Raw genomic sequence first — 144,179 nt, 5'->3', positions numbered from 1 at the left:
GTGGTCAAATATTCTGCAACAGGCCCTCTGGCCCTTTCAAGACATCCCGATATTCATACCGTGGTCCCCAACACTTACGTAAGTCACAAAAAGCCACACAATCATCTTAGGTTTGCCTGGGATTTTCCCAACAGAACCCATGTCCAGACTGAGTCTGCCATCTTACTTTCTACCTACTGTTATACCAACCCAAGGTCTCAAAAGCCTCAGGGTAATCTTTACTCAGGGGATATTTTATTACTTATATCTTCAGGGGACACCAGCTAGGAGCTGCCTACAAGCAGCAGTATCTATAACACTACACAGAACAAAGAGTCCTAATGCTCAAATGGCATTATCTAGTTCTAATGAGTACATTCTACATGTCTATCAGACCTCTCCTCTTTCCTGGCTCCACAATCTTCCAAGGGGGAAAATGACCAATAACCATGTTCCACATCAGAACCTGCTCTTACAGCCACAAAACACCTGCAAAGAACAAGGTTGTTATGATGGCCTCAAACATTAACCCTGAAGTGTTTCCCACACAAAGCTTAAAGCCAAAACTCTAAAGATGATGGTGATTCACTGTAGTTCAGATGCCTGTCACAACAAATCCTCAAGCCAGGTGGTACAGAGTATAATCCCAGCTTCTTGAGAGGATGAGGCAGGAGGATTACAAGTTCAATGCAAGTGAGATCCTATCTTGAAATAAAAATAAATAAATAAAAAGAGGGCTGGCACTGGAAGGGGATGATGATAAGATGGCTCATAGGGTACAGATACTTGTACAGACACATGTATGCAATACACACACACACACCACATATAGCACATACAATCACACATACACATACACCACATGTACCACAATCACACACACAAACACACATACACACCACACACAGAACACATACACACATACATACATATACCCACTGTCTTAGTTAGGGTTTTACTGCTGTGAACAGACACCATGACCAAAGCAACTCTTATAAAAGACAACATTTAAGTGGGGCTAGCTTACAGGTTCAGAGGTTCAATCCATTATCATCAAGGCAGGAGCATGGCAGCATCCAGGCAGGCATGGTACAGGCAGAGCTGAGAGTTCTACATCTTCATCATCTGAAGGCTGCCAGGAGAAGACTGGCTTCCAGGCAGCTAGGATGAGGGTATCAAAGCCTACACTCACAGTGACACATCTACTTCAACAAGCCATATCTACTCTAAAATCTCCTAATAGTGCCACTCTCTGGGACAAGCATATATAAACCATCTCACACACATATACAACACATAATACATACATATATACAACACACACATACATATAAGCATAACACACACATATACAACACACATATATACAACACATACAACACACACAATACATACAACACACATACACAACACATATAGCACAACATATAATATACACACATATACAACACACAACATATATAACACACATATACAACACACCATTCACAACAAACATACACAACATACACATAGGCACCACACAACACACATACAACAAACATACACAACACACATACACAACAAACACACATATACAACACACACATATAGCAAACATATACAACATATACACATATACATATATAAAACACACCCCACAAACATACAAAACGCACATATACAACACACCATACACAACACAGACACAACACACACATATACAACACACATACACATATATAACACACTCATAACACATATGACACACATACAGCACACACATACACAAAACACATACCACAAACATATACAACACACATACCATATACACACAACACATACATACACATCTCACACACACACGCGCACACACACACACACACACACGTGCACACGCACACGCATGCACACACGCACACGCATGCATGCACTCTTATCAACTGAACTATCTTCCCAGTTCCTGGGTTCTTCTCTTTGTTATATAGCTGATGCTGGCCTTGAACTCCTGATCCTCCTATCTCTACATCCCAATTTTTTCATTAAATTTTTTTACATTTGTTTGTGTGTGGGTATGTGTGCTACACATGCTCATGTGCTACAGCACATATGTGGAGATCAGAGGACTACTTGCAGGAGTTGTGGTGCTTGGCTTAAGAAAGATCCCCAGAGTCCACATGATGGAAGGCCCCATCATGTGGACTCTGGGGATCTTTCTTAAGTCAAGCACCTTTACCCACTGAGCCATCTCAATGGCCCATCTTTGAGCTAGATTATCAGTAAATTATCCAGGCTGGCCTTGAATTTGTGGTCCTCCTTCTTTAACTTCCCAACAGCTGGGATTTCAGGTCCATACAACCAGCCTGGGACATCTGTAAGTTATTTTTTATTTTTAATGTATATTGATGTTTTGGCCGCATGTATGTCTGTGCACCACATGCATGCCTGATTTCGTGGAGACCAAAAGACTGAGTTAGATCCCCTGGAGCTGAATCATGGGTGATTGTAGCCACCTGTTGTGAGGGCTAGGCACCAGGCTGGCTCTGGTCCTCTAGTCGTTGTCTAGCTCTTGATCTAGGATTTGACTCCTAATTGATACAGGAACAATACAACCCCCATACCTAAGGCTAAGGAACACTGCAGAAGAGAGTGGCAGAAAGATTGTAAGGCTAAGAAGTCTTCTATAATATTGTGTCTTCTAGATATGAAAGGGAAGCTATCACCATAAAAATCTCAATAATGAAGCTTCTTAAACAAGACAGGAACAATGGCAGTACCAGTTGATATGCCTGGATTTTTATGAGGGGGCTGGGCATCCGAAGTCAGATCTTTATGTTTGCACTGCAAGCATCTTACCAATGTAGCCCCCCCCCTCGAAGCCCATTTGTTTTTTCTAAGGCAGTGTATTGCTCTGTAGATCAAGCTCACCTTGAACTCATTATGTAATCTTGGCTAGCCTGGAATTTGTGATCCTCTTTCCAAGTGCTAAGATTATGAGTGTCTGTGTCTGTATTCAGTTTAAATCTCTCTTTGAAAAAGTGATAGGTTATACAATAGGAAAAGAAGCCAGAGTCTTTATTCTCTTTTGGAGAGCAAGGAAACTTTCCTCAAAGTCTCTTTCATGTTTTGATTGTCTGTGTCTCTTCTAAAATACATGCTGAAACTTAATTCCCCAAGCAACAGTACAAGTGGGCCTGGAGGAGATCATGGGGCTCCACCCACATGGATGAGACCAGACCCCTCAAGGGGCTAGACAGAGGGGACCAGCTGCCCTCCTGCCTTTCTGCACCTTCTACCCTGAGAACTATAACTATGCTCTTCCCCTTTGCAGGAGGTAGTGACTAGGTGTCATCTTGGAAGAATAGATTAAGTCTTGATCAGATGCAAAGCTATGAATGCCTTGATCTTGGACTGCATAATTTTGAATCATAAATAAATTCATTCATAAATGACCCATTCTGATATGTTTTGTTATAGCATCAAGAATACCTAGGCGGTCTTCCTTCCTAAACTTTCTTTTTTTTTTTCTTCCTAAACTTTCAAATTTCATTAACTCACACATGCCAAGTCTGTCGTCTGCCTCTCCCTCCTCTCTCTCTCTCTCTCTCTCTCTCTCTCTCTCTCTCTCTCTCTCTGTCTCTCTCTCTCTCTCTGAGTAGCCTAGTCTGGCCTTTAATTTGTCACTTTCTTCCCTCCTCAGTCACCAGAGTACTGGGACTACAGTGTGTGAGCCATCACTATCATGCCCAGCACACGCTAACTCTTTTTATTTACTTATCTTTTCAGACTGAGTCTCACTACATGGAACTCACTACGTAGCCTAGGCTGGCCTCAAACTCCGAAATCTGCCTACCTCTGCATCCTGAGTGCTGTGAGCACCACAACAGAAGATTGCACACCAACTCTGAAGACAACCTTTGCAAAGTATAGTAAAATTACCCAGGATGTATCCTTTGAGCCGTGTAGGATGGAATAACTTTCCTAAGCCCTTAGGATGACAAAGACAATCCCACAAGACCTTGTTGGTAAAGAAGAGGGAAGGTACAGACTGGTATTTAACCCAGCAACAGATGAGGACTGCCCCCAAGCCAAAGTCGCCAGAACACTACTCATGGCTGGCACTCAGCCCTTATTCAGGAAGAGAAGAGGTATGTAAGACTCATGATACATGGTGTCACCAGGTACTAAAGACACTTTAGTGTTGGACTCCTAATTGATACAGGAACAATATCAGGGAAAGCAAAGGACTGAGATCTAAGAAGACCAGGCTGGACATGTTAGAGGCCTATGGGTTTAAAGCATGGTCCTTGGGCTGCTGTAATGTAAGCTACTGGATAAACGGCGATTTATAGAGGTACTCTGAGCTCAGAAACCCTTTCCACATTTTTAAAAAATATCTTTTTATTGATTATAAAATGTCATACATGCATACAGTGTGCTTTCATCAGTCACCCCCATTCTCCTCTCCACCACTCCTCTTAGACCCACACTCCATCCCCTCACTCATCCCAACTTCATGACCTTTAGTTTTGTTTTTTTTTTAATAACCCACCAAATCCAACTTTTGCTGTTCATATATTCAGGGGTGTGGGGTCACCTAATGGAGTTTAGTTGATAAAAGAGGGCACAACCTTGAAGAAAACTGACTCCCCCTCCTCCCATTAACTGTCAATGGCTCCTCAGCTGGAGGTGGGATCCTGCTTAAGAGCCCCTCCCTACTCCATGTTGTAGTGTTGACTGGCTTGACTGTGCTGATCTGGTGCAGGCAACCACAAAAGTTGCTGTGAGTTCATTGTGCAGTGGTCCTGTTATGTCCAGGAGACACTGTTTCACTCTCGTCCTTCCCAATCTTTGGTTCTTACATCCTCTCTGACCCCCTTCTATAATGGTCCCTCAACCTTGGATGAGAGTATATGATACAGATACAAATGGGAGTGCCCAGCCCATTTGTCACTGGGCACTCCTCTTATTCTCTGTCCTTCAACCAGATAGGAGATTCTTCACTAACCATCATTCACTGTACAAGGAAACTTCTTAGATAAAATCTGAGAGCTGCTCTAATCTATGGGTATAAGATACACAAATTCAGGTGGCAGTTTGAAACTATGTCCTTTTAGAAAAATAATAGTAGTAACTTCATTCCTGGGTTCTATGAGGTCCCCAGCCATGGGATCTTGGCCATATGTGATGGTTTGTATATGCTCATCCCAGGGAGTGGCACTATTAGAAGGTGTGGCCTTGTTGGAGGAAGTGTGTCACTGTGGGGATGGGCTTGGAGATCTTCCTCCTAGATGCCTGAGGATGCCCAGTCTGTTGCTGGCTTTCTTTGGATAAAGATGTAGAACCCTCAGCTCCCCCTGCGCCACACCTGCCTGGATGCTACCATGCTTCCACATTGATGACAATGGACTGATCCTCTGAACCTGTAAGCCAGCCCCAATTAAATGTTGTCATTTATAAGACTTGCCTTGATCATAGTGTCTGTTCACAGCAATAAAACCCTAACTAAGACACAATATTACAGGTATGTGTTTCCCTCTGTGAAATGGGCCTTAAATCCTATCAGAAAGCAGCTGGTTATTCCTATAACATTTATACCATATCAGGCACATAGGCATATCTTGCCATACAAGTAATTATTGTAAGTTCATGTGATTGACAGATGGGTAAACATTGGTGACTTTTCTCCTATGACAACCTGCATAGCACCTTCCAGTACTATGTAAGGTGGGCAGTAGAGAGCAAGAATCCTGGTCAGTATCAACTTGGTTTCTCCATGTCCTGTGACTAAAGCCTCTATAAGGTCTTGGAGTTCTGGTCACAACCAAGGACAGTGGCAATGAATTATACTGTTTGGGGTTTCTCTGAGATACCTAGGTTCCTATAGTTTTTAAAGTTCTTGTTATAGAAGTTTCTCCCTGCTGCTGAGGATTGAAGATGTGGCCTTACGCATGTCAGGCAAACACTCCACTACTGAGCTCCAACCCCAGTTTCTCAGTTTTTAAACATCTTTTTACATTTTCACAGAATAAATTTTAGAAACTTGGGCTAGGGAGATGGCTCAGCAGTTAAGAGCACTGACTGCTCTTCTGGAGGTCCTGAGTTCAAATACCAGCAACCACATGGTGGCTCACAACCATCTGTAATGGGATCTGATGCCCTCTTCTGGTGTGTCTGAAGATAGCTACAGTGTACTTACATACAATAAATGAATAAATGTTTTTTTTTTTTAAAGTACCACTCCTGTGACTGAGGAGTGTGTATGTGGGTGTGGGTGTGTGTATCATAATAAACATTTTTAAACAACATCTAGAAATTTTCATTTATGGTTGCTTTATTAATACTATGAGGGGACTCTTATAGGAGGAAGGGTTGCAGCCCATAAGGAAATAGGAACTCTACAGGAAGACCAACAGAGTCAACTAATCTGGACTCTTGGGACTCTCAGATTCTGAATCATCAACCAAAGAACATACATGGGGATGTAGTAGATGTGCAGCTTGGTCTTCATGTGGGTCCCAAACAACTGGAGCAGGTTCTATCCCAAAAGCTGTTGCCTGTACATGGGATGTTTTTCTACCTGGTCTGCCTCGTTCCTAGCTTCATAGAGACTTGAAGTGTCATGGGGCAGGGGGGATATACAAGGGGGCCCCACCCACTCAAAGGAGAAGGAGAGGGAGGATGGGGAAAGGATTGTGGGAGGGGGCCACGGGAGGTCGGGCAGTGAGTGGAATGTAAAATGAATAGTAAAAAATAAATTAATTAATTTTAAAACATTAATTCCAGTACCTGCAGAGGTAAGCAGATCTCTGTGAGCTCAAGGCCAGCCTGGTCTACAGAGCGAGTTCCTGGACAGCCAGAGCTACACAGAGAAAACCTGTCTCAAAAACAAACAAAATAATCTAAGCCAGGTAAGGCAGCTCACGCTTAGTACTCCCAGCACTCAAGAGGCTGAGACAGGAGGATTGCTGTGGATTCAAGGTCAGCATGATCTACAGAATAAAACCTTGTTTCAAACAAACAAACAAATAAGTTAATTAGTGTTCTAATCAAAGGTACACCCCCTTTAAAAAGTAGCTCTATTGAAGATAATTGTCATACAATAGGCTGAGCCAGGGACTGGAAGATGGCTCGGTGGGTAAAGGTGCTTGCTACTAAGCTTGCTACTAAACATGACCTGAGTTTGATCCCCTGGACCACATGGTAGAAGAAAATAACCCACTGTGGCAAGTTGTCCTCCAGTTCCTACTTGAATGAACATGCACACACACACACACACACACACACACACACGCACACGCACACGCACACACACACACTAAATGAATTGATAAATAAAATAAATAAACGTTAGAAGTTTACAATCAACTAAAGACTTTTCTGTACACAATTTGGCAATCTGACACGTGTCCACACCATCACAGTGAAGACTACGAACATACCATGACTTCTTATCCTCCCTGCTGACTTACTGACTTTTTCTGTTCCCCACAAAACACTTGTCTACTTTCCAACAGCACAGTTTAGTCTACCTTTGCTGGAACTTTTTATAATTTTAGTAACATATTTTATGGTATTTTGTTTGGCTTCTGGCCTCCTTCCTTTCAACACACTCTCCCTACCAAATGCCATCTGGCCTCAAGCACATGCTCCCCTTACCTCTAGCTCCTAAGAGCTGGGATTCCAGGTATATATCTATAAATGTAATTTTTTCTATGTGCCTACCCTTGTTCTTAAATAACTCCTGGGTGTTTCTATACCCTTTCTAGCCTGTCTTAGTCCCAAATAAAAATACAGAGACCTGCTATTTTTATTAACAAGCTGCAAACTTTAGCTGGGCAGGTTCTGAGCTATTCTAACCCAACCAGACTATTAATATCGAGACAAATGCCCCATTACTTGCCATCTGGTTTTGCACTGGCTCCCTCTGGTCCATGTGTGTCATCATGGCTGATGTCTCATGGAGAATCCTCCTGGTCTCTCCACGTGTTTCTTCATACCTTATTCTCCCTGTGGTCCTCTTGTGGTTCTTCTCATCTCCCTGGTCTCTCTGGGATCACCTCAGTAGGATAGGAAGTCCCTTCCTACTCTCTTGGATATCTGGCCTGTCAGTTCTTTTATTAACCAATCAGAGGTGAGGGAAAACAATTTTTACATAACATAGAGACCAGAGATGGTTGACCATGCCATCCTGCAGACTGCAACCAGCTGTCTGGACATAGAAATCAACATGTAAACACACAGTGCACAAAATCACTCCCCAATATTTCTCCTTTTTAGTCCAATAAAAGTTTCTTTCACTTACATCAACAAACTATATTTAATAATAACAATTATGAAAACTTATCAAGTAAAGATTACATTCACAATATCCAGTCCATTTGTAATTGGCAACCTTGGAAAAAGTACTCTGTTATCTATCCTATTTTGGTAAATTTAGAGTTCTACACTTAAATCATTTTTGTTTGTTTGTTTGTTTTAATCAAATCTGGTATTTATAAACCTAAGAATGACTTCTGAGGCATTAAAACAGCTTCCCAAATCCTGAACAATTTAAGCTTAATTATGAGACTATAATGATCTAGTTTTCAACCCCATCAGAGACCTAAGAAGGAATAAATACTCCTGAGTATGCAGGAAGTGTACAGCAAGCAGCTTCCAAAACTATAGAAATGGCAGAAGTTGCTGGCTACCTGGACAGCTACCCAAAATTTCTCTAAATCATAGAAGCATCCATCTTTAGTCTTTTGCCCCAGAATATCTGATAAATTTTTCTACAAGGCAGGAATTATGAAGGACTGCTTACCTTGTCTTGGTAAAGCTCAACTTCCCTGTCCATATCTTGGACAGCTTTCTCTGCAGTTAAAGGGCAGGTTTTTGTTTTTGTTTTTGTTTTTGTTTGCCTAGGGGCAACTTGCTACATTAGAAGCAAACTTCATAAGAAGGTTCTTCAATGCTTATAATCTTCTTTGAAGTAGAATGGGGGTGCTGCCAGGAACAGACATGTTACTGTCAAAAAGGCATTTTATTAATAAAATAACTTTAAATGCCATATTCTGTAGATCTCTGAGGTTTTTTTTAAAATCATCTATCTATCTATCTATCTATCTATCTACCTACCTACCTATCTATTCATTCATCCATCTATCTATAGTATATCTGAATTGTCTTTAGCTATCTACTATCTGCTTAACTTTAAAAGCATCTTAATGAAGCTTATTTCTGTAATTAACTAAACTAGTATCTAATATGGTCATTAGTTTAATTGACTATTAACTTGCATTTCTTATTTATCCTAAACAGATTGTAAAGGAGTTTTCAAAAGGAGTAGAACTTAAGACTTCGGTTTTTAAGAATTACATAGGTACAATACCTTAAATAAGAATTGAAAGATAAATATAGTATGTAGTAACAAAATAAACTCTTAAATCTGTATCAATATATAAAGTCTATACCGAAAGTAAATTATTTGGTTTAGTAATGCTCTTTTGTCTAAAAGTAGATTCAATAATCTACCTCTTATCATTTCTACATCCCCATTTTTTCTTTTCATCTCCTTTCCCCCTAATATTAGATAGGAGATACCAGGAAAGAAAGAGAAAGAAAGGAATCCCTGAATCTTACCTCCCTTACTTTGATTCTTCCTTGACCAAGCCCATCAACAACTTGTAACCAATTCCCCTAAAATGGTAACAAATATCCATTACCCACTGAACAATCAGAAAACATCCACCCCACTTTTTAGGAATGGAGTGTTGTTCTCTTGACATTACTTCCAGCTTTCTGGGGGCGGTGCATTTCTTTTGGAGGAACAAAGAAAACTGGGATATTGGCCAGTCTTAAGAATGCAAGCTGTAACATTTATTGTCCAGTCTCTGTGTGCTGAGAAGGTGCAGAGTCTAAATGAAGCTCAGATTGTAACACTCTGAGAGGCTGGACCACCTGGGGACAGCATAAATATGTCTCAGCATGTCAGCATCCTTCTTAGCATCCTCAAGGTGAATCTCATCAGAGTTGCTTGACTTCATTGGTATTTGTAATCATAAACTTTCAAAGGCAATATATATTTCTGTATTAGCATATATATGGAATGTGGGATGTACACAATCAGCTAAAGATGACTCTCTGATCTCTGTCTGAGAAGGTAAGGCATCTTTCTTTCTTTTATAAGTTACTTTGGACTGTATAACCAAACTGTAATATAAAATTTTATCCATGCCATTTGAAAAGCCTGCATGATAAGCCCAGAGGATTTCATAGACAACAAGACATATTGGCTATGTTGAGCTGAAGGCCTGGCTGGAGACATCATCATGTTTCAGCCAGTCTCAAGACTGTTCTCATGGAGAGGTATCAACATATACTTTACCTATTTTGTTGTTCTTAATTTCTTTCATGTCTGTAGTCAGGATCTTCAGTGGGTCAAATCTGATTTTTTATTAATTGAAGAAATCCATTGTTTTTCTTCTCCTGTGGAAACAAAATATAAACCCCCCTACATAATATACTTCCTAAATAAATAGTTCTCCCCCTACATAACACACTTCTTTCCCTCTACTCTGAAGTTAGGACTTCTTAATATAAACAGGCTGATTTTTTAGTTCGGTAGTTTTTTCCATAATCCAGAGTCTCTCAACAGCTGTTGTTTTTCATTACCACTTAAAATTTTAAGTAAATAAATCACTATGTAATCTATCTCTGGAGGCCTCTTTCTGTTTGCTAAGCATCCTTTTAAAAATATGGTTAGATCACTCTACAAATGCTTGTCTCATAATGCAGTATACCCATAATTTGCTTTATATTATAATCTGTAAAACGCTTCATATTACTAGAGATATATGCTGGAGCACTGTCACTCTCAATTTGTATAGACATCTCCACAACAGCCATAACTTCTAATAAATGTGGGATTACAAAATCAGCATTTCAGAACTTAAAGCCATTGCCAGTTGAAATCTTGAATATGTGTCTATAGTATGGTGTACATATGCTCATTTTCCAAACTCTACACAATGCATCACCTCCATTTGCCAAATTTTGTTTCTTTGGTACCTTTTGGGTTACTCCTGAAGATAATGGAATTTGGTTATACAAAGAACAAGTACAATATTTTCTTATAACTTCCTTGACTTGTTGCTGAGTGATAGGAAAAACTCTTTAAACTTTTGCTGTTAACATGGTGCTTCTTATGAAATCCTGAAGATTCTAGTACATTTCCTATCAATAGTCGATCAATTTCATCATTACCTTGTACTAGATGACCTGGTAGACCTGTATGAGATCTGATATACGATACATACAATGAATGATTACTATTAGTTGAATAAATAATGAAGTTAATTTGGAATCATCCTGAATAAATTAAGCAGTTCTTTTATGCAAAACAACTCTTATAACAACTTATAACCTGCCTTACCTGATTAATTTGTATCAGTATAGAATGTAGAGGTTCCAGAAATTGGTGTCTCTTTTACTATATGAATGAGAATCCAATTAGTTCATTTTACAAATTAAAGTTGCTTGCTTTGGGGATATTCACTGTTAATTTCTCCCAAAAAATTTACTGTAAGTTCTTTGTAAAAATTCATTTTCTGCCTATCATGAAAGAATTTCAGCATTAGTATAGGGCACCAAAATTTCTGATGTATCTACTCCACTGATTGATGAAGTCTCATTTTTCCTTTCAGAATGAATTCAGACAAACTTTTTTAATATCTAAGTCTTTAATGTTTTATTGTTTGTGTGCTAAAAATATCCATCCTTAGATGGATGTTCTCTGCATAAGAATTCTTGCAGGAGAATGAGTAGAAGGCAAAATAACTAAAACTACAACCCATGTTTGGATCCAAATGGTTTACATTTGCATCTTGTAATTTCTTTTCGACTAGAGCCAATTCTCTCTCAGCCTCAGCTAATAATTTTCTGGGACTGTTAATTCTTTATCACCTTGGAAGGTTTGAAATAAATTACTTAGCTCTTGAGTAGTTAATCCAATTATGGATCTTAGCCAATTAATGTCTTTCAACAATTTTTGAAAATCATTTAGTTCTTATTTGTTCTCTCATAATTTGTACTTTCTGTGGTCAAATATTCTGTAGATTTATCTTATATCCTAGATAATGAATAGAATCTCCTCTATGCATTTTTTTCAGGAGCAATTTGTAATCCTCCAACAAGGCAAACATTTTCTTTATTTCACCAAACATGTTTCTAAAGGTATCTCCATTTGAATCAGCCAGCAACATATCGTCCATATAATGGTCAATTATTGATTGAGGTAATTTTTATTAATTATTTCTAATGTCTGTCGTACAAAACATTGGCATAAGGTAGGACTGTTTAACATTCCTTGTGGAAGACCTTTCCAATGATATCTTTTTGTTGGCATGGAGTGGTTAAATGTGGGCACAAGAAAAGCAAATCTTTCTCTATCACTCTCTTGCAAAGGAACTGTGAAAAAATCAGTCTTTCAAATCAATTTCTATAATGGGTGACATCTTAGGTAACAATGAAGACAATTGGATTTGGTAACAATTGGAAGACAAATGTATCCAATTTCCCATTGGCTGAAAGATTTTATTATTGCTTTCCAATCTGTCAATATCCTCCATTTTCCAGATTTCTTTTTAATGACAAATACAGAATTCAAAGGGCTGATGGACTCTTATATGTGTTGAGCCTTCAGCTGATCTTGGAGTGGCTGTTCTAGTGCTTGCAATTTTTCTTTTGTTGTAGGCCATTTTTCTATCCAAATAAGTTGGTCAATCAACCACCTTTAGTGGAAGGGTCATTAATGTTTTGCTAGCAGTATCTCCCCCATATAATGTTGGAGATCCAGCCACTATTGTGTCCTGTTTATGGACAACTTGGACAGTAACGGACTGTTCTTGATAAGATTTTTTTAATACCTTCATCAGGAACATCTTTTTTTTTTTATGGTTTGTCCCTGACATTGGAGGAATGGTGGTCCATGCTTCCCCTTGTTTCAACAGATCTCTTTCTCATAAAATAATGGTTATATCAGCCACATATGGCCTTAATTTTCCTATTTGGCATTCTGGCCCTATACATTTAAGCCATTTTATACTTTGTTTTATCTGGGATACACTTTGAACCCCTAAAAATTGTATATCTACCTTCTGAAGAGGCAGATACGGAGGCTGAGATTTTAGTGTTATTGTTGTTACATCTGTTCCACTGTCTTCTAAATGTTCAATTTCAATATCGTTTATAAATACCTTTAGTTTTGGCCTCTGATCATCTATAGAAGATTGTTAAAAATACATGTTTCTTGATAACTTCAACATTTTTTATCTGTGGAAACAGTTTTGACTTTTATGTCTCATTTTAATATCTATTTTCAGAGCAGTTTGTTCCTTAATTTTTCTTCAGATGAGTTTCTCTACTGTTGACCTAAGATAGCTGATCTGAATTTTAAACTGGGGCCTGGAAGAGGCCCCCTGGGCATTTCCCAACAAAGGGTTACCCTGTCTCTTTCTTGTTGATCTACATTCCTTAGTCCAGTGTCAGCCTTTGCCACACCTTCCACACACTCCAGAAGGCATAGGTCCTTTTTCAGAATTAGCTTTCTTCTTTCTAAAATTCTTTTTGAAATGACTGTGTTTACCACAGTTCAGATATTTGCAAGTTTTCATTTTCTCAAAGCCTGTAGAGATCACTTTTCCTATTAAAGTCATATCATATGAATGAGATTTAATATTAACTGTATTTCTAGTCCATTTATCTTGGGACTGATTTTGCCTTTAGGGCCTAATCTCCATTTTTTTTACACTCAGAATTTTCAAAAGCTAAGATTCAATTAGTCTCCTAGCTTGTGGATCTGATACCCTTCAATCTACAGCTAAAGTCAATCTTTATAAAAAGTCAGTGAATGTTTCTTTTGGACCTTGCATAATCTACGTAAATGGTTCAAGTCTTTTTCCTGACTCTTCAACCTTGTCCCAAGCATTTAAAACCACTGTGCCATGTCAAGGTTGCTTCATTATATGTGGCTTGCATCTGTTCTTCAGCATATGGTTCTTCACCTAGTAGCTGATCTTGAGAAATATTGACACCTCTGGTCCTATTTCTCTGTTCTATCTCCCTAGCCTCTTCTCTCCACCATGAATGACACTGTAATTAAGGACCAGATTCTAATATTTCTCTTGTCATGTCTCCCAGTCTTGGGGGATTATTCTATATTGAATTGCCCAAGAATTTAATATCTGCTCCACAAGCAGTAAATGCATACCATAATTGGTGACACTCTCCTTAAAATTTTCAAATCCAGCATATCTATGGGTGTCATCTAAATTCTTCTTGAGGGTGACCACCATGTGTTGTCTCTTGTCATACACTAGCTAGACAAGCTAAGGTTGAGTTTCTAACAACCTTTGACTGACTTTTCTGTTTTTCATTATATGGTGGTGCTATAGGCACTGTCCTTATTTCCTTTGTCTCTATCTTAGTAATTTCCTCAATTTTATTTATAATTTTTTCTCATTTTTCTTCTAAAGTCTGTCTTTCTTTTTTATTTTTCATATTTCTCTTTTTGTATTTCCACTCTTAGTATTTTCTTCATTTTTATTATCTTTTCTAAATTTTCTCCTCTGTTTTTCATATTTTGCTTTTTCTTGTATCTCTAAAGTCCTTTTCTTTAAGAAGATATAAAAACCATTATGATTATTAAGATTAGGACAAGAAATACTAGCATAATAACCATAATTAGTAATATGTCAGTTTGGATTAGGTTAATTATCTCTTTCTCATTTTGTTTCTGACTTTAAGCCAATTAAATGGCATTATATAGAGTCCAAAAGGTCTGTTATTGATTTTTTTCATCTTATTTGTCTTATTCCTTTTAATTTTTATTAACTTTAAATTCTGTATACCTGTCTATGAATTTTCACACCCAGTCTCCCTCTTTATAATCAAAACAGAATTTCAAACATGTTTTTAACCTCATCTGAAGTTTGGCTATGCTCAGATTTCTTCTGTGTCTTCTGTCTCCCTCTATGTTTTGGCTCAGACCTTGTACTGTGATTAGTTCAGCTCCTGTCTTTTCTTTTCACAGAGAGATGTGTTTCTGCCTTCCATGTGTTTGTAGCCAGTGTCTGTCCAGCCTTACATTTGTGAGATCTAACTGGTAGTTGTACCTCACCTGATTCTGGGTACCTCCCTCGCAGCCTACTGCCACTTTCTAGGGCTGAATTCAGCTGTTCTGAATGTCCAAGGTATGGACTCTTTATGTTGCAGTTATAGGTGGGAGTGGAACCTCCTCCACAGCTGTGCAGGAGAGTCTAAGGCCATGCTCACTAGATACTTGAGTCCTAGTGAGCCATAGACATCAGGCTCCAGCTGTGCCCCTGGTCCCCACTTTGTTCTACTGCTTGTCCAGGGTCCACGTGTGCTGGGCCCAGGATTCCTCATCTGACTTTTGATTGTGCTAAATTGGATTTCTCTCTAAATGTGGATTCTGCGTAAATGTTTGCCCCACGTTCAGTGCACCAAATGTATACGTACTTTGGGGTGTTTTCTATATCCCGCCTCATTTTCAAATAACTACTGGGTGTTTCTAGTCCTGTTCTAGCCTGCTGTAGCTCCTGAATAAAGACACAGAGACCTGGTATTTTTATTAGCCAGCTGAAAGCCTAAGCAGGGCAGGTTCAGAGCTATTCTAACATGACTAGGCTGCTAATACACAGACAAATGCCCTGTTGATTTACCATCTGGTTTTGCTCTGGCTCTCTCTGGTCCATGTGTGTCCTCATGGATGCTCTCTCATGGTGATTTCATGGCGAATCCTCCTGGTCTGCTCACATGGTTTCTCCACACCTTATTCTCATGGTCCTCACATGGTCCTTTTGTCCTCTCTGGTCTCTCTGGGACTGCCTTGGTAGACCTGGCAAACCTCCCCTCTTCTCTTCTGCCCAGCTTATTGACCGACCAGCTCTTTTATTAACCAGTCAGAGGTGATGGGAACCAGACTACAACCTGGTGTCTTGACCCAGATATTATTGAGACCTGCCTTCTAACATAGCTGTGGCCATTTTGTCCTATGTCTGCCAGCTATTTTATATTGTTGCTATAACATGCCTGCCAGTCATTGACACAGAAAAATAACTTGACTCAGAGCAGGGTCAGGCTGATCACATACCCTGTTATGTTCTGTAGGTCATGAGGGTTGTTAATTTTAAGAAATTCCACAACTATAGCTTCACTTAAGACCCATCAAATTAAAGGTCAATATGAACCGTTGTGTCTAAAATAGCTTGAGTCAGGGCTGAGCACCAGGCAGCACTTCCACCACCTTTGTATGAGCTCACTGGTTTTTGCAGCTTTAGCCTTTATAAGTTGACCCTGAGAAATGTCCAACACACAGCTTTCAGCTGTTGCCCTGGTTGATCAGTCTTTAGGTGTGTGTTGAATAAGCCATCCTTGTATGACTGAGATTGCTGTTCGTGTGGTTTGTGGGGCAACTCCTGAACCCCAACAGAAATTAGCTTCTGAATACACAGTTCAGAAAACTATCCCCCAACATATACCATCATGTCCCACTTTTATATCTTTTTTAGTGGAGATTTAAACAAGGTCTAAGGCCTTGACTGATTCCAATAAGTCAGGTCTGGCTACTTGGCCCCAATAAAGCAAATAAAAGTAATGCTGGCAGAAAAGACTTTTAATCAGCATGATCAAACATTTCAGTCACCTTTGGGACACTGGCATGAGCTTTAGGTTTACATGGATAATTATAGCATGGAGACAGAGGTTTGTATAATGAAGCAGTCTCAGTCAAATTGTGTTCTGGCTGTTGGGGATCTCAATCCTGGCTTTGGAGGGCCTAAGGGGACCATGAGAAGATTGCACTGAAGCCAAGGTGAAATGCTCTAAGTGCTCTTATCTTTGTACCTTTGAACAGTTAGGTGAATGCAGGGCTTATCAACGTGGTCACCAGTGTTCAAGCAGACCGCCCTTGAGTGATGAACACCTACAGAGTTGAGCAGGAATCTGTCCCAAAGGGAGGATGACAAGACAGAAATGCTTGCTGTATCCCACTGTGGTTCCCCTGCAGGGCCAAGTAAGGAGTCTCTGCTTCTTAGCAGAAGCAGCTTCTAAATTTGTGTTACAAGATGTCCACTTAAATCACTTTGGGGGCAGTTTGAATTCTTATTGTCAAGACATTACGTGTCTTTATAGGGTCAGCAGAGACGGATCTGCAGGCACAGACTAAAGGCTGAAGACCTGAGTTGAAATTGGACCTCCTGGTCCCATAAAGTGGAAAAAGAAAACCTATTTGTGCAAGGTGTCGCCTATCCTCTGTATGTGAGCCATAACATGTGTGTATACACATATATACAGGAAATGTGTAGATAAATGTAAAAAAATAGTAAAGTTATTTATATAGATAATGTTTTAGATGATGGCTCATATATTCCAGGTTGGCCCTGAACTTGATCTGTTCTCAAAGATGAGCTTGAAATTAGGGATTCCTGTCTCCACCTGGGGTGCCAGGGATACAGGCATACACCATCATACTCAGCTACATTTGGGAATATTTTAAGATTTATTCATGTGTGTGTGTGTGTGTGTGTGTGTGTGTGTGTGTGTGGTTGCCTGTGTCTGTATTTCTGTCTGTGTATCTGTGTGAGTGCATGGCATATATGTGCAAGTCCAGAGAAGTCCCGACAATGGCATCCAATACCCTTGAGTTGGAGTTTTAAGTTTTAATTACTATGTTTAAGAGATTTATAAAACAAAAAATAAATCCCTCTAGCCTATAAGTCCCACTTGCCTAAGGATGGATAAATGGATAACTTCCAGGAATGCTGGGGGGGGGGACATTGCTCATATAAAATAAAAAGCCATGTGTTTTCATTAAATAAACCAAGTTGGTTGCCCCAACAGAATGCGCTTTATCACAGGTAGGCAGGAGATATGTCGGCAGCAAGTAGGTCAGGATGTATACTTGCCCCTGATTGGATAAAGGCTGGAAGTTTGTAACAGTAGGGGGTTGGCCTTTATAAGCACCTGAGTAACATAATTAATGACCATTCTCTGGGAATCCCAGAGATGGACCTGACCAGTGTCCATTAATCTGGGCAGTATTTAATAAAACTTGCTTCGAATGTGGCTCAGATATTGTGGTAATGGGTTTATTTTTGCTGGGTGGGATGAACACCATCTGACAGGGGTACTGGGAGCTGAACTCTGGCCCTACAGAAGAGCGGTGTGTGCTATTATTCACTGAGCCATCATCTCACCAGCCCAAAACTTGGACTTTTTTTTTTTTTTTTGCAATTATTTCTTCTCATGTCACTGTCACTCTATCCTATGATTTCAATGACATAAATATTAATGGCTGGTATTTTCCCGCAGCTCGCTGATGCTCTGCCCTCTCCTTTTCTCCTCTGTATTTCTGTTTGAAGTTTCTCTCTGCGCCTTTGGACTCACTCACCTTTGTATCTTCAGTGTCCCATCCTCTTCAGCTCCCTCACAGTAGAATTTTAGTCTCACCTCCTGTGAGCTGCTCATCTGATGGATACATTTAGATTTTTTTTGAAAACAAATTTCATTTATGTTACTATGCTCGGGCTTTACAAAGCTTTATGTTAGCCAGGCGTGAGGGTGCATACCTTTAACCTCAGCACCCAGCACCCAAGAGGCAGAAGCGGGCGGATCTCTGAGTTGAAGGCCAGCCTGGTCTACAGCGTGAATTCCAGGACAGCCAGGGCTACACAGAGAAACCCTGTCTCAAAACAAAAATCAACAACCAAAAACTAAAATGTAAATTGAGAAGCTTTATGTTACTATCTCTCTCTCTCTCTGTGTGTGTGTGTGAGAGAGAGAGAGAGAGAGAAAGAGAGAGAGAGAGAGAGAGAGAGAGAGAGAGAGAGAGAGAGATACAGGTTCAAATGCTTACAGAAGCTAGAGGATAGCATGGGGTCCCCTGGAGTTGGAGTAACAGACAGCTGTGAGCTGTCCGTAGATGCTGACAACGTAACTGCGGCCTCTGAAGAAAACCAAGTGGCCCTAACTGCTGAGCCACTCTCTGGGGGCCTCTGCTGGGCTTTTGCCTACCTTCCTAAATATATGGATTATACTTATATTTTTAGTGTTCTATTTTGTTTTTTTGAAACAGGGTCTCATGTAGGCCACCATACCCAGCAAGTAACTGTTTTCTTAATGTCTGTGTCTACTACTCTATTACTTCTGGTCCTTCCCTGTCTGTCTCTGCTGATTTGTTTCATCATTAGCATGTCATATTTTCCCACTATCTCTTGCGTATGTCATAACTTTCAACTTAGACAACAGACACTGTAATTTTGTACTTCTTTGGAGGCTTGAGTTTTGGCTAAGATTTTTAAGTTTTTATTTTATGTTTGTGTTTGCCTACATAAGTACACACATACATGTATGTGTTTGTATATCACGAGAGTTCTGGGGCCCTTGAAAGTCAGAAGAGGGCATCAGAGTCCCAGGAACTGGAGTTACAACTGGTTGTGAGCTGCCATGTGGGTACTAAGAATTGATCCCAGGTCTCTTGCTAGAGCAATAAATACTTTAACAGCTGAGCCATCTCTCCAGAGGCTGTAGGGACTTTTGTTTGTTTGTCTGTTTTATTTTTAAACTCATTTTATTTTGTGATTTGGTCTCATGTGGAGTTACGTTACTCTAGTCTAAAGTGCATTTGGCAACTCTCTTGGGCAATGTATTGCTTATTTTTCTTGTCTTGGTGACTAAACACCAGACAGAAGCAATCTTCCTTCTCAAGTTCAGAAGGGTATCCCATTATGACAGGGCAGGCACTATAACCCAACTCAATGACTTTCTATCTTGGCGAGTGTGAAAGTCAATAAGTTCAGTCAAGGAATTTAAAGGAGTAAGACTCCTCACCTGTCCCAGGTATTGTGTGACAAGACTATCCCTGGGCAGACATGGCACATGCCCATTCTCCCCAGATAGGGGCTAACAGCAGATGAAAGTAAGGACATCACCAAAGTCTGACCTGGTGAAGCAATGAGGTTTACCAGGGTTACATGCAGGAGCATGAATGACTACAAGACATCTGCATCACCAAAGCCCACCTCAGCATGATTGACAGCTCACAAAAGCGGGGAATCTAGAACTCACTGCACAGCATGCAGACAGCTGTTGGAGATTGTCCTCCAGGCAACTCAGCTGGTTTCACCTGGAGGCTGAGCAGGGTTCACCTGTGGCACTGGGCTCACGATGCTGCATTCTCTTGGTGGCTCAGGAAGCAGAGAGCTCTATTAGAACCACAAGTAGATATCATTTTCACACCTGGAGTTACAATGTGAGCTACCATGTGGGTGCTGAAGATCAAAGCTAGGTGTTGTGGAAGAGCAGTCAGTGCCCTTAACCACTAAGCCACCTCTCCAGCCCCTGTACTTGATGTTGTACAAAACCTCCAAACTGCCTTTCAAGTGGTCACACCATCGTGCAGTTTGGATCCATTCAGCACACGGGCTGCCATCTCAACAATCTCAATCATGTTCAAGGGCTCCAGATCACACACTTGCCTTTTCTTCGCCCACCCCCACCTGTCTTCCTTTCCTTCGGAGGCATAGTGTCATGTAGCCTATGTTGGCCTCAACCTTGTTCTATGGTTGAGGCTGATCTAGAACTCCTGATTCTCCTGCCTTAACCTCCCAAGTGTTTGGCTGACAGCTGTTTGCCATCACACGTAGTTTAAGGAGTGCTGGGCATCAAAGCCAGGGCTTTATGCATGCTAGGCAAGCACTCTATCTACCGAGTTACATCCCCAACTCCCACTCCCAGTTTCCTTTTCTTTTCCTTTTGAGACACGCTTTGTTATATAGACTGGTATCTTAGTCGTTGTTCTATTGGTGTGAAGGGGCACCATCACCTAATTGGACACTTACTTACAGTCTCAGAGGCTTGGTCCATTAGTCATGACAAGGAGCACAGTGGCAAGCAAGCAGGTGCTAGAGCAGTAGCTGAGAGTTACATCTTGATCTTTAGACAGAGAGGCAGAAAGAGAGAGACTGGGTCTGGCAATGGACTCTTGAAATCTCAAAGCCCACACACAATGACACGCTTCTTCCAACTAGGCCACACCCCCAATCCTTCTAATCCTATCAAAGAATATCATTCCCTGGTGACTGTGCATTCAAATAGATAAACCACTTATTTAAACTACCACAGGTGGACTATTCTGAAACTCTCTACATAGACCAGGCTTGCCTCAAACTTGCATCCTAGAACTTGAGGGACAGAAGCAAGGCTACTGTTGTGAGCTCAAGGCAACCTGAACTATATAATGAATTAAAACCCAGCCTGGGCTACAGAATAACATCACCACCATGACCAAAAACAAAAAATATTAACTGTCATTCATATAATTTATGCTTTCACTAAGATTAAAATAATTCTGACTCTTTAAAACTAGAGAGTTCTCTGTTATTGCCATTTTTGCTATATTTTTTGCAATGTACTAAATAAACTTGCTTTCTCTCTTTAATTAAAAAAGGGGGGCAAGGTCCAGAAAGATGATTTAGTGGTTAACAACACTGACTGCTCTTGCAGAGGACCAGGGTTTTATTCCCTGCACCCACACAATGGCTTACAACCATCCCCAACTCCAAATCTATTAATCCAGAGATTCCAATGCCCTCTTCTGACTTCTATGGGCACTGGGCACAGACATACACATAAAATAAGATAAATCTAAAGAGAAGGTGAAGCACTTAGGTGGCAAGTACCTGCCACCAAGCCTGACAGTTTGAGTTTAATTTCTGGGACCCATACAGTAGAAGGAGAAAATTGACTCCTACATGTTGTCCTCTGACCTCCACATGTGTGACACAGCATGAAGTGCCCACACACACACACACACACACACACACACTGAAAATATAATTTTAAACCCTGTGTGTTTGAGACAGGTCACATGTAGCTGACCTCAGACCAACTATAGAACAGGGCCAGCCTTGATGGCTTCCAAGCCCCAAGTGCTTAGGTTACAAGTATGTGCCATCATGTCTGGCTTTTTTCCTGTTGATAAACTTTTGGGTTGTTACCAATTTTAAGTCATTATGAATAATGTTTCTTGATTGTGGGAATCAAGTATTTGTAGAAACACATGTTTCCACTCCTCTGGGGCTGATAACTAGGCATGAGATTGTTTGGTTACTAGGTAAGCATATATTTAATTTTCCCTGGTTAAATAGCTACTACCCTTTTACCTACTTGTAAATTGGGTCATTTAGACAAGGAGAACAAGAGCTCAAAATCACTGGGTCCTGAACTCATGGCCTGGAGCATGCTAAACCTGCACTTCACCTCTGAGCTTTGCCTCATCCTCCTTGCTTTCCTGTTGAGTTGTAAAAGTTCATTTTTGCTTTCTCTCTTTCTTTTTAAGACAGGGTTTTACTATGTAAACCAGGCTGGCCATGAACCTGCAGAAATCCTCCTGGTTTGGCCTTTCCAATGCTGGGATTATAGGGATGAGCTGCTATGCCCAACTCTAAGAACTCAATCTAATTCCAGGTGGTGGTGGAGCCTCAGCACTCAGGAGGCAGAGGCCAGCGGAACACTGTGAGTTCAAAGTCAGCCTGCTCTACAGATGGAGTTCCAGGACAGCCAGGACTACACAGAGGAACCCTATCTCTAAATAAATAAATAATCTACATAACAGTCCACTAACAAATACAGCAATTGCCAACATTTTCTTTCAGCTTGAGGTTTATATTTTATTTTCTTCTTGGTCCTTTCTGAAGAGCCAAAGTTTTGTGGAGTTTTGTTTTTTGTTTTTTGTTTTTTAAGTTTTTGAGAGAGTCTTGATCTGTAGCCCAGGCAGGCCTGAAACTTATGATAATCCTTCTACTCCAGCCACTTCAGTGCTGGGATTATAGGTGTGACTCATTACATCTGACTGGGTCATTTTTTTGTGTTTCATATCTAAGAAATATTTGATCAAAACTAATTTTCCTATTTTTGTGCGTACTTTGTTATATTGGTTACTTACTTTAGATCTGTGATCGTTTTAGCTCATTTCTGTACACAATGAGAAGGTAACTGTCTACATTATTAGACTGGTATGAAGCTATTTCTTAGTATATTTATTTATTATTTTGGTATATAGATAAGTTTCCCTGATACTATTTGTTTAAAAGGACTTTCAGGGATGGAGAGATGGCTGAGCAAGCAAAAGTGTTTGTTGTGGAGCCAGGCAGTGGTGGTACATGCCTTGGTGGTACTCCCAGAGTGGTGGGTACAATCCCAGCACTCTGGGAGGCAGAGGCAGGCAGATCTCTGAGTTCAAGGCCAGCCTGGTCTACAGAGTGAGTTCCAGAACAGCCAGGGCTACACAGAGAAACCTGTCTTGAAAAACAACAACAAAAAAGTATTTGTTGTGTGAGTCTGCTGACCAGTGCATGAGCCTTAGAATTCATGTAAAAAGCTAGATGAGGTAGCTCTCCTCTATAATCACCCCATTCTTATTGTGAGATGGGACAGAAAGACAGGAGAATCAGCCCAGGGACAACTAAGCCCCTGTAGGCAGAACACTGACAAATGAGAGAGAGAGAGAGAGAGAGAGAGAGAGAGAGAGAGAGAGGTGGAAGGAAGGCTGGACTTGTCTTCTGACCTCCACAGTGTCCTGACATATAGCCCTCCTCCAAACCCTTTCGCCTTCCCACCTCTCTAAATAAATAAACAAATAAATGAATAAATAAATAAAGTAAGTTAAAGGACTCTCTTCTCACTCATTAAGTTGTATTTCCAGCTGTGGCTCACAGAGAATAAAAGCTCAAGTGCAGGCCTTGTGACTTGTCTTATTGTTATTCTGTCTTCTGTTTCCCCTTTTCACACATTTGTGCTTTAATATACAAGGATGGGGGGAGGTCTTGGTAGCACTGTTATGCCCAGATCGTGGGAACCCCAGGAGACCTCAGAGATTGCAACACCGATGCAAATACACAAGAGTCTTTATTCGAGTCCAGAGCTCCGCAGGTTAGGAATGCCACACTTGCATCTAGGGGTTCTGGGTATATACTGGAGATGCAAAACCTTGGGCTTTCAAGCCTTGGCATTATATGATTGGGTAGAGGGTAAGGGAATGCTATCCTTCAGAACCCATAATGTTTGTTCAGACAGCAAGGTGGGACCATACAGCAGGAAAAGGACCTTTTTGACCTGCGAAGGAATAACTTATTTCATTATCAGGGGCTAGTGTATTTTTACAAGCTGGCCACAGCTGTCTGGGAACACTTAGTTGCCATTTCATAGGTCAAGAGTGGAGGCCTTATCACTTCAAGGCTACTAATTTTCTGCCTCCTTCAAAGGCAGGAGACATCTGCACTGAGGGGGTGGGGGATGCTGGCTGTTTGACTTAGCTTGAAAGGGAGCGTGAGACTCAGCGCCAGGGGTTAACACAGAGATGAGGGCAGGCTGCCTTGTGTCTCTCCAGCACTATCCTTCAACACCAGCACAGATGAGGCTGGGACTGGATGGCCAGAAGTTCAAAGCCAGTCTAGTCTACCTAATAAGAGACTCTTATTACCTAATAAGATACTGTGTAGGTATCACACAGTAACACACATTGCGGGTGATCAAATCTATAGCCTCAGACATGATAGGTAAGTTCTATACTACTGAACCCAAATTTCTGCTGTTTTTTGTTTGTTTGTTTTTTCCTTTCTCGAGATAGGGTTTCACTCTGTAGCCCTGGCTGTCCTAGAACTCACTTTGTAGATCAGGTGAAGAGACTCCAGGAAGACTGCCTCTGTGCTTTCCCTAGTTGCTCACACAGAGCTCCCCTCCTCTCCCCCTTTTCCCCAGCAGAAATGCCTCCAGCCTTTCATAGGGGGCAGAGAGAGCCCAACTAGTGGGGGACTACTGCCATCCCCCTTTTCATGGTGGCACTCCCTAACGACCTCCCCCCAGGGGAGAGTGGCAGATGCTTGCTTTGGAATGCATATCCCAGCCTCCAGCCTCCCTGATAGATAACTAGCACTTCCCCCAGTGCAAGTTACTCCTATCCTTGAGAAAAAACAAAAACCAAACATCCTTGAAAGATAAGTGTGCCCCTTTCAGACCTTGAGAGAAGGGCAAGTAAGTGTTCCCAGACAGCTGTGACCAGTTTGCAAAAACATGCTAGTTCCTGATAGCACCCAGGTCAGAGGAGTCCACCTCCCAGTGCGCAGTTCTCCCCACTCTCTGAGAGGGACGGCTTCCCTTGTCACCTCCCCATCTTATAACCCCAAAGCGTGAGGATCCCTGCCTATGCACATATAAAAACTCCCAGCCCCTAGACACAAGCATCACATTCCTAACCTGTGCAGTGGTGAAGGTTTGTGATCTAGGTCTGACTTGAATAAAGGCTCTTTTGTTATATTACATCGGGTTGGAAATTCTTGGAGTTCTCCTGGGGCTCCCAAGGCCTGGGCATAACACAGGCTGGCCTCAAACTCACAGAGATCCACCTGCCTCTGCCTCCTAAGTGCTGGAATTAAAGGTATGCGCCACCATCACCTGGCCAAATTTCTCTCTTCAATGAATCTGCCTATTGCTAGGTGAAATATAAATGTCTCATTACTTTCAAAATGCTCAGTGAATTTTAATATGATTTTGCAAAATTTGCTTAGTGTCTTGCTTTTTCATTACCATATCAAAATACCATGACCAAGGAAACTTATAGAGGAAAACAACTTAGGGGCTAACAGTTTCAGAAGGTAACCATGATCATTGTGGTGGGGAGCCTGGCAACAGGCAGACAGGCATCGCACTGGAGCAGCAGCTGAGAGCTTACATCTGATCTATAAGCCCAGAGAGACAGACAGACAGACAGAGACACTAACTGAAAAGTGATGTGGGCTTTTGAAATCTCTTTCATCGAGGCCATACTTCTTAATCCTTCTCAAATAGTTCCATCAACTAAACACTAAAAACTTCAAATATATGAACTTATGCAGGTCATTGAAACCATCATATGGAGAACTTAGAGGTCTAAAGTCAACTCTTATGTCCAAGATTTTTGTTTTGTTCATCTCTGTGATCTCTCTCTCTCTCTCTCCTTCCCTCCCTCCCTCTGTATGTGTGTGTGTGTGTGTGTGTGTGTATGTGTGTGTATGTCTAGGACTCACTCTGTAGCCCTGGGAACTGGAACTCACTACGTACCCAAGACTGGCATTTACTGTGTGACCAAACTCTTCCTGGGAGACACAAGACACATCCACTCATTCCAGACAGAACAAAATATGGATACAGTCCAACCCAGTGAATTAATGAATTTTACTGGGATTACTTACAGGGATATGGGTGAGAGGTTGCTTACAGGAGCAGGAATAACTCAAAGTCAATTGCATCACCAAGACCATCCCAACATGGCTGATCGCTCACAAAGTTGGGAACATGGAGCACACTGCACAGCCTTTGGGCAGCTGAACAGGTTGGAAAGTGTCCTTTCCAAGGAACTGATCTAACAACGCTCTTCCAGGCAGCTCAGCTGGCTTCTGCTTCTCCCACATAGTTGATCTTGTCTGAGTCTTCTTTGTAGCTCAGTTTCTTTCCTCTGAGAGGGACTCTTAATAGCTTTTATTGTTTACTGTGGTAGGGAGGGGCCTAGCGAATCTGGTTACTTTCATGGACTTCCTGCAGCTATTTTGAGGAGTTTTCTGCAGGATAGAATGTTTCAATCTCAGAGGAAATTGTTACATAACAGCACAGGGTGATCCTGCTGAGAAATTGCATTGGTTTCTGTTCTTTCTTTGTGCCTGGACACTTACCAAACTCACTTTAATTATTTACTTTTATCTTTCCCAAATATGTTTATTACATTTTATTTGTTTGATTTTGAGGCAGGCCTTTGATATGTAGGTCAAAATGGCCTCATGACTTTTGATCCTTTTGTTTCAATCTCCTGAGTACTAAGATTACTTACTGGTCAGTGCCTATAAATAGTACAGCTCTGAAGGGAAAGGTATCCAGGTAGTTGGGAACCAAGGAATAGCACAAAGTCACACCTCACAACAAACCTCACACTAGAGATTTATTGGGAAAGACACAAAAGGGCAGCTGCTTCTGCCCAGAATAGGGGAAGCAGGGAGCAGCGGAGAACTGGACAAAAAGCAGGCTTTATAGAGAGTTTGTTGGGGAGGGTTGGGGTGGAGTTTTCCAGGATAGAGATTGATGGGATTTCAAGTCCTGAGTTTGAAGAGAGCCCTGAACCCAGGAATTGTTGAGTTTTCAAGTTCAGGGATTGATGAGTTTTCAAAACCAAGGAGTGAGCTGGAACTTTTTATCTGACAGGGCTACCACACACAACTGGCCTATTTATTGTATTGTAAAAGTAACTTTTGCTGGAAGCAGAGGTAAATGTTTATGATCTGAGCTACTTGGGAGGCTGAGGAAGAAAGACTGAAAATTCAAGACCAGTCTGGACTACAAAGCATGGAGGCACACGCCTTTAATCTGGGTCACACCTTCTGCTGGAGACCCACATGCCTTTAATCTGGGCCACACCCTCTGCTGGAGATCTATATAAGGACATTGGAAGAAGGAAGATTTACTCACTCTTCCTTGCCTGCTTACCTCGTGAGACTGAGCAACTGCTAGATCCTTGGACTTCCATCCACAGCTGCTGCTGACCATTGTTGGGGAGTTGGACTATAGACTGTAAGTCATCGACAAATTCCCTAACTATATAAAGACAACAAATTCCCTAACTACATAAAGACAACAAATTCCCTAACTACATAAAGACAACAAATTCCCTAACTACATAAATACGTTCTGTGACTCTAGAGAACCCAAACTAATACACTCCTAGTAGCTGCAAAAAAAAAAAAAAAATATATATATATATATATATATATTTTACTGCATTTTTTTTTTTTTTTGGTTTTTGGATTTGGTTTTTTGGAGACAGGGTTTCTCTGTATAGCCCTGGCTGTCCTGGAACTTACTCTGTAGACCAGGCTGGCCTTGAACTCAGAAATTTGCCTGCCTCTGCCTCCCAGAGTGCTGGGATTACAGGCATGCGCCACCACCGCCCAGCTTACTGCATTTTTATTTAGTGTGTGTGCAAGCCCATGTGCACACACATATTCAAGTGTACTTATGCATATGTGGAGGACAATTTATGGAATTCTCAATTAAGACAATTAAGGAAATTCTCTCCTTTCACCGTGAATCAAAATTATCAGGCTTAGAACCTCTACCAAATGAACCATGTCACTGGTCCATAACATTTTATTTTTTAAGATTTATTTATTGTTATATGTAAGCATACTGTAGCTGCCTTCATACACACCAGAAGAGAGCATCAGATTACATTACAGATAGTTGTGAGCCACCATGTGGTTGCTGGGATTTGAACTCATGACCTCCGGAAGAAGAGTCAGTGCACTTAACTGCTGAGCCATCTCTCCAGCCCCATAACATTTTTTAAAAATAAAAATAACAAAATGGAGAGATGGATTAGTTGGATCCCCTGTACCCCTGGAAAAGCTGGCACAGTGACAAACATCTAAACCTAGAAGGGTCTGAAAATCGCTGAAGGAAGACTCCGGACTCAGTATGCAGAAACAAAGAGCATTCATTTTGCGGAAGCAGCTAGCATGCTAGAGTCCACCAAGAACTGGCAACCCACATAGAGACATTTGAGTTCCCTTTATAACAAGACTGCTTTACTGCTTCTGAGATAACAGCAGACTTCTAAAACTTAGGCACTTTCCAAGGAGTTCCAGAAACCTTTAACCAAAGGTCATAAAGAAGATATACACCACAGGACCCCAGGTGCAAAAAAGGAAGATAAGATATTGACTGGGTTTGTCTAAACAAAACTTCAAGATGTCTTGTTACTGTCTTGAACTTTCTGTGACCCTGTAAACTAGAAAAATATGGTGAACGTTAAGCCAGATAGTTGCTCCTATCATATACGCACGTAGACATTCTCTGTTATAACCTCTTATTCAATTTGTGACTGAATTTATGTTCAGACTTGCAGTGAGCTCTTTTGCCATGTGAACACACATTCTGAGAGTCTACAAGTACTGAAAAGAAAAGGCAGAATAAGTCCCAGCCCCCAGCCCCAGAGCAATTCAGACTGATCCACAGACAGCTGTGGAGGCAGAGTACCTTATAGCCAGGAAAGATAGCAAATGGTCTATGCCCTAGTTTCTGAGTGGAGATAAAATGGGATATGAAAAATGAACTCCTCCAACCTCGACGCCGATAAAGGAAAAGGATCCCTCAAGCTCATTGGTCGATTCCCAGCACCCACATGTCAGCACACAACCATCTGTAGCTCCAGTTCAGGACCTGATGCTCTTTTCCAGCCTCAGCAGGCACCAGGCACATAGAGGGCACACATCCATACATGCAGGCAAAGTGCTCGTGCACATAAAATAAGAATAATTTTGTAAAACACCTATTCTGTCATGTGGTTTGGCTACCCTTTTAATAGCATCAAGAAACTTCAGACCAAGGTTTTCTATCCCCAGAGTTGTCTCCCTTTGTGATTTCTTTATTGTTTCTACTTCTTTTGGGGGGGGGAGATAAAATGACTTTTTTTTATTTGATTTTTTTTTATTTACATTTCAAATGATTTCCCCTTTACTAATCCCCCACTCCCCGAAAGTCCCGCAAGCCCCCTTCTCTCCCCCTGTCCTCCCACCCACCCCTTCCAACTTCCCTGTTCTGGTTTTGCTGAATACTGCTTCACTGAGTCTTTCCAGAACAGGGGGCCACTCCTCCTTTCTTCTTGTACCTCATTTGATGTGTGGATTATGTTTTGGGTATTCCAGTTTTCTAGGTTAATATCCACTTATTAGTGAGTGCATACCATGATTCACCTTTTTTTTTTTAAGATTTTTATTTAAGTACACTGTAGCTGTCTTCAGACACTCCAGAAGGAGGCATCAGATTTCATTACAGATGGCCGTGAGCCACCATGTGGTTGCTGGGATTTGAACTCAGTACCTCCGGAAGAGCAGTCAGTGTTCCTAACCACTGAGCCATCTCTCCAGCCCCATGATTCACCTTTTGAGTCAGGGTTACCTCACTTAGTATGATGTTCTCTAGCTCCATCCATTTGCCTAAGAATTTCATGAATTCATTGTTTCTAATGGCTGAATAGTACTCCATTGTGTAGATACACCACATTTTTTGCATCCACTCTTCTGTTGAGGGATACCTGGGTTCTTTCCAGCATCTGGCAATTATAAATAGGGCTGCTATGAACATAGTAGAGCAAGTATCCTTATTACATGGTGGGGAATCCTCTGGGTATATGCCCAGGAGTGGTATAGCAGGATCTTCTGGAAGTGAGGTGCCCAGTTTTCGGAGGAACCGCCAGACTGATTTCCAGAGAGGTTGTACCAATATGCAACCCCACCAGCAGTGGAGGAGTGTTCCTCTTTCTCCACACCCTCTCCAACACCTGCTGTCTCCTGACTTTTTAATCTTAGCCATTCTGACTGGTGTAAGGTGAAATCTCAGGGTTGTTTTGATTTGCATTTCCCTAATGACTAATGAAGTTGAGCATTTTTTAAGATGCTTCTCCGCCATCGGAAGTTCTTCAGGTGAGAATTCTTTGTTTAACTCTGTACCCCATTTTTTAATAGGGTTGTTTGGTTTTCTGGAGTCTAACTTCTTGAGTTCTTTATATATATTGGATATTAGCCCTCTATCTGATGTAGGATTGGTGAAGATCTTTTCCCAATTTGTTGGTTGCCGATCTGTCCTTTTGATGGTGTCCTTTGCCTTACAGAAACTTTGTAATTTTATGAGGTCCCATTTGTCAATTCTTGATCTTAGAGCATACGCTATTGGTGTTCTGTTCAGAAACTTTCTCCCTGTACTGATGTCCTCAAGGGTCTTCCCCAGTTTCTTTTCTATTAGCTTCAGAGTGTCTGGCTTTATGTGGAGGTCTTTGATCCATTTGGATTTGAGCTTAGTACAAGGAGACAAGGATGGATCAATTCGCATTCTTCTGCATGCTGACCTCCAGTTGAACCAGCACCATGTGTTGAAAAGGCTATCTTTTTTCCATTGGATGTTTTCATCCTTGATGGTTTTATTCAGTTCCTTTACTTGTTTGTTTGTGTTTTCCTAAAATTCTTTAAGGGATTTTTGTGTCTCCTCTTTAAGGGCTTCTGCCTGTTGACCCATGTCCTCCTGTATTTCTTTAAGGGATTTTTGGCAGATGCTAGTGATGATGTGGAGAAGGAAGAACACTTCTCCATTGCTGGTGGGATTGCAAGTTGGTAAAACCACTCTAGAAATCAGTTTGGCAGTTCCTCAGAAAATTAGATATAGCACTACCTGAGGATCTAGCTATACCTACCACTCCTGGGCATATACTCAGAAGATGCTCTAACATGTAATAAGGACACATGCTCCACTATGTTCATAGCAGCCTTATTTATAATAGCCAGAAGCAGGAAAGAACCCAGATGTCCTTCAACAGACGAATGGATACAGAAAATGTGGTATATCTACACAATAGAGTACTATACAGCTATTAAAAACAATGAATTCATGAAATTCTTAGGCGATCAGATGGAACTAGAAAGTGTCATCCTGAGTGAAGTAACCCAATCACAAAAGAACACACATGGTATGCACTCACTGATAAGTGGATATTAGCCCAAAAGCTCAAAATAAACAAGTTACAATTCACAGACCACAGGAAGCTCAAGAAGAAGGAAGACCAAAGTGTGGGTGCTTTGGTTTTTCTGAGAAAGGGAACAAAATACTCATGGGAGCAATTATGAAGACAAAGTGTAGAGCAGAGACTGAAGGAAAGGTGGGTTTGCAGCCTCATGGGAAGAACAATGATGTCGGTCAACCAGATGCCCCAGGGCTCCCAGGGACTAAGCCATCAACCAAGGGTACATATGGTTCCAGCCAAAAGTGTGGCAGAGGAATGCCTTGTTGGGCATCAGTGGGAGGAGAGGTCCTTGGTTCTATGAAGGCTCAATAGATGCCCCAGTGTAGGGAAATTGAGGGGGGGGTAGGTGGGAGTGGGTTTGGTGGAGGGACATCTTCTTGGAGGCAGGGGTGAGAGGATGGGTTGGGGGTTTTCTGGGAGGGGAAAACCAGGAAAGGGTATAATGTTTGAAAGTAAATGAAGAATATATTCAATAAAAAAATTAAAAAAAGAAAAAGAAAAAAGAAACTTCAGACACTACTGATTACGCCAAAATCCCCTCTGAGACAATGTATGTTCTTCTGAAAGAAGGCACAATCAAAGATGTCAAAGACAATAAATCAAATATGCTCACATAGGGCTAAAGTAATCTACAACTTTGGGGTTTTGACTCTTGCTTCTTGTCGCAAATATAAACAGTACCCTTCATAAATCTACCTTATAATATTGTTTACAAAAGGAAAATCTTTAAACCTTTCTGTAAATTACAATTTCTGATGGGTAATCTAGAAAGGCTCAGGATCCTACAGAGCCAGTGTACACACACCTAAGCTGAGCTCTCCTTTGGGAAGCCCACAACCACATGCAGGTGTGTCTTGTCTTCTCCTAGGGGCCTCTTTTTTTAACCATCGAGCTTAAAATCTTTATTGTAATCTCTTAATAAACTTCAAATATGCCTCTTCATATGATTCATCCTGAATTTTTGTTTGTTTGTTTGTTTGTTTGTTTGTTGTGGTAAAGACAAGAGTACTGGGTTTGTTCGAGTGGAGGTCCCTAAGGCAAAATGGAACTTCTCAGGTTGCTGTGGACAACAGCACGCAGCTGTGCCTCCCTCCTTCCACTGCTGATAGACAGGAAAGAACTGAAAGAGCAAAAGGAGACCCAGCAGTGCCCCAGGCCCATCTTTGGCATTCATTTTAGGCTTCAGGATAGGAAGAGGGCCAGTTAAGTGCATAGCTAGGCTGAGGAGACGGCTCAGTGGGTGACGGGCCTATCCAGGTATAAAAGCCTGAGTGCAAAACTCCGGAGCCTGTGCGTATCTGTAGCCTAGTGCTCTAACCACCACGAGAGGAGGGGTCTGAGAATCCTGGAAGCTTGCATCCAGCAGCAAATAACAGGAGACCCCATCTCAACAAGGTGAGGATCAACACCAGAAGGTCCTCTGACCTTCACAGAAATGTTATGGCACATATATGCCCAAACACACACATACACATCACACATACACACACATACACAAACACACACATACTTCTACAACATCACACACATAACATATACACCTACATGCACACACATATACCCACCAATATGTCATACACATCACATACACACACACTTATCACACATACCCACACACATAACACACAGATAAATACCCACACACATGTCACACAGAGCACATATACACATACACAAGTCACAATATATCATACACATATCACATACACACATATCATATAACATACAAATTACACACACATATACATACCACACACATATACCTATCACACACATACATATACACACATCATACACATGTATACACACACATACACACATATCTATGAACATATCACACACACATCACACACATACATACATACCCCCACACATATATACAACCTCACACACATAAGCATATACACACCACACACATATTACACACACACAAGCAGAAAGAGGAGAAGGAGATGGATGAGGAAGAGGAGACATAGCTAGCAGTCCCAGTCTGGTGTGGTCCCATCTGTCACCATAGTCTTAGCTCCAGTCTCTCCCATAAGGTAGTGGGACACATTGTCAGACTACAGGAAATCTCTTTGAAGAAGACAAGTTCCCTCCTTTGACTGACATTAGTCTCCAGCCCTTTCCTTCTCCCAGCTTGGGACTCCTAAAATAATTCCAACTTCTTGGAGTCCATTGTTTCAATACCTGAATAGCATAAAGGTGAGGACCACGCGTCCCTTTAAAATATTCTTGCCAGTGTGCCACAGGGTCTCAAGGGAAGGAAAGTTCCTGATTTTAGAAGTGACCAGATTGCCTAGGGCACCTCACACAAGTACAATAACCTGAGGTTTCCACAAACCAGAGCTTCATAATCAAAGGTTGATCATGTTTAATGAATGAAGATTCATTAAAACTTTCCGAAGTCATAAATCATTTTGGAACAGTATTTTTGGATGCAAGTATATGATACAAAGTCCAGGCAGTTCCCATAGCCCTCCTTTATAACCGCTGCACATTCATTAACAGTTCAAACTTTGTGTTCTAAACTTGGCTCTGGACCAAGGCCCAGCACTGCTTCAAACATTTTCAGCTCTGTGAAGCAGAGCAGCCAGCCCAGGGATGTGCAATGTAGAGGATATTCTTGGATGGAGGTGAGTGATCCAGGCTGACAAGGCCTGCAGGGCACCTCCCGAGGTTCTGTCCTAGTTTGTTTTCTGTTGCTGTGATAAACACAGAGACCAAAGGCAACTTGGGGAGGAAATGGTTTACATCATCTCACTTACACTTTCAGATCACCGTTTATCACTGAGGGAAGTCAGGGCAGGAACGCAAGGCGGCACTCGGAGCAGAGATCTTGGAAGAACGTGGTTTATTTATCTGGCTCTTGCGCATCAAGCTTTCTTATACCACCCAGCACAGCCAGACCAGGAGTGGCAGCACCCACAATGAGTGGGGTCCTTCTACACCAATCTACAGTCAAGGCAGCATCCTTCATACATGGCTACTGGCTAATCTGAGCTGGGCAATCCCTCAATTAAGACCCCCTCTTCCAGGATGATTCTTAGTTGTCTCTAGTTGACAATAAAAACTAATTAGGACAATTCGAAAAGAGCTATAGAGTAAGCTAACAAAGGAATAAGAATTCTGTGTGTATGTGTGTGTCTGTGTGTGTGTGTGTGTCTGTGTCTATGTGTATCTGTCTGTGTGAGTGTCTGTATCTGTCTATGTGTCTATGTGAGTGTCTGTGTCTGTCTATGTGTCTATGAGTGTGTCTGTATGTATCTGTGGCTATGTCTGTATGAGTGTGTGTGTGTGTGTGTGTGTGTGTGTGTGTGTGTATGTGTATCTGTCTGAGTGTCTGTGTCTATATATCTATGTATGTGCCTGTATCTGTGTCTGTATGATTGTCTGTGTGTGTGTGTGTGTGTCTGTGTGTATGTGTGTGTGTGTGTTTGTGTGTTGAGGACTAGTCAAACAGCATGTCACACCCAAGAGCTCTGTCTGGTTTAACACTGGACCTTTACTGAGTGACCTCACCTCTCCCAGCTTCAGTTTATTCACTGGGAAAGTAACTGGTAACAGGACCCACCTCACAGGGTGACAGATGAACTCCAGTCCCATGTGTGAAGAGGACGATGGATCACATTTCCAGTCAATGCTGTGCTATGTGCAAAGGCAGGGACAGGGCTACCTGGAGGAGCTGGAAGAGAAGTTGTGGGTGGGGCAGAGTATGGTGGGTAAGGAAGATACGGTGAGCAGAAGCCCAGTGAGGCAAGGACTGGGAGCCATGAAGAGACCTGAGACACCAATGAGAGCATCTTTTCCTCTCATGAACACAGACACAAGCGTTCCTAATGCTCTGGGTGCATTAGCAGAACCGTAGCATCCATGGCATGGGAGGTCATTTTTCCCCTTCTTCCTCAAACTTAACTGGAAGGTTGTGATTCCTTGCTAAAGAATGCATAACAACTAAACTATATGAGCAGCCTTGGGGATAAGACTCTGGTCTTGCCGGGCAGTGGTGGCGCATGCCTGTAATCCTAGCACTTGGGAGGCAGAGGCAGGCAGATTTCTGAGCTCAAGGCCAGCCTGGTCTACAGAGTGAGTTCCAGGACAGCCAGGGCTACACAGAGAAACCCTGTCTTAAAAAAAAAAACAAAAAGACTCTGGTCTCACCTCTGAAGAATATCCTGGAGGCAAAGTTTAATCCACAGAAGGAAAAGTGTCCTAGAGAAGAGTTTATGATGTGGAGTGTGCTGGCAGGGCAGCGCAGAGCTGGAGGGTTAGAGATGTGGACAGGGTCTCCCAAACTTAAATGGTGGCCTAATCAGCCTGAGAACTAGCACAGGGTGAACCCAGGGCCATGCATATGGAGTCATAACTACTAACCTTTGGCATGTGCCAGTGACCAGCCCAGCATCCAGGCAGACTGTGGTAGGCAGCAATGGGTGACATTGGCAGTTTCAGGGCCAAAAGTTGCAATTACTATTAGTAAATTTTCTCGTTTTTTAACTCTTTGCTATTCTATAGCCAAAAGCTGATGCCTTCTGGCAATAAACTCTTTCTATTAGCAGCAGGGGATTTAAAAAGTCTTAATTACTTATCTCTTTTCTCCCTCAAGTGCTCCTTGCTGGCCAGGTGAAAGGCTTGGAGTTTGTTAACTCTTCATGAACCAGAGAGAAGACCAGAAACACACATGCTGGATGAAGCTGAAGAAAGCTGCACCATCATTTTACTGTAGTTCTTGTTTTTATACTTTCTCTAAAAAATTACCTCATACAACTATCAGGTAGAACCGTTACAGCAGGATAACTGATGACATGGTTTTCTAAACACTTTTACATTTTAATAAGTTCAGAATAAGCTTAAGGCAATAATTCGTGTCATGATTGATAAGATTTTAGGAATTACAACATAATTTTTTACATGTCTTTCCATTAAGACTAGTATCTGACTAAATATTCATTATCTGTCACTAGCCCCCCCCCATAAGTTCAGTATAAGTTCAAAGCAATAAATTTTATGTCACAAGTTAGCACAGTTTTGTCAGGAGACAAATCATTTGCCTAGCGTCTCACTATTTTGAAGTCTTGTATAAACTAGTCAATGTTTTATTTTCTCTCTGTACCTACAATAAATTGTCTATTCCCAATTTATAACCTTTAGTTAGAAGTCACACCTAACCTAGAAGGAATGTTTCCCTTGATCATAAATTTGTCTAAAGCCCACTTTCGTTTCCTAGTGCAATTAGCCCATGACACATGAAAGCTTACAGACCTCTATTTGCAGCTTTCATTCTATAGGGGCCTTGAGTTTAGAAATTCTATAAAGTCATGATCAGGAATTATGAAATCATTAATTTGTCTATACTGCATTACTACATGAAAGCACATCTTCATGTTAATCGCAGAACATCTACCCAATAGGGTAGGCTAGTGCCCAGGAATTATTAGGCTATGGAAAAGTGGCATGAAAGGTCTATCAGAGCAGCAAGAAGCATTCCTGGTATGGAGTCCCTAAGGACTCTGCTCTCTTAGGGTTCACCCATCACAGCTACTCAAAAACAGTGGGCCATCTCCAGACAATTCAAATGCTTGCCTTAGTCTTTCCTAGATGTCTTCTGACAGGCAAGTCCTACTGTCGCTATTCAGAAGGATATGGGTCAGCCTGGGATTTGGGGTAGTGGCAACCATATATACACATGCACATAAAACATAAAATAAATATTTTACAAAGAAAGAAAGAGAGAGAGTAAAAAATAAAGTAGAGGGCCAGCAAAGTGGCTTAGTGGGGATAGGTCCTTACTGCTAAGTCAATAACTCAGTAACTGGGACCCACACTGTAGAATGAGAGGACCAACCCCTGCAAGTTGTATTGTGACCTCCACATGGATACTGTGGCACTTGTACAAAGCACAAATAAAAGAAACCTTTTCCTAAAAATAAATTTTAATTTTGTTTTGCTTACATGCATGTATATGCACCACAAGTGTGCAATATCCACAAAGGCCAGGAGAGGACAGCAGAGCCTCTGGAACTGTAATTTTTAGTTGTTTGTGGGCTGCCATGCAGGTGCTGAACTCAAACCCAGGAGCTCAGCAAGAGTAGAAAGTGGTTTTAACCACTGAGGCATCTTTCTAAGTTTTTTTTTTAAAGATGTATTTATTTATTATATGTAAGTACACTATAGCTGTCTTCAGACACTCCAGAAGAGGGTGTCAGATCTCATTACGGGTGGTTGCGAGCCACCATGTGGTTGCTGGGATTTGAACTCAGGACCTTCAGAAGATCAGTCAGTGCTCTTAACCACTGAGCCATCTCTCCAGCTCCCTAGGTTTGTTTAAGTGAAAAAGAATTTTTTTTTTAAACAAATGAGTTGTAGAGCGATCGTGGAATATAGCCAAAGTCTGCACTGTTCTGTTGCTGTGAAGAGACACCATAACCAAGGTACCTCTTATAAAAAAAAAAAAAAAAAGAAACAAAAATTTAATTGGCAGTTTTGCTTACAATTTCAGAGGTTTAGTCCAGTATCACCATGGTGGGGAGCACAGCAGTACACAGGCAGGTGCTAGAGTTGCAGCTGAGAACTATGCCCTGATCCTTAGGCAGAGGGGTAGAGACAAGGAGACTAGGCCTGGCATGAGCTTTTCAAACCTCAGTTCATCCCCAGTGACACACTTCCTCCAACCAGCCCACACCTACTCCAGAAAGGCCACACCCCCTAATCCCCCTAATCCTTTCAAATAGTGCCACTCTCTGGTGACTAAGCATTCAAATATATGACCCTAGGGGGGGGTCATTCTTATTCAAACCACTAAACCCAACATTGAGCCCTGACTTGCTTTCTAGAACTAAAGTAATTCCTCTAGATTCTTGCCTTCCCTGTAACACTGACCCCAAATTCCTGCAGGCCAGGCAAGAAGTTATCAATCCTTGGACATTCTTTAACTGAGCACTTACTGGTTACATCTACCAACAGCAACAGCCAACAGAAAGACAAAAAAAGAAAGCTCTCAATCTTCTTCCTTCTGCTTCTATGCCTGTCTGTGTGCAGCTATGTTCTCTGCCGTGATGATAATGGACTAAGCCTCTGAAACTGTAAGCAAGCCTTCAATTAAATGCTTTGTTTTATAAGACCTACCTTGGTTATATGTCTCTTCACAGCAATAGAACAGCGACTGAGACAAATAGTTTAAGATCTTAATTTGCTTTGTTTTGTTTTTCTAGAAACAGCTGACATTATCATTCTGTATCCACTTTGGTGGGAGAAGGTGTTATAAAGAGAGACATTTGCCCCCCTTTCCTTTGGTTATTAGACTACTGAAATAGTGGACATCAAGAAATTGGAATTGACTGGAAGAGAAATGCTGAAGCCTGGTGCCTCCCAGAGGAAAACTTGTCTCATCCAGAAAGAGGCTCCATAGTCTGCCTGCACAGTCAGACCACCTTGCAGAAAACACTGAAACTTAGACAAGGATGGGCCAACATGGATGGGACTGGGCCCTGACTGCTGACTCATGCACACCTGTTGTTAGGGTTCAAAAATTGCTGAAGGAAGACCCAGACTCAAATAGTATCCAAGAACAAAGAGTGTCTATTCTGTAGAAACAACCAGCATGCTAGGGTCACTACTACTTCAGAATGATGACTCAGACAAAGATATCTGAGCCCCTTTTATAACAGAACTGTTTAGTTGCTTCTGAAATAACAAACAGACCTCTAAAATCTAGAGCACATTGTAAGGTTATAATACTCAAAAAGGAGTTAAGGATACATACCACTGGTGCAAGGACAGGAAATAACTGGGTTTATCTATACAAAACTTCAAGGACAACTTAGCTATGGTTTTTGACTCTCCATGAACCTGTAAGCTAGAAACAAATAATGAATGTTTAGCCAGATATTTTTTCCTAGTAGATATGCATGTAGGCATTCCCTGTTATAAACCCCTTATTCAATTTATGACCTGAATTTATGTGCAAACTTGTAGTGAACTTTCCACCATGTGATCACACACTCTGAAAGTCATAAAAATGCTGAGAAGAAATAGCAGAGACAGGTCTTCCTCCCCTTTTCTTCCTGAGACTTCAACTTAGAGCCTTGCAATTCCTACTAAGATAGAAAAAAGGCTACTTTACCTAGCCTCCCACTGTTTTACTATGAGGTGCTGTAGCTTCTTCTCAGAGCAAAAGACAGAGATGGTAGATGTCACTGACCTCTGTTTTTCTCAATGTGGTCACATTTCTCTGTTGTTACTTGTCCCTTGCCTGTTGAAGATGGGTGTCCTCTACCATCATGCTCTTCTCCATCCCTGACAGACAATAAAGTCTGTGGTAACCTATTCAACTCAGGCCCAGCCTGTGTGAGCACTAACTACCATCATTCCCCCTTCCCCTGTGACTGGCCAGGCCTGCTTTCTGCTTCCGTTACTATGCTCAGATCTACAATCCACTGCCTACTTTCCCTGTATCCCAAATAAATTTTAAAAAGACATAGAAATTGCTAATAGAAAGTAATTTAGTTATCATTTGACCAAACTAGGATATATATATATAGACCCTGATTTCTTTCCACCATGCCCCATGGCAGACTTATAATTCATGGCAAATCAGGAGACACAAGCCAGATAATACAGAGATTTTTCTCTGAGTCAACTGAATAGGTTCTTTCCTGGTAAAAGATGACTCTGGCCATCTCCATCCTCAGCATGGAGAGACTGCTGGGGTGTACACTTCTCTCTGAGAACCTCATATTCTTACCTGTAAAAATGGGGTTAACTATACTTACTTTGAAGGATGGATAGGAGGCAGGTGCAAAGGTTTGCCAGAGGTCAGGTTCCAGGGAAGCCTGAGCCCCGTTCCAGCACTTTCTCCTCCTTGCCCCCAACCTGCCAGTTTCCTCAGCTCTGCTTCTGTCACCAGGGAGAATGATTTCTCAATAGACCCAAGTGATGTGTGAGATCCCTAGCCCAGACTTAACCATGATCTCTCCTAAGAGCAAGAGCAAGAAATGATCTCGGACCCATTCTTAACTCACATTACATGCCCTGGGTGTCCTTGCTTCACCTTCCTTGAGTGTGTCTGTGATTTTCTGCCCACCACAACAACTGGAAATCCCTTGGCCCTCACTTTTGAGACCACCCGGGGGAAGGCACCTTTGAAACTCTCCCTCTTCTTCTAGGAATCAAAGGACAGAAGGGAATCTGCTGGGACTCCGGTACCCAGGGGCCTACTATCTGGGCTAGCAGGTAAAAGGTCACCACCTAATCTCAGCAGATAACAAGCCACCATAAGAACAGCCCATTGCAGCATGGGGTGGCACGCTTCCAGATCACACCTGCATCAGCTGTGAGTCTCCCAAAGGCTCAGATTTCCCACTGGAGGGCTGCCCCCACACCTACCTGCTACCAACATTCTTTTGCTATGAGACAGCGGGTAGTTCTCTTGGCCCAACCTTGAAGTGCCTTTTTTGCTTTACTCCGGGTGGTACCAAGCCTGTCTAGATTATCAGAGACTATTCATTCTATCAGGAAGCTTTCAGAATACACAGCCTGCCTGTCACTGGGGTCTGACTCCAAGATGCTTTGCTTCAAAGTGTGCATTTGGGGGTTTGGGAGGCTGACCTCAGAACTACAATATATTTGCAAAGGAAGCTGTGGGACGAAATGCAATGAAGGAGCTGTTAAATCAACACTGGAAAAGCAGGTGTCTAGAGGTGTCCATGTGCAGTGGAAGGAATGCCCGCCCCAGCTGACACCAGGGGAATGCTAAGGGGCAGGTCTCCTTTGTAAGAGTCTGCTGAGAGGAAGCTGCAAGGCTGGAAGAGAAGCCCACACAACAGAAGGACATGTGCTCAGTTTCTCACCCTAAGAATGCGTTCTATATACCCCTTGACTATCCAGATCTGCACTGTGAAGGCAGTTAAGTGAGACCAGGGAAACCCTAAGTCATGCAGACCACATACAACACCTGTCTAATCTGGGGCGCCATATGGCTCAGTCCTGGGCATCTAAATCCACACACTGGCCAAGGGAGACTCTAAAGTGAGTCCAACCCACAATTCTCAGAAATGCTTCTCAAAAATCCCTTCATTCCCTACCCATCTGCAGACTCCTATTTTAAGTCAAGCCCCTGGCCATCCTGCCTGAGACTATGCATTGTACATGGGCCCTCTCAGCTCTAACATAGTTAATGTAAGAGCCTAGTTTCTGTATTCCTTGGTTTAATTTCTTACCCCTTTACCCACTACCAGAGTTTGCCACAACAAAAGAGACCTGGACAAACCTAAACAACAAGACTTGATTCCTTTCTCTTCTCTCCTTTCCAGGTCTGTGTCCTGATCTGTTTTTCTAACACCTAAATTCCTGTGAACACAAGGACAGACACAGTCCTGTCAAGAGAAAGAAAAAATACAGATAGCATTATTAACAGGTGTAGCCTGGCCTGTGAATAAATATGGTTCCAACACAAAATTGCCATTTAGGTCCCTCTCTCCCACCCCAACTTGCCACAAAAATGCCGTGTTTTAGTTTCTTTTCTGTTGTTGCTTGTCTTTTTTTTTTCTTTCTTCCTGTTTGTTCGGGTTTTTTTGCTTGGTTTTTGTTTGTTTGTTTTTAGGCAGGCTCTCTTGTAGTCTAAGCTGATCTTTAATCTTCTTCCTCCACAAATTCCTTGAGGCCACAGACATCAAAGGCTTATTAGGAACATACTCAGGGAAGTCTTGTGACAAGTATAATAGACCCATTTCTATTCCAAAGATCTTGGCGAAAATCTCCTCTCGACTCCACCAAGTCTTCTCCCTGCTTTCCCTTGCATTAACTCACTACCAAGTCATTCTTAAGAATGTCTGGACAAAGAGCAGATAAACCATTTATTTAACATTTATTATTATCATCATCGTCGTCGTCGTCGTTGTTGTGTGTATGTGCTACAACACACACACATATGTTGTATTACAAGGTATGCCCACCAGATACCACCGCATAGACACAGAAAGTCTTTATTGATGGCTGGTAGCTACATGGGGAACTTGCCCAAATCATGCAGTCCCAAGCCTTACAGCCTTTGTCTTTTATGCACAAAACCCACATCCCAGGTATCACACTTCAGTTAGCAAGAAGCAAAACTACAGAAGTCAAAAAGCAAGATTAGCGCATTTAAGGACTTGCCTGAAACTATGGACTAGGTCTTTGATGGATTGGGTTTTGTTTCATTTTGGCAGGTGTTGGGGCCCAAACGTGGGATTTTAGGGTCAGAACGATCTCTAACATGGTGTCATTTGTGCTAAGGTATGCAAGCCTGTTACAGTAGAGGTCAGAGGTTCTATTGTAATAGGAGACTAAAATAGGAAAAGTATACCTTACAGCATATGCTCTGTTTGCAGTTAAAACAGGAAAGAATAAGTTTCTGTTTGTCCTGTGCAGGTTAAGGTGTCTGTTTGTAGTTAACAAGTCTCTTTTACATCTGATATAAACTGCTTGCAATCCCATTCACAGGATGTATATATATCCTTACCCATGTTCCTTCCCTTTCATTGTATCTTTCTAACAATGTATAACAGCCAACTCTCTTGACCCTGTGATCACATTCTCTCTCCTATAAAAAGGACCTCAGGAGGCCAGCATAGGCTGCTCTCTCAATTCCTAACTTAAGGGGAGAAAGCCAGCTGTATTTTGGGTGAACCCCAAAATACAGCTTCCTTTAATTGGGCAACCATGGATTTGATCTTTTCTCCTTGCCAGTCTCAGGTTTAATAGTCAGTTCTTTCTTTCCACTTTTACATAGGTTCTAGGCATCAAACTCAAGTTGCAGGTCTTGTGTGACAAATGCATTTACTTACTGAGCTATCTGATTGACTCTATTTGTTTTGGAGCCTTGTAATCCAGGTTGGCCTTGAACTTTGATTCTCCTGCTTCTATGTGCTAAAATTAAAAGGTATGTGTCACCATACTTGGCTAAGAATACTTAAGTTTTTTTTTTTTATTAATTACCTTTTAAAGAAAAGCAAACTTTCTGAGCATGGTGGTACATGGCCAGAATCTCAGAACTTTCAGAAGCAGCAAAAGGATCCTTGAAGTTTGAAACCAATCTGGTCAACACAGCAGGTTCTAGGCCATCAGGTTACATAGTTAGACTTCATATCAATAAACATAAAATGAGGAGAAAGGAAAGAAGGGAAGAGGAGGAAGAGGAGGAGGAAGAGGAGGAGGAGGAAGAGGAAGCAGCAACAGCAGCAGCATACTGTCAGTCACATACAGAACCTCATTTGAACACGTGTGAAGTTCTGGGAGCTTAACTCTTGCAATCCCCTAATGGATCCTGAGAGCTTATTTGGAGGTTCTAGGAAGGATGCACAGCTGCTCAGCTCCCTTTGACCTAAGAACAATCCTCCTCTATTGGGGAAGCTTATTTTCTTCCACAGAATGTACAGTTCCAGGAGGAATTCACATGAACAGTGAAGGAAGGGAACACTTGCCTAGCTAGCCTGTGATGGCTAAATTTGGTTGTCAACCTGACTACTATCTGGACTAGGCTAAAACTCAAGCAGCTGGGCACACCTTGGAGCATTTTCTTGATTGGATGATTTGATATGGGAAGACCACCCTAAATCTGGACCACATCTGGTGTCAGCTCACATAAAAGGACATGGAAGAAGGAAGCTTTTGATTTTCTTCTGTGTGCCCTCACATTTGCTGGCAAGTTCATCTGTTGTGTTACTGAAGCATTCCTTTGTTGGTATTAGAATCTCCTTCTCCAGAATTCTGATGTAAACTGAATCTTGCCCTCTAGGAATCCTCAGGGACTCCACCAGAGATTCTTAGGCTTTCCAACAGGAGACAGCCATTGTTGGACTAGGTAGACTGCAAACAAAAAGTCACACAAATAAATAAATTATATGTGTGTGTGTGTATATACACACTATATACACATATATACATGCATACATACATACATAATGTGTGTGTGTGTTTCATCAGTTCTGCTTTAGCAAACCATGACTAAGCACAGATTAGTTAACTCAACAATCCTACTAGAGGCGACAAACAGGGCAGAAACATTTTAAAACAATTTACTAGTTTTGTGTCAGATAATATGTTCATCTGGCTTAAGATTTTAAAACAAAGTCTGCCTCCCACCACTGCTTCTCAAAGTCAGGTCTCTGCCAAAGGGTTTCTTATTCATTTCCAGTATATATTTGTTCCATATACAAACCAATATGAATCAATCCATTCCACCTCCCTTTTTTTGTTTGTCTTGCTTTGCTTTCTAAGACAGGATTTTGACCATGCTATCTGGAACTCACTCTGTATACCAGGCTGGCCTCGAACTCAGAGACCCACCTGCCTCTGTCTCCAGGGTGCTGGCATTAAAGGCATGTGCTGCCACTACCCAGCTCCCCTCCCTTCGGGTTTTTTATACACACACTGTCATGCCATACGTGATTTTTCCTGTACTTTGTCTCAGAAATCTTCCTAAATCAGGAGTGTTCCTAAAACTGTGTTTTGTGTCTGTGTGGTGATCCATCAGGTGAACTCCAATTTATTTAATCAATCTCTCGTTGTTTCACAATGAAGTATTCCCAGTCTTCCATCGCTCTCCCAGGTATAGGGAAGGGGAGGGAAAGAGAAAAGAGGGGAGGGGAGAGGAAGGGAGGGGAGGGGAGGAAAGGAGAGGAAAGAGTTTATTTCAGCTTATATTGTAGTCTGTTGAAAAGAGGAGTCAGAGCAGGAACTCAAGGCCAGAACCTGGAGGCAAGAACTAAAGCAGAGACATACAGAGTTGTGGTATATATTTCTAGATGTTTCCTAGAAAGATTGCATCAATCTACCGTTCCTAGCAATGTATGAGGTTTCTGGTTCCCCCACACAATGCTAGTCTAAGAGAAAAATCTTTCATTTGAATGCAACTTGATTGATATCACTCTCATCATCGAAAGTGGGTACATAGTTTTTTGTTGTTTGTTGTTGTTGCTGTTTTGGATTTGTTTTTTTCGAGACAGGGTTTCTCTGTATAGCTCTGGCTGTCCTGGAACTCACTCTGTAGACCAGGCTGGCCTCGAACTCAGAAATCCGCCTGCCTCTGCCTCCCAAGTGCTGGGATTACAGGCGCTCACCACCACCGCCTGGCGGGTACATAGTTTAAGGACAATTCATGTGGTTGTTTTTCTATGTGAACGTTTTAAAGCTACGGTGTTTATGCAGGTCAGAAGATAACTTGTGGGAGTTAGTTCTCCCTGCCTACCACAGGGGTCAGTGACCAGGCTTGGCCACAAGTGCCTTTACCAGCTGAACCAGCACTTCAGTCCTCTAGACTTTTGTCTAGAAACAAAACAGCCTTTGCTGTCCTGGAATTTGCCATGTAGACTAGAGTGGTCTCAGAGATCCACCTGCCTCTGCCTCCCAAGTACTGGGATTAAAAGAAGTCCTCCACCACACCCTATTCTGAGTTTTGTTTTTTAGGGCAGTCCCCTATAGGTCGGTCTGGCCTTAAATTCACTATGTAGCTGAGAATGTCTGAACCGATTCTCCTGCCTCCAGTCCCCAGGGGACAAAGGTATGTATGCACCATTATCATGGCTTAGCACTTTCTCTTAGTCCTCTTCTTACTCTTTGTGCTCTTGGTCTGTTTCTTGTCAGTAAACAGTGTCTAAATTCATACTTTAAACATGGGCTGGGAATGCGGCTCAGTGCTATTACACGGCATGCGTGAGATCCTGGGGTCGAGACAAAAACCAAACTGAGAACTGAATTCTCATAATCACTTGATGATTCTGATCTCTGGTAACATATCTTATATAGACATCTGTTCTCTAACTGCAGTTGACTCGTGACCTTATCCGAATGGCTAATCTTGAGAAGCTTTACTACTTAGCAGGATGACCCCAGGGCTGCGTGTCCTCTCAGCTATGAGCGCACACAGAAGTCCATGAGGATAAGCTTGGGGATGGGGAGGTGCCTTGGCGGTGAAGAGTGCTTGGTTTGATTCCCAGCACCATAGGCAGCTCACAGTTATATACAGTTCTAGTCCAGGGATAGAATGCCCTCTTCTGGCCTTCTCAGGCACAGTGTGCATATGGTGCACAGACACATATGCAAGCAAAACACCCACACATATAAAATAAAACATAAAGGAAAAAGTTAAAAGACCAATATCTTTCCCCACAACTGCTCTACAAAAATGTCTGCATGTTCCCTTGCATCTCTCCTCCCCAGAGCTTGTCAGCTGCTCCCTTGCGGTATTTTCAATAAATTCCCTTTCTTCCTACCTATGACCGTATCACTGGCCTCCCATACTTTGCTTTGTGGCTCTGGATTTGATCCTCAGCAGCACAAAACCAGAAACCTTGGTGTTACAGAGCATGCCTGGAATCCCAGCACTTGGGATGCTTGAAGCAGGAGATCTCAAGTTCAAAGCCAGTCTGAGCTACATAGTTAGACCTTGTCTCAAACACACACACACACACACACACACACACACACACACACACGTCAGTGACAGATCCTGCACATCAGAAGCCTTCTCGCCTTCTCCCCCTGTCATAAGAGCGTCCTGTGATTCCCTTTGGGCATCTGTACTGCTGACCTGTTTGTTTTTCTATAGTCAAATGTATCCATCTTTGCTTTTTATGATTCCTGTTTTCAGCTTTGTTCAAAAAGGAACAGGATGTGACCCTTCCTCCTGCCCCACATACCCACCCACACAAACATACACACCTGACAGTACAATAAGCTTGAAATGACTTCCTGGGTTCTGTAAGGCACAAGACAACTGCTACTCTACAAGAGAGCCCAATGTCAGACAGACACAAAGGAAAGACAACTCTAATCCTGTGTTTTAATAAATAGGAACACAAGAACTTGCGTGAGGATCTTTTGATCCAGCCCAAGTGGGTCAGGGAAGGCTTTGCAAAGGTGACTTCTGGTTACCTTGAGCAAGCAGCACGTGAATGAGTCAGCCAGGTGACAAATGTCTTTCTAATACAGCTTCATGTGCAAAGATAAGAGGCAGGAAAGAGCATGGCCTGTCCACTCTGACAGCAGACAGGGGCCCTTCTGGGTTGGCTCCTGGTCAAGGGAAGAGCTAGGAGAGCGAGGTCAGGGCCTGTCTTGAGGCAGTGAAACAGTGGCTGAGGAACCAGGTGAGCTGTGCACAGAGGAGGATCTGGAGGAGCCCAGCACACACCGGCATCCTAGGATGACGCCATGCAGGCTTCTAAGTAAGACTGCAAATTTCAGACCCAAATGTATTTTTCTGCCTAACTTACAGAATTCTGTAAGTTATTAAGAAACTAAAATATTCTCTGAAGAACAATTCTGCCCGTGACGACAGAGCCTCAGAAGAAACTGTCTTGACCACCACAGCACCTGGCAGTTGTCCTGCCTTTCCTAGTCACAGGTGGCTCAGATATGCAGGGCTGCCCTAGGTCACAGTCATGGTAAACCTCAGGAGCAGAGCCTCCATCTGGGTCAGGCCATAGGGACATCTAGTTCCCTTTAGCCAAGGGCGAATCCTGCTGAGCAGCAGCAGCTGCTTCCAGAGTGACCAGACCAGGCCTGGTGACATCCTCTGCTCTCAGCTTTTGACATGGCCGATTTCTGGCTGGCCTAGATCTCAGAGGTTTGTCTGCCTGCGCCTCAGCAGTGCTGAGGTTAACGGCATGTGCTGCCGCCACACTTACCCTCCCTTCATTGTTATTTGAGACAGGGTCTTACTATGTCCATACAAGGGCTAGCCTTGAACTCTTGATCTGCCTGCCTCTGCCTACTGAGTCCTGAGATTAGAGGCATATAATATACCACCACAACTGGCTCTCCCATAGCCTTTGAAGCAGCATTTAATAGCTTGTGCTGACTAGTTTTATGTCAACTTGACACAAACCTAGAGTCATTTGGGAAGAGGGAACTGCAACAGAGATAATGACCCTACCGGATTGTCCTGTGACAAACCAATGCACTTTTCTTGATGACAAAGTGCATTTTTCTTGATTGATGACTGATGTGGGAGGGCTCAGCTCACTGAGGGTGGTACCAGCCCTGGGTACTATATAGTCCTGGGTGTTATAAGAAGGCAGGTTAAGCAAGCCAGAAGGAGCAAGCCAGTAAGCTTCATTCCTGGAGTTCTGGCCTCCAGGTTCCTCCTGAGTTTCTGTCCTGCATTCCCTCAGTGATGGACTATAAATTGGAATAAACTCTTTTCTCACCTAGAAACACCATGTGTTTGGTCATGGTGTTTTATCACAGCAACAGAAACCCTAAGTTACAGGTAGTCTATGGCTATTTCTATTGTAAGGACACTTGTCACCTGGCTGTCTCCCACACATGCTACACTAGAGGTAACCAGAGGCCACCTTAGGATCTGTTTTCCTTAAAGTGCTCCAGCACAGAGTCTCACCTACATGCACTGAGCAGACGGAAAAGCTACTTTTAAAAGCACTCTTCCCATTCAGGAGCAGGGCTCTGAGGTAAAGGGTGAGGTGTCAAGACACAGTTGGAAGAATCTGACTAAAGAGCTCTTGTCCCCACATGCTGTCTCTGAGAAACCATCACAGCATTTGGGGGGGGGGGGGTGAAGGTATAGAGAGTAAGTCTCTTGATGCAGCAGACTGCCACCGAACTCACTTTTTAGTGTAGACAGGCCTCAAACTCAATGTTGGAAGGTTTCTGGTTTAGCTTACCATCAAGGGCTTCGCGCAGGCCAGGCAGAAAGCACTCTTCTGCTGCTTCATCCCAGCTAAGGGTTTGTTTTTTAAAATATTTCCTTATTCATTTTGTATGCATATGGGTTTGCATGTCATTATGTCCATGTGGAAGTCAGAAGACAACTTTCAGGAACTGGCTCTTTCCCTCCCCCCTGTGGGTCCCGGGTATTGAACTCAGGTTAACAGGCGCGGTAGCAGGCGACTTTTCCTGTTGAGTCATCTTGATCCTGCTTTTAGGGTCCATTTTCTTTAGTGTCCTAAGGCAATTTTATTCCAAGGGTCATTTGATTAAGGCCAAGATAGAAGGGATCTTGGAGGCGGCTGGAGACCATGCCCTGGTCCATCAACACTTGCACTTCAAGGTTTCCACGACATCCATGAGATGCCAACTGTGCCTAGTCCAGGAGCAAAAGCAGGGAGCAGCCCCACCTCAGCTGCAAATACACAGACAGGCCTCACTGCGGCCACATCCCACATTGGAGTTACTAGGTCAAAGTGAGACAGCAAGAGGTTTCTAGGCCAAAGCCTCCCTAGAGACCTCCCAGCTACTACGTGTACGGAAAACAGGCAGGGCAGGCGTCTCCAGGCAAGTGCAACAAGCTGAGAGGAAAGAGCCAGAGGCACGTCAGAGTCCTGGAGCTCAGGAAAGGCTGCAACACCACCGCCCCCCCTTGGCTTCCTGTCACTTCTGTAAGGTATCAGCGTAGGATCTGGGGCTTATTTCCCTAAACATGAGATGGACTGTTCAGTTCATGTTAGGGAAGTTCTTCACACTCGTGTGCATTTGTGAGATGTATGTACTCACAGGTTTCACACTTTTTTTTTTTTTTGACGTTTACTATTCCTGGTATTCCACAGGGGTTAGAGAAGTCTCCACTTACCTGCAATGTTGCTTTCTGTTACTTGGTCAACCACTGTCTGAAATAGCAAAGTTTATTAAAACGATCCATAGTTTAAGTCACACACTGTGCTGAGAAGCATGGAATACCACACTTCCTGTTCCATCTCAACCCAGGCATGAATCACCACTTAGTCCAGTGTGTCCACGCTGAATCTGACTAACAGTGAGCACCTCAGCAGCGTTACACATCAACTACCCCAGGAGCATGGCGCTGTGCTCCAGCAACCTTCCCTCGGTAACAGCCCGGGACTCACTCGGGACGCAGACAACTCGGGGAAGCCAGAGAAACACTGAAGCCTCCCTTTATGTACTGGGCCAAGTGTGACGGTGCACACTATTAATCCCAGCACTTGGGAGGCAGAGATAGGGAGACCTCTGCATTCCAAGCTGCTCTGGCACAGAGGGAGTTCAGGACGGATACAAGGAGAAACCTCATCGCAAGAAAACAAAACAACAACAGAAAGTCTGAGTTCTCAACTTAATACAATTTTAAAATTGTATGTTGAGGTTGCTAAGAGACAATTTTTTAAATCGTATTTTAAATATTTACTATATCTATTTTGTATGTGTGTACGTGTGCAAACAGTACCTGTCTCAGTCAGGGCGAGAGTGGAGGTGGAGGTCAGAGGTCACCTTTCAGAAGCTGGTTTTCTCCTTCCACCATGGGAATCCCAGGGGTTAAACTCCAGCTGTGAAGCTTGGTGGCACAAGGGTGGCAAACTCCTTCACACACTGAACCGTCTTGCCAGACCCTGTTATATTTTTAATTGTTCTATTTTTTTTTTTTTTTTTTTTTTTTTGGTTTTTTGGATTTGTTTTCTTTCGAGACAGGGTTTCTCTGTATAGCCCTGGCTGTCCTGGAACTCACTCTGTAGACCAGGCTGGCCTTGAACTCAGAAATCCGCCTGCCTCTGCCTCCCAGAGTGCTGGGATTACAGGCGTGTGCCACCACTGCCCGGCTGTTCTATTTTTTTTTTTTTTTTCAGCATGGAAAATAGTTTATTACAGAACAAAGTGAGCAACTGTTCTATTTTGTTATTGTTGCTGATCTGTTACTGGGCCTAATTTATAAAATAACATTTGTCACAGGTTATGTATGTAAAGGGAGACGTCATACTGTATGGGGTTCTGGCTTCAGGCACCTGCTGCCACATGTGTGGGTCTGTGTGTAAGAGACAAATACACTTTTCACATCTACCTCGTGTAATCCTCTCAGCGGCTCTACGATGGACGCGTGATCCTGCAGATGGGAAGCGAGGGTCAGTCAGGGTCTGGAGCGGGTAAGTGGTGGGGCTGAGGTCTGAATCTGTGCTGTCTGCTCTGAGACTGCACAGGAGTGTGGGCGTGCTGGTCAGTGGTCAGGCTGGAACCTTCACTGGCCTCACATGGCCACGCCCCTGACCTCTGAGGCCACAGAGAGGATGTACAGAAGGACAGAGTGTCCTACAGGGTCACTTTTCTTTATTTCCCGGAACCATTCGTGCCCCAACTCTCAGCACAGTCTGTGGGAAATGTGAAGTGTCTGGCCACCTCACAGACTTCTTAACTGTGTGTGGCACCTGGGCACCAAAGAATGGGAGCTTCCAGGGCCTGAGCAGGAGCCTGCTGTGCCGGGGATCTTGAGCTATGGGGTTTCTTCTTGTTGATTTTGTTGTGAAATAGGCTATCACACTCACAGGCCTGGCTCATTATGTAGCCCAAGCCAACTTCAGAGTTGTAGCAATCCTGCCTCAGCCTTCTGAGTGCTCGGATTACAGGTGTGAGCCTCCATGCCCAACTTCAGCCGTGATGCGCTGAAAGCAACTCCCAGGCAGAAGGTCCCTCAGTCATTCAATTACCCTTCCAGTAGCAGTGTGCTTGCCTAGTCCACTGGGGCTATCCCAGAAAGAAATGGGAGGGCCTCCAGGAAGCAGGCACGTCCTGGCTGAAAGAAAGTAAGACCTGGGTCTGTAGTTCCGTGTAGCTTGAGGAGGGTTAGACTGAAGGGAAATTCCAAGAAGGTACAGGCTAGCCCTCGGCAGCAAGCTCAGGCGCTCATACTGCGCCGATATCCTTCTTCAGCAGCTCAGGCTGGAATTACTGGGGACAGGAGCATCAGGACAGAAATCCCAGGTCAACTCTGAAGGATGCCGCCATGCTGGAAAAGCACGTCCTGCACCTTAGCCACAATGGTCTCCACTTCAGCCATGGCTCCCAGACCTGGAAGGTTAGTTTACTGTGACTAAGAGGCACCAGAAGAGCTGACCCTGCCTGCAGCTACCACTCAGATCTCCCCTGTGCTCTCTGCCCACATCCTAAGCCTGGGAAGCACAGGTCCAGCTCTGCCTGAGCTGAATCTATCATATCCCTTTCAAGATAGCCCAGGACAGGTCCGGGAGTCAGTCCATTAACAGTGTTCTATTGCCAGGGGCTCCACCAGACGCTTCACACATACTGTCTCACTTCAGCCTAACAATCCTGAGAGACAAGAATTAGCATTCTATCCCTTTCTAGATGAGAGAGCTGAGCTCAAAAAACAGCTCTGTCCACAGTCACAATGGGCCAGAGACCCACTGACCACAGAACCCAGAGGCACCTCCCACAGCAGAGCATCTCCCTCAGCTTTGGGGTGTGTGGTAAGGCACCTACCTTGGTCTCCACACACCAGCCTCTTGCTCACACAGGGAATCTCCACATAGCCGAAGGCCTTGAGCTGGCCCACCTGCTGTGCAGTGAGCGGGTGCTCCCACATGGCGGTGTTCATGGCAGGGCAGAAGAGGAGTGGCTTGCTGAGGTCCCAGGCCCGGATGATACAGGTCTATAAAGAGGTGGGGGAGATGCTGATGCTCTTCCTACTAACCCTTCTCGGTCCCCTCAGATCCTCCCTACTGTCCTTGCCATAGTCAGCAGAGCAGCTGTTGCCTAGGGGTCATGGGGGGGGGGGCGGGGAGGGGGGTTACCCATCTACAGAGATCTGTTCTTGCATCCTTGGGGGAGGGCTGGTCCTAGACACGGGAGATACCCAATCAGCGCCCACAGTGACCCAGATACTTCCGACAGACCTCCATCCTGTATGCACTCTCCCTGCCCACCAGCCTAACCTCCACACAGGCTCACACCTGAAGGGCAGAGAAACAATCCCGGGGGACAGGAGGCCAGCTTCACTATTCACTGGGAAGCTAAGAACCAGACTGTTCACGTTCTACTCAGCAACAGTTCTCCTTCTAGGCCAATAAACTCTGAGAATGAAAACACCCAGCACACGGTACCTTTCTTCATCCATTATCTCAAGAAGCTTTACTGTAGCCCTATAAGGAAGGTATTGTCCCTTGTTCATAGAGCAAGCTGCAGCTCCCTGAGATAAACAGTTGTCCAAGGTCACACAGATACAAACAGGGTCCTGTGCAGCGACCCTTTCGACTGGGCAGCCTCCCCATCTGCCAAAGCCAGGCCACACCACCAGGTCACACACCAGAACAGCTTTGAAAGAGCTGGACCAATTCGACCTTCCCTCCCTTCCTGATTTCCAACTCAGAGTCTTAAGATTGTGAATTCTGAAGTCATGCAAGCTTGAAATCAAGCCATGGTTGAAGGCTAGGTGTGGTGACACAGGCCTGCAATATCAGCCCTCTGGAGGGGAGGCAGGGGACTCTCAAGTGCAGGGTCAGACTGGGATACACACCAGGACCCTATCTTTTCGTTTTATTCTATGTTATTTTAATAAAAAGCTGGGCATTGTAGTGTACTCCTTTATTCCTAGCCCTAGGGAGGCAAAGGCATACACAGCTCTCCAAGTCTGAAGCCAGCCTGGTTTACATAGCAAGTTCTAGGCCATCAAAGGCTACATAGACCCTGTCTCAATAAAATAAAATAAAAAAATAAAATAAAATATTTTTTTAATTAAAAAGAATTGAATGTTTTTGATGGTGGTGTGGTTTAGTAGTAGGTTTTTGGGTTTTTTTTTTTTTTTTTTTTTTGAGGCACAATCTCATGTAGCCCAGGTTGACCTCTGAACTGGCAATGTAACAGACAGACCTTCAACTATTGGTCCCCTGCTTTCCTAAGTGCTGATATCAGAGGTGGGGACCCCCAGGTCCCAGAAGAAATGCAAAAGTTTCCAGCGTTCTTGGCTGAGAGCCTGGCACTAGGTCCCGACTCCACAGCAGCAGCTCCTCCATTAGCCCGGGCACAGGCTCGGGAGGCCAAGGACTGCCTCCCAGAGAAACAGGCTTCCTGTGCTGAGTACACCAGCACCTCCTCCCGAGAGCCCCTTGGGGAGGCAGCAATTGGGACACCCCTGCCCAGAAAGAGTCCATGTGGAAGAAGGAGAGGTGCAGAAAGTAGACCAGCGGCCGCGTGTCCCAGTGCCCTTGCCCTCTCCTGGGACAGCAAATAGTCTCGAGTCTGGTTGCTTGCCTCATCCTAGGCATCAATGTTGGTTCCCCACCAGATCCTCTCAAGAAGACAACCTGGCTGTGAGTGGACACTTTCCATTACATTTCTGCTTGGCTTTTACAGGAGTCATAAGCAACTCTAGAAAGGACCCTTGAAGAGTGGTGTAGGAACAGGGTGGGGCTGGGCTCTAAGAACCCTCAAAACAGAGCGTGCTGACCACAGCAAAAACCCAAGCTGTCTGCCCTCAGCGGGGCTGCTGCCCAACTGTCTGACTCGCAGCTCAGTGCTTCCCGGACAAGCCACAACTCCTCTGAAGCAACTAGCAGTAGGAAGAGAAGAGGACACCGGCTCCTACAGCCAAGAGGCTGGCACCATGCTGGGTGCCTCAGCCTTGCCCCTGGGAATCTGCTCAGGCAGGGCAGATGGCTGGATCCCAGTCCAGAGACTAGCACTGTGCTAGACTGGCAGCCTGGGGTGCCAACCCCTCTTTCTGGACCTGACAGCTTAGCATAGAAGCCAGGCCAGAGCAGATGGAGACAGCTACCCCAGGCGTCCCCAGGGCTGAGAGAGCAGGACTGAGGGCCTCTAGCACACTGCTCTCCAGCACCTTTCCAACGCTGGAGACAGGATGGTCTGGAAAGAGGGAGCAGGCTGAGCTTCATTTCAGGTCTCTAAGAAGATGCCTACTGAGGAGGCAGTGGCTGTACCACCGGGGGTGCTGACAGCTCAAGCCGGAACACTAGAGGTTGTCTCAGACGTTTCTTCAAGGGAAACTGTTTGTGCCAAATGGTTAGTTTGGGGAATGTGTTTCACTGTCCAGCCAATTCTGAAGGAGAACCTCAAAGACAGAGGTGTACCAGCTTGGAAGAAAAGAGCCAGGCCCCAGGCCATGCCTGCAATCCTGTCCCTGGGGAAGGAAGAGAGAGGATCAGGACTTCAAGGCCAGTTGGGTTACATGAGATTATGTTGTTTTACGTGTTTTGACTGCATGTATGCCTGTGTATCACATGTGTGCCTGGTACCCACCAAGGCCAAAAGAAGCTGTCAGATCTCAAGACTGAAGTTACAGAGTTGTGAACTGCCATGTGGGTACTAGGAATCAGACCCCCCGTCCTCCGAAAGAGCACCCAGAGCTCTTAACCTCTGAGCTATCTCTCCAACTCAGTTCAAGACTGTTTTAAAAGAGGGAAAGCCAGGCATATAATAACAAAACATCAACAACACGGAGGGAGGCCTGAGTTTTCAGAGGGTAGAAGGAAGCCTGAGAAACGGCTGGGGTTCAGCTGTGAGGTGAGTGTGTTCTCTCCCAACAGGAGCACAGCAGGCTAGATGGCTGAGCAACCCCGCACCAGTGCCCTGCTCAGCTGTGCCAGTCCTACTGGGCAGCGAGGACCATGATGCACCTAGCTCTGTGTCTCTGTCCTTCCCAGTCTGCTCCTGGCCACACATCAGGGTGGTGTTCCTCCCATCCAATATTCTTAGTCTAACGATGCTCAGGTCACCAGCAGCTTCCCAGAAGAGGAGCTAGGAGCGCCCTCATAAGCAAACAAGAATGCTAATGTCCGCTTTTCTTTTGCCCGTTGTCATCCTGGGGAATGAGTATGCCCAGGGCTTCCCACTCACACACAAGCACTCTGCCCGAGCTATAGCCCCAGCCCTCTTTACTTTCTATTTAAAGATTTGTTCTGTAGCCCACCGGGCCTTGCGATCTTGATCCTCCTGCCTCAGTCTCTTGAGTTGCCAGGATTACAGGTTTATGCCACAGGGCCCAGATGAAGGGCCCCCATCATATGTGATATCCTAAAGTTCCTGAGGCATCTTCAATATTCACTTCTTCAGCATTTTCAACTCTAAAGCCGAGCTGAGTAACACACATTAGTCATGCCAGTACTCAGAAGGCAGAGGCAGGACTGCCAAAAGTCTGACACATGCCTACCTACAAGCACACACAAACACAAACATAAATGTTTATGAGAGAGAATTACTTCCTACCACATACAAGCAGTATGATTAAAGACCTACTCAGTGCCTAGCACCAAGCAGGCTCCTGAGACTAATGGGCTAATTGAGACTACAGTGCTCATCACAGAACTTTCCTCCTGTCTGCATGGGGATCACAAACCTCTCTCCAGAGCAAGCACTCCCTGCGCCTTCAGTAGAAGCCTCCAGAACATGAGAGGTAAAAGGTCAAGAAATGGAGGGAGGGGTGACCACGCCTTCCCAGGATTATCACAGAAACAAAGGCAGATGCTCTTTAAGGGAGCAGCTCCCAAGAGGTCTCAGAGGCCTAAGCCAGTCTGGCAATCACTTCTCACCTAGTTTTCCCTCCTCATTCCCCCCAAGCTTACCCTGACAGATGTGAAAATCGGGTCTTAGCTTTGGGGCTAAAATGACTACAGAGAAATAAGTATGTGAGACCCATGAGGAAGTAGCAGCCTTCTCACAGTATTCCCGTGTGTTTCTAGCTGCTGCTGGGATGGAGGGGCCGACGGGGAAGCAGGAAAGGCAGGGAAAACAATGGAGGTGCATGCAGAGGGCGGCCTGTGAGGAAGGATGATGGAAGAGCCAGGGCGGAGGGCGAGGCACCCGCTGACCACTGGGGGCAGGAGAAGGTGGACACGCCCAGATACCACCAGCAAAGCCAGATGGTCCACTGGCCCACGTCATTAGCCTCCCTGCTAAAGAGCAGACGCAGAGGGGGCTCAACAACCTGCACCCCACAGTAACAAACTTCCTTGTACAGTGAAATCTGCAGCTCAGCAAACTGGGAGCAAAGCTGGAGAGAACAGACACCCCAGGAGTCACTCACGAGTAAATTGTCACAGATGCCACTGGCCACCTTCCCCAGAGTGTTGGCGTCAAGGGGAGCCACTAGCATGAGGTCAGCCCACCTCCGCAGGTCAATGTGGAGAACCGGGTCAGAACGGCGCTTCCACATCTGCCAGAGGAAAGAAACGGGGTCACCCATCCAGCCACCTTCAGGATGTGTATGGGGAGGGGCTGGCCACACAGGCCAGGTACAGTAAGCTGGAAAAGCCAAGGAGACCGGCTCCAGCTCCCTAGGCCTTCCATGGAGAAGCTGGCGAGCACTGGCCACGGAGCCAGCAGCTTGACAGAAAGCAGGCCTGAGGAAACAAACGCTCCTTGTCTCTCTGAGCGTATTCCCTTTATGGTTTGGTTTTCAAGGGAACTGACATCTGGCAGGGAACTCCTGGCCTGTCTGCTTGAGGCGGATGCTTGGGCTGTCCAAGCCAGAGAGGAGCTCTGGGGCGGTGAGACATGGAGGGGGAGGGGGAGGGAGCGGAGAGCAGCTCAGCCAGAAATGTTCGAGGCTGAGAAGGGTTTCAGCCTCCTGGCGGGACAGTCCTAGGAGGCCCACACTCCGCGCTGCTGGCTCGCCTGGCAACTCCGCTGGTGCCCACCCCTCTGCAGGAGGGCAGAGGCGCGGGCGGGGTGGCCGTGGGAAGTGAGGCACTCTGGACAGGAGGGCCATGTGGATGGGGGTGGTGGGAACAGAGCGCCTCTGTCGTTTCGTCAGCCCAGATAAGTACAAGGACAGAACCCAGGGCACTGGGCCAAAGCTGAGCTCTGCCTAAGGAAGGCAGTACCACAGGCTTCCCTCCCACAGGCCAGGAGCTAGACAGATGTTTTCCTCATCGCCTCTACCCAGATGGCCCTGACCACTGACTTGAGCCCAGGCCGTGTGCTCCAGCAGCCAGGGCCACAGGCTGCAAGGAAGACAGCTCTGTCCTGCTGGAAGAAAAGCAATGGCCGCACTGACCTTCCATTCATCAGCATCACTGTACAGGGTGACAGGGATATCCTGAGGGCTGTAGAAATGTTTGGCTCTCTCCGTTGTGACCACTGTGACTTCCAGCTGTCACCAAGAAAGTGGAGGGAAAAAAAGAGAAAAAATGGAAAAGTTACTAGAGCCGCAGGCGGGGAGGCAGCCTGAGGGCCAGGGCAGGCGGACGCTCTCCTCACAGTCTGGCGCTGACCAGGACTTCCCTTAGCAATGAACCTCATGTTTACACAGTACTTCCGCTGTCACTCAAAGGTCAGGCCCTGCCAGGTGCACACATCTCACTTCCCTGTTTAAGGGGCTGCTGAGCGATGAGGCACCGCCTGCCTCGGGTGTGTAAGCAGCGGAGGAGGCCGGAAGGGAACACAAGCCTGCCGGAGGCAGCGGAGGCCGGCCAACCAGGCTCATAGGTCCAAGTTCTGTGCCAACAGCTTGTTTTGCTACAGAACAAGGCATTGACAGCTAGTGCACACATACTGTGTCAGAACCCATGTTCCAATAAGACAGTAGAGTCCCCTCACCTACTTTCAGGCCTGGGTGTGGGAAGGGGCCTCAGGCTGTAGACAAGCTCTGGGAAAATAAAAGTCTGTGCCCTCATGTGGGGGAGAATGAGTGTCCTCACCCCATCTGTCTATTACTGAAAAAGTACAACGCAAATGAGGGGCCTGTTTAACCTGTGGCAAAGCACTGAGTCGGGAAAGGACACTCATCAAGGAGGAAGACCAGTCAAGGGTGACAGAAAGAATCGTCTGACAACCGTGGCTGTGGGCAAAGGCCGCAATGTCTGACCGCGGGCAGGCACGCAGCCTGGGCAGCATTAAGCTGAAGGTTTAATGACTGTATAAATCAGAAGACCTTACAAAGGAAACTCAGTTTCCTGGCTGCTGGGGAAACCCTGACAGCCCCAATCCTGCTAGATCCACCCTGCTGCTTGATAAGAACTTGGTGATTCAGGTTGCCTCTAGGCACACAGCCAGGTTGCCACCCCTTCCCTTGGCTGTTTCTCCCCTGTACAGAGCAGGGGCCAGGAGGCTGAGGGGTACCATGCTCCGTGCAACTCTTGAGAGCCAGGCTGGGGCAAAAAGCAGGCCTCTCAGAGAGGAGGGCTGAGGAGCAGTTGCAGATCTAAAGTTTCCACAGTTCCTGACCTGTCCCTCTGCCTCACTTCTCTACTTACCATCCTAGTCCTACACAAACCCTCAAGGATGTTTTTAGGTAGCCTTTAAACCAGTGGTGCTCATCCTGTGCGTCATGACCCCTTTGCCCATAGAACAACCCTTTCACAGGAGTCACCTAGGACCATCTGTACATCGGGTATTTACATTACACTTTGTAACAGTAGCAAAATCACAGTTATGAAGTAGCAGAGGAAATAACTTTATGGTTGAGGTCACCACAACATGAGAACCATGATTAAAGGATCACAGTGTTAGGAAGGTTGAGAACCACTGCTTTAAACCATACCATCACTGAGAGTTGGAGGCCTCTCTCTAAGACACCCAGGAATAACCTTGCCAGTTCTGAGCAATGGCTGACAGGCAGGACTACCCTGCCCCACCCCCAGCCCAGACATGAAGTACAGTCTGGAGCAACCAAGGCAGGGAGGGGGGAGGGCATGCAAGGACCAAGACAATGAGAAGCTCAAGTGTGGGCTGAATAAGTCACACCGTGAGAATGACGCACAAACTCAACCATACACAGCTTTCCAACTAGGAGAAGAGAATTCAGTCTACAGAACAAAGGAAAGAAAGGGGAAAGCAGCGGCGAGAAGACACAGTAGGTAGAAAGTACTAAATACGATGCCAGAGGTAGCCACACGAGGCGACACATACCTGCAATCTTAGCACTCAAAGGCAGAGGCAGGAGGATTATGAGTTCAAAGCCAGCCTGGGCTAGATAGTGACACTGTCCCAAAACCAGAGGGGACTGGGAATATAGCTCAGTTGGTAGAGTATTTGTCTCACTTGCACAAAGCCCTGAGTCTGATCCCCACACTGCATAAAACCAGGCAGAGTGGCACACACCTGCAATTCCTGCACTCAGGAGGTGTGGACAGAAGATCAGAAATTCAAGGTACTTTTGGCAAAATAGTGAAGTCTGGTTCAAGGCCATCCAGGGAAATGTGAGACTGTCCAAGGGGAAAAGGGGGGGGGCTGGGAAGAGAAGAGGTTAGGGAGTAGGGAGTTAGTTGTCCTCTGATCTCTCCATACATGCAATGTATGCACACATACAAGATAAATAAACATACATCTAAAAAAACAACCACATTCTCATTCAAGCTGGTACTGTGGCACATGCCCACAACCCAGCTTTTCCAAGGCTGTGACAGGAGGCTAGGAAGTCCCCTGGGGAACTTGGTAAACTCTGTTTCAAAAGAAGAAGGAAAAGAGCTGGCAGTATAACTCAGTGGCAGTGTCTGCCTGGCTTCTACAAGCCCTGTGTTTGATATTCAGTACCATAAATAGAATAATAATAGAATAAGGCTTCGGCCAGGTAAAGTAAACGAAACTCTGAGGGGCAGAGGAGAGAGCGACAGCAGTTATGACCCAGCGACACACTTCTGGGAAATTACAGTGGAGGGAAGCGTGAGCTGATGAGATTAGAAGCCCAAAGATGAAGACCCAGAACATCAGCGGAAACAAGCCCACCCGAGGAAAGGAGGGAGACAGCCCAGGAGCAGAGGAACAGCCCAGCGCAGCAGCCGTCGGAGCTGTCAAACAGAAGCCGAAAGGCCTGGGCTCCGAGTCCTCTACAGGAATGCCAGCTCTCTGTCTTCCCAACTGAGCTCTCGACACTGTGTCTACAGGCAGGAGACCCATGGCGGCTTTTCTGGAAAACCCAATGACCCTTGAACTGCTAGGGAATTTCAGGGAAGAAATTTTGAGGTACTAAATGCTGAGGGCCCCCAGCAGAATCTTTCATTCCCAACTGAGTCTCGGCAATGAAGAGACATTTCCACCCAGCTTCTCACGGCTAACTAGGTACAGCTAAAGAACATCGGACATTTGAAGAAAATCCTCTGGGTTAGAGAACAAGATTAAACAACTAAATGCAGAAATTCAGACGTGCAGGGTGAAAACTCAGCACTGAGGGAAGCACCCAGCAAACAGTACTGCAGTGCTGTAGTTCTTCTTTTCCTGTGTATGGGTTTTTTGCCTGTGTGTACATCCAAGTACCACGTGCATGCAATGCCTTCTCAGGCTAGAAAAGCAGACCCCTCTTCCCCCCACTCCAGACTGGAATTATAGACAGTTATGAGCTATCCTTGTAGGTGCTGGGAATTGAACCCACGTCTTTTGCAAGAGTAGCCAGTGCCTTAACAGATGAACCATCTCTCCAGCTCCACAGTGCTATTTTTAAAAGATTATTCAGAGAACAAAATGAACTCTGGGAAATTAAAATTATAAAGAAATAAGAAATTCGATGTACCTCCTCTGGAGAGTAGAGCGGACCCTTTGTGGAGGGGTGTAGGTGAGCCTGGAAGCGCTGGCCCTGCCCCCTCACCTGGGTCCTGCACCTCGCCTGGGCAGCACAGTAGAGCTGGAAAGACACAGGTAAGCGAACACCCAGCACTGAGAGCAAGAGAGCTGATCCTGCCCGTTGGTCTGAGCCCTGGGTGAGCTGGCATGGGCAGCGCTGGAGAGCTGGCCCTGGTGCTGTGGGCACAGGAGAGCTGCCGGGCTGACTAGAGATCAGCTGCCTCCCAGGCCCAGATCCAGGGTTTTGAGTAGGTCTGTCCCAACATCTCCCCCATCTATGATCTGCTGGAGCCTGTGAGAGGGCTGGTTCTGCAGATCCAAAGCTGCAGGACCTCCACGACACAGGGTAACAGCAGGATATCCGGGAGACGTTCCTCTGAGGATCCAGTATAGATGGTGTGGCAGAGGCCAGAGGGCTCAAGGCAGACTGATGACTCATTGCAAGGAACATTTGCAAGAGGAGATACATGACAGGCCATGACACAGTGCAGCTTCCACGACAAGATTTTCTTTTTATTCTATCTCGTTTTGTTTTCTTTGCAGGGTGTGGGGGCCTGTATGGGTGGAAGGAGATAGGAAGGACTGGGAGATGGTGGGATGGGGTGTGTGAGAGTGTGAGAAAATTCTCAGGGAATCAATACAAAGTTAAAAAAAAAAAAAAGATTCAGTGCACTGGGCATGGTGGTTCGCATCCTTAATCCCAGTACTTAGGTAGCAGGGCGGCAGGATCTCTGAGAGATCAAGACCAGGCTGATGCACTTAACGAGTCCTGACCAGCCAGGTCTATACAGTGAGACTCTTAGACAAGAGCCAAAAAGCAATCTTAAAATTTTTACTAAATAAATAAAGTTAACTCAATGCAAAGTTAGGGGTTAGTGTATGCTTGAAAAATATATAAAACTGCCGGGCAGTGGTGGCACACGCCTGTAATCCCAGCACTCTGGGAGGCAAAGGCAGGCGGATTTCTGAGTTCGAGGCCAGCCTGGTCTACAGAGTGAATTCCAGGACAGCCAGGGCTACACAGAGAAACCCTGTCTCGAAAAAAACCAAAATCAAAAAAAACAAAAAAATAAAAAAATAAAATAAAACTACAAAAGAAAAATCAGAAGACCAATGGGGGTAGGGGAATCTGACTAATAAATTCCACAAGGGAAAAACAGGAAAAGGCAGCTAAAAACAAGCAAACACAAAAAGAAAAGAGTCAAACCTGTTTAATAAGCCAGGTGTGGTGACAATACCTAGAGTCTCAGCACTGGGAAAGCTGGAGCAGAGAGCACGAATTCGAGACTAGCTTGCGGCACACAGTAAGACCCTGTCTCAAAAACAGAGAGAGAAAAAAAGAGGGTCGGGGAGGAAGGGGAAAGGAAAAAGCAAGGAGAGAGAAAGGAGAAACAGTGGCAGGAAGTCTGGAGAAGCCTGAGACAGAGACCCTGCCTGTCTCAGAAGATGCTCAACAACAGAGCACTGGCCACGCTCCCGCTCCCACCAGCACATCTGGGGCTGGCAATCAGCACGAAAGAACTCCATCAAGTCCTCATCCATGCAATCAGGCGGGTCACCCCTGCGCCTTCTCATAAACACCTACTCATCAGAGGCAGCTGTTTGCCTGGTCCATGGCAGCTCCTAGAATCTTAATTCTGCTGTTCTGCCTGGTTTCCTTTCTACCTGTACCACCATCAGTATCCCCCAGAGCCCCCAAAGATACTGAGTCGGTTGAGGACACGAGACTTTCCACAGGGCCCACATGTTAGGAGGAAGGAAAGAGGGATAAAAGAGAATCAAGATTGTACCCTTCTCTTTTGTGTGTGACACAGGGTCTCAAGTATTCCAAGCTGGCCTTGAACATCCTATAAATAAGTCCAAGATTAGATGCCCCTGAACTTCTAATCTCCCTGAGTGCCTGTACTGTAGTTACACCATCGCTCACATTTTACCTTGTTGTGGGGATCAACAAGGGGCTTTGAGCTACCGACTAAGCTATGTCCCAGCAGGAACAGCCTTTTTCTAACAGGATCTTTCACTGGTTACAACAGCCTGACAGACATCTCCAGGGGTCTAGGGAGATGTCCATTCAAGATCTCATCTAGGGCCAGGAGAGTAGGCTAAGTGCGCAAAGTGCTTACCTAATACCTAAAATCAAAAATACTGTCTCAAATCTAAGTTACAACTTAAAGCCTGACAGGATGGCTTGCTGCTCTGGCGGAACACCCAGGGTCGGTTTCCCAGCATCCACGTGGCGGTTCACAACTATCTGTAGCTGCAGCTCTATGGGACCTGATGCTCTTTTCTGGCCTCTGAAGGCAGATGCACACTTAAGAATAAAGCTGCTCCTGCCATGCCTGTTCCCAGTGAGTCCTCCAGAACTCGTGTCTCTTTTCTTTTTTAACAAGGCAATCTGACTGTGCAGTCCTGGTTGGCCTGGAACTCACCGAGACCCACCTGCCTCTGTCTCCTGAGTGTGAAGAATAAAGGCACACACACCACCGTTCGTTCTTTAAGACAAGACTTCCTGCGGTGCAGGCGGCCTCAACCTCACACAATGCAGTGAGGGACTTTTGCCCTTCGTTTCTAAGAACTTCCCAGTTGTCATGAACACTGGGTCTATACCTTCTCCACTCTATGCTCTCCTTGGAAAGCTGCTCCCGGACGTCCGATCAAAGGACTCCAGTCTAATTTCAAAAGCCTCCTGCCAGCTGTAAGAAAAGGCTCTACCTAGGGCTAGCTCAGAAACATTCCCAAATTAGTATTGTTCCCAGGCATCCTTTAGGCCTCCTACCCTAAGCAACAACTCTGCTTGAGATCTTTCCTTCAAGATTTCTGCACTTCTTAGCCAGCCCATTCTCTGGCTACCCTCCCAAGGTTTACAGCCACACTGCTAGGGGGCCTCCAGGGGCAATGTGTCCACCTAAGGAGTCTGTGAAGAGCATCTAATAGGCAGGACTTCCCTATGCCCTCCCCACCCCCAGTGCTAACAGGGCAAGCCCAGGCTAGTTTTTCTGGTTTTAAGGAGATGCCACTTGATCTGACTCATCGGCCCTGTGGGGTTTGTTCTTTCATCTTCATTCACTTAGCAAAAAGGTCCTGAGCGCCAAGGGTTGGGTGGGCCCTGGGTCAGCACACACACACATGCGTACATGCACGTGCACACTCATACATTTATACACACACACACACACACACACACACTCACACGTCTATTTATTCACTCATTCATTCATTCATTCATTCACATCAGGTAATAAATGCTAAAAAGTCCTGGCCCTGGCAGGGTGTAAAATGCCCTGAAGGCAGAAGTGCCCCCCCCCCCCCCCCCCCCCGTGCTTTCTCTGAAATCCTTGTGGGTCCTGGTGGAACAGAGCTGGGCATTAAAATCTCCCCACATGGCATAAACCCTGAAAGCCAGCTCTGTGCCTGGTCCCCTACCGAGATCCCTCTTAAGATCAGGTCTTGTATCAAGTATTTTTAACTGGTACTTCTTTGTGTGGTGTGACTGAAGCCTGGCCAGACACGATTGCATAAGTTGTCTACATTGTGTCTAGCATTTATAGAGATTCCTTCCTGAAACCTGTTCATGAGGCTGGTTTCCTTTTTCTCTGCTGAATCTGGAAAGCTGGGGGAGGGGAGGGGCAATGAAACAGAATTCTCAGTGATGCCTCTACTCTAGGGCCCTAGTCTGGTCCAGGCTATAGCAGAGAACAAAGAAACCTATGTAGAAATACTTCACAGTCATGGTGTGAGGCAATCCCATGTTCTCCATCCCTGCCCTCTTCAAGTAGCCAAGACTTGTCTCTACACATTGTTCAATGGTCCCTAGGGACACAGCTGCTCTAGTGGAGAACCATAAACTTGAAACATTAACCAGTAAGAACTCACGGTAATAATGGAAACATCTTACCAGCTCTGTCCACTGTGGTCACCACCAGTTACAGGAGGCCACGGAGCACTTGAAGTCTCAGCACAGAGACGGGTGTCCCTAGCCTGCATGTGATAATGTCCCCACAAGATCAAAGGACTTTAAAGAGGAAATACAAGCTGTATCAGTTACTCGTCTGTCATAAACCACTATGACCAAAGCATCTTAGAGAAGGAAGGGTTTATCGGGGTTGCCCGTTCCAGCCGGTAAGAGTCCATCACCAAGAGACCAATCACCATTACTACAGAGTAGCCGTCAGCAGGCACGGCAACAGGAGGGGCAAACTGAGAGCTCACATCTTAAATCACAAGTAGGAATCAGAGTTTCTCAAAGCCTGCTCCCAGTGACAGATTTCCTCCAGCAAGACCACTCCTCCTAAATTGCCCAAAGAACGCTACTAACTATGGACCAAGTATTCTAATGCCTGAGAATAAGGGGAACATCTCACCCAAAGCCCATCCGCCATGCACTTCTCCTGTGAGACAATGAAATGCGTCAAAGCTTTAGCACGGGGCCTCTTGGCTGGGACAGGCAATAAAAAACCCTGACACAAAATGAAGTCCATCTCCCTCCACAGCTACCTCCAAAGATGAACCTGGCGCACACAATCACAAACACAAGTGTACGTGTGCATTTAAGTGTGGGGATTCACAGAAGTCTGAGCTGATCTCCAGGAACTGGAGTTACAGGCAGTTGTGAGTCACCCAACATGGGTGCTAGGAAACAAACTCAGGCCCTCTGGGAAAACAGTATGTGCTCTTTTTTTCTTTAAAGATTTATTTATTAGCTGGGCAGTTGTGGCACACGCCTTTAATCCCAGCACTTAGGAGGCAGAGGCAGGTGGATCCAGGACAGCCAGAGCTATACAGAGAAACCCTGTCTCGAAAAACAAACAAACAAAAGATTATTATATGTAAGTACACTATAGCTGTCTTCAGATACACCAGAAGAGGGCGTCAGATCTCATTATAGATGGTTGTGAGCCACCATATGGTTGCTAGGATTTGAACTCAGGACCTTCGGGAGAGCAGTCAGTGCTCTTACAAGGCCTGCAGTACGTGCTCTTAACCACTGGGCCATTGTCAATACTAAATCTGGGAAGAGAAAGACCACTGACCCAAATCCTCATGGCCAAATTAATTAAAGCAAGCTTTTTGATTCGTATGCATGGGCTGCCTCCCCTAAGGCAGGTTCGAGAGGTCAGCATTGGATGTGAGGAAGATGAGGTTTTTACAGTTCTAGGGTAGGGGGTTTACCAATGGGGGATTTGGAGGGCCAAATAGCCAGTATGACAGGAACACAACAAGTTAGTCCTGATGGGTTCCTGAAAGACACAGCTGCAAAATGAATGTAACCACAGGTAGTCATAACAAGGTAACCATAACAACCTTTTGAAACAAAGGTAGGGTTCCAGGATGGTTATTAACTTTTTGAAACAAAGACGTTATTGCCATTCCTGGAACGGGTAGTACAGACCATTTGTAGTGAAGGGGGGAGGGGGGCATGGCCCAATCCTTGAGAAACATTTAATCAGTAACAGGATTGAACCTAGTTTGTCTTTACTCTAAAATGATTTTTAAGAGTAAGACGGGACAGGCTGGCTCTTTATCACCTCTCCAGCCCCGTCTGAGTTTCATGTAGCCCAGGCTGACCTCAAACTTGCTATGTAGCTAAAAATGACCTTGCACTTCAGATCCTCCTGCCTCTGCTTCCTGAGTGCTGAGAGTACAGGGATGTGCCAGGATTATGTGGTACTGAGGGTCAAAGCTAGACCTGAGCATGGCAGGCAAGCCCCTGACCAACTGAACTGTGCCCCCAGCCCACCCCCGGCTTGTATGCTTGTTTGTTTGTTTGTGGACTGAATCTCACTATGTAACTCTAGCTGGCCTGGATCTTACTATATAGACTAGGCTGGAGAACTCACAGAGATCCAACTGCCTCTGCCTCTTAAATGCTGGGGTTAAGGGCATGTGCCACCATCCGTGACACTTTTATAAGCCATAAAATATCACTTTTTAAAGCTACTTTTGATTAACTATTTTAAAATGTAAAAACTGAGGTTTAAGATGCAGTTTAGTAGGAGGTTGTTCATCTAGCATACATGAGACCATTGTGGGGTTGATTCTTAGCACTGAAAAAAAAAGCAAGGCATTTAAAAACCATTCTTAGTTATTACAAAAAGCTACGGCCCAGGCGGCCAGCCTGTGGATGGTCTGCACTGTGGTTTATTTCACTTACATCCTCCTACTCGGCCTGGCAGGAATTACGATATTTTGAAGAGATATTATTTTGGCTATCAGACTGTTCAAACGGTAGACCCCAAGTGATTGATTTCCCCCAGGAACCTCAAGCTGGGAGAAGAGAAAGCTTAAAGCCTGGGCCAGCCTAGGGGAAAGGGACCCCTGGTCAGACCGCCACACAGAAGAACAATTGTGACCAATTGTGGGCAGGCCACACTTTAGCTGGGACTGCTTAGATATGCAAATCCAGGGTCCTCTATTTAAATAGAAATCTCAGATAGATTGGAGGGAAAGGAATCTCTTTACCCCTCTTCCCAATGTGGCCAGACTGAATAAATCTTCTTCCACTTTTTACCATTATGTTTTGTGGTTGTAATCTTGTTGAGGATGGGTGGCTGAACCTGGCTTCCTGGGGCACAGACTGTGACCTGTGCTTTGGTAACATCCTGAGGAGTACACCACAGAAGTAGGAGGGGATCACTCTATTGTTCCAAACCACTGCAAGTAACCCAGAGCGGCTGCTCTGGGGCGGGAGGGCAGGCGGGCAGGCAGGCCACAGCTGTGGACTGAGCCCTCCGCTTGTTTTCAGTTTTTTCCTGAAACCATCAACCATGTTACAGTGGGCATCCTCGTACGTGGGTGAACTTCTGCAACCATGGGATTTCATTCTGTGAGTGAGGAGAAGGCTATGAGCATTTACGTTTTGCTGTATACAGACATGCTGTCTGGAGAGGCAGAATTTACTTCATATACCTATGAACAGGGTCTTCCCTTTCTTGTTTTTCAGCCCCGAGTGTCCTGACAGATATGCCAGAAACATATCTTTCTGTAAACCCAAGGACTACCACAGCTCCTTCTGGGGGGGGATATTCCCCTTGGTGCTCAATCCTGCTCCCACTTATCCTGAAAAGCAACTATGGTGTCTGTCTTGTTCCCACCACACTGGTCTGAAAGGTTCAAGCCAGACTTCCCACCAAGGTGTGAAACTGAGCTGACAGCTGGGGTGGCACTGCTGTCCAAGTACGCAACAATTAAAGGTTGGCCAAAGATTCTTTGTCCTGGTCTCTTTTGCCTTCGTGTCTAGAATCTTCTAATACCAGTGCCAAAGAGACCCTAAGGAGAGACCCTTGTCTACCTGCCTCCTCTTCACTGCATGAATAACTAAGGCTGAGAAAGGAAACATAGAAGTAAACGGCTCAGGGTCCCAGTGTCAAGAAGCACTATGCCTCTTCCCTCTCAAGACTGGCCTCACACTGGACATGTATCTGAGGATGACCTGAACTTCTGATTCTCCTGCCTCTGTCTCCCCTATGCTAGGCCCGCAGGCTTGCACTGGCACATTTGGTTTTATGTGGGCTGGAGATCACAATTCCCAGGACTCTGTGTAGAGTAGCAAATAGTCAACCACCAGAGCTACGTTTCTAGACCTGATCATTTTTTTGAAGCAGGGATTCCTGCGACTGAGGCTGACCCTTAAGTCCTCAATCTCATGTCTCCTGGCCCCAATGCTTGGCTGACAGGTGGGTTCACAGTAAGAGCTGTCCCTCCCGGCCCTGTAGTCACACTCCTCTGCCTCTCAGTAAGGTTCCTGGGCTCCTCGGCAGGTGACTTCTCTCAGCTACTCATGTCATCAGCTAAGGCCAGCACATATCCCCACTTTCTGCCATCTCTCTGGCCTCCCTGTGGTGTGATGGCACAGCCTCCAGGTCTGTGGCTCTCTCAGGACACCAACACATGCTGGCACACCAGCAGTGTGTGTATGCAGAATGGCCAGCTACCTACAGCCCACACCCAGATGCTCACTGACGATTCATAAGCTGATTGTCCTAAGAGAACTGGGGGAACTTTGTTCACATGAATGACTGACCCAGCAAAGAGCTGAGGACATGAGCTTCAAGGGACCAAGACCCTGATATAAAAGGGGCTTTGGGAGGCCCAGTCCCCTAGGGAGGGGACTGGAGGGAGGAGTGCTGTGGAGGGAGAGAAGCTAGGGGGCCATGCCTACAGGGCATTACCAACGCCTCGAAACCCTACAGGACAAAGCTTGGTTCAGCTAGCTGCCGACCTTCAGGATGCAGGCATGAGGACCATCACTAATGCAAAGGTTGTCTTTCCAGGGGCTTCTCCCACGTTTGTGTTTCAGCGGCCTCAGTACCTCAAACCGTGTGCTAGCCCAGAGGCCCTTACAGATAGCAGAAGAGAGGTGCCTGGCAGGAAACACACACTGTTAAGTGCTCCCACGTGCCAAGCTCTGTGCCAAGTTGCTGTCAAACTGCGCCATCTGCCCTCCACCTCCACACCTGGGGGATGGGCAGGAGGAATCATCCCTACTTGGAAACAAGAAGGACCAGCTCTCAAGAGTCAAGGGAAGGAGAGGCCTCCACAGTTCAGTGCCCTCTGGCTGCCTCACTCGGGCTCCAACCCCAGCCAGAGAAAGAACAGGCCAAGGCCTGTTCCAGACACAGCCTGTCCTCCCTCCCAGGGGCCCAGGCTAAAAAAGCCTGGGGTAGGTGGAGCCGCCACCCTGCAGCAGTCCTTTCCTCACGCCCACACATGCGTGGGCTGGGAGGAAGTGGTGGTGTGGCCATTCCCTTGTGTTCCGAGGCTGCCCATCTGTGTCCTGGGCTAGGACTCCCTACCCTCATCCATCCTCCTACCCGGAAACTCGCTCGCTCTGGGGCTATGAGAAAATGAACTGTTTGAGTGCCTCTCTCCCCAGGGGGCAGTGACAGAGTCAAAACTCCCTTCCAGGCTTTCTGCCCTCCAGGCTCTATCTGATCCGCAAGAAGCAGAGAGCAGCCGTGAGAATCTCCCTTTTCCTGACTGTGGCATGGTTGGCATCTTCATCACTTACTTCAGCCTGGGGGCAGGGAGGGACTAAGAGAGAGGAGGTACATTCTTGGTAGAAGTTAGTAGAAAGAAAAAACAAGCCTTTCCAGTCCCAGACTGGAAGGACCCACAACCGTTATCTGTGTGAGAGAAGCGCCCTCTGCTGGATATGCAGGATACAGCCTCCTAGGTGGGCTGCCACCTCAGGGGCTGTTCAGACACACGGAAGGAAAAGCAACTTCGGCTGTGTCTTAAAGTGTGCGCCCACAAAACTAGTATTAGATTAATGCAAGCTTCTGGTCTATGTCAAGTGAGTTTAAAAGGAAATAAAACCACCCAGGCTGGGACAGGCAGAGAAGGTGTGTGTGTGTGTGTGTGTGTGTGTGTGTGTGTGTGTGTAGAGGGTTTGTACAGACTTGAAAACTGAAGAGAAAGAGCTCTTATATACAGGAGCCGACCCACAGCAGTGGTCATTAGATGGAACACAGGAACAGCAGGAGGCTACACAGACACACAAAGGATTCAGGGGAAGTGAGGCAGGTGTTTCAGTCTGAATTTCTGCTCCTGAATCCACATATATAAAATTAGTCAAAGTTGAGGTGACCTGGCCAAGAACAGGGTGAAAAAAATTCTCCCATCCCACCACCCAGGAGTGACTGCTGGAGTATCTAAGAACACTGGAGGGAATTAGGTCTGAAACAAGAGATACAACGAGCAGCCCCCGGGGCTATGTTAGAAACAAGCAAAGTATCTAACAAGGAGAGCTGAACCTCAGAGTTCAGGGAGGGATGAGAGTGGGAGCAGGGGACCAGGGGAGCACGGGGTGCTGAGACCCTTCTGCCCTTCTCCACACCATAGGCCGTCATGGACCCTCAGGGTCAGTGTGCGGGGTCATGTCATGGCCCCTTCTCCCGTCTCTCACGCCCCGCCTACACCATCTCACTTCATCCAGCTTCTGCTGATCTTACGCACTAGCCTGTCTCCTGTGTGCCTCACACATCAGCATGCACAGAGGATCTCCTTCTATTCACACCAGGATTAAGGAAAAAAAACAAAACAAAAAGCAACCCCATGCACTACAGAAATCAGTTGGCCCCAGAAACGGCAGAAGCCACTACACTTATCTTGAGAGGACACTCACCCCAGGAATGTCCAAAAGCTTTGATACCAGGAGAGGCAGCTTCAGAGCAGCAACGCTTCCAGTGACGCCCACAAGGACGTGGAACTTCCTGTCCACTGAGGGTATGGCGGCTGGGCACGGGGCCTTCGGCTCCATGTGGGGTCTGGCGGCTTTCGGGGGCTGAGGAATCCTGGATTCAGAATCTAAAACAGAATAAAGGGCGCCCTCTTCATTCAGTCAGAGAGCACACAGATTGTGGTATGTATGCCCTAGGCCATCTAGATGTGGAGGTGGGGGGTGCTGTGGGCTTTAACAGTCCCAGTTTCTGGGAGCTCGCAGTGTGACAGTCAAATCAGGCCTCCTCTCCATACAATGCTGTAAGAGCCACGCCTAGGCCGTGGCTGCTGAGTGAGGGACTGTCTTAGAGACTCACAGAAAGGCATCATTCAGCCTGAGTCGGAAGGGTGAGCACTTTATCAGGCAGGAAGAGATTTACTTCAAGTAGAATAACCCTGCAAAGAGGAGAGCTCTGAGGAGAATGGCAGAGAAGCCAGGTAGGTTAGGGAGAAGCTAAGGAGCCCTGAGGAGGGAGGAGCTGGAGGGACCAGTCAGGCTGCGTGGTCAGATCTGGGCCAGAAAGTCAAGGGTGGTGAGTGCCTGGTGCTTTGCTGTAAGAAAGTAATGTCAATGCTGGTGACGTGTGAGAGGGTCATGGTTAGTGGTGAAGGCAGGGGAGTCACTGGGGGTGCCTGGCTGGCTGGTGAGGCACATAGGGAGGACATGGTGCCAGGATGCCAGTGAACTGGAACCACAGGCAGGGAGGGTGTGCCTGGAGCCAGGAGACTTACCTCCGTAGCCCTGTCCCATCCTCGTAGACCAGGCTGAGCTCCGAAATACAAACTAAGCTCTGAAATAAATCTGACTTCTAAGAGTCAAATACAAAGCATCAGAGCACTCCCCGGGGGCAGCTGACAGGGCTCCTCCCCCAGCAGATTGAGATGCTGCGGCTGATGCTCACATCCAGACCTCTACCCTGGCAGCTGGGCCGGCATACCTCACTCCATTAGCCACAGTCACTAAGGACCAAATTCTGGGCAGAGAAGGGTGGAAGACAGCACTGCTGCTCTTAGGGACTCTGCGGATGGGGCGGGATGGCCCTTTTCTCCACTGAACCTTCCAACCATCTCTCAAGGGTTAGATGTCCGTTTCCTTTGCCTTTGCTTCTGCCTCTGCCAGCAGTCTCCCTAAAGAAGACCAGATCAACCACCACCCACCTCTTTCCTCACTATCGAAGTCCTGATCGTCTGCTGGGTGAAGACACGGCACACTATACCTGCCCTGTGAAGCAGGAGTCCCGGGTCCTGCCCAAGACTGTACTCCTGACCTGGTGTGTGATCTTGGGCCAGGATCATTCCCGCCCCAAAACTCTTTACTCATATGAAAGACATAGGAACAGTTGATTTCTGAAGCCTCTTCCAGTACAGCCAGAGTCAATGCAGAAGATGGTAGTAAGTGGCTCTTTCTACAGGACAAAACGTCCTTAGAAGAGGCACTCCGAAGGGTCAAGGTCAGCCACAGAAGGAGAGCCCAGTCGCTCCAGCCCCTTCCAGGCCTGGGTAACGACAGGAGCCTCTCTGTCATTTGCCTGCAACGTTTAGGCATATATCCGTAAGAGCTGAGGTGATGTCAGGTCCCCTTCTCAAAGGGTTAAACACAGATTAGTTCCCCAGGCACAGCCCCCACCAATAAAGCTCTCCCACCAGCACTTTTTAAAAATTTACTCTCTATATCCACTGCTCGTGTATATGGACACTGTTCGCGTGTGTGGTATTTTTACTGCATATATGTCTGATGTGTGGGGGTATATTGTGTGTCTGTCTGTCTGTGCACCACTTGTGTAAAGTGCCCAGAGAGTCCAGAAAAGGGTGTCAGGTCCTCTGGAATTGAAATTATAGGTGGTTACGACCTGCCATGTGGGTCTAGAAAATTAAACAGAGGTCCTCTACAGGAGAAAAGCGCTGTTAACCACTGAGCCTTCTCTCTACCAAAGCCCCACCACCAAAACCGAATCCTCGCTACAATTCAAAGCCTCAACCAGGACCAGGCTTGTTAGAGACATGAGCCCACCCAAAGTCTGGGGAGCACTGTTAACAACTGACAGGGTCCACAGGGCCTAAGACCAGCTTCTCTGCCTCTCCCAGAGCACATCATGGTAGGTGAGAGGCGTTTGGGTTTTGTTATTAATTATGTTAAATTATGTGTGTGCACGTGAGTCTGTGCCCTTGAATGTAGGTGCTCTCTGAGGCCAGAGGCATCCAATCATCTTGGAGTTGGAGTTCTGGGCAGTTGTGAGCTATCTGACACAGGTGCACACACAGTGACAGGAACAGAACTTGGTTCTATACGAGAGCAGAACAGACGCCATCTCTTCAGCTCTACAAGAAGCATGTCCTTTTTAATTTTTTCTTTTTGGTTTGGTTTGGTTTTTGAAGTTAGGCTTCTCTGTGCAACTGAGCACTGGCTGTCCTGGAACTCACTTTGTAGACTAGGCTGCCCTCAAACTCACAGAAATCCGCCTGCCTCTGACTTTGAGCCCCACTGCTTCTTGAAAAGCACATTTTGAATCTCCAGGAAAACTGACCTGTCAACACTCAACCTTGTTGTCCTTCTTCAGTCAAATGACGGAAGAACAGAAGAGTCCTGGGAAACAGACGCACAGTTTCATGTGTAGTCCCCAAACCCCAAGAAGACAGCATCCCTAAGAGTCATGTTACGGAAAGCATCGGTAAAACTGGAGGCGGGACTCCTACTGCTCACCTCAGCTATTCTCCACAGAAGGCACTGCAGCCCAGGAAAAAGCATTTGTTCTGAGAACCAAGCTCTGCTCAGGACCAAACCCATTCTTCTTGGTGGGGGGAAAGGGGGACAGGGGAAGGGAGAAAGAAAGAGAGACAGAGACAGACAGACACACACACACAGAGAGAGAGAGAGAGAGAGAGAGAGAGAGAGAGAGAGAGAGAGAGAGAGAGCTCATATCTGTTCACCCTGAGTCCCAAGGAAAGCAGCAGCTAGCAAGAGTGTGTTTGCTCTCTAAGATCAAATTCCAAGCCAATTTAGTCTCTTTCTCCATCCAGTTCCTATTAAAGGCTTTCGACTTTTAAAGTTTTTACTTATTAACACAGTCAGGGTGACTGTAAGCAGCACAGTCTGAGCTCACAGGAACTGTGAGCGGTACAGAAGAGTGGACGAGCAGGCAGCAGGCTCTGACTGAAAGGCTGCGATTCCTGAGCTCAGGGGTCGGGGCGGCCAGCCATGCAGGCAAACCACAGCCCGAAAACTGCACTTTCTCTCTCCTTCCGAGAGACGCAAACATCCTCTGCTTATGTAATAAATTTAACTTCCAAAACACAGTAGCAAGAGAGAAACCTTTGTACAGGTAGAAACGGCTCCTATCTGTGCTTCTTCCCAGCTGGTTAACAACATGCCTTCCGATGCTTTAGGGCGTGAATTTTCCAGCACAGTTCCTTTTCCCCTGGAAAGGCAGACAGCTAAGATGGCGACTACGCCATCCTAACCAAGATAAGGCTGTACATGTTTGCATTCCCTGACCTATTACAGTGTCCAGGAGCTGAACATTGTAATATCTGATTCTATTCCACCACTACTGACCCTCCCGAGGAAAAAAACCCAAAGACAAGCTTATTTTATCATGTGGCTCAATGTTCCCTTTAAACCCCCAGGGTCGGGCTTGAGTCAGTCCTGGCCATCCTTGGACTTCGGATTAACTCTTCTTTCCACCCTCATAGACTGAGGTACAGATACAATGGAGACGCTTGTATTATTAATGTGTGGGCTACAACTAAGCAGCTCTAGACCAGTCTTATAGTCTAAGCTGCATATGCAGGGAACAAATGTTTTTCATATTTTTACTTGATCTTGTGGTTTATTATAACCACAGAACTTACATTTAGTCTTATGTATATTTCAAGAAAAAGTACGGCTCGGTGGCACATGCCTTTAATCCCAGCACTTGGAATGCAGAAACAAACAGATTTCTAAGAGTTGAGATCGGTACATAATAAATTCTGTGCAAGCCAGGGCTACACAGTGAGATCCTGAGACGGAGGGAGGAAGAGAGGGAGGGAGGAAGGGAGGGAGGGAGGGAGGGAGAGGGAGAGGGAGAGGGAGAGGGAGAGAGAGAGAGAGAGAGAGAGAGAGAGAGAGAGAGAGAGAATTTAAGAGAGAGAGAGAGAACACATACACAGCAGAGATGTGGCTATGATCCTCCTTCTCTGTTGAATCAAGGACAAAGTTTACAATTTCCATGTAACAAAATGAGCACGAATGTAGCCAAAAAAGTGTGACCGCACTGCCCCTAAGGAATGCTGGGTGCAGTCCAAAGGCTTGGCATTCTAATGGACCGGAAGTAGGCATGTTGACTCTAAAGCCCCTGCAGTTTCATTTGTACACCTCTTGAGGGCACATGTCAGGAAGATGAAGCACGGTCCTGCTGCTTCTCAACTGCTAGAGAGAAGAAGACCCCAGCTCCCAAACACGCGTCACTTCCTGCAGCTGGGAATCTCTCCTGCCCATTATTTAGTTCTGGCTTCCAATATTCTAAATGTCAGTGTTGGCGAAAGTTTTTCTGACAAAACCTGCCCTACCTCTTAATTTTTAAACGCCACTTGGCGAGTTTAGGGTTTAAGCATCTAAACACTCCCAGAGTTCTCCTTTCTCTCGTTTATTACTTTAAAATACCATTTGTGGCAAGCTGGCTCAGTAAGGTAGTTTGCAGCCAAGCCCGAGGACCTGACTATGAGAGCAGGACTTTCAGGGGAAACTGAGCCCTGCAAGTTGTCCTATGACCTCTACACGCACGTTGTGACTGCCACCCCTCTTACAAAATAAACGTAGTTTTTTTTTTTAATTTGCATTTCGGGACGGTCCTAAATCTTTTGGAGGAGCACCTTATGATGCAGTTTTTCAAAGGTTAAGTGTCAAGTGTGGGTGTCCTGATTGCGCCGCCTTTTAAACTTAGATTCAACTCTGGTCAAGGATAGAGCATGATGTCTGCGGGCACAGGTGCAGCTGCATATTCCCCAACTCTGAGACTGAGGTCACACCTAGAACCCCACATCATACACATCGATCCCCATGCGGACCCACAGCCACGAGTCCCACCGCCCCACCCCGCGGGACCAGGGACACGGCTTTCCCGCCCCTTCCACTGCTCACCAGCGCCAGGATACCCTCAAGTATCGCGGTATCTATGCGCCTTTCCGGCTCTAAATGACTCAAGAAAAAAAACTAGTGATCGCATGGCCTTCTGGGAGTCGTGGTCCAGTTCTGTGGTTTCTGGGAGTTGTAGTCATTAGGGGCTCTCAGAGCAGGATTTTAGTCACATTAGGCAGGGAAGCCGCCGCCTCATTAAAAGGGTCATTTTGAGGAATCTTTTTTTTTTTTTTTAAGACTCTGGCTGGTCTGGAACCTAGAAATCTGCCAGCCTCTGCCTCTTAAGTGCTGGGGTTAAAGGGGTGTGCTATTGTGCCCATTGCTACTTGAGAGGAATCTTGAGGGATAGCCGTCAGAGGGTCTGGACAGCATTCTTAGAGGGCACACCTTTGGCAAAGAGTCGGCATATTCGAATCATTGTAGTCGTTACCTTGCAGCAACCAAGTCTCAAGAACTTACACAGTCATTGAGCCTGCTCAATCAACTTCAAGAGACCTGCCATGGGTGCTGAGGAAGGGCCAGTCTTCTAGTGCTACCATTAAGGGCTATGGAGATTTGAGTATGCTTGGCCCAGGGAGTGGCACAAGTAGGAAGTGTGGCCTTTTGGGAGAGAGTGTGGCCTTGTTGGAGGGAGTGTGTCACTGTGGGGGGGGGGGCAAAGAGTTCTTCTTCCTAGCTCCCGGAGGCTGGTCTTCTCTTGACTCCCTTTGGAGTAAGTTGTAGAACTCTCGGCTCCTGTAGCACCATGTCTACTAGGACGCCTTGATCTGGTCTGAACCTCTGAACTTGTAAGCCGGCCCCAATTAAATGTTGCCCTTTATAAGTGTTGCCCTGGTCAAGGTGTCTGTCCACATGCACCATCAAGCCATTCCCCTCACTCAGTGTTACCGACCACCCCTAGTTCCTAACTGGTAGTTGTGGCAACTACTTCATGGCCAACTCAAGGCTGCTTCAGAGGAAGGATCACAAAGAAGTGCACGGTTTTTGGCATCACAAGATTACCAAGTCACAGATCCACTCAACTCAATTCCATACCCCTGCCTCACATCCCACACCAAGGCTCGAGACCCACATGGTGACAAGTAACACAACGGAATAGACAGGGTCAAACGATCCCCTTTATTATGTTCATCCAGTTACACAGATAGACACTGGCTCAGGCAGGTCAACTGCCAATGAGAGGATAGTTTGTGTCTCTCAGAAACAAGGGGCAGTGGGCCCCAGGAGAATGCAAAAGCAGGTCACTGGCTGGCGACAGACAGGAGGGTGGCCAGCATCAACTGGGCCCTCCCACCACACCCCTCAAGCAAACCATCTGTGTCCAGCCCCATTTCTCTCATTCCCTCCTCATGAAAGTGCATAGTTGCCTGGAGATGCAGCATCCCAGTGCCTGAGCAGCTGGGCCAGACACTGGTAACAGGCTTTCCCAAGGGCAGTGCCAGGCATGGCCAATAGGTCTGAGCCAGGAAAGAGGAAAGGCAGCTAGGACAGGAAGTTGACTGGGGGAAACATCCAACAGCTGTGGATGCGAGGCTGGCAGCTGGATCACAGCCCTTCTGGAAGTACCAGAGGACTAAGAGAAGGGGAGCCAGGAGAGGGGAAGAGGAGAAGAGAGGACCTAGCCCTAGAATTTCTTAGGGTGGCAGGAGCTATGACAACTGCTCTCCATAGAGAAAACAGTAGGGGAGAGAATCAACTAAGCCCAGGGAGTCAATAGGAAGGGAACTTTGCACACACTCTTGGTTCTCTTACAAGGAAGAAGCTGAAAAATCAAAGCTTTGAGGTGGCCTGAAACCAAGTCTTAGGATCCAAGGCAAATCAACCTTTTTCCAGTCTCCCTAGCCTAGGTGGGTTTCTGTTGCAAGGAGGTGAGAGACAGCCAGCTGCTCCTTGGTAAGGCCCACCCACCTCAGGCCTCACACAGAGCGGGGATATGCTACCAGACACGTCCACACACTGCTTGAAAGATACAGTCCCAGGAACTAAGATCAGTCTAGCGAGAGATGACTCAAGGGAGTTCCAAGAGAACTCAGGAAGAGCCAGAAATCAAGTCCTGTAGTTCTCTTGAACGGAAGAGGAGGGGAGGGCAGAACCCAGTAAACTAAAGGCAGAGCCCTCCTTCCCTTCCTCCCTGCTGACTGGCATCCTATTCAGGACATTGTGCCTGCAGCTTGAACTGGGCCCCGGAGCATCTCCACAGAATGTGTCCTGTAGCCAAGGGCAAGGGAGACTGCAGAGGAGAGCCACCCTCTCAGTGGGTCCTATTTGACTTCTCTGATCCTCCCCCTTCAGACCTGGCCTCTGACCTCTCTCCTTTCTGCCAGGCTCAATTAGAACAGCTACTTCTCCCGGGAATCCAGTGGTCACTCTGAGAAGCTAGAAGCCCTCACCTCCCCCAGGGACCAATGATGAGTTGCATGCCCTCTGCTCCACCACTCCCTTTACACCTGCAGGTGCCTCGTACAACCCAGCAGGAAATGCAGAGCAGCTAAAGTGGATCTGGGCAGAAAGGGATGGAGGTCAGGAGAAGGAGAGACACGGAGAAGCCCGCCTCTGCAGGCCGGACTTTCAGAATTAAGGAGACCAGCTCTGCATTTCCATTCCCTGGGTGTCAAGGACCAAATGGGCTCTGAACCCCCAAGCTGTGTGCCCCTTTCACATCAGGGTTGGCTCAGCTCCCAGGCCAGTTTCCTGGAACTGGGGAGTGGATTTGGGGGATCTGGGCAGTCTTAAAAGCAGACATAACTGAGACACTCAGCCTTAGGAAGACAAAGAAAAGCTACTTGGGGAGGAAAAAGATCTGGGAGAGTCAGCTAGGGAAATGAGCACAAAGAATCTCACAGTGAGGGAGAAACAGGTGGGAGGGGGAGTTGAGGGAGGACTACAGGGAGGACTGTAGGAGCAAGGGAGCATTGTCTCTGTCCCACCCCCTAGAACCTGCCTATCACCACGTACACTAATACTGTTGCTTCCCAATGGGACTAAAGGCAGAAATAGCTTAGGCTCATAATCCTGCACACGGTAGCAGGCTCTCTGCTGGGCTTCCCCCTGCCCCGTGGAGTCCCTGGGCCAGGGTCAGAAGGGACAACCTGATGGATGGAGGGGCTGGTTTAGTTCTAAACATACATCTAGCACCACAACAAGAGATCTCCACTGTACATTATTTCACAAGGGGACATAGACTTGGCTACCAATGCACAGAAACACTTCTTGTGCAGTGTGTAGTTCCCGGTGTGCCAAGGGCAGGACCCAAAGGGTGGGGTCAGGGGATAGACACAGACATATACATATACATATATATATATATATATAACTCTGATTCTTTGTACAAAGTTGGGGAGGAGAAAAGGGAAGGGGGAACCCTGCTTGGTCACCACACAGATGATGTGGCTCGAGCCCCCTGTCCCACTGGCCCCCAGCCCTGCCTCCTGGTGGGCTTGGCTGGCTCACATCTCGTTGGAGTACGTGTAGTTGGGAGTGGCAGAATATTGAGTCTGCGGTTGATTCATGGCGCCCTGCGCAGCCCCCATGGCTGCGTTCTGGGCCGCCTGCTGCACGTGTGGGTTCTTCCACGCTCCGGTGGTCCATTCCTCCTGAGCTTTGCTGAAGCTGCCTCCGCTACCCCGGTAGAACTTATGAACCTGGAGAAAGAACCATAGGGAATGGTTAGTCAGGGGAAAGCACGCAGGGCACAGCGTTGCATCCAGCAGGCCCGAAAGGGGCAGGAGAAGCATGATTCAAGAGGCTGTCTGAAAAACAAAAAACAAAAACAGGAGCAGTGACTGCCACATGCCTGGAACCCCAGCCCTTGGGGAGACAAAGGTGTGTCATTCTTCAATAGGCCGAGTTTGAGGCCAGCCTGAGTTTCATAAATTCCTATCTCAAAAAATAAAAATAAAAGATTAAAGCTGGGCATGATGGTGCACGCCTTTAATCCTAGCACTTGGGAGGCACAGGCAAAAGTGGATCTGAGTTCAAGGTCAGCCTGGGCTACAGAGAGAGGTCCAGGACAGCTAGACAGGGCTACAGAAAAAAAATCCTGTCTCAAAAAGCCAAAAATTAATAATAATAATAGTAATAATAATAATAATGACAACATTAAAAAGTGGGTGGGGAGCTGTTCAGAAAACAGATCCTTTTGTAAAAAATCAGTTCTCAGAGTAAGTAACTCAGAAGACTTCTATGTTGTGTTCTGTGTGTGTGTGTGTGTGTGTGTGTGTGTGTGCCTCCAGTCTCAGTTCTTGCCTTCCTCCTAGTTTGAGACAAGGTTTCTTGTTTTGTTTTGTTTTGTTGCCACTGTGTACATCAGGCTAGCTGGCCCACAGGTCTCCTGCCTCCGGTTCCCATCTTGCCACAGGAGCGCTAGGATGTCGGGTGCTCGTAGTGCCTGGCTTCTATGAGCACCTAGGGTGCAGGTGTTCACACTCAGATCTCACAGTGCACAGCAAGTGTTTTTGCCGCTGGGGCACCTCCCCGGCAGGCAGCCCACTTATGTGTGTCACATGCAAACACAGAGGGCGTTCACTTGTCTGTCTGTGTAGAGGGCAGAGGTCAACTTCAGCCATCTTCTTCCACAGCTCTCTACCTCCTATTTGAGAACGCCACTCTCTCTCTGACCTCTACCCTTTCAGCTAGGCTGGCCCGCCCTAAGACCTCCAATCTTCCTGCTTCTGCTCTGCTCCTGGCTGTGGCGCTGTGATCATTTGCCACCATGTCAGGCTGTGGATTCTAGGGAATCCATACTCAGGCCCAAATGCTCATGACGCAAGCCTTTTACCCACCATCTTCACTTACCCATCATCTCAGCCTCCTGAAGCCTCTTGTAACCCGGAGGAGGGATGGCTTCAGGTCTCAGTCCCCTCCCACAGCCACCCCCTCACCCTCCATGTTGACACATACCATGCTAAGGGCGATGAAGGAAAAGACGGCCACAACTGTGAACATGACCGTGGGAATGAGCATCACCACCGCTGAGCCAATGTTCGTCCCGAAGAAGGAGATGGTGGCAATCCAGCCGCTGTAGGAAGAAGCCAGCTGTGGGGCTATGATGTAGGAAAAGGGAACCCGGGAGCCATCCCAAGTATCATCTCCTCAGGGAGGAGCCACAGAGAGGCCATATTTCTGGTATTCCACAGCCTATGTTCCCAGAGCTCCTGAGCCAGGCTTTTCCTCTCCAGCTTTCCTGCAAAGTCTGACACTCCTTGGCTACCCGGACACCCCTCCCCAGTTTCCCTTCCCCTCTAATCTATGATGAACGCTACTCCACAACCCAAAAGCCTCTCTTTCTATCCATATTAAGCCATTAAGTGCCCATAAAAGCAAAGTATCTTAGCACCCAGGCAAGCAAACAACACGTGTGCTACTCCAGCGGCCCAGGTCAGACTTTTGCCTCTTACCAGACACCCCAGCCTGGAATCCCCACAGCCTGGATGATGCTGATAACCAGCTGAGCCATGAAGGTGAAGAAGAACGCCATGAAGCTGAAGGAGCTGTCTGTCCTGTAGCGGAGAAGATGCTTTGTCACCTGGCAGGGGCACTGGGCTTCCCTGCACTCATGAACCCGGAAGCTCCTCTGGGCATAAGGACAAGCAAACAACCCAAGCACTTTAAATGAGAATGTAGAAGGCTAGCCTTCATCTATAGATCTGTAAAGGTTTCCCTGAGTTAGGCCTGTGTGCAAGAAAGGGATGTCCTCATAAAAGGACCGTCCCAGCACATAGATTAATGACCCTACTGGCACAGAGCTAGATGGCTTCATTGTGGGAAAAACAAGCAGCTCCATTATCAAGGAACTGGAATGGGGCTGGGTGGCTCTATAGGCTCAGAAACAGAAAGTCTCAGCGGCATAGAAAAGAGACCTTATTGACACCACAACGGTAGCTGATTGGCACATAAATGGCTAGTCCTGTTGATAAAGAGATTTACGGCTCCATGGTACTGAAATGAATATTCTGCTGGCACCAACTCAGCCTTGTTGCTATATGCAGCTCTAATGGAACAAAAATTGAAAATCCCAGTTGGCACTGGATAGACACTCACTGGCACCCCATCAATGCATAGATAGGTATTCCCTTTGGCACAGAGTTGGATATCATTGGCCCGTGAATAGTATCCATGGGTCTTAGCTGGCTGCTTCCACATGAATAAAGGGTTTTCTTGGTACCTAATCAGTTATTCCCCACTGGTGCAAGGATGGACAGCTCCACCAAGACAGCACCATAGGCAAAACTTAACAAGAAAGGTAGACTGAAGAAGAAAGGAACTAAGAAAGGTCCCACTCCCAACCCTCTCACCCCAGCCAGGAACTCCCAGGAATCCCAAGCTCCACCTGACAGTCCCAGTCAAAGGTGAACAGCAAATGGAGTGTGGAATAGCAGTCAGAGGGAAACAGGGGTAGGAGCTGGGGTCAGCACCAGCCACTTACTTGAAGGCCTTGTAAATGGGCCGAAACCAGCAGACGTAGGAGCAAGGTGTGAAGAGGATGAGCCAGAGAAAGGCCAGGCCAAAGTTGGTGGCTCCCCCGCCTCCGATCAGCCACGCGAGACAGCCCACCAGGTTCACGGCCAGCGTGACGCTGTTCACTGCAGACCCAGGAGCACATGCACACACAGAGATAGACACCAGATACACACAGAGACACCAAAGTCCATACAGAGATATGTGAGTGTCCAGACATGGAGACACACACCAGGGATTCCATACAGACGCACAACCAAATACATAGCAAGAACACAGACAAGCGGCAAGATAATGAACAAATATGGACATACATGCATAAATGCAAATACATACATACAGAGAGAGAGAAAGAGAAGACCCACAAGCCATACCAATGAATACACAAGACACACACACACACACACACACACACACGCACACACACAATACAGACTGTAAGAAAGCAAGCTGGGAGCTTGGGTCAGCACTGCCCCAGTCCACCCTTGGGAGTCTGAGAAATCCCAGTAACTAAGAGTCTCTAGAGCAAGAACCCAGAGCTTCTGCCCAGCAAGGCCCCTGGAAGGATCTCAAAGCCTTGGGGTCCTGTCCTAGTAAGAAAGGCCTCTGGGGTGTGAGGGGAGGGGTTGGGTGAGCAGCGTTAGAATTGAGCTTAGCATGCAATAGTCCCAATCAAAGGTGAACAGCAGATGGAGTGTGGAATAGCAGTCAGAAGGAAACAGGGGTAGGAGCTGGGTCAGCACCAACCACTTACTTGAAGGCCTTGTAAATGGGCCGAAACCTATCTATCCACAAGACCACAAGTCGGCCCTTGGTCCTCCCAGACCACAGCAATCACCAACCCCAAAGAAAGAGATCATCTTATCTTTTCTTACAAAGCAAGGACAGGAAATAGAAAAAAAAGGACCTAAAAACATCTCTTCAAACTACGAGGCCACCTGCCTGGCACTTCAGTGGGGTGGACAGCAGTGGCTGGGAACTCAGTCCTTGTCTGACACATTTCTTAGACTACTATCTTCTTCCTCCAAGATGTCTTCCTTACCTATGATCCTATCCTCTGACCTGCAGATCTGGGCTGCTCTGCAGTTCCCCAAGTGTAATTTCAATCCATCACCCAGACTAGAAATTCCTCAGTGGTGAAATCCAGACTCCTCTTCCTTTCTCACTTCACCTAGAAGATCCTAAAACTCAGATCACTCCGTCACAGCCAGCAGAGGTCTAAAGACGCTTCATTTTACAGAAAAGAAAATGGATGCTGGCACTAACACACACCTAGGTCCTCAGACCTAGGAGCTCTTCCTTGAACATCGGATGAGTCTCCAAAGACCTGCTAAGTCAATACAGGAAGGTGGGCTCAGTCTTGGCCCCAGTCAGCCACCTCTGCTCGATCTTCTCAATCTCAAGGCTCAGATACATTTTTCTTCAGGACCAAAGCACCTGACGGGCACCTAGCAAGGACTTAAGAAGATATTTATAGCTCTTAAATCCAGCTTCTGGACCAGATCTTCTCACGTGGGTGGAGTTCCAGGAGCCCAGGGGTCAGGCAGAATGCTCCCCTAACCCTACTCAGCCTATGTCACCTCTGCAGCTGCACCCATCTCAGGGCCCCCATAACAAATATGGATATTTCTTGTGCATTTCAGGTGTTTCCTCCATTCCTGTTGATTGTTCCAAAGTTTCCTAGAGCATTGTTATACTTACTAATTTTGCTTGTTCTTTTAAAACAGCAATTTGTGTGTGTGTGTCTATGTATGTGTGTGTCTGTAATATATGTGTGTGTATGTGTTTGCCATGGTGCACATATGTGAAAGTCAGAGTCGGTTCTCTCCTTCCACTACATGGACTCTAAGGACCAAACTCGGGTTGTCAGAGTTGGCCCGTTGGCCTGACTCTTTGCATAGAAAAGACACCATCCGTTTTCATGCTGGCTAGCTGGCTCCTCCCTGGCTCACCCATCTCTAGCTCACTTGCTCTAGCATGTATGTTGCAATTCTCCCTGTCTTCAGTAAGGGCACCCCTGACTCAGCCAGTACCTCTCCAGCCATGAGGCATTCTCCCTTCACTCTTCTCCTTGTCCAGCTCAGAGCCTGCAATTCTTTGTTATACACCCTTTTCTTTCTTCTTTTGAGATAGGTTCTCACTGTACGACTCGGGTTGACACAGAACTTACTATGCAGACAAGGCTGGCATTGAGTTCACAGAGACCCATGTGCCTCTGCCTCCTAAGTGCAGGAATTAAAGCTGTGCATTAACCCAGAATGACCATAACACATGTCTTTACTTGAGCTGAATACCCTTAAGAAAAAAAGGTGTTGCCCTGGGAAAGCCTGAAAGAACTAGAAAGTCATAGAAACCAACCTCAGATGACCCTGGGCATGCCTCAGAGATCTTGGAGGCTGGGGTTAGCATCCTCACCTTCTGCTACAAAGGCAAGGATGCTAACCCCACCTGCCTTCCCCAAAACCCTGACCCTCAGTCCTCCTCCATATATTTTTTTTAAAACTGTTTATTTTTTATTATTTATGTGTATGGGTATTCTGCCTGCATGTGTATCTGTATACGCATGCAGTACCTGTGGTGGCCAGAAGAGAGCCTAGAACTGGAGTTACAGTCAGTTGTAAACTTCCATCTTGGTGCTGGAAATTGAACCCTGGTCCTCTGGAAGAATAAACAGTACTCTTAACTGCTGAGCCATCTCTCCAGTCCTCTCCTCCTTATTTAATGGGAAAAACAGAAGCCATCAGATGTAATTTCATTTTCTTTCCAATATCTACAGGCTACCCATATCTGTCCAACTTCTCCTCTTCTCACATTATAGGGCAGGAGACCTTTCTCTGCTCGTAGGCCACAGTAGGTCGTGGGACAGTCTATGAGCCTGACCCTTTGCTCTTACTGACTACTGCCCCATGAAGGAACTGTTGTAAAGATGCTGATTTTTGTTTGCTTGCTTTTTATTCTCATTCTCCTTTCCCCGCTCTGTTGTGTGTGTGTGTGTCCGTGTGTCCGTGTGTCCGTGTGTCCGTATATGTATTTGCCACAGTGCACATGTGGAGGTCAGAGGACAACTTTCAGGAGCCTCTCTTTACATCTACCTTGTTAAGGCACGGTCCCTCCTGTTTCTGTACTTTACACTCCAAATTCAGCCAGCCTTCCTAGTGTCCAGGTGTTTGTGCCCTGTCTCTGCCTTCTATCTTGCCCTGTACTGGGATTATAGGTATGTAACATCACATCCATCTGTACTGGGATTACAGGTATGTAACATCACATCCATCTGTACTGGGATTGCAGGTATGTAACATCACATCCATCTGTACTGGGATTGCAGGTATGTAACATCACATCCATCTGTACTGGGATTGCAGGTATGTAACATCACATCCATCTGTACTGGGATTGCAGGTATGTAACATCACATCCATCTGTACTGGGATTACAGGTATGTAACATCACATCCATCTGTACTGGGATTGCAGGTATGTAACATCACATCATCTGTACTGGGATTACAGGTATGTAACATCACATCCATCTGTACTGAGATTGCAGGTATGTAACATCACATCCATCTTTTTACATGGGTTCTAGGTACGGAACTCAAGTTATCGGGCTTGTGGACCAAGAGCGTTCACTCCTTCTTCCCAAACTGAGATACTCACTAGCCCAAGACAGCACTCTCTACTACCCTCTTGACAGAATGGAGCCCAGGGCTGAGTCACAGCAGTGTCACCTGTAACAGATGCCAACTGCAGTCACACTACAGCCTGTCCCTCTCACATTCCTAAGCAGTATCTTCTGAGAGCCCTGAGCAAAGTCAAGTCTATACACCTCATGACAACACCACTCCACTAGCCTGTCTCAGACCATGACAACTCGGCTCCTCTAAACTCTCCTCCCCAAATCCTCAGAGCATTAGAACCCTAGACCGTTTGGCTGCCTGAAACCACAGCTATCCGTGAGCGGTACTCTCTTTCTACAACAGAGAGCCTGCTGTTTGGGGAGCAGAGCATCCAAGCCAGGCTCCATGTCTCCTAACCAACTCCCAGTTGAATGCTCTTCTCTTTGAGAAGTACATCAAGAAACATGAGGCTTTAAAAGAAAGGCTCTTCTCCAAATCCAGAATCTTGGCAATCACCACAGGTCCACAGGTTCCTTGGAAAAGTATTCCAGGGGGGAGGGGTAAAGAAGCAAAAAGAAAAAGCAGTGCAAAGAGAAACCCCACTCTGTGAACAAGAGAGAACATGGAGGGGAAGAAAAGAGAGGCCTATGAAAGACACTGAGGCCCAGTGGGCAAGCGGCCAGTGAAAGTGAGCTTGCTGGGGACCAGCGGGGCATTTCCCAGGCCATGCAGATGCTACAGCTGGAAAGCAGGGTGTGCTGCACGCCCCCCCCATCCCCCCACCCCCCGCGCCCCAACGCCAGCACTTCACCCTCATCCCTACAGCACTCACACATCCAGAGGTAGTAGAGGCGCTTGGTCAAGCTGAGATGCTGAGGAGGGATGTCTGCCTCGAAGTCTTGGTAGAAACATGGCTTCAGCGGGATGAATTTGGGCAATGGTGGGAAGTTGTTCACTTTCTCTGTGGGGGAGGGAGACACAGCACAGGGCATTACCTTGGCTATCTCCCCTGGCCTCCCTTCTTGGTCCTATAGGTCCTATACGCCCCTCCCCTCCTGGCTGGACTGCCTATAGAGCCTATATACTCCTGGCCTTGTGCCCTGGTTGCTCTGCTGTCCCCACCCAAATGTCCCTACTTCTCGAATAGGCCAAGAAATCAGAGGTGCTAAAACAGCATCTATCAAATGAACACGAAAATAATAAAAGCTGCCGTGGGGTAAAGTGTTCTCCACACATAGAGCAAGTTCTCTGGCATGGGTGAGTCTGGAGACGTGGATTCTGGCCTCGACCTCATCACTAGTCATTCAATGCGCTGCCCCTTTCCAGACCTCAGCTATTCAGGGGACTAGATCTAGGCTACATGGGTTTTAAAGTTTTCGCCAGCTTTGGCACCGTGTACCTCTGAACCTTTAGAAACCAGAGGAAAAAGTCTCAAAGTACAATAGTAACACCAGAGAATGGGTAGACTGCCAGGCTGAGACGTAGTTAACTGGAGGGTAAGACAGGGTTCTGAAGATGCTCGATTCAGGTCCCCAGGCTCAAATTCTAACACAGGGCTAGATGAAGCTATGACATTCTCAGACAAGCCACAGTTGGGGGTTGGGGGACAAGCGAACAAGAGCGCACACAGAAAGGAGGGCTAGGACAAGGGCCAGATACTTTATGTTTTTCACATCTACCCCAACACGGCCCACCCCACCTTACCCGCCATGATGGACCAGCGGCTCAGAAGGCCTGCTCACACCTCTCTGTCCTGACCTGGAAGGAAAGAAAAACGAGATGAGAACGAGGATCAGCACAACCTCTTACTCAGCTCCTCTCCTCACTCCAGCTTTGCCTCATGCTCTCAGAGGCAGGACACGCCCCCACTCCCACTGCAGAATGAAGAGCAAGCAGCAGCTCTCCAGCCCCAGGAGTCCACATCAGCCACATCCCTCTAGCTGTTCCCACCATGTTCGTTAGTTTTAAATGTCAACTAGTCGCAATCTGGAATCACCGGGGAAGAGAGCCCCAACTGGCGAGTTGCGTAGATCAGGTTGGTCTATGGGTATGTCTGTGAGGGACTGTCTTGACTGTTGACCGGTGTGGGAAGACTCAGACCGCCATTCCCGGGCAGGCGATCCTGGACTATGTTAGGGAAGAAGACTTGCTGAGCAGAGCTGGTAAGCAAGCAGTGTCTCTGTGTTTCCTTGTCTCTGCTCATGACTGTGGACGAGATGTAACTAGCTGTTTATGGTCCTGCCTCGACTTTCCCCTCAGTGATAGATTATGACCTGGAACTATAAGCATAACAAATGCTTCCCTCCCCTAAGTCACTTTTGGCCAGCATATTTTGTTTTGTTGTTTTATTTTGAGACAGGGTCTTACTATGCAGCCCTGGCTGGCCTGGTACCCACTATGTAAACCAGGCTGGTCTTGAACTCAGAGACCACCTGCCTCTCTCTCCTAAATAGGGAGACTGAAAGTATGCACCACCAACTCCAGTTGGTCAGGATGTTTTATAACAGCAACAGAAATGAAACTAGAACCACTGTTTGCCTGGAGGCACAAAGTCTATCCTCAGAAAACCCCACCCAGGGGATGGAGAGAACTCAGGAGGATAAAAGCAGCTTCCATCTGGTGACTTTAGTTAGGTCCTTAGGACCCACAGTGGAAGACAAGAACTGGCTCCCAAAGCCTGACCTCTGATCACATGTGACACAAACAACAGTAAATAAATAAGTCAATGAATAAACAGAAAGAAAACTCACAGATGGTAGGCAAGGCCGTCCATCCTCTGCCCTGCAGAGGATGCCCTCCCTCGCGCCATGCATTTACTGATTAGAACTTCATTATCCAGGCAGAGGTCGCACACACCTTTGATCCCAGTGCTTGGGAGGCAGAAGCAGGCAGATCTCTGTGAGTTCAAGGTCAGCCTGGTCTACATAGTGAGTTCCTGATCAGTCAGGTGCTACACAGAGAAATCCTGTCTCAAAAACACAAAACAAACAATGACCCACTTCATTCTATGCCAGACACCAAGGAAAGAGACTGAGCAAGACAGATGTGGCCTCTGCCCTGCACATGACGCAGTCCATAGTTCTCTGCTGTCAGTCACACGGCAGTGACCAGCCTGCTGTGCTGCTTCACACTTGCAGCCCTAGCACTCTGGAGGCTGGCACGGGCTCGAAACCAGCCTAGGCCACCATAGAAACTGGGATTCCTGAGACTAGTAGGGGACCCAGAGGTGGAGCTGCAGGATAAAAGGAAGAAAGACAGACTCCCACTCACTTAGCCCCCCCCCAGGCAGATGATGATGGCCCACGACCAGAGGCAAGGTGAGAAGTGGTCCAGGGTCCAGGGAGGACAAGCTGTGTTGTGGCCATGGTGGGAAGACTGGCAGGCAGGGCTGTGTGCCAACATTTGGAGTATATGAGGTCAGAAACTGAGCAGAAGCCTGCCTGGTACATGCCTGAAGTCATCGGTTAAGGCTGTAAAGGTAATCTCCTCTGTACTGTATAGAAGCATCACCTGTCAATAAAATCTGATGGCCAATGAGCTGAGGCAGGATTAGAAGGTGGGACATCTGGCAGAGAGAGGAATACTGGGAGAGAATCAAGCATGGGAAAAGAATCCCCACCCAGACTCTGAGGAACTTGGACTATGAAACTAAGGAGAGGTAACTAGCCATGTGGAAAACACAGAATGGTATAAATGGGTTGATGTAAGTTACAAGCTCATCTGGGAAGAGACCTAGCTTGGCCTAGGCATTTATTCATAAATAATAAGCCTCCAAGTAGTTATTCAGGAACTGGAGTACGGGGAGAGAAGCCCCCACACACATGATGCTAAGGAGGCCATTGTGCAATCATCTGCTAGAACAGCACTCTAAGTGGACACGTATGTAATCAAGACCAAAAGAATGTCCACAGTCAAGGGCAATGGCAGCCCACCATTTTCAGAGCTTGGCTGATACAAAGTTTTGTTTTGTTTTTAAGCAATCTATGATGTACCAAAAATGAGGACACAGTCTGCAAGATAGCTCCGCGGATAAAAGCTACCACCGAGCCTGATAACAGAGCAAGTGTGAGCAGCAAATCCTTCTGAGCGAAGGAAGACACAAGCATCCTCACTATCCGTTTAACTGCTGAGTGGTGTGAACGTGTCTATGTTAAAAGTTAGAGGCAAATATGAATAATGTCAGTAATGGGTCACAAAGCCCTGGAAAAGGTGTGGCCTGGCAGAGTGGAATATAACCCTTATGTGATCTCAGCATTCACGATGCTGAGACAGGAGGAGCACAGGCAAAAGCCAGCCTGGGATACAGGGTTTGAGGAAAGGAAATGAAGGGACCTTCATTCTACCACTGTAGCTCAGTGGGAGGTCACATGATTAGAATGTACAGGCTTGAGCAGGCAGGATGGCTTAGTGGGTAAAGTACCTGAGACCAAGCTTGACCACCTAAGGCCTCACATAGTGGAAGGAAAGAAACGACTCCCACAGATTGTTCTCTAACTTCCACAAGTATCCCATGAGGCTTGTATGCCTGTGTGCATGCACACACATTAAATTTAAAAACTAAGAGGGGGAAGGGCTGGCTCAGTGATTAAGAGCACTGGGTGTGGGAAGAGAAGGGGGCTTACGGGACTTTCGGGGAGTGGGGGGCTAGAAAAGGGGAAATCATTTGAAATGTAAATAAAAAATTATATCGAATAAAAAAAAAAAAGAGCACTGGGTGCTCATCCAGAGGTCCTGAGTTCACTTCCCAGCAACCATCTGCAATGGGTTCCAACGCCCTCTTCTGGTGTGTCTGAAAATAGCAACAGTGTATGTGTGTGTGTGTGTGTGTGTGTGTGTGTGTGTGTGTGTGTATATATATATATATATATATATATATATATATATATGTATGTATGTATGTGTGTGTGTATAATAAATCTTTAAAAGGGGGGAGGGGCCGGGCGGTGGTGGTGCACGCCTGTAATCCCAGCACTCTGGGAGGCAGAGGCAGGTGGATTTCTGAGTTCGAGGCCAGCCTGGTCTACAGAGTGAGTTCCAGGACAGCCAGGGCTACACAGAGAAACCCTGTCTCAATAAAAACCAAACCCAAAAACAAAAAAAAGGGGGGGAGGAGGGGCTGGAGAGATGGCTCAGTGGTTAAGAGCATTGGCTTCTCTTGCAGAAAACTAAGGTTCAATTCCAAGCACAGACATTGTAGCTCAAAAATGTCTATAACGTCAGTTCCAAGGGACCCACTGTCCTCTTCTGACCTCTGTGGAAACCAGGCAGGCACATGGTACCCAGTACACACACACACACACACACACACACACACACACACGCAAATCATTTAAACCCAAACTAAAACTAAATCTTTCTTTAAAATGGATAGACAGACAGACAGTACAAGGCCCTGAGGCTAATCATCAGCACTGGAAAAAAATACAAACAAACAAACTGCATGGGGGATGGGGAGGAAAGTACTCTTTTGTTATTTTTAATGCGCATTACTTTATGTGTCTAAGTGGTTTGCCTGAACGTATGTCTATGCACTACACTACATGTGTGCAGTATCAGAAAAGGGCATCGGATTCCCTGGGATTGGAGTTATGGATGGTTACAAGCCACTACGTGGGACTGTAGTGGCCAAGGGTTATGGAAGAATGGTGGAGGGGAGCTTCAACCCCAGATACCTCAGACATGAGATGGCAGGAGTTGGCTACCTCTCCCATCCCAACCCAGAGCCATAACGCCAGCCCCCACCATCAACCCAGCAGGGATTTATGATCTTGACAGCCACCAGGCTTCACTCCTTCACTTTGACCTTATAAGGCTCCCCCCACCTCCACCCTGTAACTCCTGAGTATATAGAGGAAGCATCTTCCAATCCCCTGCCCTGGCCAGTGGTACACAGCCACACACATCCTGCCCCCAGAGACCTTGAGACCTCCCCAGGGGCATGAATACCCCCTTTTCACCCAATAAAACCAAACCTGTTCCCTGAAGCTGTTCCCAGCTGTGTTCTTTATCCTCACACTCATTGCTGACATCCTGCACCCCAATGGGCCTGGCTATCTGAGAGGGACACGGGGCAACACTACCATGTGGATGCTGGGAATCGAACCCAGGTCCTCTGGAAGAACAGCCAGTGCTATTACCACTGAGTCATTACAAAGATAAAGCCAAAGAAATGACTTAATTTTTACTAGAGATGTCACTCAGTGGCTTTCGGTACAAACATGAGAGACCTAATTTGAATCCCCAGTATCTAAATAAAAAGCTGAATAGGGCTATATGCGCCTGTAACCCATTGCTGTTGGTATCAGAAGATACGAGAATCAGTGGAGCTTGCCAGCCAGCCTAGCCAAAGCCAAGCAAGTTCCTGGTGGGACATCGTGTCTCAAGGTAATACAGTGGAGAATGCTAGCTGAGGATGGCTGACATCCTCTGCTGGCCTCTGGGTGAACTCACATGGGTACACACATTCACACGCACATGGGTAAGGGCACACATACCAACACAACACAACACACACACACACACACCTACTCTGCCATCCCTGCATAACAACACACAGGCAGGGATTACTTGGCTACCTAAACCATTGGAAGAAGGTTGCTATGGAAAGCAACACTGTGAGTGTCACATTTTAGACTGCTTATTAATTCTGAGAGAAAAGATATCCCTAAAATGAGAGAATCTGGCAGACCAGATTAAACGTAGCATTTGTGATAACAGAATAAAAAGACAATGTATGCACAGAAGGACACACAATCCTTTGTGTAATATTGTTGCCAAAAAATGTTAAATCTGAAAGTAAGTATGAGCCGAGCATGGTCAAGCATGCCCGTAGTGCCAGCATTAAAGAGATGGAAGCAGCAGGGTCAGGAGTTCGAGACCAGGCAGAACTACCAAAGACCCCATCTCACAAAAAAAGGGGTCAGTTAGTCATTAAAAAAGAAAAGCAGCTGTTCACAGAAAGACAACTGCCACATCGGTCTACTTATATGAGATAACAAGTCAAATTCACAATAGAAAAAAATTAAAGAAGGTCATCAATTGGGGGGAGATCTGGAAAAGAGGAGATTTGGGGGGGGGGGTCTCTGATTCAAGCAGGTGGAACAAGCCATGAATTCAATAGGTGGAAAGCAGCAGATGTGGGCAAGTGTGGGACCCTGGCATGCGGCGGGGGTCGCCCCACGCTCCCATGACACTGTACAAGCTGGAACGAGGGCCAGGAGGCAAGAGCAGGGCGTTCAGCTGATGGACGGCACACCACAGTCTAAGGGCTCTGGGGCAGCAACTTGGAAAGCTGTGGGAACCTAGACACCTCCGGGGCACCTGCTGGCAGTGCCAACAAGGACTGCACAGGAAGCAATGTCAGATCTGAATACAGGAAGGTCAGACTGGAGTTAGCTGAACAACAGAGTGAGGAAAACTGAAGAGGCCTCAGTTACGCAAGGAATACAGAGGCAGCGTGACAGGAAGCTTCCAGGGAGGGAGGAAAGGACAGGTGAAAAGGTTGAAGAGGCTGGAGGGAAGGCTCAGCGGCTAACGACACTTACTGCTGTTCGGTTCCCAGGCAGCCCACGGCCTCCTGGAACTCCAGCTTCAGGAGGTCCAACAGCTTCCGGTCTCCTTGGGCACATGAACGCACATGCGCACATCCATGCACAGACACACATGTGCACATTATCAAAACATCATAAAAGGGCGGGAAGGGATGAAAAGCAAACAGGGGCATCCCTTTCTCGAAGGCCATGGGCAGGTCTGGCTTTGCCCTTAAAACCATGGGACACCGTAAAGGATTTGTCCTTCCAAAAACAGTAACAAAAAACCCCTCAGTCTACTTTGGGATTGGTTGGTTGGAACAGGTTATCACACTGTATCCAAGACTGGCCCAGGACTCAATATGTATCCTGGCTAGCTTCAAACTCATAACAATCTTGCCTCCTTATGTGATGAGGTAACAAACATTCCCCAATAGATCCAACTCAGACAGCTATTATACAGCCAAAAAGCTAAAATTTTCATCATAAATAAATAAAACTCTGAGGGGTGGAGAGATAGCTCAGTGGGTGAACGCGCTAGCCACACGGGTCTGAAGATGAATTCAACCCCTGCATCCCAGACAGACATAGTTAAGGCTCACACTGTGATCCCATGACAGCGAGGATAGGAGAATCCCTAGAGAGCTTGAGGCCAAGCTGGCTTAAAGCAGGAAGAGCAGACACTGCAGGAGACACTCTGTCTCAAAAACAAGGTGGACGCCAGCTGTGGTGAGGCAGAGGCAGGCGGATCTCTGTGAGTTCAAGGCCAGCCTGGTCTACAGAGTAAGTTCCAGGACAGCTGGGCTACACAGAGAAACCCTGTCTCAACAACAACAAAGAAATGGAAGATGAAAAGCAACTTCCAAAAGTGTCCTCTTACCTCCATATATGTACCATGACACGCATGCATCTGTTCCTGCTCACTCGCTCCCCCTCCCACTCCACCCCCTTGTACATACATACACACACACACAAATAAATCTAATTTTTTTGAAACAGAGTGCTATTATATAGCTAGTCTATATATAGCTTTACTATAATGGCTAGCCTAGAATCACTATGTAGACTAGGCTAGCCTTGCAGTTGCAGAAATCTGCCTCTCTCTGCTTCCTAATGGCTAAGATTAAAGGTGTGCACCACCACACTGGGGCAAAAAAAAAAAAATCTTTTTTTATTTGCCTCTTTCTTTTTAAGACTTTTATATATGAGTACTGTATTTACATTATGCCCTACCCCTACCCCCTCATGTTCATAGATTTTAAAAATTATTCTTCTCATATGTGTGTATGCATGTTTAACTATATAAAGACACCTGCTAAATACATTTACTATTATTGTTCACATACACATATGTTTAGGGCTGACTTGGTACTGGATAACCAATTAGGGAGCTCATTCCTGAAGGATACTGATTCTCCCTCCCTTAAAAAAAAAATACGTTTTAAAGAACAAAACCAAATGTCATGTATGCTAAGTAAGGACTCTCTTCCTGAACCAAGCTTCCAGACCCTTTGCTTCATTTTAATGTATAGTTATATCTATACCACAAAAATGAGATCATATATGCTGTGTCATAATCTGATTTTTTTTTTTTTTGAGACAGGGATTCAACGTGTAGCTCTGGTTGGCTTGGGATTCTCATAATTCATTGTTTCCTTCTCATTTTCCCCATCCCCTACCCACCTCTTCCCCCTCTTCTGTCTGCAAGTCTACTTTGTTCATGCAATGCCTGTAGCTTCCAGAAGAGGGCATCACATCCCCAGGACTAAAAGTTACAGCCAGTTGTAAGCTGCCATGTGGGTGCTAGGAATTGAACCCAGGTCCTCCTGAAAAGCAGCCAGTGCTTTCAACCACTAAGCCATCATCTCTTCAGCCCCACTCAAAAATATAAAAACATTTCAATGCAACTCTCCTGAGAAGTCTATACCCAGACTCGGGTGTGGCCTATCCTTTCCCCTAAGTGCCCCTCTCTCTTAATGCTCGTGCTCAGGTCTATGTAAAATCCTTTCTTAATAAACTCTCACTTTCTCTTTCCATAAGTGGTATACGGTGATCTGTGGAAATGGTCATCTCTACCCTGAGTCACAGAATCATGGCGTCAGTAGCTTCATACCTTTGTGCTCACCTTAAGAACTCATCCATGAAACGGCCCAAGCTGCAGCATGGTTTCCAGGGCACACATACCCAGAAAGCCAACAAGACTCTCAAAGCTGTCCCTTTAAAATAGCAGTGAGCGCCATTCTGAAGGCGCAGAATCAGTAGATGTGCCCAGGTCAAGAAGTGTGACTAGACACAGGACCAGCAGCAGAATACCAAAAATTTTTAAGCTAGGTTTGGTGACTCAGACTTTAATCCCAGCACCTGGGAGGTGGAGGTGGAGGATTCAGAAAGTTCAAGGTCATAGTTGGGCTACATTTTGAATTTGAGAACATCTTGGGCTATGGCAGGGGTCGCTGAAGAAATTAGCTCAACGATTAAGTGCAGATATTGGTCCTGCAAGGCACCTGAGTTTGCTTCCCAGCACCCCACATCAGAAGGCTTAGAACCCTGAGTAAGTCTAGATAGACATCCAGAAATCTGGCCCCTCTGGCCTCCAAGGGCACCTGGCTCACATGCACAGACCTGTGCATACATACACACATAATTGAATAAAATAACTCTTTCATAAAACAAAACCATAAGAAGCTCATTCCTGTAACCCTAGCACTTGGGAGGGCCTGGGGGTGGGGAGGTGGCACGAGCACTTGCAAAGAATAAAGCAGAAGCTGGTATGGACCCTTTAATCTCAGCACTCTGGAGGCAGAAGCAGGCTGACCTCTATGAGTTCAAGGCCAGCTTGGTCTACATAGTTAGTTCCAGGACAAACAGGGCTAAATAGAGAGACACTGTCTCAAAAAAACAAACAAACAACAATAACGAAAAGGAATAATATAGAACCTAAGGTTCAGCCCAGGTTCTTCTATCATCAAACACAGCCAACTGAGTAAAATACCCACAATGCACCACTGTCTACACATACCTCATGACTGGTTCAACACATACATAAGCTGCCCTGTCACAAGAGAAGACTCTCACCGAAGAGAAACGAAGTGCCCCTAAGTCAGTAAAGGAAGCAAAAGGGTCTCTCTGAAGAAACAAGACTTTATTACATGGGCATAATTTTAATGTAAAATAAATACAAACAAAAGTAAAGTAAATATAAGTCCTAACTCTACTTCAAAACAAAGGAAGGGAGGGCGGGCGGGCAGGCATGTGGCACGGTGGCTCAGTGGGTGAAGGCCCCTGCCATCAAGCATGACAACTGAGTTCCCTAGAACTCACATGCCAGAAGAAATAAACTGATTCCTGAAAGCTGCCCTCTGGCCTCCATAAATGAAAAAATACACAGAAGATTTACTTAGTGTGTTGGGTGTTTTACCTGCGTGTATGTCTGTGCACCGTATGTGTGCAGTGCCCATGGAGGCCAGAAGAGTGTCAGATCCCCTGGAACTCGGGTTACCATGTGGGTGCTGGGAACTGAATGAACTAAACACAGTCCTCTCTGAAGAGCCACCAATGCTCTTAACCACAGAACCATCTCTTCAGTCCATAGAAATGTTTTTTAGAACATTTAGTTTATGTGTAGATGGGATTTGTGTGCACATATGTATGTACAACAGATGTATGCCTAGTACCTACCACCGCCGAAAGTGGGCACTGGAGCCCCAGTCACGGGCGGTTACATATGGTTGTGAGCCACCATGTGGGTACTGGGAACTGAACCCAGGTCCTCGGGAAGAGCAGCCAATTCTCTTATCCACTGAATCTCCTCTCCAGTCCCAAGAAAAACATTTTTAAATAAGGAAATAAAAACTTTCCTATTAATGAGTACAGATCTCTCTAAATCTTTTTAATGACTGGCCAACTAGGTCAACAATGGCCATGGAACAGTCGGGTGTGACTTAGGCTGACCCGACAGTCAGAAGGTCATGGCTTCCAGGAGGCCGCAGAGTGAGAGACCACACAGCCAAGAAACTGGGAAAATATGAGTGGAAAGAAGAAATGAGTCAAGGGATGGATGGCTTAGTGGCTACAAACACAGCAGGTGGCTTCCAACCAGTAACAGCCCCAGGGGATCCGATGCCTCTGACCTCCACAGGCACCTGCACTCACATGCATAGACCTGCAGGCAGACACACACACACACCTGCACATAATCAAAAATAAAATCTTTTTTTAAAAAAAAAAATCCAGGCTTGATGGTGCATACCTATCATAACTGTAATTGGGAGGAGAACACAGGTGGCCGGATCCCATATCAAAACCAACCAAGGCAAGGGCTGGGGCTGTAGCTTTGTCTGCATGCACAAGGTTCAGGGTTCAATCTCCAACACCCTACAGGATGGGTGTGGTGGGACACACCTATAATTCCAGCGACAAAGGCAAGGGGATGGGTTATAGGGCATTATCAGCTATACATGGAGTTTTACAGGCCCTCCAGTGCTATAAAGGACCTCCCCATACACCCCTCATGAACCCTGGGCTACAGAATGAGACAAAACTACAGCAGCTATGAAACTGGACAGGAAGCTTTCACAGGTCAGAAAACATAGCTACATTAACAAACCAGGAGGAAGAAAGACATCTAAGAAAGCAGTCCAGAGGCTCAGATGCAGCAGAGGAGGGACAGGACTGATGGGCAGTGGTACTTTGGGAGACACAAAGGGTCAGTGTCCACTGTACCATACCGTGTGGGGCTTTCCACAAGAACCCTCCTTGCTAGAATTCAAGAGATGCATGAAAAATGCCCAGTGTGGTAGCACAGGTCTATCTATAATCCCAGCATTTGAGAAGCAAACGCAGGAAGAGCAATATGGGTTAGACAGCAAGCCTGGGCTACATGACGAGAGAGAGAGAGAGAGAGAGAGAGAAGGGCTAGAGAGATAAGACACATGTGAAGCTCTCCAGAGGACCAATGTCAAGTCCCAGCCAGCACCCATGTGGCAGCTCACAACTGTTTCTAAGTCCAGTGTAGGGGACCCAACACCCTCTTCTGACCTCCAAAGGCACCATGCATGCAAGTGGTTCACAGACACATATGCAGACAAAACACCCATACCATAAAATGTTAAAATTTGAATGCTCTTATTTTTAAAAAGAACAAGTGAGGACAGGGTGAGCGCAGGAACAGGAGCATGGCTCCTCCCCATCACCCTCTACCTGGAGAAAGGACTTAGGGCTTACAGTCCAGGTTGAAATATTCCTGCCACAGGACAGACAGGAGAGCAGATGACAGTAAGAAAGAGTTTCTAGGTGTTTTAGATGACATAAGGTTAGGACTAAGACAGGACACCCTGTTGGAAGCGCGGTCACAATGCCCTGATCTGTTTTCTATATTCCGAGTGGATCATCCAGAACGGAGCTGCTTCTTGGCAGGGTGCATAGGCAAAGTGGCCCAGTGATTGAGGACATGGAACCCAAGGATGTGAGCGCCGTATGCCAATGATAACAAGACAGGATGGCTGAGGGGGCACCGCCTTCGCCAAAGAGAATGGAATATGGAATGAGAGCCTGCCTCCAAAATCAAGGCCTCCAGAAAAACAAGGTAGAGAAGTGGAGTAAAAACTAAATTACAGGAGTCTCAAGGGAGGGTGCTCCCCGAACTCTGACTGCAGCCTGACCCAACAGTGACAGAGAAGTCATAAAGTCACAAGTGAATGATCCAGGGCAGAAGTCTGTTTTTGTTTTTTTCTGAAAGGAAGGACTCAGGAGGGCTGCAGAAGGCTGAGATCACAGAATTAGAAGTCTGCAGGGTCCTTTGTCCTTAGGACAAGGGTACCTTTTTCTTGGTGAAAGGAGTGGTGTAGGAAATAAAGGAAATTGCAGGCTTTTATAACTAAAGCTCCTAATGGAGAAATAGCACTTTGTCCTTCAGGTGAGGATCTTTTGTAATTAGGGGGAGGGGCGTGTTATGGTGCTCCTGAAGAATGTGGGCTTCGCCAAACATCTTATCATCAAATAAGTACCACACATAAATCTTGCTAGGTATCCCTGGGTGGCCTGAAACTATGTAAGCCAAACTAGCCTTGAAATTCCAGCAACCCTACCTTAGCCGCTGAGTACGGGCACATGCCATCACACCTGATCCAACAGAACCTGAATGAAGGTTGTTTATGAAACCTAGACTGTAATTCACTCAATTCTTTAGCATGGCTGGTCCTGCAATTGTAAAAATGAAAGTCCATGGTATGGGCCTCCAGGCACAGCCAGGGGCCCGAGGCTAGTTCCACATGTTCTCAGCTGGCCAGCAAGAGCCCCTCATCTCTGGCACAGAGTTGGTCATTCGCTTTTACTTCCTGCATGACCTCTGACCCTCTCCTCCTGATCTCAATCCCATCTGCACTCCTGAAGCCCAGAGCTATGAATCACCCTCAAAAAACAGCACTCCCTGGGCTGCTGGTGCCGCTGTGGTATGGTACCTCCTGCAGGTACATATCCTGGCATTTGCCAAACAGCTACAGATTCCTCCTCCCCATTACCCTCTTTCTCTACCAGAGGCTGAAACTTCTATACACACAACATTTTGGAGAATACAGTCTAGCCACCCCAGTGACCCCAAATCAGCAGCCTATCACCTTCCCTAACCCTATCACTTCCCACACCTCCGCTGTGATCCTTCCCAAACATGGCTGTTCCGCTTCCTACTGCATAAATTCTAAAGCAGTCACCAGTGCTCAGCTCAGCTCACCCATCAGGCCACCTCGCATCCCTCCCAGGTGGAGGCTGTTTTGTTTTGATATAGAGCTTTGCTCAATAGCCCAGGCTGATCTTAAATCCTCCTGCCTCAGCCTTCCAACTGCTGGGATTACAGGCCTGTGCCTTCCTACTGAACTCCACACAATCTGGAGGTTGAACCCAGATGCTAATTTGTTTTGCTTATTAGTATGAGGTTAGAGGAACAGGCCCCGCAGTAGAGAAAGTCAGGTCTGTGATGGAGAGAAGATTTCAGATCAGGCCGGAGCATACTGGGCCCCACACTGGGTACACTCGCCCCATTCTCATACTTAAAGCTTGGGTACCCTCCCCAGGAAGACCACTGCCTTCCCCTAAACAGGCAACGGCCAGCGGCTCTGCTAACCCCGCTGCGTCACACTTCCTTCAGGAAAGCTTCAGACCCCAAACTGACAGCAAGGCAGGAAGTATAGCGCGGAGAGGAAATCTGGTGGAGAGGAGGCCAGACAGGCAGAGAGGAAGAGGGAAAAGGGAGAACTCAGAGGGTTCGCTTAAACTAGAACAAGACACTTCCTCAAGGGAGGTCTCTACTTATTCCACTTATCTTGTCCCTAGAGAAAGAGTTAGCAGAAAGATACCCATAGAGGGGTATCAACTTGTTCAGCAGTGACCAACCAGAGAGGGGGCCTAAAGAAACAACCACATTGGGGCTGGAGAGATGGCTCTGTGGTAAAGAGCACTGACTGTTCTTCCAGAGGACCAGACTTTCCCCGGCATCCACACAGCAGCTACAGCCATTTGTAACTCCATGGGATCCAGCGCTGTGAGAGGACACTGCACACAATGGTGCACACACATGCAGGCAAAACACCCGTGTGTGTGTGTGTGTGTGTGTGTGTGTACTACAATTTTAAAACATAAAGGAAAGAAAAATAGAAATGGCCCAAGACTCCTAATCCCCTCTATTAACACTCCATTTTCGATGACCCATCCGTGACATGATTCTCTCAGCAATGGAGAACTGGCCCTGTCTTTCCAAGTTCCCACAGAAGCTAAACTAGCAATCCCAAGCAAAATCTCTCTGCCAAGCGTCGTGGCCCTGCCAGAACCGTCTCCCTCTTTCACAGTCCTGATGGTGAAGACATAATGGGTAACGCACGGGTTGCAAATTTCTCTAGACCATCCCTCCCACACACACACCACGGACAAGCTGGGGTGGGGCAGCAGCGCTTCATGCCCACCTCTGAACTTTGTCCATTACCACCCTGAGATGCCCTCTCTCGCCTCCCAAAACCCAAACCCCACCTCCAGAAAGTCTCCTCCTGACAGCTGCTGCCTCTTGTCTCTGTCTCCAGCCCTGGCCTTTGCTGATCTCAAGTCGGCCTTTAACAACCAATTATCAGTCCTAGTCTCACTTGACTCCCCCAGACTCTAGATTAGGAGAACCCCAAGGCAAGGACAGGGATTGGTTCTTACACATCTCCCCTTCCTCGTGACTAACTGGTGCTAATGTTGGATGCGCTACACCCAGCACCCCCATCCCACTACCCAAAGCCCTGGGGGTAGCCAGGCCCTAGGCATTGCACCCATCCCCCTCCTCCAAAACTCAGGCTGCTCAGACCCGCGATACAAAGGTCGGCCTCCCAGGGGTGAGTACAACTTGGGTCCACCTGCAGGTGCCATTTACGACACGACCGTCACCAGATCCCAGACGTTCCCATCCCCGGCTGCATGCGCCATCCCAAAAGGAGGAGGCCGGCTCCCAGGGAATGCCAGGTGGGACTCGGGGTTTGTGGGGTGGAGGGCCCAAAGCTGCGGCTCCATCCAAGGGCCTGACGTCACCCAAATCCCGGGCTCCCTCTGCGGGGACAGAGAATGGGGAAACAGGGATGGGGAGGAGGGTTTGAGGGTATCCAGTGAGCTCTTCACCACCCCAAGCAGGAAAGGTCACCTCGACTCCCCACCTCTCCAGCAGCTCGACCTGCCCCCTCAAATGAAAAGGGACGCTTGGAAGGCAGAAAATCGGAGCGGCTGACACCTCTCCAGCCCAGCCCACAGCTTCCCTGCAGAGCCCTCTTCGGGTCTCCAGGCCCAGGACTCACCAACCCCGACCGCTTAGCTGCAGAAAGGCAGTCGCGTTGCACCGCGCTGAGCTGCGCTGCACCGGGCGATCAGGCGCGGAGCCGGCCGCGAGCGGCTCCCGGATTGGGGGCGGGGAGTGTGTGCGCGCGTCCGAAGCGGGCCCGCGCGCTCCCGAGCCTCCCTGCTTGCTGCAACTACTCTCGCGAGACTCCCACTCCGCTCCTAAGGCTGGTCCACTAGCGCTCGCGAGAAGGAAGGCACCATCGCCTCCACACCTTTCGGGAGCTGTCCAGGGTACTAGATATTCGGCCAAGCCTCGTTCAGGTGGTAGGTGGGCACCTTGGGAACAAGAGCACAGTGAGTGCATAAAAAGGAGAAACGTAAAGTAGTGCCAGCCACCAATGCCTTAACTTCCAAATCTGTAAAGTGGGGAGAATAACCCCCATACCATTCTCAGAGACCTGTGGGATGTACCGGGAAAGAGTAAGAAGCAGCTTGATGAAGGTCTGGAGAAATGGCTCAGTGGTTAAGTGTACTTAACCACTCTTTAACTCTTAACTGCTCTTGCAAAGGATTGGGGTTTGATTCCTAGTAAATGTTGTTGGTATGTTGGTAACAATAACAATAACAATAATAATATGTTGGTATATGGTACCATATGTTGGTACCATAACCCCAGTTCCAGTTGGTACCATAACCCCATGTCCAACAGGCATGTACATAGTGCACACTCGTGGATGCAGGTAGAACATTTATACATATAAAATAAACATAAGTAAATCCTTTTTTTAAAAGAAATATATAGCTTGATAAAATGAAATAAATAGTAGAGGCAGGCATGGTGATGCATGTCTTTAATCTCTGTGCTTGGGAGCCAGAGACAGTCCAATCTGTGAGTTCAAAGACAGTTTAATCTTCATAGTGAGTTCCAGGACAGTTCCTCACTAAGGTCTACATAGTGAGACCTGAGAGAGACAGAGACAGAGAGAGACAGAGAGAGAGAGAGAGAGAGAGTGCAGGTGGTGTGTGGTGTTGATCCACTTTAATAATCCTAGCCCTTCCAAGACACAGGCACTGGGGTCAGTGCAAGTTCAAAGCCAGTTTATCTACACAGCAAAAAAAAGAAAGGGAAAAAAAGGAATAGAAGGATGGGGAGTGGCTCTGAAAAAAAAAGACAGAAAAGAAAAAAGGACAAAAAAAGGAAAGAGATAATAATATACAGATGCTAACAGCAAGATGAGAAGAGGCCAAAGTTCTCACAAGCGCAGAACTAGTGTAGCTGAGACTCCTCGGAGACACAGAGCTGGAGCAGGAAGACAGGCAGCCATTGTGAGTGGTGTTTACATAGTAAAACCCCGTGGGCTCTCCACAGCCGAGGCCATCCCCTGTCCTGCCAACCAATTGCTTCGATCCCTCGCCCACACCATCCTGGGCCTGGAAGAGGGCTTCAGTGGGCGGGATACACTGCAGGGATTCTTTGCCCAGACTAAGGGCCCATTGTGTGGCTCTAGCCTGCCAGCACTGGGGCCTCACTCCCACAGCTGGCATGGAAAGGGAGGGAGAGAAAAGCAGGCAAGAACAAGTGCAGCAGAGACCAGAAGGAGGCTGAGCATCCTGGGCAGAAGCAGCAGAAGCCACCGGACCAATCAGAAGGAAGAGTCCCAGCTTACAGACAGGAGAACTGGGTTCTCTTTTAGATCTGTCCTAAGTACGCACACATGGTCGCTAACTCTATGATAGCTTGTTCTACGACAGCTATACTTTCCATTTATTTTTAATTTTCCATAATTATATTTTATTCAGGGAGTTTTCCTAGTGTATATGTCTGTGTGCCATATACATGCAGTGCCTGTAGAAGTCAGGAAAGCACATGGAACGATCCCCAGGGGCTGGAGATGGCTGTGATCTGCCATTAGGGTGCTGGACATTGGACCCCGGTTCCTCTACAAAAGCAGCCAGTGCTCTGAACCACAGAGCCGCCTCTCCAGCCCCTGTTCTTCCCGTTTCAAAATGACTGAGTATAGTAAGCAGGTAGCAAGCAAAAGTAAAAGAGCAAACAGCAAGTAGCAGATGCTGAGTAAGCCTCACTCCACCAGGCTGACAACATCCAGCAGAGGCCTGGGGTGGGGTCAGGGGACAGCCATGCTGCAGCTTCCCCCACTGAACTCTTTGTCAAAGAGTTCCTGGCTTCCTGTTCACACTGAAGGCAGACGTATACCACGGGACAAACCGTAGTCACATTTGGGGAAGGTGCTGTTGGGGTTTTGTCTAAGCTCCACCCCACACCTACCTGGCAATAGCCAGGTATGCCCCGCCCCAGAGATCTGGCCCACTATAAGAGGGGCTACTTGCCCCTCCTCTCTCTTTTTGCTCTCCGCTCTCCCATACTCTCTCACCTCTCTGCTCCTGGGGCTCTTCCCCCCCTCCACGTGGTCATGGCCGGCCTCCACTCTCTCTCTCTCTCTCTCTCTCTCTCTCTCTCTCTCTCTCTCTCTCCTCTCTCTCTCTCTCTACCTCTCTCTCTCTCTACCACTAACTCCAATCCCCTATTCTGAATAAACTCTATTCTATACCATGTCTGTGTGTGTGTGGTCCCTCAGGGGCAGAGGTGCCCAGGCAAGGGCCCGCCTGGATACCTTCCCCCACGCCGCCTAGCCACACTCACCTAACCCCCTATACTCCCCCCTTTAAGCCCCTTCCTCATCCTGCTGCCGATAGTCCCCACCTAACCCCAAAGTCCTTCAGGTGCACCTTCGAGCTGTTCTCAAGAGCACAATGTTTTTACTCTTGGGTTATTTTGCTCTACTCTCTGCCTGTCGCAGAAGCAAGAAGCCAGCCTGCCCCCAGACAAGGGGCTTTGGTGGGCACTTTATATAAGAATGCTTGGGTCAAGAATGGTAGTGTGGAATCCACCCTGCATCCAGTTTCTCAGAAAAGGTTAACAGCACACAAAAATTGATCAGTATGTTTATATTACTTCACTGCTGTCTATCCCTGAAATAAAGCAAGTTTATGCTGGTTTACAAAGCTACAGGGAGAACCGATGAACTTGTGAGGCCTGAGACAGACCACTTAGACAAAGGGGGACCTGTGGAGATTATAATGCTCCCTCAGGGTGGCTATCTGGATTCCACATGGAATTGGTAAGAGATAATTTGTAGCTCATATGGGCCTTACAGAGAAGGTGTTGGTATTCTCATATAATATCCGTACTATTCATAAATAACCTTACCCTGATCACTGAATCAAGACTCTTAAGATTTTAAAAAATGAGATAGTGGACTGAAGAGATGGTTCAGTGATTAAGAGCACTGACTGCTCTCCCAGGGGTCCTGGCGACCACATGGTGGCTCACAACCATCTGTAATGGGATCCGATGCCCTCTCCTGGTGTTCATGAAGAAGCATTGTGCCCATTGCACTTGTGGCACTTTCGTGAATGGAGGGGAATAACTGTGTTATAGTGACCATCATTTAACAAATGCTTATTTAACCAGCATTTGTTGATCACTTACAAGAAGACACAACATAAAAGATGGGTAGAAGAGTTCAACTTCCCCTTCCTAGAGTGCAAATGTGAACTTGATGCTTGTCCCCAGTGACCTGCAGTTATGGGAAATAGCAGTAAAAAAAAAAAAAAAAAAAATCACAGGACCCAAGCTTCAGTGGTTTCTGAAGATAAAATAAATAAGACACTGTCTTAGTTTTTTCCTTGTTGTTGTGATAAAGTACTCATTCAAGAACAAGTGAGATGAAGGAAACAGTGAAAAAACAAAAAAAAAAAAAAACAAAACAAAAAAAACAAAACAAAAACAAAAACAAAAAACCTTGCCATCGAGTCTGAGGACCTGAAAACAATCTCCAGAAACCACAATTGGAAGGCGAGAACTGCTTCCCACAAGTTGTCCTCTGATCTCCACATGTGATTTGTTCCACGTGTTCACTTGCACATGCATGTGCACGTACACACAGACAGACAGGTAGGCAGACAGACAGACAGACAGAGAGGTGGCTCTGCTGCTCTTCCAGAGGTTCAATTCCATATGAGGAGCAGGTGAAATCCTGAGCGAATGTGTATTATTGTTATGAGCACAGCCATATCAAGGACCCCAATGACTTAGACATACAGAAATGGCAAAAACTTTCCCTGGTACAGCAAAAGGTATTCAGGAACTTTTAACCTTTAGCTCTAACCAGTGTGTGCACAAAGTATCAACTGCAGGCTCCGCATCTAGACGCTGACCACAGCTTCCTCCTCCAGATTGCTCAACTAGAGCCTGAGGCTGCTCCTCTACAGAGGTCTCCTGGAACTCAGGGAGATCAGCTCACCAGCCTTCTCCTCATTTGCTGCATATCATAAATGTGCTGAATATCCAGGCTGTTGTTGGTGCATCTCCATCAGAATGCACAGCCTATCCAATCCCAGCTTTTCTGCATGTGTGCCTGTCATTTCTCTATCCCCCAGAGACCCAGTTAGGGCAGTCCCCAAGCTGTGCAGGTCATGACATATGTAAATAAAAAAAATTTTTTTTTTTTGGTTTTTTCAAGACAGGGTTTCTCTCTATGTAGCCCTGGGTGTCCTGGAACTCCCTCTGTTGACCAGGCTGGCCTTAAACTCAGAAATCCACCTGCCTCTGCCTTCCAAGTGCTGAGATTAAAGGCGTGGTGCCACCACTGCCTAGCAAATAAATATTGTTAAAAAGAAGGTAATTCCCCACAGGCATGCTGAGAGGGCTGTTTCCTGGGTAATTCTCTACTTTATCATGCAGACAATTAACACTAGTGATTACACACCTGTAGACATACTTTATATATGAAACACTACCTGGTGCATAATAAACAGTCAATGAATATTTAACTCCTACTGTGTACCAGCAATGGGAATGTGTGTTTTTTTAATAGGCAGAAGTGGGAGAGTCACTTTTGAGCCAAACTGTGTAATAACATTAACATTTCAAGCTTGAGGGATGTCACATCTGCTCCCATGCGTTTACTCAAAGCATGTCATAAAGTTAGACCTAAAATGCTCCCTACACCAGATGATGAGGAAAGTCACATGACGAATAGTAGTGTTTAATCCCATTGTAGGGAGGCACAAATTATTAGGGGCATCAATCTAGTCACCCACAGGGCCAGTTCCAAGCTGCTTATCTTCCTTGACGAACTATGGCCAAATGTGGCATGCCCACCCACGGATCTCCAGGACAACATCTACTACAGATCATTTATCAAGTGAGAATATCAGCTTTTACTGAACCTTTGATCCATCAAAGGAGATGCTAAGCCTTGTGCCTATCTTATGAAGCAATCACTATTATCCTCATTTATAAATGAAGCAAGTGAACACCAGAAAGGTGATCAATCCACCCAAGGAAATAGGGCAGATGGATCTAAGAAAGGGAAGATCCATTATCTTTTTTCAGATCTATTTAATTTATTGCATGTATATGTGTTTTCATATATATATATATGTTTTCATATATATATATACATATATATATACACATATATGTATACATACACATACATATACAAATACATGTCTTTGTACCACATATATGCCTGGTGCCCTTGGAGGCCAGAAGAGGACATCAGATCCATTGGAAGTGAAGTCATAATGGTTATAAGCTACCATGTGTGTGCTGAGAATCAAACCAGGGTCCTCAGAAAGATCAACCAGTGCTTTAACTTCTGAACCATCTCTCCAGCCATTATCTTTAGGCTGGGTGTGGCGGGTACTGTTAATGGTCAACTTGGCATGGTCTAAAATCACCCAGAAAGGGAGTTTCAACAAAGGATGGCCTGCATTAGGTTGGTCTAAAGCTACATCTATGGAGGAATATCTTGATTTTGTTAATTGAAGTGAGAAGACCCGTACACTGTGGCACCATTCCCTAGCAAGGGACCCTGAACTATTAAGAGTGCAAAAAGGGATTTAAGCAGTAGTACAGATGCATTTCTTCATTGCTTCCTGCCTTTGATTGTGAATATAATGTGAATAACTGTGTCCCTTAAGTTGCTTCTGTCAGGGTATTTTATCAGAACAACAGGAAACCAAAGAGGCTGGTTTTTCCAGTGTCAGACTCTGCAGTTAGGGAGAAGATACAAATGACTGCTTTAAAAGAAACAAGGAAGTCAAAGAAAACAATGTAGAAAACAACAATAATTATGTTACTAATGTGGGCACGCTCTTAATGAACATGGTACGAATGTGGGTTACTAACTAGAACTTGGCCCTCCTGGGGGTCTTCTGTACAAAAGTCCAGACATTCCACCAAAGCACTGCCCACTCCTGGCACTTCTGAACCTAGAATGCTCTCAGGCAGAAAATACCAGGAAGTTGCAGTAAAAAAAACATGAGTAATGACTAAGGGTTTAGAGAGGGCACTCCGATGCCTCTTGTGATAACCCCTGAAAACCAGTTATTACCCATCCCTATGCGTGTTTACACTGTGGAGTCTTCTTTTTCTGCAGTGGGAATGTGGATGGGAATAGAACTCAGAACCTTGTGTATTGAAAAGAAAAAGACTCCAAGAGTTGTAGATGTAGCTCAGTGGTAGATCTTCAGTCTTTAGAGACTTCTCTCTCTCTCTCTCTCTCTCTCTCTCTCTCTCTCTCTCTCTCTGTGTGTGTGTGTGTGTGTGTGTGTGTGTGTGTTTGGGTTTTTTGTTTGGAGTTTTAGTGGTGTTTAAGATTATTATATATTATTTATTTTGATATTGTTTGGTTTGGCTTAGCTTTTCGGTTGTTATTTCTTTTTTGTAGTGGTGGTGGTGGTAGTGCTTTCAGTCAGGGTCTCTCTATGTAACTCAGGCTGTTCTGGAACTAAGTAGACCAGACTCAGAGATCCACCTGCTCTGCCTCCCAAGTGCTGGAGTGTGCCACTATGCCTGCTTTTTGATGTGTGTGTGTGTGTGTGTGCGCGTGCGCACCTGCCTGCCTGTCTTTCTGTGTGTCTGTGTGTCTGTGTGAATGGGTTTGTGCAGATGAATGCTGTGTTTATTGAGGCCAAGGGAGAATGTCAGATCCCTTGGATTGAGGCTGTCATGAGTTACCAGTGTAGTACTGGGAATCAGCTCAGCACCTCTCTAAGAGCAGTACTCAGCCACGTTCCCAGCTCTAGCTGAAAGAATAGTGAGTGCTATTAGTGCAAGAACGTTTCGATCTCCCTGCTCCAGCCTCCCAGGACTGTGATTACAGACGGATACCACCATGCCCAGCCACAGAGTTTCTTTTTATTATTATTATTATTGAAAAGGGAAGTAAAAACACAATATGATAAAATTAAAGATTTACATAGAAAATATTTCAGATAACATAGAAGAGATATATAGAAAAACACGTTAAAATTGACAATTTTCATGGAAAATTAAAGAGTAAAGTGGTAGACATGTAAAACATTGCTAAATTAATTGAAATATGGAATAGAAACATTTTATGAAAGAATTGAAGATTTACATGAAAAATATTTCTGATACAATTGTAGAAAAGTGTAGAAAAACATGTTAGAATTGAAGACTATCATGGAACATTTTATATAGATAAAATAATGGTAGGCATAAAAGTATTCCTAAGTTGATTGAAAGGGGAAATATAAACATTTTTTGATAAAGTTGAAGATTTATGTGGAAAATATTTCTGAAAAAAATAAAGAAATATATAGAAAAACATGTTAAAATTAAAAATTATCATGGAAATAATACAGATAAAATGATAGGCATAAAGATAATTCTAAGTTGATTGAAGGTGGAATTATAAACATTTTCAGGTAAAATTGAATATTTACATGGAAAATATTTCTGGTAAAATTCAAGAAATATATACACAAACCCATTAAAATTGACTATTTCATGCAAATTTTATAATTTTATATATAAAAGGATAGATATAAAAAACTCTTTCTAAATTAATTGAAGGTGGAATTAGAAACATTTGTGATAAAATCAAAGATTTACATTGAAAACATTTCTCATAAAATAGAGGAAATATACAGAAAGACATATTAAAATTGAAGATTATCATGAAAAATAATGCAGATAAAATGGTAGACATAAAAATTACTAAATTAATTAAAAGGAATTACAAACATTTTCTGATAAAATTGAAGATTTACATGAAAAATATTTTGTTAGTCTATGTCTTTTTATTGGGGAGTTGAGTCCATTGTTGTTAAAAGATATTAAGGAAAAGTTATTGTTGCTTCCTGTTATTTTTGATGTTATTTTTATGTTTGTATGGGTATCTTCTTTTGGGTTTGTTGCAAGATTACTCTCTTGCTTTTTCTAGGGTGTAGTTTCCCTCCTTGTGTTGACATTTTCCATCAATTATCCTTTGTAGGACTGGATTTGTGGACAGATATTGTGTAAATTTGGTTTTATCATGGAATATCTTGGTTTCTCCATCTATGATGATTGAGAGTTTTGCTGGGTATAGTAGGCTGGGCTAGCATTTGTGTTCTCTTAGGGTCTGAATGAGGTCTGTCCATGATCTTCTAGCTTTCATCGTCTCTGGTGAGAAGTCTGGTGTAATTCTGATAGGTCTGCCTTTATAAGTTACTTGCCCTTTTTCCCTTACTGCTTTTAATATTCTTTGTTTAGTGCATTTGGTGTTTTGATTATTATGTGCTGGGAGGAATTTCTGTTCTGGTCCAGTCTGTTTGGAGTTCTGAAAGCTTCTTGTATGTTCATGGGCATCTCTTTCTCTAGGTTAGGGAAGTTTTCTTCTACAATTTTGTTGAAGATATTTACTGGGCCTTTAAGATATAAATCCTCGCTCTCTTCTATAACTATAACCCTTAGGTTTGTTCTTCTCATTGTGTCCTGGAGTTCCTGGATGTTTGGGATTACCAGCTTTATGCATTATGCATTTTCTTTGACTGTTGAGTCAATGTTTACTATGGTATCTTGAGCACCTGGGGTTCTTGTTTCTATCTCTTGTATTCTGTTGTTGATGCTTGCATCTATGACTCCTGAATTCTTTCCAAGGTTTTCTATCTCCAGAGATGTCTCACTTTATGATTTCTTTATTGTTTCTACTGCCACTTTTAGATCCTGGATGGTTTTGTTCAGTTCCTTCACTTGACTGTGTTTTCTTGTAATTCTTTAAGGGATTTTTGTGTTTCTTCTTTAAGGGCTTCTGCCTGTTGACACATGATCTCCAGTATTTCTTTAAGGGATTTTTGTGTTTCCTCTTTAAAGGCTTTTACCTGTTGACTGATGTTCTCCTGTATTTCTTTTAGGGAGTTAATTCTTTCTTGAAGCCCTCTATCAGCATCATGAGATACGATTTTAAATCTAACTTTTGCTTTTCCAGTGTTTTAGGGTGTCCAGGACTTGCTGTGGTGGGAGAACTGGGTTCTAATGTTGCCACGTGACCTTGGTTTCTGTTGGTAGGGTTCTTGTGCTTGCCTTTCACCATCTGCTGGTAGTTGGTATTGTTGTCTCTGGCTGGAATTTGTTCCTCCTGTGGGCCTGTAAGACTGTGTCCTTACTCCTCTGAGTTCAAAAGTGAAAGCACTGCTGGGAGATCACTCTCTCCTGGCCAGCTATGCACAGACGGCTATGGAGTTTCCCGGCTCCCTGGTGCAAATGGCGGCAGGAAGACTTCTGTCCCAGCTGCTCCACTGATCTTAGGCCCTGTGTGCTCCTAGCTGGTCCCCTCCAGAGAGAAGGTGGAGATCTCATCTCTGCGCTCAGAAGTGAAAAATCACTCTCTCCTGGTGGGCTGTGCACAGAAGGCTGTCTCCTGGCTCCCTGGAGCAAATGGTGGCAGGAAGATTTCAGTCCCAGCTGCTCCACTGATCTTATGCCCTGTGTGCTCCTAGCTGGTCCCCTCCAGAGAGAAGGTGAGAGTTTCTTTTTATAAGAAAGCCTCTTGCTTTCATGACCCCAGTCCATGCTCTGGTCCTATGAAATGCCAAGTCTCTTACACTTACCATGCATTCCTGATTGCTCAGCACCAAGAACCAGTATCAAACACTCCTGCTTGCAGAGCCCTTCACTAAGTAGGTGGCACCCCTGGGGTTCAGAGAGTTTTCTAGATTTCTCTGTTGTCCCGCGCTACCTTCTCGCCAGCAAGAACGACGCGGCACACTTAGGATCCTTCTGTAGAAAGCTTTAATGCATCTTGAGAGGGAGAGCATAAGCTTACAGGGCGGAGACCCCGAGGGAGCGCGAACCCAAGTCTTATATAGGCAAGTCCTCCCGCCTTGGACGTGGCGTACCCTGGTTGGCTGCGGCTCATCACCCAGTATGACGCCACGAGGTAGGCAGAGACTCAGTGGCGGGAAACTCTGCTCGGGCATGCGCACTCGGCCTGTTTACGGCTCAGCAAGAACAGGAAGTAGGCGCCATCTTGTAATGGAGGACGTAGGAGCATTCAGGCGGCTCCCGACATCTCACCCTTTTTGATTTACTATGAGGGCTAACAGATAACCTGGTTAGAAGGTGGAGACAGAGATCGTCCCTCCCTGTGAGAAATCAGACCATGTACGATAAGAAATCAGACGATGTACGGGGATATCCCCTAGACTCCTTGCTACGTCCGGGGTATCCTCGACCTGTCCTCTGCCGTTTTTTGGGAGAGGAGAGACTTGGGCAGGTAACCCCTATGCTGGGCGATATGCCTCCTGGAGGTGATTTAGCCTCCATGCGATACCTTGTTCAACAACCTTCCCCAGGTGCCAGTCCAACACTCTGCCATGTGCAATGAGCTTAACTCCAGGCGTGCAAGAGCTGTTTGGGCCGGCTTTCTATTGCCTCAGGATTGACAGCCATACTTCTGTGGAGGTTCCATTCTCCAGAGCCGCAAGTGCCTGCGCAATGATCACTTTGTCTCGTTTACTTTGGGTTCTGAGCCTGCAGACTAGCCATAACAGTAACACCAGCCCGCAGCAGAAAGCCATGCCAAACATTCCCACCCCGACCCATTCCTTGAAGTAGGAAACACCCAGGAGGACAATCCTCTGGTGAAGGATAGATCAAGTCGTGTGGAGTTAATCTGGAGCACTGCGGTTCGAAGCTCGCGAAGCGTCTGCTCGAACTCGGAGGTCCAATTCGGCATAGGTAGGGGAAAGGTTGACATGATCCCCCAGCGTGGTTCTCCTTGAGCAAACTTGACTCAGTTCATCAGTTTCAGCAGCAGAAGGGGCTTGTTCATCTTTATCGACTGGCCGGGTTGTAGTTTTTCCTTGGTCCAATGATTGAGCAAGCCTTTCGGGGACCCAAAAAGGATTCTCTTCATTCTGTGGAAAAACACAAACAGCTCCCCTGGATCTTATTAGAATAGGATCCAGGCCTTTCCATTCATTGGTTAGCACATCCTTCCACTTTACTAGTTCTTTTAGGTCTTTGTGGTTCTCGACAGTGGTCGTCCAAATTCAAAAAATTCATAGTAAAGAGTGCTACCGCTATAGCAACCCTTGGTATAGGGGGTAAGTCCTCTGCTATTCCCCCTTTTTGTTTTATTAAATAGGATTTGAGCGTACGTTGGGCTCGCTCGATAATGCCTTGTCCCTGAGGGTTATAAGGCAGACCTGTGATATGGATAACCTGCATTTGTAAGCAGAATTGTTTAAATTTTTGAGAGGTGTAAGCAGGTCCATTATCAGTTTTCAAACATTTAGGTTTCCCCCAGACGCTCCATGCCTCGAGGCAATGTTGAATGACTTGGGAGGTTTTTTCCGCAGAGGTGTGGCATGGAGAATGCCAGAACATGTGTCTATAGACACATGAACATATTGGAGTCTCCCAAATGAGGGCAGGTGGGTGACATCCATCTGCCAGACCTGTAGTGGGGAAATCCCCCTAGGATTCACGCCCGTATGGGGGGTGGGAAGGAACTGACAGCAGTTCTGACATCGAGTAACAATGTCTCAGGCTTCTTTTCTGGTACAAAGCATCAGGGAATTTTTCTGACTCTTGCAATCCCTCTTCATGTGCCCAGGCTTTCCGCAATTAAAGCAGACGTGCCTGTCAGGGCCCCGAGGAGGGCGTTTCTGAGACTGTAAGATGGTGGCAGCTAGTCCTGCATTAGTTAGTGGGCCACCTAGCTCCCGGCACACTCTGAGCCAATCTTGCAAGCCTTTGTTCTTTCGGGGAGCTATTGCTGTGCAGCATTCCTGCGTGGCCTGCTCAAAGGTGAGTTGCTCTATAAAGGGCATGGTGGCCTCAGAGTCCCCAAAGATTCGCCCTGCCGCTTCAGTCATTCTAGCCACAAAATCAGAGAAAGGTTCCTGGGTCCCCTGTATGATCTTGGTAAGCTGATTACTTCCCTCCCCTCTTTTTGAAAGAGCTTTCCATGCCCTGATTGCTGTACTTGATATCTGTTGGTATACCCCCCCATGGGTAGTTGATTTGATTGGCGGCATAGCGCCCTTGTCCCGTTAGCATGTCAAAAGTCCATTGCTGCTGTTCGGGTGTTAGGGAGGCAGCATTGTCCCTAGCCTGATCTTGGGCTGCCTCGTGCCATAAGGCCTTCCATTCTAGGTACTGCCCCATGCTGAGAAGCGTGGCCTTGGCCACCGTCTGCCAATCGGTGGGTGTCATGGCATCCCCTGCCAGCCGGTCTAACTGGCCCAATGTGAAATTGGCCGAGACCCCATATTTTCTAATGGCCTCAGCCAGTTCTTTAATCCTACTATATTCCACTGGGGCATACGCCCGATCAGTGTTCTCCAGGCTTTCAAAGACGGGAAAGGACATCCGGAGCTTTCTCCTCACCCTCTCTGGTAGGAAAGAGAAGGTTCCGCGGCGTGCCTCATAAGGAGGGGGCGCCGAGGGTGACTTAGCAATGGTCATGGCAAAGTGAGGGTTCCGACTCCACCCAAACCATGAGCTATATATATATTTTTACTATTATTAAAAGCTTGATTATTAACATCTCAAAAATAGCTGCTATAGTATTTGTGCTGAAGCAGGGAGAAACTTAAAGGAATAAACATGTGATCTGAGAGTACAAATTCTTTTGGATAACAGTTATTAATTTTGCCTAAAAAGGCTTGCCATGTAATAGATCAACCATTAATAATAATTAATTTGATTGCTGCTTGAAGCAAGGAACAAACGTTTTCTTGAAAACAGAGGTTTAAGACCTCCTGTGGCAAGCTTAAAATAAGGTAAAAATAAGATAAAGCCAATTAATATATCCTAACAACCTTTGAAAACCATTTACCTAAAAAATTTTAAAAGTCCATAGTTAGAGCAAAGGCCTGTAACAAACATTCTATGAACATTATACACTGAAAAATGTAAGATCCTAACTCTTGTATTGAAAGAGAGACAAACATTTTTTCTCACAGGACGTAAGGCTGTTAGCCATTCCTTGAGGCAAAAACTTTCTAATGAAATTGTTTTGTTGTCTCTTTAAAGTTAGAAGCAAATGCTTTTATAATTATCAGAATGTAAAGCAAAAAACCAACCCTTTAAATTTACAATAATTTTGTAGGGAGTAGACAGGCCAAATGTTAATGCCTTTATAGCCTCCTTGACCTTTCATAGATTTGAACTGCATTTTAACCCACACCTGGAGAAGTCAAAAACTTTTTTTTTAAGCCAAACACTCCCTAGGTGGGGCCTGTAAGGCAGAAACAATTTCTCAAAACTTCCTCACTAGCTTCCCCTGAGGCAGCTCTAAGTTTTGCATTAACTCAAATGTAAATTTTTTTTTATCTGCCCTAGGATCCACCCTGAGTCCTTGGCAAGGACATTGTATGAGATTCCTCAAATGTAAATATCTTCTAATCTGAGTCTTTTATCTAAGACCAGACCCAAAATTATCTGTCCTGCAAGGACATTTTGAGGATTTAAACAAAAGAAACCTGTAATTCCACAGTCAAAGGAACCTGTTTGATATCAAATACATTTCCACTGAGATCTCCTTTTTAATCTTGGAGGGTTAAATTTTGCTCCTACCATTGTAGCCTATAAACTTGTGGAAAAGTGGCAATGGGCCTCTAAAACCCATAGCTGTATCACTCTCAAAATTATCTTAATTACAAAATGTTAAGAATTATGAGCCTGCAAACTGAAAACTGCAGCCAATGACACACTGGCGATTTTTATTGTAACTCAATGTTTTCTTGCAATATTAGAGCACCATTGCAATTTTGGAAGCAATCCCAATTTTAAACAATCTATTTTCTTTAAAATCAATGGCAAACACATTTTTACAGCACAAGGTTTGTCTGCCAGTGTAACTTATTAAAGAGACATTATTTTAAATCTTAATCTTATAAGTCCAATCTCCAAGCCAAGATTCACACAAAACACCATGCTAATTTAGGAGCGTCTTAAAGGCCTGTATTTCCTGGATTGCATCATGCCACGTGTTGTTTAAAAATGGCGACTACCCTAAACTACCAGCTTTAACCGTCATGCCACGTGTTGTTTAAAAATGGCGACTAACCTAAACTACCAGCTTTAACCTAACTTTTTGTTAATAACATAAACCCTTTAAATCATGTCCAGTGACTTAAGCCAATACTCTATAGTCAAGACATGCAAAATATACCTTTAAATCCAATTAAAAACAAAAACAAAGCATGAGTTGCGTTAGGCCACGTGTAGCTAGTTAAGATGGCTCCAACACTGAATCCCCAGTTTTAAACTAACCTTTTTCTTAGTAACACTATACCTTTTAAATAATAACCAATTAATTTATAACACTTTAATCAAGATGTTATGTAAAACCTTATACCGTTAAGACCAATTAGAAACAAGTATAACGCGACTACATGAATTTTACAAGCCAAACCAAAGTTTTCCCAAATCTTGAGGCTTCTGGGCTTTTAAAAGTGGCTTTTTCCCCAGCCTCTTGGGTAAGTGAGCTGCACTGCTGTGGCGCAGCTTTAAATCAGTCCTCACACAAACTGCGGCTGGCTCAAGAGGTTGCCAGCAGATGAAATCCTTACCAATTTTTCTTTTTAACATGAAACAGTCATTCACACAAAAACACAGAGAGGACATAAACGTACACATAGACAGTCAGTGCACTGGGACAAACACAGAAAGATACACAGAAAGATAAGCACGCTTGTTCCTCTTTAAACAGCTCTTAGAGGCTGTGGACATATGCTTATCTGCAGAGCTTGCAGCTCACGGACAGGGTATAGATTACTCCCTCCGTCTTTCCAAGGTTGGAGGAGTTTTTAACTTCTTTTTAACTTCTCTTTTATACACTCCCTTGTCCGTAGACTTTCCAGGAGGTCCATTTTCCTTATATCTAGGTTCCTTAAAATACTCTCCCTTGTCAGCAGACTTTCCGGGAGGTCCATTTTCCTTATTCTGGGCCCGTTTCTTCTTACGTGCACCTAACCTCTCACTGCGCTCAGTTTCTGATATGCTGTCCTGGACTTCTTCGAGAACACTTCGGCCCTCGGCAACGGCAGTCTGGCAGTCCCTATCCTCCAAGCAGTTTTTAATGAGTTTCCATATTGCTGTCGTGTTACCTAACTTGTTCCATGAGACCAAGGCCAGCGACCTGGAGCAGGCATACCAGGGAGCCACTCGATCTACCTCTCATACAAAGTTCCTAAGCGTTCGGTTGGCAATCTTGATATCTCATTGTTTCAGCACAGCCTCTAAGGCGGCGACAACCGACAACCGATTGGGACGAACACAATGATGAGGGCGCACTTGCGGCTTATCTACGTCCGCCTTACCAGCGCGAGAAACCGAAGGTAAAAGGACCGCACCCTGCTCCCTTATCTACGAGAGACTGAGGCGTGGGCTCAGGTGCCGCCACTTATCTACGTCGGCCTTACCACACCTAACACCAACCTTTATGAATGCAAAAGGAAACTATCAGAGAAAGTAGGAGCGCTCTCAGGACAATGACCAAGGCCTCAAGACTGCCTTCCCAAGGTGGAGAGAGATTCAACCCGAAGTCCAAAAAAGACATACCTCTCTGGGTGACTTCACCTACAGTTCTGAATCCACCTCGAGTTCGAGGGGTCTCCGGTGGTGCTGACGATGGTCTGGTCGTGTTTCCCGGGTTTCGGCACCAGATGTCCCGCGCTACCGTCTCGCCAGCAAGAACGACGCGGCACACTTAGGATCCTTCTGTAGAAAGCTTTAATGCATCTTGAGAGGGAGAGCATAAGCTTACAGGGCGGAGACCCCGAGGGAGCGCGAACCCAAGTCTTATATAGGCAAGTCCTCCCGCCTTGGACGTGGCGTACCCTGGTTGGCTGCGGCTCATCACCCTATATGACGCCACGAGGTAGGCAGAGACTCAGTGGTGGGAAACTCTGCTCAGGCATGCGCACTCGGCCTGTTTACGGCTCAGCAAGAACAGGAAGTAGGCGCCATCTTGTAATGGAGGACGTAGGAGCGTTCGGGCGGCTCCCGACACTCTGTGCTGGACTTCTCTCCACATTGATGTGTCTTTGTGTTTGCTCTCCTCCAAAACTACACTGTCAGCACCCAAGATAACCCACAGAATGTAAAGAAATACTTACAGATCATGTATCTAATAAGAGACTCATAACCAAATTTATGAAGACGTCTTACAACCCTATCACAAAAAAAGGGCAAACAACCCACTTAAAATAAGTAAACTAAGAGCTGGTTGTGGTGGAACATACCTTTAATCCCAGCCCTCACTCAGGAGGCAGAGGCAGGAGGATCTCTGGCAGTTCAAGGTTGGCTTGGTTTGTGTGGTGATCCCAAGGCCACATAGTGAGACCCTATCAAAATGATAATAATAACACCAAGCCAGGCCTGATAGCACAGGCTTATGATCCAAGCAATGAAGGAGACGCAGGTATGAAATGAGAAGTGTAAGGTCTAGGAAACATAGTAACTTGAAGCCAATCTGAGAGACTTAGTAAAATCCTATCTCAAAAAAGAAATGAGGAGAGGTGGGCTGAAGCACAGATAAGACACTATGTTGTTCTTGCAGAGGACCTGGGTCTGGTACCCAGCACTCACATGGCAGTTCACACTATCCAGCTTCAGTTCACACTATCCAGCTTCAGTTCACACTATCCAGCTTCAGTTCACACTATCCAGCTTCAGTTCACACTATCCAGTTCCAGGGGATCGTATGCCATCTTCCAACCCCTCACCGCTGTGAGTCCCAGGCATGCATATGATTCACATACATACACACAGGCAAAAATCTCATACACAGAAAATTTTAAAAAATTAATCTAAAAAAAAACTTTAAAAGTGAAAAGAGGACCAGGATTATGGCTCAGTGGTAGAGCACCTGCCTAGTACATACAAGGCCCTGGGCTCAATCCCAAGTAGCCTAATATGTAGTTGAACCAATTTAAACTTACCCCGACTAGCTTATGAATGAATGAGACTCAGACTATAGTTATTTTATTTGGTTTGACGATTACTGGATGGTAACTCCAATCTACTTTTCTAACTGCGGGCCTGGCTAATTCCCCAGCAGTGTCCCCCAAAGGCTGTTTCTCTTAGCCGTCTCCTCTTGTGACAGTTTCCTCCTCTCTCTGCCTTCTTTCTTCTTCCCTCCTCTTTATCTTCTCCCTCTCTCTGCTACCCCCAAACCAGGGAACTCAACACCCACCTACCTCTAATCCCTCCAGTAATTGTCAGGTACCATTTTTATTTATCCAAAAGTTTTAAAATAAGGAATAAGGTTTGCACAACAAGAGCTGGTAACTGTGAGCATTCCCTCATAGGCACTAGACAGAATTCAGCATCACAAAAGATCATAGCAAAAGATCAAACCTCAACAATTCCCCTTTTGTCTAAATAAAAAGGCTCTTTCACTTATAATAATAAAAAACACACAGTAGGAACAATTATGAGACAATTATGACAATTATTAGGTAAAAGTTATATTCAAAAATCCAGTCTAGGGGCTGGAGAGATGGCTCAGTGGGTAAGAGCACTGACTGCTCTTCCGAAGGTCATGAGTTCAAATCCCAGCACCCACATGGTGGCTCACAACCATCTGTAAAAAGATATGACGCCCTCTTCTGGTGTCTGAAGACAGTTACAGTATACTTACATATAATAAATAAGTCTTAAAAAAAAAAAAAGTCCAGTCTATTTATATTTGGCAACTTAGATTAACTACTATCTTGATGAGTTTAGAGTTTTGTATCTAAATCATTTTGTATCCTAATTTATAATCTAATCATAATTTGTATTACCACCCTAAAAACATCTTCTTAAAACCTCAACAACTTAAGCTTATGGTAAGACTATGACTATCTAGTCTTCAGCCACATCAGAGACCTGAGAAGGAATAAATATTACCTGAGTATGTAGGAAGTGCAGTGATGCAGCTTCTAAAAATTATAGAAATGACAGGCAGCTGTCTGCCTAGACAGTCTCCAAGATTCTCTAAAACGTTAGAGCACAATCTCCAGCCTTCTGGCTGAGAATATCTGACAGACCTTTTGTGAAGCAGAAGTTATGAAGGACTTGGTTACTTTGTTTTGGAAGAGCATGGTGGTCAACTTCCCTGTATCTGTTTGTGCTTTCTGGACAGTATTCTGTCTGCAGATGAAGTTAGGATATTTTCTTTGCCCAGTGGCTAGCTTGCCACAAATGAAGCCATCTCCAGTTGGAGGTCCTTCCATGTCCATCATCTTCTTCCAAGTTGAATGGGGAGCTGTCAGGAGCTCACATGTCTCAATGTCAAAAAAGCCTTAATAATAACATCTTTGAATGTCATATTCTGTGAGTTCTGAGGTTTTTAAAGACCATCTATCTATTTATAGCATATCTTAACAAGGAAATGTTGTTTGCTTCCAAATACTTATTATCTGTACAACCCAGGATGCATATTTCTGTGATAATACAGACTAGTATCTAATATGACCATGAGTTTGACTGCCTGACAATTAACTTGCATTTCTCAACCATCCCTAACAGTTTGCAATAGCAGCTATTAAAAGAACTGGGACTAAGCCTTGTATTTTTAAATCAGTTGTGTATGCATAATACCTATATAAGAGTTGAAACGTACATACATTATGTTGTAACAAAACTAACCTTACATTTTTTATCAATATACAAAGATTTATGAAAACCTTAAACCTGTATTAATATACAATAATCCATATCAATGTAAACAAAATAACTTTATTTGAGATTAGCTTTAAGTTGAAGAGTACATTCAATAACTTGCCCTTTTATTCTATTATTTCTATATGATAATTCTATATTCTTCCCTTTTATTCTCAACCCCCTTCTGAGAAAGAAGGACAAAGAAAAGGAAAGAAAAGATAGAAATCCCTGAGTCTAAGCTCCCTATTTTGTCTCCTCCCTGTCCAAGATCATAACTATTTGTAACCATCCCCTAAATGATAACATATCTGTAATTCATAAAATGACCAAAACCATCCACCCTAACTTAAGGGACTGGGACATTGATCTTCTCATAATTGTTCCCTGATGAATTTGGACATAGAATTCCTTTTGGGGACCCAATAAAATTAGGGAAGAAAATGGTTACTCTTAAGAAAGCTAGCTCTAGGGCTGGAGAGATGGCTCAGCGGGTAAGAGCACTGACTGCTCTTCCAAAGGTCATGAGTTCGAATCCCAGCAACCACATGGTGGCTCACAACCATCCATAAAGAGATCTGGCACCTACAGTGTACTTACATATAATAAATAAATAAATATTTTTAAAAAAAAAGAAAGCTAGCTCTAGCATTTGTTGTCTAGCCTCTGTATGTTGAGAAAATTCAGGCTTAAGTGAAGACCTCACTGCATCAGTCTGTAAGACTGGATGAAAGGTCTTTTGAGGTCAGCAGCCTTCTTTGAAGCCATTCTGGAAGCAAGTGTCCTGAGGAAACAGCAATGAAGTGATCTGAGGCAGGATCAGGCATCCCAGCATCCCGAGGGTGGATCTTGTTAGGGATGCTTCCTTGGTTGTCATCTTCTGCAAATGTGTGTGTGTGTGTGTGTGTGTATGTGTGTGTGTTTCTTGAAGTAGAAACTTAAGAGTTCTTGGAAAGGCAGGCGGATGGTGTTTTGCTGGGGGCAAACACGTGAAGACACAGGAGAGGAGATGTTCTGCTAAGGCAAGCACATAAAAGGACATGTGATGAAGGATACCTCGTGTAGTGGCTATTCCTGGTTGTCAACTTGACTATATCTGGAATGAACTACAATCTAGAATTGGAAGGCTCACCTATGATCCTAATCTGGAGGCTCAGAGATATAAGTTTCTGACTTGGATCTTGGCATGGAGATCTTGAAGCATAGTGGCTATGAAGGCCAGAAGACTAAGGCAAGGAGATCTCCAAGTTCAAGATCATCTGGGATTAAAGCCATGGAGGCATACATGCCTTTAATCTTGGCCACACCCTCTGCTGGAGATCTATGTAAGGACATTAGAAGAAGGAAGATTTACTCACTCTTCCTTGCCTGCTTGCTTCGTGGGACTCAGCAACTGCTAGATCCTTGGACTTCCATCCACAGCTGCTGCTGCCCAGTTTTGGGGAGTTGGACTACAGACTGTAAGTCATCGACAAATTCCCTAACTATATAGAGCCTGCCCATACATTCTGTGACTCTAGAGAACCCAAACTAATACACTTTGTTAATAACGCATGTATCATTCTTCCTTACATTGTGTACTTGAGCTACATTTGTTAGGACTCCATAGAGAGAAATACACCAAAAAACCTCTGGTGGTGTGCTGCATTTCTTGCCACTTCTGTGGCCTTGATTGGATGCACCGGCTGAGGCGAGGCATGTGGAGGGCTCGTGATGTTTGGAGGGTATAGATAGGACTCCACAGAGTGAGGAGACAGAGCTTGGCTTGCTGTAAAATGCCTGTAGGTCTCGCATCTTCGCTGATCTTTGCTTTCCTGACAGAGGCACAGGAAAGAACTTTTCCTGGTGTTCCTGTTGGTCCCTCCTGCTGACTGGAGCTGAGGCTGAGGCCTGACTGTCTCTCCTAAGTCACCACTGTGGCTAACCTAACTCTTCCAAACTGGACTCCTGGTGTATCCATGAAGTATTTGTGAGTGGATCGAGCTGCCACTGCTGCTGCCTGCTAAGCTGTGAACTGAACTGCTGGTATCCATATAACACAGACAGGAGATGCTCCAAAGAACCTTCCTTAACAGATCTATTTCCCCTGTATCCTTTCTTTTTTACTACCTCTGGTGGTGGGCTGGCTACAAGGGAGGTTAAAGTGTTTAAGATCCATCATTAAAAATAGGCTTAGGGGCTGGAGAGATGGCTCAGCCGTTAAAGGCTAGGCTCACAACCATAAAAATAGGGTTAGAAAAAAATTAAAGTTACGCCAGCCTGGTCTACAGAGTGAGTTCCAGGACAGCCAGGGCTACACAGAGGAAAAACCACCTGTCTCAAAAAAACACAAAGAAAAAAATTAAAGTTATAATTTCTCACAAAATACATAGCTCTGTATCAACAATGTATGGAATGTGTGTGGCACACAGTTCAGCCAAAGTTGACCTCTGCTCTCCCTCTGAGCAGAGGAGAGACATCTGTCTTTCTTAAGTTAGTTTGGACTATAACCAAACTGTAATATAAATTTTTTACCTATGCCAGTTGAAAGGATGGCATATATTAGTGAATTATGAAGACTGTGTAGCCAATAAGATTTATTGGCTGTCTATAGACAATTATGTCTCAGCCTGTCTCAAAGCTGTTCCCAAATACAGGAGCTCCATATACAGGTCACCTGTTTTTATCTTGACTTGTTTGATTTATTTTTTTCTTGTCTGTAGCCAAGATTTCCAGTGGGTTCTCCTTCTTTCAAATCTGATTTTTATCAGTTTGGATGGAATCCATGGCTTTATTTTTTCTGTTGAAAAAAATGCAAAATCTCCTCCCCAATGTAGCATACCTCCTTTCTTTCACTTTGGAATTAGGACATCTACAGGCTGATTTAATTCAGCAATCCTTTCTAAAATCCAGTGTATTATAGCAATTGTACTATTTGTTTCATTGATTTAAAAAAATTAAAGTCAATAAATCACACTTTAAACCATCTTTCAGAGATACCATGTCCCCTTCTGTTCTATGAGCATATCCCTCAAAGTCCTGTTAGATATTTCCATAATGGCTTTACCTGTAGGCCATAAGGTATATATGGAATGGGTTTTATGTCATAATGTCTAAAATATCATATTCTAATGGATGCGTTTGCCCGAGCATCATCAGCTTTAATTTGCAAAGGCATTTTTAAGACAGTCATTGTCTCTAACAAATGTGAGATCTCTGAATCTTCCCCCTCAGAACTCCAGGCAGAAGCCCATTGGATCTCCAAAAAAAAAAAAAAGCACCAACTGGGGGAGGTATCAACATTGAGATATCAATATCTCAATTTTCCAAACTGTATGAAATGAAACACACCATCCATTGTGTGGCATTGCTTTGAGTTAGCATCAATAAGCAGGCTCTGGATTATTAACTCAATACATTGCATCTCTATGGGCTGCCACCCCAGCTTCTCAAGGCCCTGTGGAGCCTTCCCATCTGGAACAATTTTTTTTATTGGATTCTTCTGAGTCTTTCCTATTTTGATTTAAAGGTGTTTCAACCTCTATTTTATGGTCTCTAATATAGTATCTAATTTCTCAGTCTCTTCTCTCTCCAAGTCCGTCTTATTCTGATCTCTTCAAAGAGGACATACAAAACTGCAATCATTGAAAAAAACAGTCATTTGTATGCTGATAGGTGAAGTAAGATCATGTGGAATCCAGACGCAGTGTGGCATTGTGCTTCCCACCATCCCAAATACAGAAAACAGTTTTCCCTTTTAACCTCAAAACTTCGCCATAAGGACCAATAGACTCAACACTCATACATTAGGTTTTAACTAAAATGGGCAAACAAGGGGGCTGAGGATGTTGCTGTGGTAGCCCAAGGCCTCTAGTTCAGTTCTTACCACTACATAAAACTAGATGTGGTGGTTCAGGCCTGCAAATTTAATACTTGACAGGTGATAGCAAGACAAACCAAAGTTCAAGATTATCCTCAACACTACATATCATGTGTTAAGCTAGACTACATGAGATCTGTCTCAAAACAATAAAACAGGCAAATAAAGCTGGGGATGTATTTCAGTGGTAGAGCGCTTGCCTGGCATAGTCAAGGCCTTAGGTTAAATCCCCAGAAAGGGGGTGTCAGGAGCAAACAATCCAAGTGATCGGAATAAAAATCACCTCACAGAAGACACAGGAATGGCTATGTGAACACATGCTCCACATAATTAGCCATTGAATAAGTGTCTCCCGACTTAACACGCACTGGGGTAATGTGGTGCTAACTGAAAGTCATGTAAGGATTGGTGGGGAACAGAGCAGCCATACAAATGCATTGCTGACAAGGGGGCAAATGCACCACTTTGGAAAATGGCTTCTCTAGTCCTTAAGTTTAATTAATTTTTTGCAATGCTAGGGATCTGAACTAGGGTCTGGTGCATGCTAAGTACACACTTCATCACCGAGCTACCCTCCTAGCCTGCCGAAAAAATTTAAACATAGGGTCAGATATGGCGGTGCACACTTGTGATTCCAGTGCTCAGAGACCAAAGCAGGAGGATTATCAGTTTGAAGCCTGTCTGAGATCTATAGAGAAATCTTGTCAAAACAAACAAAAACAAACAAACGAAAAAGCAAACAATGTGGCCCAGCAAATATTCCCCTAAGCATATTCCCAAGAGAAATGAAAACATAGACAAAATGATCATTAACAATTACTGCAAAATTTAAAATAGTATTTAACAACTGGAAACAACTGCCAACAAAAGAATGTATTGTCATTTATTATTTAAAATACAAGCTGTTGCTCTTGCCAAGGACCCAGCTTTGAAGCCAGCACCCATATGGTGGTTCTTAACCAGCCATAATGCCAATTCCAGGGAATTGGATGCCTCCTTCTGATCTCCTCAGGCATCAGGCACACATAGTACAGATAAATATATATGTGCATATCTATGTGTGAAGACAAAACATAAAATAAAATTTAAAAATATGAATAAGTAAATAAAATAAAATATGGACCAGCCACATGGCTTCTAAATAAATTAAAATATGGCTTCCGACTTTAATCTTAGCACTTAGGAGGCACTGGGAGGTGGATCTCTGTGAGTTCAAGGTCATTCTAGCCTACATTGTGAGTTTCAGGACTTCCAGGGATACGTAGTGAAACCTTATCTCAGACATAATGAATTAAGTCCTCCTGCGCTTCTCGGAGCAGCACCATGGTGGTCAGCAAGAACAGGTGCCTGATGAACGGTGGCAAGAAGGGGGCGAAGAAGAACGTGGTTGCTCCATTGTCCAAGACAGGCTGGTATGACGTGAAAGCTCCGGCAACGTTCACTACAGAAACATCAGGAAAGCACTAGTCACAAGGACTCAAGGAACCAAAATTGCATCTGATGGCCATAAGGGCCGTGATTTTGAAGTGAGCCTTGCTGATCTACAGAATGACCAAGTTGCAGTTAGAAAACTCCAGCTAATTACTGAGGATGTTCAGGGCAAAAACTGTCTGACTAATTCCATGGCATGAATCTCATGGGGGACAAAATGTGTTCCATGGTCAAAAAGTGGCAGACCATATCCGAAGCTCATGATGATGTCAGGATGACCAATGGGTATTTGCTCTGACTTTTCTGTGCTGATTTCACTAACAAACACAACAACCAGATACTCAAGGCATCCTATGCGCAGCACTGGAAGGTCCACCAGACCCAGAAGAAGATACAAATGACCTGAGGGAAGTGGTTAATAAACTGATTCCAGGCAGCACTGGGAAAGACATAGAAAAGGCTTGCCAGTCCATTTATCTTCTTCCTGATGTCTTTGTCAGGGGAGTAAAAATGCTGAGGAAACCCAGGTCTGAATTGGGAAAGCTCACGGAGCTCCACGGTGAAGGCGGTAGTTCCTGGAAAACGACTGGAGATGGGACAGTGGGTGCCAAGGTTCAACAAGCCAATGGCTATGAACCACCAGTCCAAGAATATGTTTAAAAGCCAGATTTTTTAATAGTGACAAAAGCCCTATTGTGAATTAATCATAATAATAATAAATAATCATATTATTGAACAATAGAATTAAATGAACAATTGACACAAAATAAAGATGAATCACAAAACCAAGTTGGGCAAAATAAGACAAATCAGGAAAAGAATTAAAGGGCTGAGGGATGAAGCTGGGGGGGGGGACTTGTCTAGCACTAAAAACAGGAGGGTAACTCTGAATAAACAGATCCAGATGTGATGGCAGACACCTATAATCCCAGCTATTTGGGAGGCTGAGGCAGGAAGATTGCAAGTTTCAGGCCAACCTGGGCTATAGATGAGACCTTGTCTCAAAATGAAAACAGGGGGAGGGGGAGAAGAGGCTGGGAATGTGGCTCAGTTAGCTTAGCACTTGACTGATATGCATGAGGCCCCAAGGTATATCCTCAGCACTGCATAAACCAGAATGGCAGTGTCTACCTGTAACCCCAGCACTCAGAGGTAAATGTAGAGGAATCCTTGACTATGGGATTTCTAGGACAACCGAGGTTATATGAGACTCTGACTCAAAACAACAACAAAAAGATATGTGCATTTTACTGTATGTTAACTATAATCCAGTAATACTGCTTTCGTTTTTTTTTAAAAAAAAAAAAAAGAGTGATCTATAAACAGCAGGAATACAGAAACCAAGAGCAAACCCCACCCTCCAACTTCATTCAATAGCCGTGTTCTCCCTACTAGCAATTCCCGCAGTGGACCACTTGGGGGCATCCAAGCCAAGCAATCGATGCTTACAGAGCTAATTCTCTACTATCAGGTCGGCTTCGCCTGTAACCAGGAGTGCACACAGCCAACCCTAATCACCACCGTGTTCTGCAGCCTAGCCAGTAGCTCTGGTCCTGGAATTCAGACTCCAGACTGCTGCTCATAATCAAATTAGGACAGGAATCCTTCATCCAGTTAGAACAGGAATCCTGCAGCTAGCAGAGCCTATCTGAGCCTGTTCCTACCAACCTCCCAGAAAGAGATCCTGACGTTTATAAGCTCTGACTTTGGCCACCAGCCTGAACCCTAGATTTCAAAACCACAAGATACAGCCTGTTCCCACAGCCTGGTCACGTTCAGCCGCACTCTATGCCCTCTTCTCAGCCTGATCTCCTCCTCCAACCTACCCATGACGCCTCACCAGGTCCTCAGAGTCCTTAACAGACCCACACCCATCCCCTCTGCCCAGAAAGTCTGACTTTTCATTCTTAAAAAAAAAAAGTTTGCCGGGCGGTGCTGGTGAACGCCTGTAATCCCAGCACTCTGGGAGGCAGAGGCAGGCAGATTTTTGAGTTCGAGGCCAGCCTGGTCTACAGAGTGAGTTCCAGGACAGCCAGGGTTATACAGAGAAACCCTGTCTAGAAAAAAAACAAAAATCCAAAAAAGAAAAAAAAAGTTTGCATTTAGAACACTGCCCTTAGGGACAGCATGGCTGTGTTTGCTTGTTTTGTTATTGTGATAGTTTTGATATCTTGCCTTTTGTGTTGATTGTTTGGTTTTGTTTGGTTATGGGGTTTCTGTTTGTTGGTTGGTTGGTCAATTTGACACAAGCTGGGGCCATCTTGGAAGAGGAAACTTCAACCAAGAAAACACCACCTTAAGATTGGCCTGCAGGCAAGTTTATGGGGTATTTTCTTAACTGATAATTGATGTGGAAGGGCCCAGCCGCCATGTGAGCAGCACTGTCCTGCGCAGGCTGTCCTGGGTGTATAAGAAAGCAAACCGAGCAGGAGCACAAGCCAGTAAGCAGTGCTGGCTTGTGTGTGTGTGTGTGTGTGTGTGTGTACACCCCAAGTACTATGATTACAGGCATGTGCCACTATGCATAGTTTATTTCCTAAGTTTCAGTCAGTAGAAAACAATCTTTCTTATTAGATGTCTTTCTTCCTTCCTTCCCTTTTCCTCCTTCCTTCCTTCCCTTCTGTCTGTCTTTCTTTCTTTGACAGAGTCATTATGTTGCTCTGACTGGCCTAGATCTTCCTATGTAGACCAGGTCGGCCTCAAACTCACAGAGATCTGCCTGCCTGTGCCTCTCAAGTACTGGGATTAAAAGCAGTTTGTTCTTTGTTTGTTCATTTGTTTTCTAGACAAGGTTTCATGTAGCACAGGTTGTTCTTGTTATGTAACTGAGGTTGACCCTGAGTTTCTGACTTTCTTGTTTCTACATACTGATAGCTAGGATAATAGGCATATGCACAACCAGTTTGGGGATTTTTACTCAGTTCCAGAGTATAAGAGACTTCCATTACAGCTGATTTTGTAGTGTGATATAACTGAGTGTGACATCAATGAGCATGACTTCACTAGGTATAGGACACTATTCCAGTGTGAAGTCTAGGAGTGTGACATCTCTGAATATGATGTCACAGAGTGAAGAGTTGGGCGGAGAGATGCCATGGCATTGTAAAGTATTTTCTCCACTGGGACGTAAGAAACAAAGTAATTTTAAGAGAATGAATAATAGTAACAGTTAGGCCTGAGCTGCAACTCAGTTGATAAGAGTGCTGTCCCAGTGTGCACTGCACTCTGAGTTTGAGCCTGTACTGGCTGGTTTTGTGTGTCAACTTGATACAGGCTGGAGTTATCGCAGAGAAAGGAGCTTCAGTTGGGGAAGTGCCTCCATGAGATCCAGCTGTGGGCATTTTCTCAATTAGTGATCAAGGGGGGAGGGCTTCTTGTGGGTGGTGCCATCTCTGGGCTGATAGTCTTGGGTTCTATAAGAGATCAGGCTGAGCAAGCCAGGGGAAGCAAGTCAGTAAGAAACATCCCTCCATGGCCTCTGCATCAGCTCCTGCTTCCTGACCTGCTTGAGTTCCAGTCCTGACTTCCTTTGGTGTTGAACTGCAATAAACCCTTCCTCCCCAACTTGCTTCTTGGTCATGATGTTTGTGCAGGAATAGAAACCCTAAGACAGAGTCCCAGCACCAAATAAAACCAAGAGTACCAAGTGTATGCCAACACACCAGAAGCAGAATCAAGAGAATCAGAAGTTCAAGGTCATCCTTGGTTATATAACTATTTCAAGGCCAGCCTGGTATAAAGGAGACATGCTTCAAAAAAAAAAAAAGGAAAAAAAAGAGAATGAAAGAAAGTTATTACTGTAATAAGTTTCAATATTCACTTACTAAAGTTCAAATATTTATTTTAATACATTTTATTTAATTGTAAGCCAATATAATTAAAACTTTAATAATAACTGTTTAACAATCAGCTCATAAAATTAAACACTTAACAGCTGGTTCTCTTGAGCCATCAAGATCTGCTGATAACATAGTGCAACTTGGTCTCAAGCCCGGTTTCTTTTCTAAGCGCCATTGGGCTGACAGTTCAAGAGATTTTGTTCTTCAAATATCTATCTATCTATCTATCTATTTACTTATTTATATTTAGATGGTATCTCATATATTTTAAGCTAGTCTCAAACTAGCTATTTCTCCAAGGATGGCTTTGAACTTCTGTTTTTCCTGCTTGTGGTGATTGAAATGAAAATGGTTCCCATAAGCTCAGAGGGAGTGGCACTGTTAGAACCTGTGGCCTTGTTAGAGGCAGTGTGTCACTGAGTGTAGGTTTTGAGGTTTCAAATGCTCAAGCCGTACCCAGTGTCTCTCTCTTCCTGCTGTCTGTGGATCCAGATGTAGAACTCTCAGCTCCCTCTCCAGCACCATGTCTGCCTGCGTGTCACCATGCTGCCCACCATGACAACGGTGGGCTAAAGCTCTGAACCTGTAAGCCAGCCCCAATGAAACGGTGTCCTTTATAAGAGTTGCCTTGTGGTGTTGTCTCTTTGCAGCAATAGAAACCCTAATAGAATTACAGGCTTCTAAGTCTTGCAATCACATGGCCACTTTATGTGATCGGACATCAAATCCAGGGCTTAACATGTGCTAGGCAAACACTCCACCACCAACAGAGCCATAGCTTCAGCCCTAAAAGACTTTAGTCATTGGATAACAATACCTTGGGTTTGTAATTCCTCTTTAACTCCCGAGTTGTCTTTGTCTCTCTGCCTGACCTTAGCTGCTCCCCCCACCTTGTTCCCACAGTAAGTCTTCTTGTACCCAGAACCTAAATCCTGCGCACTCCTGTTAGACTGTGCCTCTTCTCCTCCAAGCCCTTGAGTAATGCCATGAGTGTCCTTTCACCATGAAGAACACAATTTCCTGAACACTCCCTGAGCCTCCTGGTCCCTGGAACATCTGTCTTCTTTGCTTGTCTTTCTGCTACATTGACATTCAAGACTCTAAGCCTGGACACAGAGGAACTGCATAGTGAAGCAATTCATGTTTGCTAGCATTATTTTACTATCTTTATGTATATGGGTGTTTTACTTGCAATGTATGTATACTACATGTATACAGTGCCAAGTGGGTCAGAAGAGGGCCTTGGATTCCTCCAGGACTGAAGTCACAGACAGATTTTGAGGTACTATGTAGGTACCTGGGATGAAACCCAGTTCCTCGGTAAGAGCAGCTGGTGACCTTAGCCACTGAGCCACCTCTCCAGCCCCATATCATCTCAATAGAAGCCCTCTTACCTGATGCAGTTAAAGCAGAAGTTGGTAAATTAAACAAAAATGGAAGTTTAATTTAAGATTTATTTTTATTTTTTAATTACATGTATATAGGGGCGAGTGTATATGTGAGTGCAGGTGCCCTCAGAGCCTAGAGGAGGACATCAGATCCCCTAGAGCTGGAGTTACCAGTGGTTATGAATCAACCAATGTGAGGCTTGCAGCCAGATTCAGGTCCTCTGCAAGAGAGCACACACTCCTAACCACTGTCCTAGTGTTCCTATGCTGAAATACCAAAGCGAGCTGGCAGGGAAAGGGTTTATTCGGTTTACATATCACAGTCTTTTGAGGGAAGGCAGGCAGGGACTCTAGGGAAGAAACCAGGAAACAGGAACTGATGCAGAAGCCACGGGGGGATGTTGTTTTCAGGGCTCTTTGCTCCTTATGACTTGCCCATGATTTGTCCTGGGGGTTGAAGTCGGGTCTTGGGCTTGGTGGCAAAAGTCCTTAACCACTGAGCCATCTTGCTGGCCCTTGAGAGCTTTCTGAAGCAGTCAACTTAATTATTATGGAAATAACAGCCCTATTTCATCTCCCTTGTTTCTGTGGTTTAGCTATGGTTTCATCACATTATGTGATCGAAGTAGTAATTAGGACAGCTTGGGGGGATGTTTAGTCTCTCTGAGGCAAACAGTGGGACCCCCCCCAAACAAGATTAAATATATAAAATTGGGATGCTGCTTTCAAAACCCTCTCTGTAGTTTATTACAATCGATGTTTCTCTGCCCGTGTAAAGTGCCTTCCTGAAACAGTTCTTAGGATTTTATTGTACTAGAAAATACAGGCAATGCTTTCACAAAGGTGATTTGAAATACAAGAAATGAAGACAATGAATGGCCTTTCCAATAGAAGACACTTGGAGACTGAAACATTAAACTAAAAAATACATAATAAATAAATAAATATTTATTAGAGAAATCATCTCTTAAAGAAACGAAACGGGAGAGAGCTGGGGGAAGTGGGAGAAACCCCCGGACATTAAGCAAACCTGGTGCTCCTGAGGGATCATGGAAGAGGAGGATGGGTAAAAGCATGCTTAGAATTAAATGCCTTTAATGTACTTATTATTATGGGAGAAGGAGGCAAGTGCACACGTGTGGAGGACACACTGTGTGGAGTAAGTTTTTTCTTCCTACCATGTAGTCCCAGGGATGGAACTCAGATTGTCAGACTCGTGTGGCAAACTCTCACTCACTGACCAGCCCTGGAAGCCTCTTTCTAAGGAGCACACTCAAGGCCCCAAGTGTCATCCATCTTCAGTCCATCTTCCAGGGATGGGTCTGCCTGTTATCCATGGGCTGGCATTGGATGGCAAACTCAGCCACGGCACAGCACAGTGACGAATTTTAGCGCTGTCCTTGGGTAATCACACTCTTTGCAGGCAGCTTGAAACACCGTTCCCATGGCTACCCAGACAGCAGGTTAATCACACACACTCCTTGCAGGCAGTTTGAAAAGTTGTTCCCCTGGCTACCACAAGCAACAAACATGGCTGAACCTTAGCATACTGGCTAAGGATTCAGTCTGGATACATGCAACAGAAAACACAAGTGACCCGGGCTTGAATCGGAACAATCTTATTCTCACAGAGCGAGACATCCAGGCAGGTGTGCCAGCTCAGTGTCTTTAAGAAGGAAGGCGGTGGGGCCGGAGCACTGGCTTAGTCATCAAGAGCAATGGCTGCTCTTCCACAGGACACATATATGCACAAAAGAAATAAACCTTAAAAGGATCTCCAGGTCAAGAGCCAGGTCAAAAACTTGTGTCTTCGGCCTCAAGATCTGGATCACAGGTGTGCCAACCAATTCTGGATTGTAGTTCATTCAAGATACAGTCAAGTTGACCACCAGGAATAGCCACCACATTATTACATGCAAATTAGTATGCATATTAAAACATGACTATAAGTATTGTTCCACAAAATTGACTCCTTTTAGACTAATTGAAAAATAAGTAGTCAAGACCATCTAAACTTTTCCTAAAAGACTTGGGACGGCTCTGACCTCTGAGATTGTCATGCACCCTTTGTTGTACTAGGAAGCGTTCATGCACTGCAGAAGACCACCAAGGCAGTTGCACTAGGGTCTCCTTGTTCAACCTCAAGTTTGGGCCACATCACCGTCTCTAATGCAGTAGAACAGGAAGGGGGCAGCCCTGAGCCTAGTTTCAGGCAAGCCTTTATAGAGGCAAGAAGGGGATATCTAGCCTGGCACACATCTGATTTGGGGGCGCCATTATGGCCTTTAACATAATTGGCTGGTGCTGGGAGCCAAGCCATAAACTTCACTTCTGTTTTCCTCCTGATTGGTGGGTTTTAGGAAGTCAAGTGTGAGAGGCAGGCTTGTAATCGGGAGGTGCGGATTTGTTGGTGGTATAACCTGGAAACTGGTGCTAGATGCAGGTTTTGTTGGGGGTGTCTTAGTTAAGGTTTTACTGCTAGAAACCATAACCAAGGCAACTCATAAGGTCAACATTTAATTGGGGCTGGCTTACAGGTTGAGAGATTCAGTCAAGTATCACCAAGGCTGGAGCATGGCAGAACCGTGGCAGGCATGGAGTTGGAGGAGCTGAGAGTTCTACATCTTCATCTGCAGACCTCTAAGAGAAGACTGACTTCCAGGCACCTAGGACTAGGGTATCAAAGCCCACACCCACAGTGACACACCTACTCTAACAAGGCCATACCTCCTAATAATGCCAGTCCCTGGCCCAAGAATATCACAGGGGGTAACCTGGAAACTGGTGCTAGGTACCAGCCTGTTAGTTAACTTGAGGTCAACCTTAGGACAGGTTTTCTAAAGGATGGAGTCTGAACCCAAAAGATCTGGTCTCTCACCTCCCTTCCTCAATGCATGCAGTAGACTCTGAGCTGCACAAGACTCCTTTGGCCCTCAGTGCTGCTGGTGACTGCTTCAAAATCCCTCACCCTGGCAGGGGCATGGTAACACATAACTTTGTTGTTGTTGCTTGTTTGTTTTTTGGTTTTCCAAGACAGGGTTTCTCTGTGTAACCTTGGCTGTCCTGGAACTCACTCTGTAGTGGAACTCACTCACAACTTTTGTTGTTGTTTCGTTTTGTTTCGTTTTTCTAGACAGGATTTCTCTGTGTAGCCCTGGCTGATCTGGAACTCACTCTATAGACCAGGCTGGCCTCGAACTCAGAAATCTGCCTGCCTCTGCCTCTGTTTCGATTAAAGGTGTGTGCCACCACTGCCTGGCTCATGCACACCTTTAATCCCAGAGGTCAGAAGAGAGCATCAGATCCCCTGAGACTGGACAGTTACCAGCCACCACATGAATTCTGGAAACTGGACTGAAGTCTCTGCAATGCAACAAGTGCGTTTGCTCCAGGCTCCCCAGCTTAGATTCATAAAAATTATTGATAATGTCACAGAACTTTTCCAATGTGGGTTATACTAACCAATATTTGCTCCATTATAAAATAAAACGTAGAAATCTGGGGGATATAATCAAAGTATATACTATATGTGAAATTATGAAAGAGTAAAACATTTTTGCTGGATATAGTAGCTCACACCTTTACAGGGGCAAACAGGTCTCTGAATTTGAGGCCACCCTGGTCTACAGAGCAAGTTCTAGGACAGCCAGGGCCACACAGAGAAACCATGTCTCGATAAAAACAAAACAAAAAAATTATATCTGCCGAAGCAGGAGTGTTGAGGTCCGGGGTCATCTTGCAAGAGTCTCTTATCCCCTTTCACCCTCTAGGTCCCATGGCTGGAACTCAGGTAACAGACTTCTGCAAAAACATAAAATAAATCAAAGTTAAACATTTTTATTAATTAAAAAAAAGGAGGAAAAAGTGGAGTCTGTTCCTTCTGAGAGTCTGGGCAGAGCTTCATAATATCCTTTGTAAGAGGATCTGACAAAAGTTATGATGATTCCCAAACCTGGATCAAAGGATGCCCTGGGCTTACAGCTGCCTCCCATTCTCTTACCAACTCTTCCTTCTCAGCATCAGGCATGCTGTCAGAAGCCCAGGGTAATCCAAGCAGAAGGACTACATATGAACTGGAAACCTCCAACCCTCAGCATCAGCCAACAACCTTAACCAGCATTTAGATTATCGTAGCTTCCAGCCTTGGCATCCCCTAGCTGACACCTCAGATGTCACTGAGAAAAGACAAGCCACCCTGTCTGTGCACTGCCTAAATTCTCAGTCCAAAGAATCTGCGACTGTAACAGATGGTTGTTTTACACAGCCAAAACTTGAAGGAAATGGCTTTTTTAGTTTGTTTCATTTCCCTGAAATGTTATTAAGGTAAAAGTAACATGTAAGAGTTGTAAATATAAACCAGGCAGTGGTGGTACACACCTTTAATTCCAGCACTATGGAGGCAGAGGCAGAGGCAGAGGCAGAGGCAGAGGCAGAGGGATTTCTAAGTTTGAGGCCAGCCTTGTCTACATAGTGAGTTCCAGGACAGTCAGGATTATGTGTAGCTTTGATATGGGTAAACATTATAAACAAACATAAAACTTTCACTCACACACACACACACACACACCCTTGAATTTTTGTTTCTTTTCTAAAAATACTGGAAAAATACTCTACTAAAAGTACTTCGCTCACCTGCACCTTCAGGCAAATGATTTATCACTGAGCCATACCGTCAGCCCTTCATCTGCACCTTGGGGCTGAATTCAATTTGTCCGCAATCCCAGTGAGGATCTGTTGGTGATCCGGAACAGCTGCCCCTCCTTGAGGCTAGACTGATAGGAGCTGGCAACATTCCATTATAACTCCAGTGGTAGCGAACCTGCCTAATATGTGAGACACAGGTTCAAATCAGGACACCACAAGAAAAATAAATGCAATCAAGAACCAGTGAGTGCCTGGGGAAATGTAACCATTTCCAGTGAGTAAGTGGGGAAATGTAACCATTTCTAGAGGACCGGAAAACACTATAAAACATTGTATCCAGGTAATGTAGCCATTGGAACGATGGACAGTCTGCAGCTGTGACCACTTGGACAAGACCTGCATAACAAAGAGTGGGCTGGTGAGATGGTTCTGCAGGGAGGGGTTCTAGTTTGCTTCTCTGTAGCTGTGACGAACACAAACACCACAACACAACGGAGCAGGGCAAGGGAAGCGTGTATTTGGCTTACATGTCTGGATCACAGTTTATCCTTGAACAAAGTCAGGAAGGAAATAAGGCAGCATAGAGGCAGGGACCCTGGAGGAACACTGCTCTCTGACTTGCTCCCCAGAGTTCACCCAGCTTGTTTGGTTACACCACCCGGACCACCTGCCTACATAAGGCACCATCCACAGAGGGCTGGGACCGCCCACATCAATCATTAATTAACAAAATAACCACAGACCAATCTCACAGAGACAGTTCCCAGGTGACTCTGGGCTCTGCCAAGCTGGTGAAAACTAACCAGCACAGTGGGTCTAGGCATTTATTTGCCCTGAGCCTGAGTTGGATTCCTGGGACCCATGTGATCAAAGGACAGATCTTATTTTCATGGGTTGTCCTTTGACCTCCACAAAGGTGTAGTCATACACACACACACACACACACAAATGTAACTTAAACAAAACAAGAAGAAAATAAGATACTGGGCAGTGGTGGCACACACCTTTGATCTTAATACTCAGGAGGTAGAGGCAGGTGGATCTCTGTGATTTTGAGAACAGCCTAGTCTACAAATCAAGTTCTGGGACAGCCAGAGCTACACAGAGAAACCCATCTCAAAAAAAAAAAAAAACAAACAAACAAACAAAATACCAGTGCCAGCAGGTTGGTTCCACAATTAAGGGCGAATGCTGTGGAAGCCTGGTGGCTGGACTGAGACAGACTGGAACCCACTCAAGGTGGAAGGACCGAACCAATTCCACAGAGTTGTCCTCTGACCCGGAAATGCACATACATCATACTGAGCACATACACTCAATAATAGAAGATTTAAAAAAACCATTTATATCTGTCCTGAGGTGGGGGGGGGGGGGTGGTCACTGGGCAGATCATTAATCAGCAAGCCCGGGTCACTCCGGGGCAGAGAGAATTCTCCCAGTAATTCTGCAAACAAAATATGCTCTTTCCCATTGTTCAAATATATAAAATATGCTGTCTGCCAGAACAGGTCAAGGTGCTTGGTGATTTTCTTTAGAACTGTAGGTTTGATTAACTTCATCTTTCACTCAAGAGAAAGAAATACAATTAATTACCTGCTGGTGACAGGGGACACTCACTGTCATAAAGGGAATCCGACCAAGTATCTTCCCGAACTGGGAGGAGCCCTGCTTCATCTAGCTAGCTTTGGGATTCTGGTCTGGGATGGCAGGGTGCGTGATGAAGCTGTCAGGGATGGTTTATGAAAGAACCGTTTCCACTCAGTATCCAAGAGACAGGGGCAACTGTAATGAAGAGAGGTGACCTCCATGAGGGAGACTTTTTTTTTTTTGCAGGTGTCTTTCCAGTACAGCAGACCCTAAGGGTCTGCGCAGCAGTGAAATGACATTGTTTATCAGGAGCCCGACTCTACAGGATGTGAAGGAGAGCGCGATGCAGAGAGCATTCGTTCGGAAAAGCTGATTCTGCCACTCTCCACTGAAATGAAGCAGAAAATGTTCAATCACGCAATCAAAATAAAAGCACTAAGCCTGCATTCCAGCCATAAACAGCAGCTGGGCCCAAGGTTCTCGGCACCCAAGGGAGCCGGGTGCCCTGCTAAGCCTTACCTTCTCACTCCCCACCCCTGCCTTAAAACAAAACAAAACAACCGCAAATGTATTTCTGGCTTGCTCACAAGCATCACTGTTCCACAGCTAAGCCTTGGGCCCGGAATGTAATCTATCTGACGAGAGCAGCCTGGCCTGGGTGCTAGGGGAATAACAGGGCACTTCTAAGAGGCAGGCATGGTAATCGTTTCCTTTTGGGGTTTTGTTTTTAAATGTTTTAATATTTAATGTTTCTCTTTAATTTTTTGTTTTTGTTTTGTTTTGTTTTTTTGAGACAGGGTTTCTCTGTATAGCCCTGGCTGTCCTGGAACTCACTCTGTAGACCAGGCTGGCCTCAAACTCAGCAATCTGCCTGCCTCTGCCTCCCAGAGTGCTGGGATTACAGGCCGCCGCCGCCGCCACCACCACCACCACCACCACCACCACCACCCGGCTAATTTTTTTTAATGTACATTGGTTTTTTTGCCTGCACATATGTCTGTGTGAGTGTCAGGTCCCCTGGAACTGGGATTACAGATGGTTGTGAGCTGCCATGTGGGTGCTGGGAATTGAACCCAGATCCTCAGGAGGAACAGCCTATGCTCTTAACCGCTGAATCATCTCTCCAGCCCGTTTTTAATTTTTAAATATATTTTATTTGTTTCTGCTCTGCATATAAATATTTTGCCTGTATGTATGTCTGTGTACCATGTGTGTATCTTCAGAAGCTAGAAAAATTATCTCTTAAGGACAGAGCTATAGACAGATGGTAATGAACTGTCAGGAAGGTGCTGGAGTCCAGGTTCTCTGGACCAGCAACCAGTGTAAGAGCTGAGCCATCCCTCAAGCCCAGACTTTGTCGGTGCTATTGTTTGTGTTTTGAGGTACAGTCCTACTCTATGTCCTACTGTATATAGCAAAGCCTGGCTGCAAACATGCTATGTGACCGGTACTGACCTTGAACTGGAAATGTGCTTGCTTCAGCACCACTGTTGGATCACAGGTATAAGTGCCTTACCCGACATCATTCCATTTTACAGGGGAGGCCACTGAGGAACAAAGAAGTTCCACCTGGGCTGGAGATATGACCCAGTGGGTAGAGTTCCTGCCTGGCATTCACAGAGCCCTAATCCCCATCCCCAAATAAAATCTGGTGTGATGACATGCACCTGTAATCCGAGCATTTGAGAAGTGCAAGCAAGAGGTCAGAAGTTCAAATTCATCCTGGGTTATATGAAGTATTCCAGGGCTATCCTGGGTTATATGAAGTATTCCAGGCCATCCTGGGCTAAATAAGATCCTGAATAAAAACAATAACTGGGCCAAGGGCCTATGGGACAGTTCAGGAGGCAAAACGCTTGTCTTAAAAGCCCGACAACCTGAGTTGGGTCCCCAGAACCCACAGAGAGAGAGAGAGAGAGAGAGAGAGAGAGAGAGAGAATGGACTTTAACTCTACAGCGTTATCCTCTGACTTCCACAAGTCCATCACAGCATGTGCAGACAAACACACAATAATAACAAATAAGATTTAATTGAAATCCACCAAGGCTCAGGGAACGTGGGAGAAGGAAGCAGAAAGAGTACAAAGCGCCAGACGTGGGGAAGGGGAAGGTGGCTGTAGACCTCCGTGTTCTGCAACACCGCAGGGTTGTCCCGACTGCTACCTGCCCAAAAACAGACCAGTCACTCTTCTAGCAAGAGTGAGGGAGGAGCCCCCAAGGTCCCGCCATGCAGCTGAAGAGCTTTTGGCAGTTGATGGCTTCTGGCAGAGAGAGTTATTTTTCCTTTAATGTGCGGGGAGAAAGGGTTAAGTATGGTTGCAAGTAGGCTGCCATGCTGAAGAGGACGGCCTTACCCTCGCGCATGTGCAGGAAACTCCAGTTTGGACTCAGCGAGTTATTTTTGTGTGGTTTGGGGTTTTGTTTTGTTCTCCCACCCCACCCCCAGGACAAGGTCTCACTATGCAGGTCTGGCTAGTTTGGAACTCAATATGTAAACCCACAGAGATATGACTGCCTCTGCTTCCCAAATGCTGGGATTAAGGCTGTGTATCACTATTTATTCTTTATGTATATGTATATGTCAGGTGTGTGGGGAGTGCCTGAGGAGGCCAGAGGAAGGTGTTGGGTCTCCCAAAACTAGAGTCAAAGTCAGTTGTGAGCCACCAGGCATGGGTGCTGGGAACCAAACTCGGGTCCTCTGGAAGATCAGCAAACACTCATAACCAGTGAGCCATCTGTCTCTCCAGCCACTGTCACAACATTTTTGGTTTTTTTTTTTTTTCAGTTTTGTTTTGTTTTGTTTTCAAGACAGGGTTTCTCTGTATAGCCCTGGCTGTCCTGGAACTCACTCTGTAGACCAGGCTGGCCTCGAACTCAGAAATCCGCCTGCCTCTGCCTTCCAAGTGCTGGGATTAAAGGTGTGCACCATCACTGCCTGGCAGTATCACAACATTTTATCATAGCAACAGAAAGGAAAACTCTCACCTATTAGCTCCATACCTTTTCCCCAAGGTTTTCAAAAATTCCGATTCTGTTGTTTTCCATTTCTACCTTGGAGGTGGGACTATGATTTTCTTCAGAGGGCCAAGATCCAAAGCTAGGAAGCAAGGCTAGTGTGGGACACATGCGTGTAACACCAGCACCCTGGAGGGAGAGGCAGAAAGACGCCTGAACATTCAAGGCTAGTATGTTCTACACCGTGAGCTATAGACCAGCCGGAGCTACAACAAGCAGGACATGTAGCCCAGCTGGTAGACTGCTTGTGTGGCATGCACGAAACCCAGGCCACATCACCAACACCCATTAGCAAGCCTGTAATCCTAGCACTCAGAAAGTGGAGGCAGGAGGATGAGAAGTTCAAGATCAATCTCTGCGACACCTTGAGCTGAAGAAGCCCAGCCCTCTCCTCTGGGGACTTTAGTCAGGTGAATGGCTCATTAAAGAACCTGCCTCCAGAGTCCGGAAAGACCAGGGAGGAACCAGCAGCACCAAACTACTCAGGAGATTAAAGAGGTCACGTGGCTGCATTTGCCTCTCCCTTCTGCCTCCCACAGACCTCCATTCACAGACCTCCACCTTAGGCCACACACTCACTTAAGGACCAGAGACAGCAGAAGAGGAAAACCATCTGAAGGTAAGTTCTGGCTGGTGCCTCTGTCCTGTCCCGGATGGGGAAGAAGAGGATGGATGCTCTGAAGGAAGACAAGCTGAGTCAAAGAATGAGCTAGGACAGAGAGACAGAATCCCCGCTCTAGGCCTGAGACTGTAGTCCTGACCAAGCAGAAGCCTGTACTTCCAATAAGACAGAGCCTCCTGCCCTCTCCTAGGCCACCTCTGTCTCAAGCCATCATTATGGCACTGGTAAATCGATAGAACTCTTGTATCTGTAATCCGACTGAGCCCCAGGAGAGCCCAGCAAAATCCACTTTTGTGTCCATGAAAATAATCTCTGTATGTCAGGAAGCAAATTCAGCCTTCCTGATTCAGGGCTGGTAACATTTACACCTTTGCTTCTGTGCACTAATTCCTGCTTCCCTCCCCTCTTAAATCTGCTCCTCAGACATTTAGACCTGTTGGTATTTTGGAATATTCACAAATTCTTTGCCCTTTCCCCTTCAAGAAGGGAGCTAATTCTCCGTAAATGTGGACTAAGATGCCCCATAACTAACAAATAAACACTGCCTCTCCCTCCCTTCCTCCCTCTCCCCTTTCCCCCCCCCATGTGTGTGTGTATGTGTGTGTGTGTGTGTGTGTGTGTGTGTGTGTGTCATCTCTGATACATCATGAGGGAGCCAGTGGAGGGATAGGGACCTCTAACCAACATACAGAAGAAGCTTTGGAGCTGGTATTCCACAACACTCGGACTGCAGTGTCAGGTGAGATACTGATGGGGAGGTTTAACCCTTTCACGCTGGACTTGGATTTATGACTTTCAGAAATTGTGCAACATGGTTTTAAGCTGTTAAATTTAGGGGTAAATTTTTTATGCAATAGCAGATACCCAGGCAACTTTATTCACCATGAAAATCTTCTCTCTCCACAAAGACAACCCATATCTTTCTTTAAAAAAAAAAATAGCTGGGTGTGGGGCACATGCCTTTAATCCTAGCCTTCAGGAAGCAGAGGCAGAGGCCTCTATGAATTAAGGCCAGCCTGGTCTACATAGGGAGTTCTAGGACAACCAGAATTACATAGAAAGATCCTGTCTCCAAAAATTATTTTTATTTTTAGCTGTGTGTGTGTGTGTGTGTGTGCATGTGTGTGTTCACAGAGGCCAGAGGCTTTAGATCCTCTGGAGCTAGCTAAAATCACAGGTAGTGTGAGCCCCTTAATATGGTTGCTGGGAACCAAACTCAAATCCTCCAG

General features: G+C 45.4%; 2 protein-coding genes, 1 long non-coding RNA gene and 2 pseudogenes across 12 annotated transcripts; 2 read left to right on the top strand and 3 right to left on the bottom strand.

Moving 5' to 3' along the window:
• Positions 1–50,215: 50,215 nt before the first annotated feature.
• Ppcdc (phosphopantothenoylcysteine decarboxylase) lies at positions 50,216–77,244 on the bottom strand. The gene is made up of 6 exons (XM_052188251.1): positions 77,190–77,244; positions 71,976–72,157; positions 58,353–58,448; positions 57,381–57,509; positions 52,826–52,994; positions 50,216–52,396 (listed from the first exon to the last, which is right to left on the bottom strand). The coding sequence occupies exons 2-6, from the start codon at positions 72,108–72,110 to the stop codon at positions 52,311–52,313; spliced, it is 615 nt and encodes a 204-aa protein (XP_052044211.1). The 5' UTR covers positions 72,111–72,157; positions 77,190–77,244; the 3' UTR covers positions 50,216–52,310.
• A 1,042-nt stretch (positions 77,245–78,286) lies between these two features.
• On the bottom strand, positions 78,287–103,713 carry Scamp5 (secretory carrier membrane protein 5). Of its 7 annotated transcripts, none has more exons than XM_052188235.1 (7): positions 103,601–103,713; positions 88,963–89,016; positions 88,091–88,219; positions 83,611–83,767; positions 82,583–82,684; positions 82,086–82,203; positions 78,287–80,827 (listed from the first exon to the last, which is right to left on the bottom strand). In XM_052188235.1, the coding sequence occupies exons 2-7, from the start codon at positions 88,967–88,969 to the stop codon at positions 80,633–80,635; spliced, it is 708 nt and encodes a 235-aa protein (XP_052044195.1). In that variant the 5' UTR covers positions 88,970–89,016; positions 103,601–103,713; the 3' UTR covers positions 78,287–80,632. The 7 variants fall into 7 exon arrangements, with proteins under 7 accessions (XP_052044195.1, XP_052044197.1, XP_052044196.1 ...); XM_052188237.1 differs by lacking the exon at positions 103,601–103,713 and adding an exon at positions 103,169–103,302; XM_052188236.1 differs by lacking the exon at positions 103,601–103,713 and adding an exon at positions 90,009–90,041.
• On the top strand, positions 86,767–87,200 carry LOC127689011 (uncharacterized). 4 transcript variants are annotated; one of them, XR_007978815.1, is made up of 3 exons: positions 86,767–86,856; positions 86,894–87,004; positions 87,116–87,200. It is a non-coding gene; the product is annotated as an uncharacterized LOC127689011 (long non-coding RNA). The 4 variants fall into 4 exon arrangements; XR_007978816.1 differs by having other exon boundaries at positions 86,894–87,041; XR_007978817.1 differs by having other exon boundaries at positions 86,968–87,041; positions 87,079–87,170.
• Positions 103,597–116,401, bottom strand: LOC127689722 (igE-binding protein-like; annotated as a pseudogene).
• Positions 116,402–127,747: 11,346 nt separating this feature from the next.
• On the top strand, positions 127,748–128,515 carry LOC127689004 (40S ribosomal protein S3a-like; annotated as a pseudogene).
• Positions 128,516–144,179: the final 15,664 nt, after the last annotated feature.

This window comes from Apodemus sylvaticus, chromosome 7 (genome assembly GCF_947179515.1).
Source record: "Apodemus sylvaticus chromosome 7, mApoSyl1.1, whole genome shotgun sequence".
Classification (NCBI taxonomy): Eukaryota; Metazoa; Chordata; class Mammalia; order Rodentia; family Muridae; genus Apodemus; species Apodemus sylvaticus.
This window is presented reverse-complemented; position numbering and strand designations above follow the sequence as displayed.

Coding starts and splice junctions, on each gene's coding strand:
- Ppcdc (XM_052188251.1), bottom strand. CDS start 72,110: ATGGAGCCGAAGGCCCCGTGCCCAGCCGCCATACCCTCAGTGGACAGG. Junction 57,510..58,352: donor GTGATGCTGATGAATGGAAG/GTCAGTGCGGCC, acceptor TTCCTCTGGCAG/ATGTGGAAGCGCCGTTCTGA. Junction 52,995..57,380: donor GCATCTGTGACAATTTACTC/GTGAGTGACTCC, acceptor ACCTCTTTATAG/ACCTGTATCATCCGGGCCTG.
- Scamp5 (XM_052188235.1), bottom strand. Junction 83,768..88,090: donor CCTCTACTACCTCTGGATGT/GTGAGTGCTGTA, acceptor CTGGGTCTGCAG/TGAACAGCGTCACGCTGGCC. Junction 82,204..82,582: donor ATTCCAGGCTGGGGTGTCTG/GTAAGAGGCAAA, acceptor TTCTTCCTACAG/CGGCTGGATTGCCACCATCT.